Source organism: Strongylocentrotus purpuratus, unplaced genomic scaffold (genome assembly GCF_000002235.5).
Source record: "Strongylocentrotus purpuratus isolate Spur 01 unplaced genomic scaffold, Spur_5.0 spur5_contig_833, whole genome shotgun sequence".
Lineage (NCBI taxonomy): Eukaryota > Metazoa > Echinodermata > Echinoidea > Camarodonta > Strongylocentrotidae > Strongylocentrotus > Strongylocentrotus purpuratus.
Window position 1 is genome coordinate 1,219,408 of NW_022145539.1, and position 144,179 is coordinate 1,363,586.

Here is a 144,179-nt window from a genome sequence, read left to right on the forward strand (position 1 = left end):
CAAGCAGCCAGCTCTTGTACGTCTCTTCACGTCCTCTTCTATAGAAGGAACTGTGCTGCCAAGAAAGACAAATTTTTCCACTTTCTCAATGTTGGTGTTGTTAAGTGAAATATCTTGTTGATCCTCTGTCATGACTTTGCATTTTGTTGCATTGATTTTCATACCCCATCTAATTCTACATGCCTTCTCCAGTTCATTTGTTGAGCTTTTGAGGTTTTCAAATACGAGTTCCATGAGGGTGGTGTCATCTGCATAATTATCCGATGTTGTTGATACGCATGTCACCCATCTGTATTCCACCATCTAGTTGTTGGATGTCCTTTATCACATATACACCGATTCGGTTTGGGGGTTTTATGTACCTGCCCGCCGGTGGCGGCGCTATAACTGGGGGGGGGGGCTTCTCCGATCCAGCTGACAGTACAGAGAGCTCGAGAGCGGTTACTAGCTAGCGGAGCAGCGACCCTGGCCGGCCTGGGCGAGGTTCGGTATAGGTATAGCATACCCGTTGCAATGTAAGCTAGCTAGCTGCAGTCAGACGCCCCCCAGTTATGGCGTCACCTTATGAGGGCGCACTTCCACCAGAAGTCGCCCGAATCGGTGTATTCCAGGAATAGGTTGAAGAGACTTGGAGAGAGGAGGCAGCCTTGTCTTACCCCAATTATGACATCAAACCATTCAGTTATCTTTCCATTCACCATCACAGAGCATTTGGTTTGTTTGTACATGCTCTCTATGAGATAAAATAAGGACTTGTTCACTCCTATGGAACGCAGACATTTCCAGAGAGATTCTCGCCATATGGTATTAAATGCTGCTTTAAAGTCAACAAAGTTCAAGTGGATTGGTATCCTTCTTTCTCTGGCCTTTTCGATGATCTGTCTAACGAAAAACACAGCATCTGTGGTGCCCCTACAACTTCTGAATCCACATTGTTCCTCAGTCAGATGATTCTCGATGGTTACCTGTATTCTCATAAGGACCATTGTACAGAAAACTTTCCCGGGTATGGAGAGTAGAGTAATAGCTCTCTGTAGTTGGATGGATCCAGCGTGTCTCCTTTCTTAAACACTGGAGTGATAAGACCCTTGCTCCAGTCTTCCGGGGTTTCACCTCCTGACCATGCTGCATTTATTATTTTGAGCAGGAGTTGTATTATTGGTTGTCCACCAGCCTTTAGAGTTTCGGCAGCTATATTGTCCCACCCGCAGGCCTTGTTGTTCTTCAATAGTTTTATTGCCGTCTCTACTTCTTCAATTGTGAAAGGTTCACTTGGGTTATCTGTAGGTTGTGGGTCAAGTATGGTCAGAAGAGCATTTTCGTCCCTTGGAAATTGGGTGTTAAGGTGAACGCTAAAATGTACTTCCCATCATTTAACACATCTGCGAGAGCAGTTTTTAAGATGCCGTCCTTGTTCTTCACGGCAGGTTGCATTTTGTCTCTCTCACCAGATAGTTTCTTCACCTTCTCAAAGAGCTCGTGGCTGTTGTTTTTGCGTGAGCTAATTCCATCTCTTCCACCTCTGTGTCAAGAATTTTCTTCTTCCACTTCTTCACTTCATACTTAACCCCTTTATTGAGTTTTGTGTAGCTTTTCTTGTTGGGGGCCGAGGGATTATTCATCATGAGGATTCTGGCTTTCCTCCTTTGTTCACAGGCCTAACAAACCTCCTCTGGGAGACCTTAAACTTGTCTCGACCTTTTGAAGTCTACATTTTCCTCTGAGATATTATAAGTTGTATCACTGAATTTCTTCCACAGCTCATCCACATCAGTGTCCGGGAGCTGAAGTAGTGCATGGTTTAAAGGCACCTCCAATCCTGACTTTGAATGCTTCTACAATGTTAGAGTCATTAAATTTGCCCACATCATAGCTTTTCGAGAGGCTCTTCATTCGCTTGGTCTTTTTGGGTAAGAACTTCAAATTAGCCAGTACTAGATTGTGGTTTGACCCAATGTCAGCTGAGCAGTGCGATCTGCAGTTCTGGAACGTCTTTATATTTTCTAATTTAGTAATAATGAAGTCTATCTGGTTTCTGTAATGTCCACATGGGGATGTCCATGTTGCCCTTCTACATTCTTTGTGATTATAATCAATACAATATAAATGAATTTTAATTGAATTGGATCGAGCATGTTCAATCGAATGATTATGTTAAATTGAAATATCTACAACTTATATTTGATAGAGCAAAACCCCTATCTTTTCTAAATCATGAAGACATTTTCAAGTCCGACCTGGATAAACTGAACCATAAATATTTAAACATCAAAATGCAAAATTATATTTTTTTTAATTTTGTTTTAATCAATAAAATGAACATAAATATTTATCACAAGAAGGAAAATCATGGATCTTATCACTGTGTTTAAATGATATGCGTCATAATGTAATTTTTGTAACAACTAGTAGATATTCACGAAATCTTCGTTGACCTGACATACGTATAACTATTTTGTTTACGTCCGTCAACCACTATCCTGGCAACTATACCTTCTCCAGATATTTATGGTCGAGGTGCTTTGGGAAGATCAACTAGTTCTGCTTGGTTCATTATGTCCACTTCAGCAAACACCCACCGTAATTTTTCCATGTAGTATATAAGTAAACATTTTGCCGAGGTAAGCAAAAACATGAATATTCATGACACACCATGGACTATTCGATTTTTTTACAGAGGGGTGCAATTGTGCACCACATTAAACTCCCATACTTTCAGTCAAGTATTTCATTGTATTATGTAGTTTGGTAGGTTTATTTTACTAACTGTTTAATTATCAGATATCAATGAAAGTTTAAAGATATGGAAAAGGTTCTTGTAGTTTATATTTAATAATAATAATAATAATAATAATAATAATAATAATAATAATAATAATAATAATAATAATAATAATAGCCTAATAGTCCACTCCAAATTTTATTAAACCGAAACGGAAATTCTTTTTGCCCAATTCATCGTGAGCCCGGCAGCCACTGAGCAGCGCCAGATCGACGTTGCTCGATCTATCCCTTATTGTTGAACGCCAAACAAGGTTAGCAACAACTCCCATCTTTTAACGTCTTTTGGTATGACGCGGGGCCGGGGTTCGAACCCACGACCTCCCGGTTGTGAGGCGGACGCTCTACTGACTCAGCCAACACTCCGGCAATCTCACATACAAAATCACTATCAAGTGTCGTCTGCTCCGCCGATTGCCGTCTGCTATATACGTTGAAGGCACATATTTATCTGTGGACTGTGATGTAGACAGTTTACTCGTCATTGTAGATTTATGATTAGCCATCTGACACACATACAATTACCGTATATTCTCATCCTTCATTACTCATAAATTGACTCACAGATTACATCAATATCAAACTTTATGGGAAAGCCTGCCAGACCGACCAAGCCAGCTTTTATTCGAATTGTATCTTCTTGAACAATCTTGGACAATATTATTATTTAATTTTGAACATCAAAATGATTTCAGTTTTTAAGCTCATTCTTGATTTTAAAAATATCAAATGTAAATATTCTTAACATTGCATAATTTCAATCTCAATCGTCAACATTTACACCTAGGTATATACTGACGTTGTATAGAACATTGCAAAATATTAAATTTGATCTGCTTTGATCCGTAACCTGCATGGGGCTTTGCCTTTTTGCCCCACGCCCGGACACGTATTTTTATTTATACGGCAGCGAGGGGAATTTCAATATTAAAATTTTCAATTAAAATTTGTGTCGTGTATCTAGTGTCTGACAAAGCTAGAATGGCAACCACACCCATTTCCCTTTCTTATTATGCCTTTCTGAACATTCCTTTCCCTCTCAATACAATAACTTTCACCTGCCTAAGTTATTCAAACCATCCCGCCTTGCGGGATCGTGGCGTCTCGCCACTCCTATTACGTAATCATTAAACGGATCCGCATATTCAACATTTTCCTACTATACGTTGTACCGCAGGAAAATACAAATACACACGAACACTCTCACTTCCCCTCCCCAACACAGCATTTCCCGCACACCCGGTTCACATATACCCAATGGCACACCCTGTAAGATAGTGGAAAATTCTACGAAATTGACAATTTCCCTGCAAAATAGACCCCTTGAATCATGTAAGACGTATTTTACCCTATTCTGATGACAGGAATGCATGCCAAGATAACAATGACTGCATTTCCATACAGAAATAAAACTAGTTTGCGATTAGAAATAGTCAATTTTTCGATAATTTCACAAAATATATTTGCCGCCTCGTACAATATGACGTCATTGATAGCTGATTGGCTAGTTTGGTAGTGACGTCGAACTAGCTACCGTGCTGGCTTTGGTCCAACGAGCGATAATGTTACAACCGGAGCAATATGTTAAGTGCCCATTATAACAAATGGAGGTCCTCTGTAACTGTTTTAATTATTCAGCTAATTTTGTATCAACGTATTAAATTGGCAATAGGCAATTGACGTAAACCAAAGGTGAAGTAAAGGGAAACGAAGAGAAACAAAAAGGGTTAAAGTGAAATGAGGAGCCCGAAGAGAAGATATATATGTATCCTCTCACACATCCGTCTCCGCATGGATAGGTTCATTAATTTGCGTTCTACTCATCTAATAACTCCATTTCTTCACGCTCTGATAGCAGCGGCCCACTCAGTTATTGGAGCCTGGCTATACGCCACTGGTTACATGCACTCATTGAGTGACACGCAGGGGCGGCGATTTCTTTTCATGACCGGGGGAACGAAATGCGAGGAAAAATTTGTAGTCCGTTGGTATCACCAGTGGCGTAATGAGCAAAAACTTCTCCCTTTTTTTGGAGGGGGGGGCACACATAAAAATCCGCGTCACCACCATTCTTACGCGTTACATGCAGGCCCCGCGGAACGTTTTTTCAAACTGCGGGGGGGGGGGCTAAAGTATTTACGATCAGGTAGAATGTAGCGTAAATTGGCGTGGGCTCTAGGGGCAAAGCCCCGGCGGAGGGGGTCAAGGGCGGAGCCCCCGGAAGCTAAGGCATTTAATAACGTTCAGATGAACATTCAGGGGCCCACCCTGAGCCCCCAGAATCTGGGGGTTTCGGGCAGTTATTTACAGTCAGATGAACATATTTTGATACCTTATTTGTGACACTGGAAGGACAATAATTGGCGTGGGGTCCAGGGGATGGAGCTCCTAAAATTTCAAGGGTTTAGGAATTAAATTACGATCAGTGAGCATCCTGGGGCCCGTCATTTGGCCCTGGAGGGGTCCGGAGACATGGCCTCCGCAAGCTCAGATGTTTTAGGCCTTTAATTAAGGTCGGATGAGCATACTTTGATTCCTTATTTGTGACTGTCAAGCCACTATTCCTTCTTTATTTCTTTCTTTCTATTTATCTTTGACATACTTTTTCAAAAAAAGGGGGGCTCGAGCCCCCGAGCCATGCCGTTCCGTTGACCCTGACATGTAGGCTTCTTAATAAGCATATGTTTTGCCTGACTGTAAATTTGGGGATTTTTCATTGTCCAACTAACGCAAAAAAAAACGTATAATTACACAAAAGTGAGGAAACATCACGAATAATCAAGTAATTTCAGCAATATTTGTACATCACGGGTATCGAATTAGAAATAAAACAAGTTTGAGTTTTATTTTACATGAGTACCGTATTTGCCGGCGTAAAGGCCGCACCCCCGCATAGGCCGCACCCCCGATTTTGACATTTAAAAAAAAAAAAAAAAAAAAAAAAAAAAAAAAAAAAATTTGGTTGTTTTGTTGTTGTTGTTTTGCTGGCGAAAACCCACGCGTGGAAGGACCTTCATTTAACATCGAGGTACAGTTAAAGGCGCTGATTTATGCTTGTAAACTTGTCACAAATAATAGTAACAATGTCGTTTTTAGAAGAATGTGTAAGATCATTAATGTGAATTAAAAACAATAAAGTACCTATGGTACCAGTGGTGTACCTTGTGGTACACCATTTGTTATAGAAAAAAATTTGAGGAACTATTATTATAAACTACATATTGAGATCTATTAGAAAGATTACTTTCAAACCAAGATGACAGTCAAATTTTAGTGTTGTTGTAGTTTCCGAGTGGTGAGTCAACACACTGATTACTGAGCTGGGAGACATTGCCAGGCATAGCGCCATAAATCGAAACTTAAAAAAAAAAAAAAAAAAAAAAAAAAAAAAAAAAAAAATTGCTCTTTCGCCGCATAGGCCGCACCCCGACTTTTTGATATTTTCTCTTCCAAAAATACTGCGGCCTATACGCCGGCAAATACGGTATGCTAGTGGGTCACGGTGATACCAACGGAATACGGATTTTTTACAATATTTACTTGTACATTCTAAAGGATATTATGCGAGGGGGCGTAGCGACCTAGCTAGAAGATTTTTGCATTTTTATTAGTCTAAACGCTGCACTCTTGGGCCCTCCATAGCCTAAAAGTGTGTTGCAGTCTTTAGTCAGTATTTGCTATACATTGTTCTTTATGCACTTTTTTCAAATTTCAGGGGGGGGACGTGTCCCCCCCCCCCCCCCCCCCCGTCCTTCCGGGAACGCCGCCCCTGGTGACACGGCACATTCATATCGTCAGGTTTATCGTAGTCATGGCAACGAGTTGTTGTTTCCTAAATCCAATTCATGATATTCAACTTCAAGATACTCTTCTCTCGGAGCATAAAGTTTGGCATCACACTCGAAACGGATGCATCTCAGAGAGCATCTGAACAAATTAGGATGTGCACTTCGACTGTGCTTTGTGTGAGGGAAAGCACTTCTGATTGCTTAGTCTTGTCATACTGATGATTTCTTTACACCACACCATTGTCATTTAGAGTCGATTCTATAGTCGGGCACTTCGTCTAAGATCCACACGTAGCCTTGCGGAAATTATTGAAATCGGTGGATAGCTCCAACAAACCTAACAACAACAACAACAACAACAACAACAACAACGAGCTGCATTAGAGAACAAGAAGTAGTCATGTTGGAAGATAAAGAAGCATGTTATGTTGCTATGTTCATCATTTCACTAATAGAACTTGCGATTGCCTTCATACTGATTACGTCAACTTTACTTGTCATTCTCTCTCATCCACGGTTTCGTAAACAACACCATATATTTCCGTTCAACCTCGCTCTCGCTGATTTAGCAGGAGTATTTGTGTTCGCAATCTACGAGACAATTCAATTCAAGAAAGAGGTATGCTTAATTTTCAAAAAAATATATATATTAATTGGAGTAGTTTTTATGTTATTTGTCCTATGTCCTAAAATCGTACATTTATTTATCTGTTATCGTGATGTGATGACCTGTATCCAACAGACAACGTTACTGAAGAAACGAATGTATACAATAAGTACATAACACAGAAAGTATATAATTATATAGAAGTATTTTGAGGAACTTATGTGCTTCTTTTCGAAGCGTAGTACACATTCAATCTGTTTCTTTGACAATTCAAATGAATGACACTGCCATTGAAGTTATGCCTGTGCAATGTGGGTTCAATATCAAAATCATTCATAACTTCCTACTTTGCCTTTATATTTGGTTATTGTTCTAATGAGTATACCGTGTTTATGAGCTCTGTATAGCTTAAGAACTACTTTCCATTTCTTCTTGGAGTTTATGATAATACCCAAGTGAAGTCACACACACACATTTCAAACCAACCAATAACCGACAAAGTCGTGGCCCCTCAGGGTGACGTCATTTTGTGTTCGGTCCATTGTTGGTCTTGCCGTTTTGACTAAAGGTAAAACAAACTATACTAGATTGTTTTTGTTATACAATCAGTACAAAATTGTTTTGTTGACGATGGGGATATGACAAAGTATTATGCTCTGTAAAAGAAGATCTCAACAAAAGCTAGCCGAAAACTTTGTACTGAGTGTACAAAATATCTTTCCCCGAAATGTATTATTTACGTGTTTTTAGACAATATTCGATGACACGTATTTTTTTTTATGTTCTAATTTATATTTATAGGATCTTACGATCATATATTTCGTCGGTGTAGTAGGTGAAGTGCTCTTCACGACTCTACTCGTGTCCAACTTGAGCATCTTACAGGTAGCTATTTATCAGCTTATCACCATCACGATTGACCCTTTCGGCGTGAAGAACATCATCACTACCACTCGATGTGTCATCACCTGTATCGTAACATGGATCGTTTCGGGAGGGTGCGTAGTCATTATCAAATTTACTTTCGAGGGTTATAATTTTGTAATTATGTGCCTAATCACGATCTCCCTAGCAACAACATCAATCTGTTACCTCTTCATCTATCGCTCCGTTGCTAAGGTAGAATACAACGGTAACGGCCAGCTGGAAGAGCGCAAGAAGGAAAACCAACGTGTCCTGCGGACATTCTGCATAATATTAGGGACTACTGTCTTCTTTATGCTGTACCCCATAGGTTATGGGTGTTACTCGGATAATACAAGTGATGCTATTAGTGCTTGCCTTCATTATGCACAAGAGATGATGATAATTACCAATTACATAGTTAATAGCATCATTTACTGGTGGAGGCTCAAGGAGTTTCGATCCTTGATATCTACTTGCAGAAAGCGTTGTAACACCGTTAATCCACAGGTCATTGAGTTCTGATCAGTGGTGTGTCTTAGAAGGGGGTAGGATATTTAGGGGGCCATGCCACACGGGCGGCACTTGTAGAAGCTCAACCTCCCCCCCCCCCCCCCCCCTTTTTTTTTTTTTTTTTTTTAGGATTTGAATTTTGAAATTATGCGAAACTTTAAAAGCTCGGTCTTTTTACTCTCGCATAATTATGAAGAGCTTGATTCCAAAAGGAGCTAAGACCATATTTTATCAAAACTGAGTTTTTTGTCTTAAAGTGATGATTTCCTACATGGGGACAAAATGCACTATATCACATTCTAAAATTTCATCAGGAAGTATGAAGATTTTTTGGTACAATATCATGTTTCATTCCAAAAGGAGCTAAATCTAAATCGGTTTCATTCCAAAACTTGAGGAGCTAAATCCATTTTGGGTACTTCTGAGTAAATCACCCTTTTTTTTATTTCTCCACTTTCCCTTTAGCCATGTACCTTCATGTCGTTATATATGTTAAAGGTGTCGACCTGGACCAATAATATATGATAAGAAAAAAATCTACCATTTTTTTTATTTTTATCAAATTTTGTAATTTTGGATATCATGATGACAATAACAATAATAATATGTCTGGTTTACCCAGTGCCGCCTCATCAGTATCAATACTGTTCTCCCTGAGGGGTCTGCAATCATATCATTACCCCAATCATAGCCTATACAAAGTATTTTTAAAGGGTTTAAAATGAAAAGAAACGGTATTTCTTGTTTCTCTGCTCTCTACTATGCAGGGTGTATAAGAAAATGCAACGAGAGTTTGAAAAGTGCTTGATTATCCTGTTAGAAGACAGCGCGTTGATACCATCAGCATGCATTAAATGCATACCAGTCATCTTAAAGCCACTTTAAAGTGTTGGGAGCTCCAAAGTTGCCAAAAATTTGATGGCAAAATTTCACTTAAATTATATCGTAATGTGAAAGCGGATGTCATTTAAGATACACTTCTGCACAGATTCCACCCCCCCCCCCCTCCCCCAAAATGTATTCGAAGACAAATATTAAGAAAAGAATATATAATTTGCGCTTTCTGTTATACGCATTTTGTATTCTTTCATCAATATTCGACTTCAAACATATTTGTTTTGAAAAGTTTTGCAGAAAAGTGTCTCAAATGACATCCTCTTTCACATTACGATACATTTTAAGTGAGATTTTGCTATCAATTTTGGGGCGAATTTTGAGCTCCTTTTTAAGAGGGTCTATAACACTTTGTTGCAAGCTCTCTAACTGAATTTATTTCTTGTTACGAAGGGGAGGTTGAGAATGAAGATTAATGTAATTTACTCAAATGTAGAGGCATGGTGGCCAATTTCAAATAAAATCAAACTAAGTATGGACATCATAAAATCAATGCTTGGTGTTTGTTGCCTAAATTTCTGCAAAGAGATGTTCGATGAGTTTCTAAGTAACACAGTTCTTGTCTCCTTTTTTATAAAATGGTTGGATGTTTCCAATAGTACACTGCTCATGTCGAAATGATTTCAAAGATATGAATGAGTTAAAGAAGGAAGTCATCGGTTAAATAAAAAGCATCTTGGAATATTTATAAATAAAAAAAACGATGATTTTATCTCTTTGTACATCTCATCAAGACAAATTGATAAAAAGTTCATTAATAAGATGATTTTTTTTCATATTATCTACTGATTATTCTACTACAACATTAGAACGATTTGTATATTCATCACTTTAAGATGCAATTGCTTATATGCATGTACATGAACATTGTATTATGAAACTTAATAGGTATTGTATATACATCAATATTTTGTTTTACAAATCAAGAGTGGAAAAAAATATTTGTCTTATTGTGATCAACGTGAATTCATATTGTGTTACTATTGACGCTTAGTATTTGATACAAGTGCAAAATATGGCAAATTACATTGTAAAAATTGTAAAGGGGAATATCAATCAACTTATTTTGAAATAAGGTTGAGTGTTTGTGTTCAGTAGAGTAGCTTTGTGATCGTAATGAGGCTGTTGTTAAATAACACCGCATCATATCAAGTTTATATACTTTTATACCAGGCTTCAACTTAATTCATTTCAATCACTTTGTAAAAAGTGCATGATATTTCTGACAATATTCATACTCTGACTTTTGAGGCATAATTTAAAATCTCATAGTAGTGGGTTTTCGTGGGGGAATTTGAAGCACCGAAAGGTACTATGTCCCATTTGCAGGCCCAAAAATGAAAAGGTTAAATTCCAACGGCATTTGAAAGACAATATTAATTCAGAACTTCCCTAAAAAAAAGGGGGGCTTGAAAATGTCTTTAAGTGGGAAAATAACGACTATTAGTTGTCAAATCGACTTAGGAGCTAAACAGCTAGTAAGTAATAGTCTAATTTTTCAGACCATTGTACCAAATGGTCGTAAGTTTTATGCTGTGCAAAGATTCAATCAGTTTAATTTTGGCCATTACAAGAAGTGGGTTATTGATGTAGACAAAATGCTCATGTACCCTTTACAGCTCATTTTATGTATGTTATTACCAAAGATGAAAAAAGTCAGTCAGTCACTCAATAGTGTCTGACAGTGAAGTCTAGCAAGTAAACGGGTTTCCTTGCATAATTTGAATATTAGGACACTGCTATCGTTTAAATTTCACAGATGGGACATACATGACATGTTTATAATTCCTGCAAAGTTCTACAGAATTCGATGTTGGCTGCAAAAGGGACATAGTATCTTTAAAATAAAAGGTGTTGTCAATCAGAGTGGATTTAATTTTTTGACGACTGACAGGTCTTATGTCATGCATTGTGCCCTAAACCTAACGTCATAAGGAATTCTCATCATAATACAAATTTCCCTCACCCTCGAGATATGAAGGCAAGCTGGTGTATTTTATTACAACGAGTTTCTTAATGAATCTATTTAGGAAATTAAAGAGCATAACATCATCTGGTTTATTATTTGTCAATAAATACCTTGTATGTACAGACCATACAACATTTAATAACAGCCTCACCGGGCATTTACAAACTTGTGTAAACTGTTATATAAACTATTATATGCAACCAGACCTCTATTCTTGAAACTGAATATTCTCCAAATATCATTATAACATGATTTTCAACTCTGTGTTTTTATGTATTCATATTATCATAACCTATTACCAGAATTTCGTTGTAATATATTTCAGAGCAATAACGATAATCATAGATATAATACGAGGACTTCAGCAGGCACTCGTGTAATATATGGGCATTCGTCATTTTCAAATAGTATCTTGTTATGCCAAGGACCCACTATTCGGAACAAAGTACCCCCTTAACTTAAACAGTGTGCATCTTTAAACAATTTTAAGCATAATCTAAAACTTCACCTGATGCAGAAAATTTGAATTTAATAAACGCAATTATGTGTGTGTGTAATTATCATTGTATTAGTGTATTTTCTTTGTCCCTTTTTGTTTTTTGTGTGTACATTTTTAGGATCATCTACCTATTAGTTTTTGTAACTTTTTAGATTATCCAACCACTCCGTAATTACCTTTAGTGTATTTTCCATTTCATTGGTGTATCTATGTTTGCAAGAAATTATTGTATTATTTGCCTTTGTTTGTTTTTATGGAAGTGGTGAATAAATTCAATTCTATTCAATTCAACTCAATTCAATGAATGACGTGTAAATAGGGGAGAAGTAATCAACTTATCAAGAAATAAAATTGAATGTTCAGAATTAAGCGTGATGTTGCAGTTTTAAGGTTAATTACATGGTAGTATATATATATATATATATATATATATATATATATATATATACAGGGGCGTACGCAGGGGGGGGGGGTTGGGGGTTTAACCCCCCCCCCCCTTGGTATTTTTATGTTTGTAAACCCCCCTAAAAAAAACCTAAACCCCCCCCCCCCCCCTTTGGGTTTTTTTTTAATTTTTTATTATTATTTTTTTTTAAAAATTTAAAAAAAAAAAAAAAATTATACCCACGGCTAACCTAAATAAGGTGACCTTACCCCCCCCCCCCCCCAACGAAGAAAAATGTCAAATTTTGAAATTTCGAGACAAAAAAAAAAAAAAAAGTGTCCGCTTACATATTGGCAAATTATTATTCAATAAAATCTGAGACTGTATACTATTATTTAGATCTAGTATTTTTAAATTATTTTTAAAATAATTCCATAAATTGGGATAAAAAAAAATATTCCACCGTTATGAGCAACAGTGTATAAACCTATTCTTGGAGTGTCGTAGTCGAGTGGTTTAAGGCGCTTGACTAGAGATCCCGACACGGCACTAATATCATTTGGCAAGATATTAACCTGCACTTGCTACTCTCCACCCAGGTGTTAAATGGGTACCCGGTAGGATGCCACCGTCATTGTTGGTCAAACAGTTTTTGAGCGTCCAGTAACGCCTGGCTGGAATGCTCCCAAGGGAGTGGAGATTGTGCACAGAATGTGTGCGGGCAACCACAGAATCCAATAACCGGGGTAATACTAATAGTATATTTGCAAAGCGCTTAGAGACATTCGTATTAAGCGCTTTATAAAAGCTAGATATTATTATTATTATTATCTATCTCTCTCGGCAAAAGGTCGGCAAAACGTCTACATGTGGAACCAAAGACCGTGGGTTCGAATCCAACCCGTCCAGACGTATGACTGAAGCGTGCGTTGTGTGCTAACGTGTCCCTCTCCTGATACAGTCGAAAACACTCTGTCCCTCGGATAGGACGTTCAATGGGGATCCCGTTAAGAACCCACTACACCATTAATATAAAAGTGGGGGATCCGGAAGCCCTGTGTAGTGGTCCATTTGCACACCTCCAGGCAGATATACCCAGGGTTACACTGCTAAGACAACTACTTCTACAATGTACTTACAGTGATTCCGTTCTCATGTAAAAACTGAATATTCCAAGCAAAGGTGCAGGATGCCAAGAAAGGAAACAATATCCGCGGTCGATGTGTTGTTAAGTGATTTTTATACCCGGGGGTCTTAGTTAAATATAAATACTGTAAGCATGCGTGACCAAGAAAACGCGTATAAAGGTGGGTGGTTATACTACGGACGCGGCCCGCCCGATCCCGCATTTAGGGGTTCAAAAACGTCTATTTTGGGCCATTTTCAAGAAAAGGGAGTACTTTTTCAAAATGATTCAAAATCCTACTGTACGTACGCGCCGGTATACGCGTTTAAGTTGTTCTTCTAGCCCTTATGGCCAGACCGGGGGGGGGGGCAATAATTCATCGTGTTTGCTTCCGTCGTGTTTGTTCATAGTCGGCAGCGAGAGGTAGCTTATCTAGAGCGAGTTGGATTGAAACGATCTTAAGATCTTCAGTAGATCGAGATGGGTGCCCACGATATCGACGCACACGGCCAGACCTGCCAAGTCTCACGTCGCATAGCTGGTCCCCATAGAAGCCGGAAGTGTGGGGGCAGGGGGGGGGGGTACTTGCAGAAAGAACATACAAATAATAAAACCCGAATTGAATAACATACACATTATATTCCATTCAAAGAAAGGCAAAGTTAACAGGATTTAAATTTACTATACATTCCGCATGCCCTAATATCAATAAATGTTTTTATAGCGATACGCGCATATCGTAGAAATATTGTGAGAGGATAGGAAAGCGTGTGTGTGTTTTTATTATAGAGGTGAGAACAGTTGAGCCCCTGAACGCTGGCGTACTGATGGGGGGGTTTCTAATTTGATACCAGTGATTTACGAATGTTACTGGAATGACATGATTTTTTGGTAAATTGTACATTTGTATGCGTTTTAGGAAAATTACAAATTCCCAAATTTACAGTCGGGCGAAAAAATATGCTCATATAGAAGCCTTCATGTAAGGGCCTGCGGAACGTCGGGGCTCTGGGGCTCTACCCCCCCCCCCCCCCTCAATCATCACGATTTTGAAAAGATATATTAAAGAGAAAAGGAATAAAAGAGAGATGAAAAATGAGGTACCCGTCAATGTCACAAAGGAGGTGACAAATGCCAATCTGGCCGTAAATAATACCTAAAACCCATGAGTTCATGGGGGCTCTGCCCCCTCGACCCCATCAAGGTCCCTAAGGCGGGCCCCTGGATGTTTATCTGACCGTTATTTAATACCTTAAACCTCTGAGCTTCCGAGGTCCTGCCCCCTGGACCCCCCGCTAATTAGTGAAGTCACAAATAAGGTATTTAAATATGCTTATCTGATCGTAAATTAATGCCTAAAAAGCCTGAGCTTCCGGAGGCAAAGGCCCTGGACCCCACACAAATTTACGCTCGCTGCACTCTACCTGATCGTACTCCATTTTGAAAAACGTTCCGCGGGGCCTGCATGTAACATGTAAGAGTTGTGGTGATGCAGTTTTTTTCTTCTACCCCCCCCCCCCCCCCAAAAAAAAAAAAAAAAAAAAAAAAAAAGTTTTTGCTCATTATTTTAATACGCCACTGGAAAGTGAGCCCGGCCTGGAATGTTTGCCCACCAATCCCAAACTGCTTCCGGCGCGCCTGCTGGTCCCTTAGTGTGTCTTGCATATAGATTAGTACCTGTTCACTGTACATTGTGTACTTTTTGTAAACACATTGGCGCAAGTCGATTTTTGCACTTTCCCAAACAATGCCTCCCGTTCATCCAATCCGCATGAACACATACCCTACAGAAATGATACCAAATGATTTGGGATGAAACGCTCTTTCGTAAGATGTATAATAATTTACTGTTCATAGATGATTTTTAAAATAACTGATTAGCAATTGTCTAGGTGTAAACTTTTTTTTGACTCACACGGTATAGGAGTGTGCTTTGTTGATTAATGCTATGAGTTTTCAGTGTAGTGATGTGTGGGTGTGCGGGGGGCCGGGCGGGGGGAGGGGTGAGAGAAGTTTGTTAGAAGAACGTGTATGAGAAAGTAAGATCTCAAAGGGACTGCTTGCTCATCCTTTTACCTACTCTTGTGTCACCTCACAGGCTCACAACATATAACTCTATCTCCGTTGTCCCTTTTCTCTGTCTTTATACCTTTTGTCTGTTATTGCCTTAGTCATGTTGGTCATAAATTTTGTAATATAATATACTTTGTGCAAACAGCATCTTGATCTTATCAAAGTTGATCCGTTTTTCATACCACATTTGTATGTATTATTGCCAATGTATGTTGTACATAATTCAGCCATTTGGTTGCAAAGTGCAATCATAATAAAAACCTTTTCAATTAATCAATCGATCAATCATTTAAAATATATCAAATTTGAAATGTAACTATTTTATTCCAAGAAAGGACTGATGATGACCATTTGGAAGTGTATATATGCATACAGGTTGATTTCATTGCTTCTCTATTGAAATAAATGTTTACATTGTGAATTTTACATCAGAAGCGCAATTCGATTTTTATTTTACATTGTCAACAACTTAGATGGTAATCCCTATCACACTTCAAAATGCTCAAGGGGTTACAATTTTACAACAGTTGTTTAGGAGTACACTTTTTTGAAATACCCTTTAGTATGGGAAAGTATGTTAAAGATAAATACAAAGAAATAAAGAAAGAAAAGTGACCTGCCAGTGTCACAAAATAATGAGGTATCAAAATATACTGATCTGACCGTAATTAACGGCCAAACCCCTGAGCTAGCTTCCGGGGGCTCCGCTCCTTGACCCCCACCGGGGCTTTACCCCTGGACCCCACGTCAAATGCTTCGTACATGTTTAGCGAATGATATAATTGTACATGATTTTTCATTTAATTACTTTTGTAAACATTGTATTCATTGTATTTGTTATTGTTCGAAATTTTGTACTTTGACTTTGAATTTGTATATTTTTGAACGCAGAAATAAAATCAATCAAACAAACAAATAACGCTCCACTCGCAACGCTCTTCCTGATCGCAAATACTTTACCCCCTCGCCTCCCCCCCCCCCCCCCCCCCCAATTGAAACGCTCCGCGGCGTCTTAATTTATACATGTACTATTAATATATTTTGGTTGTATATTATGTGATATAGAAATACGACTATATGCGAAATTAGTAGATCATTGATTGTGTTTTACCTTTATCAATCTCGATGTCGGGATCATCTAAATTTGGTAATCATAAAACATATGTATATTGTTTTACTGTCATGTTGTATATATGTTTATATTTTGTTTTATTCTTGTTATTTGAATAAGTATTATGAGTAATATAATTTCTTTTCATCCCTGTATTGTATTTCAGGTGAGACATATGCAGTAGTATGTTAATTTGTGTCACTCCTGGTTATTGTTATTTTTACTCAATTATCTACTTTATTTATTATTTGTTACAGAAACGAGCCGTGCGTATTATTACTAAATCTGATTATTTAGCCCCATCACGGCCACTTTTTGTTAAAACACTGTCCCAATTTTTGAATTGGTTCAATTTAATACTCGCATATTTTTGTTTAAATTTCAAAATCGCCTATTGCCAGAAATTCCTAATATAAACCTTGTTATTAATAGTGATATTCACTCGTATTCTACTCGTCAGAAAAATGATTTACATTTATTTAAAGTTCGTACGGCAAATGCACAAAATTCTTTCTATTTAAATGGCATTAAGGAATGGAATAATTTAAGTAATGATATCAAGGAAAATACAACTCTTTTTCGATTTAAAGTACGATGTACACAGTTATTATTTATTGATTTATGTAAACAAGTTTGAGCTAAGGAGGATATTTTGAATGTAATGTGTATGAGTGAGCGTGCATGTGTGTTTGTACCATAGAGATATACTATGGTTTGTACGTATCATGTTATTTTAAAGTTTTTAAACTGTATAATTTATGTGAAGTTTGTTTTTCTTTTTAAGGCCCCACCAAAAGCAATTTGTTTCTAAGGGTGTCCTTTACCGTATTATGTTTACTATGTTACTCAATTGTATGTACATGTTTCATTTTTATGGTTAAAATAAACTAAACTGATATACACTAGAATACTTTGAAATTTGTTATCCAATGTACAAAAATTGAGAATGATCCTATCTGTTTGGATTGAAATCAATAAAGTTTGTATTTGAATTTGAATTTGTAACATGTAACAGTAGAGGTGATGCAGATTTTTTTCTGCCCCCCCCCCCCCCCCCCCGAAGAAAAAACATTACTCCACTGGTTACTGCCATTTATTATATTGTAACAAATCAGGGTTTTAGTATTGGACGAAGGTTAAGCATTTTTGTTGTACGCGCATGCGCTATAGCAATATGGAGCATCGTTGATTTAGCAATTACCAAACTGAAGGAAAATGAGCATAAATTACATATTTTGATCATGTTGGTGCAATTATCATATTTCTTTTGGGGATATTACTTGTATAGTAGTGATCTAATCAGGAATAAGGGGTTATACTGAAGATTATATGTGAAGATTTTATGGGATTAGCAGAAATGTTGTGTTGAAGTGTTGTTTTACTAACGAGGACATAATTGTTCTTTTATACGGTTATGTATAGGGAAATTTTTAAGATGGGCAGGATTGTGTATTTAGGGCTTTCCACTGCACTATATCCGTTGTACAGGCCAGCCTCACCGAGGCTAACCTGAAGTTTGCACTCGTGTTATCATACCTGTTGCATTGACCAGGTGAGCATTAAAGCCTTTTGACTTACAATTCAATATTCTGATTTAATTTCTTAGAGCAGTGAAATTACATTGAGTGATTAAGAAGAGATGAATGATTGATTGATTGCTCGAAGGATGTTCAATTGACTGTTGCTGTGCACAACGATTGGGGTGACCGATTGCAGTCGAAGGATGCACGATTGTTGATATACGCCCTGTGACGTGAGCAGTGAAGAAATCCAGCCATCAAGCTACGGGCATATATTTTGTCCAAACGAACGACGGGGAGCACCAGGCCAGACACGGGCATCCTGACAAATACTCCGTGTCAAGCCAAGGTGGCAAAATCGTGTCCGTTACAATATAGAGATTTAAACATCTCCAAAAAAGAAGGGGGAGAAGTCTGTAAAGATTTGTCTTCTCTACTACACCGTACAGGTTGCATAACGGTACCACTGTATGAGATTAGTGTTGTGTACATTAAACACGACTGCTACGCTTCAGCTCAGCAAGGCCAAACACGGAACATAAGGAAGTTGTAATATTGTTTCTTTGGTAAGATACTATCCAGTTATGAAATGTCTTGTGTCTATAAAGCTTAAGGAATATGCCACATGCATTATGATCAATTGTAAGGCTAATACTTAGCATGACTAGTCTTAGACCGAAAGAAAGTTTCAGTCTCTGAGTCTGATATCGACCATGTCGACGGTGGTTCCAATTCCGCTGAGATTGCATCTGGCTCCACTGACCGCCTCTAGATCAAGCCTCTAGCCTCTATGGCTATGGGGAATGCCAACAAATGTCAGTTTTATTAAAGAAATGACCCATATCAGACGGTTATTTCTGTCGAGACTAGTCTAAGCTAAGTGTAAGACTAAACATGCTAAAAGAAATCATCAGTGAAGTTTTCTAAATCAAAGTTCAAACTGTTGTTGTTGTTAAAGTTGATACTCTAAGACAATCCCAAATACTGAGATAATTACATAAATAGAAAGCTTTTAACCCCCATAATAACACCAAATGGTGTCCACCCGACAAAACAAGTTTAGAATAATGAATTTATTCGAGTAAACTCTACCAAAATATCTAAGTCTGAAACCCGGAAGTGCACGTAGAGTCGGGCCTCTATCCGTGACGTCACAAACGGGAGTCATGGGCTCAGTGAGAGTGAATGGCAGTGATATCCCTACGTAAATGCTATCCTGTCAGAGCTTAGATTTGTTGTTGTTAAGGAGTATATTTGATGGATTTTCTGTTTTCATTTGAATGAAGAATAACGAAGCAACATTTTCCAGTCGCTGATTTCTTTTTATATCCTCATATTCACCTATTTGGTAGAGATTTAAGACGAGTTTACTGCTTAGGAATTAAAGTTAAATCGTGCACTTATGAATAGGCGGATGCATTGTATTGTCATCAGATGTACATGAGCAGTTTTGTAAAACGAATAGGTCTAGAACTATGATAGTACTTATCATAGATGTGTGTGACTGCCTCAAAAAAGGATACAGTACCAGTTAAACATTTTATGTTGTAAAATATCAAACTTGAACGAGATCATACAAGCGCGCTTCCTCTATAATATTTTGGCGAGTGATGCGGCTCTTGCATGAACGTTCGTGGAGCGAGCAGAATCGGGAGGTAAGACCAAGCCGCTGCTCTAGGCGGCTGCTTGCTTGTGATGGAACGTACGTGCGCTAGTTATATGTTTATCGGCAATTGCAAGAGAATGAAAGCGACGTTGCCAGCTAAGAAAAACAACTAACAAAGACTTGCTCCTGACTACCGGTGTCAGAATTGGTAGATGAAGGATGTTCAGGGCCAAGGAAGGCGAAAGACATGGGGAAAAAGGAAGAAGAAACCATCGGGAGATCGCTGTAGTGTATGGTAATGAACTGTGCATGGGTAGACAGCTACTGTTCACTCCGTGCCTGGGCCGATTTCAACACCAAAACAAAAATTACATCGACTAATAGCACATCGTTGGCATGTATATGTCATAATTTTTAAAAGGGGAATTGATATTAATACTATGAAGTACTAGGGGAAGGTAAAGAATTGTACATAGAATTATGATTTATTAGACTTTTCAGCCTTTGAAACAAAAATATGCAGAAAATCGTATCACTCTGCACATGTTTGCTATGGAACATCCGGGTACGTGAATATACTCTCTCCCGGACGTGAGGTCATAAATAGTAGACCAGCGTCGTGACTGATTTTCTATGCAAAGAGAGGCGGATATTTTAGACATTTCAATTGAGGATTTCGAGTAGACAGGATTTTTTTGTGATATACTAAGTAATTGAAAAACTTAAAAATAACATATACTTGCCGTAGGTAACAAATTAAGGGACATTTATTTGCTTAGAGTATCAACTTTAATGTTAGACAGAGTTGGACCACTCGCATACAAATCTAACTTTTACAATTACAAATACAATACCAATAATGCTATCAGTATCAGACGTGATGTAGCATCACCAGGAAAAGAAACATGGAGGCATTGTATGAAAGAATGCAATTCTGTTTTTAAAGAGCATGTGATGATGTGCTGAGCTGGGGGTAGAATCTAGAGTCTAACTTTTAGACCGAATTAAGTTTCTGTCTCTTTCGTTTGTTGCCTCTGATCTGGGTAGGGTCACTCCAGAGTCAAGCAAAGCATAGAGAGTCAATGCTAATGCGTATTGACCTCTAGCACTGCACTACGTGTTAATAGGCAGCATTTTAAATACATGAATAGTCTACTACTAGTCAATACACTCACAACACACAGATGCACACAATTATGCCGATGGGGTTGATCGGTAAGTTTGACAGTAGACTCACAATTTGGATTTTTAAATTATTCTTTCTAACATCGGAAGTTGAAAAAATTGTATTTTACTGCTATTTAGGTGTCATCAATTGTCACTAAAGTACTGATTTTAAGTGAAATCAGTTGAGTTTTTAAAATGTTGAGTAGATCTATCAATAGAAGAGGTTTTGATACACACAGCCAGGATAGTATGTGTGGGGTGTTAAAATTGAACATTCTTTTTTTTCAGACATTTCTAAAACTAGTGGATGAATCGCTAGTAAGATGGCTGCACCTCCAGACTTAGCAACATCAGCTGTCATGGTCCAGAGCTCTGAGATGCCAAAGGATTCTGTAAAGGTCAAAGGTTATGATTTCAACGAGGGTATTGATTATCACAAGCTTCTACAATCGTTTAAGACATGTGGATTCCAAGCAACAAATCTAGGACTGGCTATTGAGGAAATTCAAAAAATGGTATATGCAGCAATTATATATTTGATTTTTTTCTTCTTCTTCTTCTTTGTAAGGCGTATATGTGCGTGTCACAACTTTCTCTCTCAATAAGCTATGGTCTACACTATTGGGTATGGTTAAGTAGATAAAGATATGTTTGCCTAAAGCATTTTTGCACTAGTTTAGCCAGGAGGGATTAGACCTCCCTGCATAGTCACTGACAGGTGGTTATCTCATCAAATCAGCTGTCAATTAACATAAGAGGGACCATGGGCATGGGGGACTAACAGTCACCGATTAGGCATTGTTTGCTATATAGAGGGCGCAAGTGGCTTAAAGTAGTGCAGTGGGGCTTTAAGCTACTGAACTTCAAATAATAACAGTAAAAGTCTAAAAATGCAATTTGAATATGAGATAAATTAACTTCTTACCTCAGCCATTTACTTGGTAAATTTCTTACTTATTCTAAGTATTGAATTGAATACTGGCCCAGAACTTCAAATAATAACTGACTAGTTTAATCAAACATTCAAGATTATCTGGTGGTTTAGGTGCTAGTAACTCTGATTTATAAGTCTCTAGCTTGATGTCTTTTCTCGTAGGTAATGACGCCAAGTTCAATTCACAAATGATTCATTTCAGATATCCAAGAAAGAAGAAGGATACGATGAAGAGGAAGCTAAGAAGGGAGCTGAGCTGAATCCTTGCGGGCGACTCAAGTCAAATTGTACCATCTTCCTGGGGTACACCTCCAACCTTATCTCATCAGGTCTCCGAGAAAATTTTAGATTCCTAGCCCAACACAATTTGGTGAGAAGCTAAGGTCTAGCTGTGTATGAGTTCAAATATATGTACAGATCATAGATTTGCTCTGACTCTGAGTGCATTTTCAATTGTCCGAAGCCCAAAACGCAGTGGAAAGGGCTTTTGACCATTTCAAAGTTATCTAAAAAACTAAGAGCCATGTGATATTTTTGTATAATAATGGATGTGTGTGCCATGGTTTATGACAAAATAGCAAATACAGTCAAACCTGCTTTAGTGACCACCTGTCTACAAAGACCAAACACATTTTTTGTTTCCCTTGAAAATGGTTTCTCATTGAATCATGTACTAAAGGATCCTGTCTACAAAGACTACCTGTCTACAACAAGCACATTTTTTTGTTTCCCTTGGGGGGTTGCTGTAGACAGGTTTGACTATATTAGGAATCTAAACTGATTTAAGAACAAACTTGTTTTTAGCTGAAAGAGTTTTGGCAAGTTCATTATCTCTATCCCTTTATTTCATTTTCATCTCTATACATCTTTATCTCCATCTCCTTTAAACTTTGTCTTCTTTTCTTTTCTTCCGTTACATGTAGGTCGATTGCATAGTTTCTAGTGCAGGAGGAATTGAAGAAGACTTCATCAAATGTTTAGGAGACACATATATTGGTGATTTCAGCCTGAGAGGTCGTGACCTGAGACCTAAAGGCATCAATCGGATCGGCAACCTGTTGGTTCCGAACGAGAACTACTGCAAGTTTGAGGACTGGCTGATGCCGATCTTAGATCAGATGTTGGTAGAACAGAACACAGAGGTGGGTTTTGATGAGACACCGACGAGCCTGACACGCTTTACCAACTGAGCCAACTCGCGGAGACGGCGAGTTGGTTCAGTTAAAAGCGTCTGCCTGTCGACCAAAGATTGTGGGTTCGAATCCAACCCAGGCGGATGGCTGAAGCCTGCATTGTGTTTTTAACGAGCCGCTCCCCTGATTCATAGACGTAGGCGTTGTTACAATGGAAAACACTTTGTCCCTGGGATAGGACATTAAATGGAGACCCTGTGTAGAGGAGAGTCGCAACCTTTGCGCGTTAAGAGCCCACAGCACTATTTGTATAAGAGTAGGGGAAACCCCAGTGTAGTGGTCCACCTGCATGCCCCTAATCAGTTATACCGGGAGGAGAGACCTTAGGGTCACAGTGAATCAGTTTGCTTTTCCCCTCCTAGGAACAGGTGATGCCAAATACGTAATAATGATAATAATTATTACACCAGTTTGACATAGATTTAACCCAAAATATGATATTGCTCCAAAGGGCATGATATATACAACCAATTATTAGTTGTTGTTTTGTTTTTTAATCATGATAATCATATTGGCAGTTTCCATGCTCTTCAATGGATTTCATTCATCATCATAACGATTATGTGTTTATGTTACAGGGTATCAACTGGACACCATCCAAGATGATCGCTAGATTAGGCAAAGAAATCGATGATCCAAATTCTGTCTACTACTGGGCATATAAGGTACATGTCATTCATTCTCTCTATGCCTTCTTTCATTCATTCAGTATCTCATTAGAGGTGTCGTAGTCAAGTGGGTTAAAGGCATCGTTTAACAGTGTTAAATCAGAGATGCACGGCCCTACGTGTTATCAGTGTCTGTGATATGGCGTAACATTGAAGCCCTAAAAAAATTGCGCTTCAAAATGATCAAGAAGTGCCCAAAAAAGTAAAAATCTTTGAGTGACTGGTATTACCATATTCTATTTCCCCAGTAGACTGTAGTGTCATAAAAAAAACGTTAAGTTGATTTCGGTTTTCCAATCATAATATCTTGATTAATCAGACAGGCGATCGGCTTGCAGCATGAGCTAAATCCAGGATTTTGTTTCAGAATCTGAGACAAAGTTACCCAATCCCTTTAAGCACTTGACTTGAAATGCAAAAGTTGTGGTTTGATCCCCTGACACAGCACTAATGTCCTTTGGCAAGTCGTTTATCTACATTTGCCACTCCATACCCATGAGAGGAATGGGGATCCGGTAGAATGAAGAACGCCTTTGTGTTAGTAATTTCCAAATGCCCTCACGATGACCATATGGTAAGAATACTCCCCAGGGAGTGGAGATGGTGCACAGTGTGCGTGAATGAATCCAATGACTGGTGTAATAATATCTGTAAAGGGCTTAGAGATGGTGTATCATACTAAGCTCTAAATAAATCCAGATTAAGTATGAAGCTGAATGATTTTCTCCTTCATTTTTCAGAACAACATTCCAGTGTTTAGTCCTGCCCTAACGGACGGTTCATTGGGTGATATCCTCTACTTCCATTCCTACAAGAATCCTGGTCTAAGACTAGATATCGTAGAAGGTAAGTAAACCAGGAGGGTGTTTCACAAAACTGGTCATCAGTGACAAATGACAGCTTGTATTGTAAGCTACTGAAATCCTTGCTTCTGATTGGTTATCAGCAGATTTGTCACTGATTTTTGCCATTTGTCATTGAAAAAAGCCTTTGTGAAACGGGTCCCAGTACGCCTATTCTCTTTATCTGGCTATCAATTCACCCTTGACATTTAAAGGGGAAGTCCACCCTTGACATTTAAAGGGGAAGTCCACCCTGATATGTAGTTGGTTTTCATAGATGCAGATAATGAGAGAAACACATCAGTGAAAATGTGATTAAAATCCGATGAAAAATAAGGAAGTTATGAATTATTGAAGTTTCAAGTAATCAAATTTAGAAACTCTGTGTTTCTTACGAGGTTCCCTTTCTACTATGCACTAATTTCCGACATAAAGTCATTTTTTGATAATGATAGATAGAATTTTGTTTGATAATTATTGTTATTATTTTTTTGTTTACACAGATGTCCGGAGAATGAACAGTCAGGCAGTGTATGCAGCACACACAGGAATGATCATCTTAGGTGGTGGGCTGGTCAAACATCATATATGCAATGCAAACCTTATGGTATGTAACTCATAAATAGCATGTACTGCATGCAGCAACAATGATTATGATAATAATAATAATAATTAATGATGATGATGGTAATAATAAAAATGGGTTCTTGTATAGCACTCATGACTGTCAGACTTGAAACTGCTGGCGCTCCACAATGCAAAACTTATGGTATGTAAGTCACTTAGCCAATACCACAGGTACACTTAATCAACTGTAATTAAAACCTGAAATAAGTATGAAACAAAAGTTTGCACAATCTACTTTTCAAGAGGGTTTTATTGTTCACAAGTAAGGTATATGACACTACTCTGAGCAACATTTTTTAGTCAAGTTGTATTTTTATATTCAAAATAGATTTTTACTTTTCGATAACTCAAAACAATAAAATTGGTTTTGTGCTTGTAATTGTTCTGAAGACATTGATCCTGCTTTCCCATGGCCCCTGCCATTCTACATCTTCTATAGAGGGCAGCATCATGATTTTGGAGTGACACTGGGTAGCAAAGTGCCGATGGTGTAATGGCAGGGGTTCCCTTAGTGTAGTTACCGTCTTGCAATTTCTCGCTACCACAACTATGGTATTTGGCCATTGAGGGCAGCATTGGCCATGGGTATATTCAGCAAAGGCACTTCCGGTCTCCATACAAATACATTGGGTCAAGAACTGGAAATTCCAATAGAAAGTATAGTTTTGGAGTCAATAAACTATATCTAACAGATTACGATGGTGCCTACATAGATCTCATCAAATCATCAGGGGAGTGCATTAAAAACCTGAACAATAGTTTAGTAAAGTAAGGAATTAGTTGACACCACTGTACATTCTCTATGGAAGCTGGAAGAAACCTTGTCTTATCGTCTTCCCCGGTATCTTATCTGCACTTGTGCTGACCTGCGCAGTGTGGGAGGAACGGGTAAGTTACTAGATAACGTAGGTTAAAAAAAAAAATTCTATTTTATACAGGTTGAAAAAAAATACTCATGATTTGTTATAATAAAATAAACAAAGAAAAAAAAAACTTTTTTTTTTTTTTTTAATTCTTGATATTTTGTAGAGGAATGGAGCTGACTTCTGTGTATTTCTGAACACGGCTCAAGAGTTTGATGGGTGCGATGCTGGAGCCAGACCAGATGAAGCTATCTCGTGGGGTAAAATCAAGATGACCGCTTCTCCGGTCAAGGTGAGAACACAATATTCAATATATGGGACTTCACGAGGATGATTTCTATACAGCTCATGTGTTTATGTACAGTAGGTAGAGAGTGTGGTCTTTTCAAAAGTAAACAATGAAAACGATACTGTTTGTTGATTTTTATTACTAAAACCTTATGAGGTTTAATCAAGATGACTGCTTCTCAGTCAAGATGAGAACACAATAGTTAGCATATGGGACTGTCACTGAGGATAATTTTGTTCAGCTCATGTGTTTTAGCTGTGAAGAGAATGTTGTCTTTTCAAAAGTAAATGATGGAAACGATAATATTTGTGGATTTTTATTACTGAAATCTCACAAGAAACAATCAAGATGACTGCTTCTCCTGTCAAGGTGAGAACACAATGTTCAATATATGGGAATGAGGCTATTTTTTTCAGCTCATGTGTTTTAGGTAGGCAGAGAATATGGTCTATGGTATTCAAAAGTATGGATTGGAAATGATAATATTTGTAGCTTTTTTTTCCCTTGTTGTCATACAGTGCAAATAGTGCTTCATTTAATAAGTAGTTCTGATAGGACCCTGAAGTGTTTCTGTGCAATCTTGAAATCCATGTTTTAGTAAGATTTGTTCTTAATTTTTGTTATAAAGTTGAAGTTTTATGATAATAAATGATGATAAGTTTAATTTATATAACGCAGCTACAATATAAATATACTCTACTGCACTGTTTTTATACTTGGTGACTTGTTCATGTCTCTTAATGCAGGTATATGGTGAAGCTACCATGCTGTTCCCTCTGATTGTAGCCGAGACCTTCGCACGCTTTGTTCACTCGAAAGGGCACGAGAAAGAAGATCAGCCGCTGAGCAAGAAATCAAGAAACTCAGACTCTCACATTGCAACATAAAACCGAGTGCCTCGGACTGACTTACATCCCATGAAGACAGTGTGTGATAAAGACTTAGCATGCACTGGGATGGAAAACTAAAACTAATGTTACATCGTAGGAAGTGGAATGTGGTACATGGTGAGCATATGCTGTCAAAGACTTCAGACTTGTTGGAACATGGAATTCAACAAATGGGACTGAAGCCAAAAAAGTGCCTTGTGGTGCCGTGGCTACTTGTACGAGCAGTATCAGACACATGGAGAGGTGTCATGGTCTAGTGCATACGTTGCTTGATTGTGGACTACATGGTTCGTGGTTCGAGTCCCACTGCGGGACTAATGTCCTTTGGCAAGATATAAATCTACATTTGCCACTCTCCACCCAGGTGAGGTAAATGGGTACCTGGTAGGGAGAAATTCCTCGGATGCTTGAGCACCTTATCATGGAACCCGGGGTAATGATATGGGAAAACTCTAATACTCATCATGAGGTTACCCTGGGTTAACGACATATTATTATCATCATTATTATTACATCTCAAAGACTGGGTTCGATTTATAAGAGACAGGTTGGGCGATATTATGAGGAACAAATATTCATGATGGTTAGTGCTATTTGATTAATATTTTGGGCCAATCTGACGGCAAAAGAGGCTCTGTGTCGCGAAACCCAACCCCCCATCATACAATGTGCCAAGTGATATGAAGTAATGGCCTTTGGGCGGAGTCAGGGGGTGATAGACCAACTATTTGGTCTGTTCAGAAACCCTTCATGCTATAGTCATAATGATAAAAATCATTGTGTATCCATACAGTCCAATTTCTCATGACTATTATAATTCTTTTGTATTCTGGTGATGGTAACTAAAGTTTTCTTTAAATGCAAGAAGCTATAAATGAATAGGGTGTTCCTCAAAATGCCATGAAAAGTGATGTACAAAGAACACTTGTGACACCATGACTACAATAAATTGAATTTTGACCTGCCAACCAGTACGATTTAGTCGTATTTAGTACGATTTTTAGAAGCAAATACGACAGTACAATTTTCCTTAATAAAATACGATTTTCAACAAAAATAAAACTATATTTTTTTATTTATTTTTTTTTAAATATTTGTTTAATTAATATTTGGTGTGTGCGTCCGCCATTTTCAATGGCAAAATGTCCATTCTGTCCTGTAAAGTATCCTACAAGCATCTCACATCGGCAATTTGGGGATGTTTATTGGTTCATCGAACACACCAGTCATGACAAAATAATGCATATTCAACCAATGATCAATAAAAAAAAATCTTCCTGTAGGTAGAAACTGTAAGGGGCATTGATTCGCGTAACAATCCATGTTTATTTTCAAGAATACAACTTTTGTCAGTAAAATAAAACTTTGACACTAAAGAATACAGTTTTTTGAACTCCAGAGGTTGGCAGGTCTGACATTCAGTATTTGTATAACAGTGATGGTACTTTCTAGTACAGGCATATTCTCAGCTTGTTTTCATGATCAGTTAAAGGTACAATGTCCCTCTTGCAGCCAACCTCAAATGCTGTAGAACTTTGCAGGAATTATGAATATGTCATGTATGTCCTATCTGTGAAATTTAAACGTTAGCAGTGTCCTTATATTCAAATTATGCAAGGAAACCTGTTTACTTGCTAGACTTCATTGTCAGACACTATTGAGTGACTGACTGGCTTTTTTTCTTCTTTGGTAATAACATACATGAAAATAGTTGTAAAGGGTACATGAGCATTTGTCTACATCAATAACCCACTTCTTGTGATGGCCAAGATTAGACTGATTGAATCTTTGCGCAGCATAAAACGTATGACCATTCGGTACAATTGTCTGAAAATCAAGACTATTACTTTTGGGCTCTATAGCCCTAAAGTCGATTTGACAACTAATAGTTGTTATTTTCCCACTTGAAGACATTTTCAAGCCCCACCTTTTTAGGGAAGTTCTAAATTAGTATTATCTTTCAAATGCAGTTGGAATTTAACTTTTTCATTGTTTTGGCCTGCAAATGGGACATAGTACCTTTAATATTAGATAATTTGGAAAAATGTGTTAGGTTTCATTACCTGATTTCTCTGTCACTGTATTTATGGTTTATTAAATAAATACACAAACAAGATTCACATATTTTATCAGTGTATTTCATAAGTACACTTTTATTTTCTCTTTTAATTAGTACTACCGTATACATGCATTCCCAGTTATACAGCAAAATATCAAATCTATATAAAATATAAAGCCCTATAAAAAGAAGTACATCTTGCATTATTGTAATTTCTTTTAAGTTGTGTGACAATAGCTTTGTTTACAATACCCATAATGACACAGTTCATGAAAGACATATCTATGATAATGATAATACAAAAAACAAATATAATATGACATTAAATCTCTGATGATTCTTGCTATGATTATATCATACATGTATATTCCTTTAACCCAAGTAAATTTACTGGTAGATGATTAATATAATTGTGATAATATGATACAATTATGATACATAATTATAATATATTCATATTATTCTTTGTTACCTGGAAAAGTGTATACTTTTATCCATAGCTTTACACATTAATACATATGAAAAAGAAAAATATGAATGTTAATCTTGAATAGTCTTTTTACTTAAAACTAAAGAAATGGTATTAATTGACACTTCAGAAATTATCCTCCAATTATTTGACATTGAGGTCATTGAAAATACACTGACAGATTTGCAAACTTTGACAAATTAGGAATTGTAAACTCATACAGTCGTAATCAATAAATGCTGGAATGTTCATTGGTCTCTCAAATGAATTATTCAAGCTAGTGTTAATGCCTGCCTGCATTATAATATTTTTCATATGAGTCGTACATTAATTGACACTTCAGAAATTATTCTCCAATAAATTGACTGTGTCATGAATCCAAATATTGACTAGGCGGCAAGCCAGATGGGCTTGACCTCTGACCTTGGGCATTATGAGTTAATGCCCTTCTGGCCCTCAGAGGGCAGTACAGCAATTCGAGGGTTCAGTGACACAAAGACGTAACTCCATATTTTGCCAAAATTAGTATTTGATATCAGAATGTTCAGAAAAATGTGGGCTTTCCAGGAAACGCAAAGACTTACACACCCAACATCCCATTGAAGTCAATGGCTAGTGAAACATAGACTTCAGGCCCAAGTGCTGAGTGACACAAACCACTTTTTCTTAAAATGGAGTTACACCTTTGTGTCACTGACCCCTCAAATTAAACATCACTTTTTTTTTCTCAAAAGATTGGTGTGTATTTACATGCAACATACAAGACATTTTTACCCAAATACCTGCAGGCATGCTTTGGACGAACAATAATTGGTATACAAAATAACGAACATTAGAAAGCTTAAACTTAAAGGTAATACAAAGTTTTGGTATGGGGTCATGAATTTGGGTCAAATGAACATATTGGAAGCATATGCGATCCTACAATATTCAGTGATCGTTGTCGCGGTTGAAATCGAGTCTACAGTTATGAAATTGTAAATACCGTAGTTAACTCTTTATGTTGTATAGCTCCCTCTCAAGGTCAGGATATTAATTAAGCTATAAAACAATGTTTCTTGACAAAAATCAACCTATTAGCTATTCTCGTTTGGAAATTATATATCACAACTACATATTCTGAGATTTTCATGGTTGCAGCTACCATGGTACGGTCGTAGGCGCTATTTGAAATTCATCAAAATTTACCGGGAGCACCGGTAAATTTTTATATCCAAATTTTCTTGAAAGCAGAAGTGTTTTAAGGGCTAAATTTTCTAGTGCTTATAACACATCCACAGGGGCATCTAAATATATCAAAATCGTAAAGATTCACTATCCACCCAATTTTCAAAATTTCCTTAAACTTTGTATTACTTTTAAGTACAAGTAGAAAAATTGTTTCTTCTTATCCATATCCTTCTAAAATATACTTTAAAACACACTATTGATTGTTCTTAACATAAGATAAGTTCTACTTCCAGTATAGCATGTTTATGATGATTTTTGGAAGGTTTCAATGTCTAGTTTTACAAATAAACAATAAACCTCTTTCGGTAGTTTGAGCTTAAAGTACAGTTATTAACAGGTATTCTGGCTTGCCTTCAGAAGAAATGAATGAAATCATCACACTTTTACACGCCATCAACTATATTTGCAGTTAGTGCTTCTCAATTCCCGACTTTTGATTCATGATCTACATTTATCAAACAACATGTATTCATCAATAATAATTTATCAGGCAGTTTAAATAATAATTTATCAGGCAGTTTAAATAATAATTTATCAGGCAGTTTAAATAATAATTTATCAGGCAGTTTAAATGGCAGTTTAAATAGCAATTTATCATATGCTCAATGATTGTACACAGTGGTCATTTGCAAAAGAGCAACAGCGCTAACTTTGTATTACAGTACGCTGGCCTTACTATCTTTCCCTTTTAGAATGAATCAACATTCATGTTCTTTATTGAAAAGCACATGAAAGGTTCAGAAATTGAAAAAATATATATATGTTATACAGTAGGCTTCCGGTTGCACCATGTGAGAGAGAGGGAGGATTGAGGAGTCCTGGAAAGGACTCTCAGTAATCTTTCTCGAGTGTGTGTAGTCCTGAAAAGGACCGTTGGTGTAGTCTTGAAAAAGACTGTTGGTTATCTTTCTTAGCTTATAGTTCTAAGGAGAACTATAGCGCCGGTTGGAGAGGATGGGTGGTAGGAGTGGCTCAACGTTTCGAACAGGTTGACTATCCGTCGTCAGGAGTCTGTATACCCTGTATATGTTTTAATGAGGTATATTTACTGGTCATAATGTAAAATGAGGTCAACAGACTGCAAAATTGCGTAACAAACAAAAAAGAACAAGTACTCATTGGAATGTGTGTCTCCACACCCATTCCGAAGACGGTACAAAGCATTGATCAGGGTTACAACCTAGTCACACCGACTCCAGACCGAAAAAAACAGACCAAGCAACAAAAATACATTACCCTGAAATTCCTGAATGGACTGTTCTTCAAATCATCATGACATTCATTATTTTCATTGTATTGCTACATTGTTAAGACAAAAATGTAATGTCTCTGACAGCAATAATGATAGGGGAACATATTGTCAGGAACTTGAAAAACTTACCAAATTTGATTGAAAAACATTGATTTTGAATCTCTCAACATGTTGCCAAATTAAACATTTTAGAGCTTATTTTCATTTTTTTCAATTCCTGTTTCTCTTCGCAAGCATCTGCCATATTTTGTAGGACTCAGAATCAAAAGTTATTGAGCCAAACCACAAAATGTGGAATGATTGTTGCGAGAGGGTTATTCACTGGTGCCACAAAGGAGCCGACTCTGAATAATCAATCAAAGGGAACCCTGATTTCTAGTGGCGATGGATAATGATTCTCACAGAATCAAATAAAACATGCACGTAGGTTCAAGACTACAAATATATATTGTCTGTAAAATAATTTCAAAAGAAAATGTGGAATACCACAATAAAGAGAAAAGATAGGTAATTTAGCTAGTAGTACTGTACTCAAGCATACACGAAGCCTGCAGTCTAATAACAGTTGTGCTTTTCAGTAAATGTGATTTTTCACTCAGTTTTACTTACTTTTTATATATTTTTGCTGATCAAACAGCACATCTACATGTAGTGCATATAACACAGCTTAAGAATTACATTAAGTCACTACCTCTCCAAATACAATGCATTACCACAACCAATCATTGTCTTTTAACCCATACTGCCCCAATGAGGCATTTTTTTCACAGACAGTACACATAAATTCCATAGAACAGTATTTTGTCTGGCATACAAGGAGTTAATAACTCCCTAAACCATTCTAATCCACTAAACGGGCTAGCTTCATCTGATTGGTGATGAAAAAGTGGGATATTGTTCTGTTTTAACAATCAGTACCCCCTTGAAAAAAAATAATTTTTAAAGATTTCAAAAAAATTGGTTTGGTAAGCTATCACTTGCCATGCTGCAAGCTTCTTGAGACCTATGTCCTAGCTGGCGCCATTGCTGAATCCGTTGCTGATGACTATATGGTAGAGACCGAAGAAGAGACATCATCAAGCACCATGTTCATCAGGGAGTCGTTTCAAGAAACCATCAAAAGTACAAGTTCACCAACATCGTTTAAAACGCTGGTTAATTGTAATACGAACTGGAACTAATGACCGTTTCGTGAAACGATGCCCAGATGGATAAGGTAGGCTGAACATGAACGCTCGGAATGCGGTACATCCATGAACAGAGATTGATGCCAATATACTCTTTCTCCAACGTACAATCTCTTTCTACCATATCAGCGTTCTGCATAAGCAACAGCCCCAGCTACGACAGAGATCTTAAAGGCCATCTGTACTAGTTTATAAGACGGATAAGACCATCCTGCAAGGTCACTGACAGGTGGTTATTAAATCAGCTCTCACTTAACATAAGAAAAAGAGGATCATGGGGGACCAATGGTCACCAAATTGTTTTCTATATAGTAGTACAGTGAGCTTTAAGATGGTTACAGGGTAGCAGGAAAAAGCTTACCAAAACAGGTAATATTTGACCGATTGTGAAAAAAACATGATTTCGGAACATTTTGTGTTAATCCACCTTGGAATCTTCTTGTCTCACATCATCAGCTAGGAGAGGACTGGAATCGGGAACGTCCAGCGCTTCCTTGCGACGGATATCCCTCTTCACAACCAATATACAGATGGCAAATATGGCAGCTCTGAAAAGACAAAACATCAATGAACAACGATATATATTTAAATTGTTTAAACATACTTGTGGCTTACACCCAGTAAATAAAGATCGATTGATTGATCTGTAATTGAAAACAAGTCAGAAAAAATCTTGGAAACTGTGGGATTTGAACTGCATCTACTGCTTGCCGTGCAGCGACCCTACCACCAGGCCATCATTAGTCCACGGCACAGTCATGATGAGCTACAAACAAATACCTAAGCTCTCCTGATTCATTCTTTTATTTACGTTTTAAAATCAAAGGCAAGAAATTAAGCAGCTCTGCTCAGAGAGATCTTTCACAAGAAAATCATCTTCACCACAAACTTTGAGATTGCTAATATGGCAGCTCAGAAGAAGAGGAAAAAACAAGATCGATATTCACATTACAAACTCGCAGTGTCTGTAAATACCATCATGTAAGTAACTTACCAACATCAGTGTAATTAACATCATGAAGCAATTTTTAAATCAAGTTCTTCAATTTAAAGTTGGATTATGATTTATGAGTTTATGAAAAAAGAAAGATTGAAAGAACTAATCAAATCAGCTCTCCCTCATTAAATTTATTCCACCCAATAAAATAATATTTTATATTTTCATTCATTTTGTACTGCCATTCGATTCCAGTCTGTCCTTGCTTTGTTGTGAGTGTTATAGGTAAGAGTCCAACCCTCTCTCGTTCCTTATCTCCCTTCTTTCCTGTCCCTTTCACTCCTTTTATGTTATGTCTACCCAGTTTATGTATTTGTGCGTTCCCTTATTATTGATATACTATTTTTGCAACTATAAGTTATAGGGGGCTGCAATCTACAAGCCCAGCTTTTCAGCAGAACCATGACCAACCTGTTGTATATGCCTGTTGTACACTGTGGACTAATTACAAATATAATGTTAAGTTTCATTGTTTTACTATGTACAATGCAATGCCATGGCCGTCATTGTTGGTCAAACAGCTTGTGAGCGTCAAGTAACGCCCGGCTGGAATGCTCCCCAGGGAGTGGAGATTGTGCTCACAGTGTGTGCGGGCAAGCACTGAATCTAATGACTGGGGTAATAGTATATTTGTAAAGTGCTTAGAGACATTTGTATTAAGCGCTATATAAAATTTAAATATTATTACTATTATTATTATGTACTTTATTTTATTTTGCTGGAAATGGAAATAAACGAAATGAAATGAAATGAAAATGCTTCCATATACTTACGCCAATAAGTAGCAGCCGGGATAGAGGATATAAAGAGCAGCACGGAGGCCGAGAGCTTGCTCGATAGGGGGTACAAGAAGGGGCATGTTGCCCCCAATGTTGCTGATGATGAAGAAGTAGTAAGCGATGGCCGTTGTTCTGATGTTCGACGGGACCAGCTCTATCACCACAGCTAAGGTTACACTGACCCACATTTCCCCTGCACAGAGGTAAAAGACGGTCATCATCATTTCACACATGAAAAACATTTTGAAGGACTTTCATATCACATAAAACTTACAGAATAAAACATTTTGAAGTTAAGAATAATAAAATATCTAACAGATGTCATTAAAGATTGATAATAAATACAAATTATCCATTGCAAAATTTCATCTTAAGTATCCAATATGTCCACTGGTTAATTTTATCTCATAAAGTTTTCTTTATTTTGACAAAAGAGTAATTGATACATTGCCTTTTCTATAAAACTATAACAACTTGTGGAAGTCTCAAAATTTTGAAAGCCCAGAAATACTACTTTATGTGATAAACTTAAGATGCTTCTGACACAGCCAGGCATGGACCGACAGAGCTAGACTTTTTTATGGAATTGTGTTTAAGTGTTAAATTAGAGTCTGTACATGCAGACTATGTGGGAGCTGAAACACACAGAGCATACTTGCCTATGATATAGGTAGGGATCTGGAACACAAAAGCCCACGGTGGCTTGAAGAACAGAGTCCCAGCGGCGAAAGGAGCTGCTAATGTCTGGTCACATGATTAAAACAAGACAAAAGAAGGCTAATTAAATTCAAATCTAAGCTTAGCCTACATTGATAATGAGCATTTATATAAAGGATACACCAACCATTATTATGAAACCATAATTTTAAATGCTTATGTTAAAGCCCCTCTAAAGTGTTGGGAGCCCCAAATTCCCCCCAAATTTGATGGCGAAATTTCTCTTAGATTGTATCATAATGTGAAAGAAGATGTAATTTAAGACACACTTCTGCAAAGATTCCCTTCCCCCCTCCCCCCCCCCCCCCCCCAAAAAAAAAAAAAAATGTGTTTGAAGACAAATATTGATAAAAGAATACATAATTTAGGTTTTCGGTTGTACGCAGAAAACCTAAATTTTGTATAACTTCATCAATATTCAACTTCAAACATTTGTTTTGGAAATCCTTTCAGAAATGTGTCTTAAATGACATCCTCTTTCACATTATGATTAAATTTAAGTGAAATTTTTCCATCAAAATTTTGGCCGGGGGCTCCCAACACTTTAGAGGGGCTTTAAGAACATGGGTTTTGAAGAAGAACAAATGAAATAACAACTTTTCAAGATTTATAATTATAAGGAGAAATATTTATGCAATATAATATCTGAACTGTGTTTAGTTTTTCTTGACAGATCAACTGCATCACCAAAATGACTAATTATGTTACCTAAAGATTTGGAATGAAACAGTTCCCTTCCATAACTACCTAGCCATCCAAATTTAAATGTAATCCAATCAATGACGCTAAAATCACTTTGCTTCATGCAAGTAAACTTACCAGACTTGCAATCAGCACCCATATCCTGGCGTACGGTCCCCATTTGACCAATCTATCGGAGATAAATCCTCCGAATACTACTGCAATGCTGCCCCCTACCAACGGAATCCAGGACAGCCACTGTCCAGTGCTGACCTCCGGGTAGTATGTTGTGAAGTACAGCTGGGTGTTATAACCCCACACATAGCCAGCTGAAAGAAATAACAAAAGTAACAGTTTCTTAGGAAACATAAGATCTACCAAATAGGGAGGCTCTTGCCCCTTGCTAAAAATATATAAAAGCTCTGGGCTCTGTCTTATAAACGGTTGCGATTAATCACATCTGATTTGCAATTTAAATCATTTGCATCTATGTACTTAAAGGAATAGACCAGTTTTGGAAACGCCCTCCTCTCAAAAAATGACATGGAAGCTCTTATTACCAATCATGTGAAAGAATATGTTTTGACTAATAGGTGATAATACAAATTTTGCTGGGAAACCGCCTACCAATTGATATATTTGGTAAATTATTATATCTATCTGGACTGGATAGATATAGCGCGCGTGTTGCGTAGTCCCATATACATCTTTCTGTGTACAGTGCTTGTAACTTTACCATGACTGGGCCAAATTTCTTATCATTTTGATGATACCAGAACCTTGCAGTATACACACCAATACTTATATGCTAGATGATCAACCTTTTCTGACCGATTCCACAACGTTTCTTTCACAATGCAATCGGATGAACAGAACTGGTCTTTACCTTTAAGAGATAGGAGACTGTAAACTTGCCATTGATTTGAGGACTTGCAATTTGTTTGGATCAATCGCAACATACAGGGCCCTGATCTGATAACAAGTTAATTTTGCTGATGTACAAACTCTTAGACTCTTTTGTTTTTTGTATCGATGCACAACAGGATTGTTGATATATCAAGGTAATTCTCATGGTCCTAGGGTCCTTGTTATGACTGCCCATTATATATCAGATGATAAGGTAAATCCTATATCAACAAAATATACAGACATTGAAGGTCAGAAAACTAATGTTATCCTATTTGTATATCATTTTACACTTCTTCTAATACATTTGTATAGTTTAATCAAAAAGTTATCTCTCAATGTTTTAAAGAGAAGGTTGAGTTCTGGGAAGAGGTGAAAAATAATTTGTGAGCATTATATCATCAATATTATGCAAGTGTGGAAGAACATCAGATAAAAAATGTTCCCTGAAAAGCATGGCTCTTCAAATGCCTTAATATTCTAAATATGACATGTACGTAAAAGCGTAAAAAGCGGCTCAGATTTTTATGCCTCATGTTCATGAATTTCCATATAAATATTTCTGTGTACAGACAGTACAGTGATTGTAACTTTACCAAGCAAAGTTCTCAATATTCATTTTAATACTTGTAATAATTTTAGTAAGCCATAAATCTATGGACACTACACTACTGACCTCCATTTCTGATAGATCCAGCAAGACACAGAATCAGTAGGGAGGGACTACAGAAGCAAGCCATCACCATCTTTAGCTTCTGCAGACCGCTGGTCTCGTAGGACTCGGATCTCTCCTGTAGCGATGCGTTCCTTGTTCTTACCGGCTCTTTCACAGTGAAGGCTATGAGGGCAGCGACTAGGAAACCTGGTACACCTGCAATCCAGAAGACCCAACGCCATCCCTGAACATTAAAAAAGAGAGACCATTGTAATATTACAAGTTTACAACACTCAATGTCAGCCTTGCAGATCATAAAGAGAGAATTTGTTAAATGCAAAGACTTTGGGGAGTTCATACAGAGGTGTCATGGTCGAGTGGATATGTCACCGAACTGTGGATCACAAGATCCGTGGTTCAAGTCCCGCCGCGGTACTAATGTCCTTTGGCAAGGCATTGATCTACATTTGCCACTCTCCAACAAGGTGTTAAATGGGTACCCAGTAGGATGCGAAAGTGAATGTGGTTGGATGAGCAATTGTGCGCTTGCCTGGCAGAAATGCTCCCCAGGGAGTAGAAAATGTGCATACATTGTGTGCGGGTAAGCCTGAATCCGATGACCAGGGTATTAATATGAAAAGCACTTTGAAAGGGCCTGCAGTTCTATTACTATTTTTGTTTGCCCTTCCCCCATTTAACAATAGATATTTATGCATGTAAATGCAACTAGCAAAGGTACTGAAACACTTAAGTCACATATCATCGTACGGTCCATACCTGCCCATTAATGTTAGCTGCTGTTATAAAATCCCCCAGAGCATAGGACAAGCTGTAGCCTGCATAGATGCCAATGTTATAGCCTCCCAGGGCTATCCCACGAACATTCGCAGCAAAATAATCAGCGATGAGACTAGAAGCAAACGGTGTGCAACCTGCCTCTCTGGATAAAAGAAATAAAAAAGAAAATGGTGACAGATTTCTAATGACTTGTATGACATAGCATACTGCTGCTGCTTAAGAATGCATTATTCAATAGATCTATACAGTGAGGCCGTAATGTTAGGGGGCGCTGTGATCTGAATCAAACATAAATTCTGTTTTCTTTTTTTCACACATTATAGGAAGGCATTTTAGATGAGTTAATGAAATGACCTTTCTTTTCCTGTATTTTTATTCTGATAAACAATGGTCAAAACTTCCTTAAAACCAATTTCGTATTTCCTTCTATTGTTTTATCACTTAATGGCTATTTGCCATTGTACACTTCTTTGTAATGAAAAAGAAAAAGGGAGAATTTCTGTTATATAATGACCAATATATTCAAATTCAAATTCAAATTCAGATTATTGCAAAGGTTTACAGGCATTTATTCAAAAACCCATTCAGGACAGGATTTATTTTAAAAGCTAAATTGGTCACATGTTGTTCTTTAAATTGGCAACAATAACATACATTATATACCTCACTTAAGAAATCCAGCCATCTGATTGGTCGAAATTGCATTCATAAACTTAAACTATTTCTGTAAAATTCCCAGTGACCATGGTTAAAATAGTTCTAAAATCCCAGTAACCATGGTTACCGGGAAAATAGTTCAGTCTCCATGGTTACCCATAGGTTTTAGATGTTAAAAATGGTTTGAGCGATCGAGGATACCGTACGTGTGCGAAGAATTGGTCAGTTTTTTTCATACAAGACAAGACAATTCCAAACAAGACAAAAATGGCTAAAGAAAATCTCCCAAGATTTCAACTTATCAAATGCAAGACTCGCTGACAGCAAGAACAACAAAAAGGGTATGTGAAATTATCCATAAACATGTTCGTTTAGTTGCTGAAAATGAGTACCAGCATAGACGTAGACGAAAATAGATCTAGTAGTCTACTACTAGTCAGGGTGTCTGATCGCGCACCCGATGTTGTTTACTAAAATTATTCCCATAGAGATTGTACGCAATGCAGTCTCTATGCAGTCTACGTGCATTGCGCGACCATGCAAAAAAAGTCAAGTTTTTTTTTCAATTCGAGATTCAAACCTTTATCTGTTGTGATCCTGAAGGTGATACTCAATAAGTGAGGTGTCATATGAAGAGGCAGGTTCTTCTCCTATTTCCCCACAGGGCCGGCCCACCCCCAAAATTGTAAAAATATCTTGCTTAGACTAGAATCTAGATCTAGTCTACTCTCAAAGATACACTCATAAAAAACAACCGTGCAGATAAACTAGAGAAAGGCCAAGGTGGTGTCATTAGTTGACTCTTTTGTTTTTCGGCATATAAAAGTATTAATGACTGCTTTAATATTCAGCAGTCATTAATACTATAATGAAATGTCTCTAATAGCAATATCTATGTATAAGAACTTAGTCCCCCCCCCCAAAAAAAAAAAACAAACAAACAAACAAAAAAAATTGCCAATTTTGATCGGAAGTAATTATTTTTAACCTCTAAACATGGTGCTGATTGAAGCATTTTAAGGCTTATATTTCTCTTTAAAGTTCCTGGCATCGAATGCAACATTTTTGCTCTTTCTACTCATACATCTGGGGCCCGTTTCACAAGGCCTTTTTTCAATGACAAATGACAAGAACCAGTGATAAATCTGCTGATAACCAATCAGAAGCTAGGATTTCACTAGCTTATAACAAAAACTGTCATTTGTCACTGGTGATGACAAGCTTTGTAAAATGGGGCCCTGGTATATTTTTTAGGGGTTTGAATATCAGGTTGGACTTCCCCTTTAAAACTATCTGCACGCTTACCCGAAACCCAATCCGAATCTGAGAATGACGAGATGCCAGTATTCTGAAGCGAACCCAGTAAGAAAGGTCATCAGACTCCAGAAGGCTAAGCACCCTGCAAGCAGGAGTTTGCGATTGGTGATGTCAGCTAGATATCCAAGTCCAATACCTGACATTTAAATAGAAGATGGGTGGGAAAACCAGTAATGTATTATACAGCCCACAGTTTTGTGGTAAAGGAGTGCATAAAGTAAAATATTTTAACTCATCCTTGTCTACAAGATGGAGTGTTTTCATGGTCCAGAATCTGGCCAGTTCTTTATATTCCCTACACACTTGATTCAAGCCGCCGAAGATGGCGTTATCAACAAACTCTCACCAGCCCAGCCTGAGAACCTCTTTGCCGGGCGTCCTAATTTATTTATCACGCCATCTTAGGCTGGTAGCAAGTTAGTAGGGGGAGGTAGCGTTGGTGTGGTGGAGATCAAAATTAAATAGGCCAGATTATGGACTAGTGTTTTCCCTGCTTTCAATATACTGAATCTGGAAGGAGACTACATGTACATGAAATCCGTAGTACGGTCCGTGTTAATACGAAAATAGGTCCAGCTAGGATCTAACACTGATTTTTTTTCCTTTTTTTTTTAAATACAGCAGGGGAAAAGAAATTAACATGGAAGACAGTCTACAGTGTATATATCATTGTAGGACATTGCATAAGTTTGTCACTGACATTATAAACCAACAAATCCATAAAGCTATATGACAGATTCACTGGTTCATAATAACGCAGACGGGTCATACCATGGAGCTATTAGTTTTACCAACCTGCGAATGTGTAAATGACTATGAAGATCGGTCCAGCTAGGATCTGGTACTGAAAACCTCCTCCGGTTCTGTCGTAGTAACAGACTTCCGTCTTGTTAGGCCCAAGGTATGTGTCACACCTGTCAATCAAAAAATTAAAAATTAAAAAGTACAATGACAGTCATGCATGTACATCAAGAGAAATGTATTACAAAAATCTCAATGCATCTCTATGGTATACATGCACAACTAACCTTCGGTTTTTATCATTCTGTATTTCACCACAGAAAGTCTTTACTTGAATTGAGGCACACTACATTAAATCAAGTAAAGATATTTCATAATTTATCCATACAAAAAAGACGACATTTATAATATCAGACTCTTTTGCCATGACTTCTTCTTCTTCTTCTTCCTCCGTTGTTCTCGGAGATCTGCAGTTGTATTCTGCAAGCGTCAGTGTTGGTGTCTTTCGTCTCCAGCTGTTGACATTGTAGTTACAAACATTCAAGTGGGAGAGGAAAGGATAGAGGTACGGGCAATGTGAATTTTATGGAGGAAGAGTAGAATTAGAGTGTTCAGTCTATCATATAGATTTGATGGGAGCATGAGGTGGTTGGGAAGAAGTATAGCTTTTGTGAATGCAAAGCCATCATTGAAGTTGAAGTATGAGAGGGCGGTTTCAGAAAAGTGTCTGCTCTGCATTTCTCCGATGAAGTCACTTCGGTGTGACGCTAGGATACTACAGGAGGCCACAAAGTGGATATTATCCTCATCTTCCTGGTGGCAAAGACGGCAAGTGGTTGAGGTTGCTTTCTTAATGGTGACAAGCCTAGTTTGGGTTAGGTATGTGTTGCATGCCAACTGTGATCTTATTATGATCGCTTGCCTCAGAAACTGTGAGCTGCTGGTCTGTGGATACAGGAGCATTGGGTCTGGTATGGGCATGTTCCTCCATAGTGACAGGGACGACTTCTTTTCTATTGCTTGTAGGATGTTGTCATTCACTACGTCCATCACTGCCCTCTTGGATTTCTTCTTCCACAATGTGTACGGAATTGGGTGTTGTATGAGGGTATGGAGATCTGGGAGTCTGTACTTCATTAGGATGGCTTGCCAGGAGTTGATGGAGAGGGTAGATTTGGTCAAGGCATGTAGAAATGTCCGATATGACTATGAATTCTTAATTGCATTTTCTATTTCCTTCATTTTAATATCTTTTTCACAAAGCTTTTCTAAATGCTTGGTGCAACAAAATATAATTACATAGAATATACAAATTCTATATATGTATGCACTATATAAGTGTAAGCATATAGTATTTCTTTCATGCAATGTCTGCTTAAAATCCAAATTGCAATCATCTTCACTCTCAACTTACTGTACTTCAGTAGCATTCTTCGGACAACCAGCCTTGCCTATCTCTGCCTTGGAGACATTCTTGAGTTCCAGGCATCCATAATCACCATAGCCAATCTCTTGGGCCATGGGCTGTGTACAGATGGCCAGAGCATAGCGGTCAAGCTGATTCAATAGGTAGGTGACCAACAACAGCAGGAGGACATAGAGGGCGTAGGCACCTGTACGATTCCAGCGGAATTCAGTAGGTGTTGCCATTCTGATTGAAACTTGGTGGTCTGTTTCAGCTTATCTGGAATAAAGAATGAGACACACAAAATAATTTACTGGTATATTAATTGTTATCTTAATCATTTGCAATGAAACCTGCGAGTCCGACCTGATTAATTTAAAACAAGCTTATACATTTCTGGAGCCTTTAATTCTTGGATTTGCAGATCTAGATCTAGTAGAGGTCTAGACCCCTAGATCTAGATCTAGATCAAATATCTAGTAAAATCATCATTTATGATCTAGAATCTATCCATCTGAAGAAACCATGTGCCTTAATTTAATTAAGACCAACACAAATCTCACCATTCTTTTATTTAGATATCAAATCAATTTCCTTCTGCTATTTTAAACAAGTAGAACAACTCCTTAAAACGTTCTCAGACACGCCCTTCTCATTATCATACAGGCCTAGATCTACACGCTACTTCGAAGCAAGGAAGCGCACAGAAGGTAGTTTGAACGCCAGGACCGCCGGGGCGCGAGTTCGAGGCGCTCCGGTCAAAGTAAGTTACAGGAGCTAGAGTCGAATTCGGCAAAGTTTCCCATTGCCTGACCGCTACAGTTCTAACTGACACGATTAACCATTTACCATGACAAAGCTTTATCAAGTTTTATATAACATTAACATCAACTAGAAAAACCAAAACTTAAAGCCTTCAACTCACATTTAGTTTCAATTTACAACTTCCATCAGTGGTCGCGATCGTTTGCCCAGGCAAGCTTGCTCAATCACCGTATCTGTGTATTGTACAGATCAGCCGACCTTGCACGTGATTAATGTGTGATGTAAACAATAACTCTTATAAAATACGTAATAGATTTTATTTCAGCCGTTTTTAGGTATTCCGTATTCACGATACATTTACATAAGGAGCATGAATAAGTATATTTGCGTCATCAACATTTTGACATAAAACTAATAAAATGGAAAGTTTTATAGGGATACAGATTTACCTTATACTTGTTAGTATTTTGTATTTTGTAAGCAAGAACCGTTGTCAAACAACTAGTCCCAACAATAACATTTGTCCAACGCGCGAGCAGGACGCGAATTTTTTTTCCGTACTCGAGAGAGCAAAAATCCCATGTGCGCATGCGCGTGGACTTATGATTTCTCTGCTACTTCCCATACGAAATGTACATGTATTCGCATGTACTGTGCACGATTCGCGTTCTACGAGTAAACGATGGCATAGTAGTCTTCAAACACAGACTCTGATTTGCCAGTTTGACAAATCAATATGCGTATGTGTCGCGATGTGCTTATTCAAGTCTGTGTAGTTGTATGATTCAGACCCAGTAGTGCATATGGAAATACATTGCAACTTGTATAGAATGGTATAGTAGTCTGCAAGCACAGACGCTAATCTGACAGTTTGACAACATACTAGTAGTGTGCTGAGAAGTACTTTATTCAAGTCGCCAACTTGTATAGAATGGTATAGTAGTCTGCAAGCACAGACGCTAATCTGACAGTTTGACAACATACTAGTAGTGTGCTGAGAAGTACTTTATTCAAGTCTGCGTAGATGTATGATTCAGACCCTACTGGTGCGTGCGATAGAAATGCATCTCAATGTGTAGAGTGTAGTATAGTAGTCTGCAACGAAAACTTGAATAAAAGCACTACTCAATACACAATAGGCCTATATTATTCTGTCAAACTGTCAAAGGAGAGTCTGTGCTTGCATACTACTATGCCACTCTATAAGTTGAGGTGCATTTCCAATACACGCACCAGTAGGGTCTGAATCATAAAACTACTCAGACTTGAATAACACTATTTTGTCAAACTGTCAGATTAGCGTCTGTGCTTGCAGACTACTATGCCACTCTGCAAGTTGAGATGCCTTTCCAATACACGCACCAGTAGGGTCTGAATCATACAACTAAGCATATTTGAATATAAAGCACTACTCAAGACACTATGTTGTCAAACTGTCCGATTAGCGTCTGTGCTTGCAGACTACTATACCATGCTATTCAATTTGGGATGCATTTCTGTAAGCACTAAAATGTCTGAATCATACAACTACTCAGACTTGAATACTAGTACTATTGCTACGCACGATATATGCGTAATTGTTTTGTCAAACTGGCAAATCAGAGTCTGTGTTTGAAGACTACTATGCCATCGTTTACTCGTAGAACGCGAATCGTGCACAGTAGATGCGAATACATGTACATTTCGTATGGGAAGTAGCAGAGAAATCACAAGTCCACGCGCATGCGCACATGGGGTATTTGCCCTCTCGAGTACGGAAAAAAAATTCGCGAGCAGGACGCGTGCTGAAAAATTGTATACTTTTCCATAAAAGCATGACATTTTTATGCTAAATAATTCTGGATATGGATACATTATGTTCTTGACAAAATAATAATTTGGCAATATATTGGTTTACGTTTGGTTATGGCTTGTTTCGTTGCCTTAAAGATGAAGTTGAGTTCTGGTCATGCGATTGCATTATGAAAGAAACGATGTGGAACCGACCAGAAAAGGTTAATCATCTAGCATAATAAGAATTTGTGTGTATTGCAAGGTTCTGGAATCATCAAAATGATAAGAAATGTGGCCAAGTCTTGGTAAAGTTACAAACACTTGCACAGAAAGATGTATATGGGACTACACAAACACGTGGCGTAAAAATCCGGCCCCCGATTTTTACGATGTTACATGCATATTTAGAATATGAAGGCATTTGAAGAGCCATGCTTTTCAGGGAACATGTCTTAACTGATGTTCTTCCACACTTGCATAACAAGAATGAGTAATGCTCACAAATTATTTTTTCACCTCTTCCCAGAACTCAACCTTCTCTTTAAGAAAAGTCATATGAAATTGAACTGTCTTGATATATTCATTATCTACATGATTGTATTAATGATATTTTTTTTAAACATTATTCATGATTAGACCGGTGCTTTGAAGTAATACATCTAATTGACGAGGTAAAAGGAATACTTAATTATGAGGGCACATGATAAGCGTCTTATATGTCTTTTATGATGAAATTCTCTCTTCATATACATTTTTTTTTAATTATTATAATTCCTCTTGCTCATGGTTCTAGGACGATTAACCCCTGGGCAATCACCCCCAACCCCAGGACAATATCCCCCTGGAAAATTACCCCAAAAAATTACCCCCCGAAAAAAATTGCCTTCTAGTATTAAAAGTTTTAAAACCAACTTATTATCAGGCTAGACTTCGCCTTTAACGAAGAGATGGTGATTTGCAGGTGGGAGGTAATTGTCCTCGGGGGTAATAATCCTCGGGGGGGTAATTGTCCTCGGGGGGGGGGAGGGAATTTACCGGAGGATAATTTTATGGGGGTTATTTTCCGGGGGGTTGATTGCCCAGAGGGTAATTGTCCTGATACGATTGTTCATCTAACTGATTTCCAATATTAGGAAATCAAGGATATCAAAAGTCACTGAATTGTTGAAAAATCATATGGTTAAAATGCATGTAATTGTGATCAGTCAAACGATAGGGCTCTGTAATTAAAAAGAAATAATTTTAAAGTATATCTGTGTGAAAAATGATATATATTTTTTTATCTCTACCTCCCCCCCCCCCCTCTTCCCCCCCCCCCCCCTCTCTCTCTCTCTCTCTCTCTCTCTCTCTCTTCCTCTCATATTCTCTCATATAGAAAATCCTTTATAGCTGTAGCCCTAAAACATGAAATCAACCCTATTCATTGTCTGGTTGAATGATTCATTTTTCTTTTTTCATTGAAACGTGTTCATCCTTATGGTATAAACAATACTTGACAATGTGTTTTGTATGTAGGCGCAGGCGCGTACGCAGGATTTTTTCAAGGGGGGGGTTTTAACATTTATAAATCGGTCCGAAAATTTCGCAACGACTCAGCCAGCCGCTGAATAAGCGGGGGGGGGGGGGGGGGGGGGGGGGGGGGGGGGGGGGGGGGTAAGAGGACACATTTTTTTTTTTGGGGGGTCCCAAAAAAATCGCAACGACTCAGCCGACCGCTGAATAAGCGGGGGGGGGGGGGGGGGGGGGGGGGGGGGGGGGGGGGGGGTAAGAGGACACTTTTTTTTTTTTTTTTGGTCTCGAAATTTGGAAATTTGACATTTTGCTCCGTTGGGGGGGGGGGTAAGGTCACCTTTTTTAGGTCGGCCATGGGAATATTTTTTTTTTTTTTTTTTTTTTAATAATTAAAAAAAAAAAAAAAAAAAAAAAAAAAAAAAAAAAATCCAAAAGGGGGGGGGGTTTGAGGTTTTTTTTAGGGGGGTTTACACACAAAAAATTTCCAAAGGGGGGGGTTTAACCCCCAAACCCCCCCCCCCCCCCCTGCGTACGCGCCTGTGTAGGCGTACTGCTTATATGGTTTGAATGATTGTGTTGTCGCTAAAGTATAATTCTGTGAGATGATGATATACTTTCTCGTAGCTTGATGTGACGAGATGTCTCTATCCAGATATCTGTTGATAGTATTATAGAATATAGAAGCCCGAAATGACCTTCTGCTCGTAACCGACAAGTCACCGCATTAAAATTAAATTGCAAATAGTGTTCAACAACACGATGGTGGATGAAACTTTCTAATATTCGAAGATATATGACCTTCAGACCATATTGTTTCATTATTTTTCATTCAATCAATCAACGTCAAAGAATTGATTTATCATCGCTCTTCAATTTATTATTTCACCTTTTAATGTACTTTCATTCTTATGAATCACGAAAGAACACTGAATTGGATTCTTCAATGTTTGTTTTGATTAATTTCCTCCCCTTTCCTTCTCCCTGTTTAATACTGATAAAATTTCAATTTTTCTTAATCAAGGCCAAATATTATTTTCATATTTTCTTTATGTAAGACAGGAAGAGAGAGAAAGAGAGAATATGTTAAGTGAGAATTATCGAGTACAACTATGAATTGCATCCTTGTCAATATTATTCAATTCGCTGAAAATATTCAGAATATGAATATGATAAATCCTCATAATACACCAACGCTGTTCAACGCATCCAACGCTCCAACCATAGCCCATACGCCAATGCACCATAATATTTCTCAATATGAAAAGATTTTTAAATGAAATTTGAAGAAAAATCAAATTTACAATGCACTGACAGGCATCAGTTGAAATCATGAATTCTCTGTGACTGGCTTAGCACTAGTTTCTGCGGGACCAGTCACTAAAGAGGAAATAAAGGGAAGGAAAATTGAGAAAGAAGTAAATAAAAGAAGGGGGATATCAGTTGCAATTTTCATGCCAACAAGTTGCGGATCGGGATGGGGGTGGGGCAAAAGGCCTTTGCCTCCCCCCGCCCCCGCTAAAAAAAAAGATAGAGAAGGAAGGAAAATGAAAAAATGAGAGCTAAAAGGGACCAAAAGAGAGGAAGGAAAAAAAAAGGGTGAAAAGAAGGGGAGATAGAAAACCTAAAAGAGAGAGAGAAAGAAGGGAAAGGAAAGGGAAAGAGAAGAGAAAGGGAAAGAAAAAAAAGAGAGAGTTGCCAACAAAGTGTAAATCAGGGGGGGGGGGCACTGGCGTACTGATTGGGGAGTGGGCTCGGGGGAAATAAAATTCAAACGTGGTTTATTTCTAATTCCATAACGGTGGTTTACACATAATGCTGAAATGACTTAATTTTCCGAGATTTTTTAGTAAATTATACTTTTTTATGCGTTTGTTGTAAAATGACACATTCCTAAATTTACAGCCAGGCAAGAAAATTCTTGAGATGCCTAGGGGCCTACACGTCAGGGCCCGCGGAACGGCGGGGATCGGGAGCCTTGAGGTCCCTCCCCCCCCCCCCCCTCCACTTTTTTTGAAATAATATATAAAGAGAAATGGAAAGAAAGAGAGCAAGTAAGAAAAAATAGTTAACTGCCAGTGTCACAACAAAATAAGGTATTAACCGTAATTAAACGCCTAAAATCCCTGAGCTTCCGAGGCTCTGGCCCTGGACCCAACCAAGGGCCCTAAGTCGGGTCCCTTGATACTCAGCTGACCGTAATTTAGTGCCTAAAATCCTTGAGCCGAGTCGAGAACGGTACAGCGAATCGTCTTCTTTCTTTAATAATTTTAATGAAACGTCAAAGCTTTCGCGCTTCGCGCGGGAGGGGGGGTGGAACCGAATTCAGACAAGAATTAAGAATCGAGAATGGTACACGATCGATTGGGCAAAACAAAATTACATTTTCGGTTTAATAAAATTTGGAGTGGACTTTAAAAGATTATTAGTAGTAGTAGTAGTAGTAGTAGTAGTAGTAGTAGTAGTAGTAGAAGTATTAGAAGTACAAGTAGCTAGTTGTAGGAGTCGTAGTAGTAGTAGTAGTAGTAGTAGTAGTAGTAGTAGTAGTAGTAGTAGTAGTAGTAGTAGAAGTATTAGAAGTACAAGTAGCTAGTTGTAGGAGTCGTAGTAGTAGTAGTAGTAGTAGTAGTAGTAGTAGTAGTAGTAGTAGTAGTAGTGGGTGGTGGTGGTGGTGGTGGTGGTGGTGGTGGTGGTGGTGGTGGTGATGGTGGTGGTGATGGTGGTGATGATCGTGGTGGTGGTGGTGCATGGTTGTGGTGGTGGCTATGGACTTGGTGGTGGTGGTGCTAGTTGTGGTGATGATCGTGGTGGTGGTGGTGGTGGTGCATGGTTGTGGTGGTAGTGTTGGGATATCGGTGCGTTGAGGTAGTGCATGGTGTTGGAAGCAGCAGTAACAGTAAAATACATCACTAGCTGACAGTGAAAGAGAGTGTTCAGTCAAGGTAAAATCGTCTCGTTCGTATTTGGGAATCATGAATTGTTAGAGAGCAACAATTTTTGATTAATCATATGTCGACACAAATTCAATGACCCATTTCAAGCATTATTATAGTCTGGTTTACCACAAGCGTCTGGTTGTAATCCTTTAACTGTAACTCTCCACGGTGTTTGCGCACGATGAATAGTGGCAAATGGATAAATAGTATCCACATCCGTGAATATAATGCCATTAAAGTGTGATTACGTTGTTGGTCTTGTTCGACCTCTGACGGATTTCTTCTAGGTTATGGTTTATTTTTATTATGTACCTTGTTGTGTCACACAAGGATATAATTCCGATGAATGGAAATTACTTGTCAATTCAATTCAATGATATGTCTGGAAAAATTATGAATTATATAAATGATTATGAATTATTATGAGGTCTTCTCGATATAACTATTATCACTCATTGTTATTATTATTAGTAGTAGTATAATTATTACTAGTGTTAGTAGTAGTAATAGTATCATTATTATTAATATTATTATTATTATTTGGTCTATTATTATTATCACCATAGTCATCATCATCATCAGTAGTATAGTAGTGGTGGTAGTAGTAGTAGTAGTAGTAGTAGTAGTAGTAGTAGTAGTAGTAGTAGTAGTAGTAGTAGTAGTAGTAGTAGAGAGTAGTAGTAAGTATTTGGTGTCACCTGTGCATGGGTGGAGGATAACGAACTGCATCACCGTAATGGTGTAATCCTCGGGTCTCTCTTCCCGATATAACTGATTGGGATGTGCATGTGGCCTGTAGGGACCACTTCACATATGTTTTCCCCGACACATACACGCAGTGGGTTCATATTTCCCTCTGCATCATGTATAGCATTGTGTTTACGAAACAGGAGAGGGGCACGTTAAAGGTAAAGATCAGTTTTGGAAACACGCCGGCCCTCTAAAAAAATGAAATGGAAGCTCTTATTACCAATCATGTGAAAGAATATGTTTTGACTAATACGTGATGATACAAATTTTGCCGAGAAACCGCCTACTAATTGATATATTTGGTAAATTATTATATCTATTTGGACCTGATAGATATCGCGCACGTGTCGCGTAGTCCCATATACATCTTTCTGTGTTCAGTGCTTGTAACTTTACCAAGACTGGGCCAAATTTATTATCATTTAGATGATTCCAGAACCTTGCAGTACACACCAATACTTATATGCTAGATGATCAACCTTTTCTGATCGATTCCACAACGTTTCTTTCACAATGCAATCGCATGACCATAACTGGTCTTTATCTTTAACATACAACGAAGGCTTTGGTCATCCGCCTGGGCTAGATTCGAATCCAAGATTTTTGGTTTGACAGACTGAGCCACCTCGCCTCCTTCTTTACATATAATCGGTTGTCAAATTCAGGATTAGAAGATTGATCAGAAATAAATCAAACATATTTATACGAGATAACATAATGAATGATAGCAGAGGTAAAATATAAATAATCATGTACAGATACTATATCAAGTTTCATCTTAACTTTCATTATTCATAATCTAGAAATCCCACCAAAAAAACTATCAAAAGCCATAAATTTGATGATAACAAAGAGATGAAATAGCATCCTGATTAAAGTTGCTTCTTTCTTTTATGAAACTTTATTCAATTGACATGACGTAAATAAGTGGGGGAAGCTACCATATTATTGTAAATCATTTGAGAATGTATTTGCTTGACTTTTTTTAAAGAAGGAGCAATGCAGTTTTAGCATGTTCGTTTATTTTTTCTTCAGAATACCGTGGTTGTCATTAAATTTGTGAAGTTTTTATATTATTTATTTGGTTACTTGTCCAGGTCCCGGATATTCCTTGACGGGTGAAAAGACAGTGATTACAACACTACACACTTCATAATAATACATACCAATCAAGGACATTCGAGAAGAAAAATAATATCGTTCCCTTCTTCCATTGACTGCACAGAATAACTGCCGAAATACGATACTACATGTACAAAATAATGTTTTATGCTTTGTGCAAATCAATGATAAACAGTGTTTTTTTTATTAAGTAAATAATTTTGTTATTTTGTTCAGTTTGCCATTTCAGTTGTAAGAATTTTTTTTTTTTTTTAATAAAACTGTTGGAATCTTTAGTCGATAAAACCAAGGAAATAAGAATAAATTTATTTTGTGCTTTCATAACTATCTAATAACTTTCTAAGCCACCATCTTTCTTTGTAAATCCCGGACTTTATCTGAATAATAGATATTGAATATATTGGAGACCGTGGTGACGAAAATTACATCATATACTAAATATTGAACACCGGATCTGTGAATACGTCTCTATTTCGTAAATATTACCTCGAAATTATAGCGCATGAATACTTCCAACCAATCACGGACTAGCGAAAAGCGGGACACACCCCTTAATGCAGACCTACCAATCAGGAAGCAGATTTCGACTTACGTTTCATTAACGTAGTTTGTTGGTTGAATAACTTTTATTTTGTATAATATCTGATCTTCCATGAAACCCCGTGAAGAATTGCCACTTCCGAGTTGAAAAAGGTCTATAAAAACTGCTGAAACTGCTCTCAAAATTCAGAATCCTCATTCAAAGCGAGACATCCTACTGGCTGACTCTCTTATCAACCTGAGACATCGCAAGTTCATATACCGCTAATCCATCGAAAAATCCTGAGGCTCGTATCTACTAAAACCGTTGTACGCGATCAAGTTGCAGTTTACTACCAGCATGGAAAAGGGACTCAAAGTAAGTGTCAGTGGGGGAGCCGTATGCTTGCATTCGATATCTAATTCATATTTTCCATACCATTTGAATCGTCACTCGTGCATTTATAGTTAAATTTTTTCTTCCAACTCAACTATTGAATGTTAAAGATATTTTCTGCTGCTCTTCAGTTTACCCGGGGGCGTTTTTTTTAATGCCTGTTGATGCGGCAGATTGGGGACAGTTGAACCGAATAATAAGTGGAGTATCCAATTGATAATGTAATGTGTCTCGGATAAAGCCCTGCTTGCAGTAAAAAAAATTATATACAGAACAATTAACGCTCATACTATATCATCATCAATAGTGATCTATCAGTTTATGACAGGTTCAGTGACCCAATCAGAGTTCTACTTGAAGTGTCTCTCCAAGTACTTCGGTCTTTAGCCATCCGTTTCAGCATTTCACATCCTGTTGCTCCACATTCCGCAATCAAATCATCTAGAAAGCCTGTACGAGGTCTTCCCCTCACCTTCTTTCCATGTAACTATATAACTGATTCTTTTCCCCCTTCCTTTTCCTTTTCCATTTCCCCCCTAGGAAGTATATCAGGTATCTCCTCAGGAGAGCCAATCAGACTCGGTTCGTCTGACGACCATTCGATCTGTGACCATCTTCTCAACCGTCGTCTTGACTAGCTTGGTGCTGGGAGGGTGTATTCTTGGAGCCGTTTGGATCGCTCAAGATGGTGGCAATCAGTGCACGGGGGAAGACTTTATTCCGGGAGAAAAAGCAGGCATTTTTGACAGTGATATGGTAAGCATATTATGATCCTAGATGCCTCCGGTGTGTTAGCTCAGTCAGATGAGCGTCTGCCTCACAACCGGGAGGTCGTGGGTTCGAACCCCGGCCGCGTCATACCAAAAGACGTTAAAATACGGGAGTTGCAATGCTGCTACCTTGTTTGGCGTTCAACATTTAAGGGATCTGGCGCTGCTCAGTGGCTGCCGGGCTCACGATCAATTGGGCAAAAAGGATTTCCATTTTCGATTTAATAGAATTTGGAGTGGACTTTAAAAAAAGATTAAAAACATTATTAGAATATGTGTGTATTGCTACCCTTCCCCTAGGAAAATAATAATAAAAGGGGGAGACACTAAATATTCTAGATCATTTTGCATTTAGGTCGAAATTGTAATTATGGTGCAGAAGTTTAAGGTTTGGGTTCATGGTCTGTTTTACCCGACAGCTAAGAAAGGCTATTAGAAAGCATATGTATTCTTGTAAGTAAGCAACCAGAGGACCGACGGTTTAAGTCCTCTCCGAAGGACTTGGTAATGAGGATTAATACCTTACCAAAGAGCACTATAGCGAATCGGCTTGGTTTCGGACCCGGGACCTCCCCGTTATGAGACCACTGCTCTACCTGTGAGCCATCGCTGTTCTGTAACCTATAACCTGAAATACATTGATAATTGTGCAGTAACAATGGTCACATATTCTCTAACTTATGTCGTGTTTTATTTCGCTTGTTCATGTGTAAAGCTGTCTCTGCCAATGTGCTGTGATCACCAGTTATTAAGACCCCGCTAGGGAGCAGTATGTGTTGTGCAAACAGTTTTGAAATGTCACCTGTCTAGAGTGGCCACTCCTCCGGTCCCCTTGGATGGCCTCAATGAACAGTTTAGACTATCCCTGTCAGTCACAGGGACAATCTGTTCAATCTTTATAGATAGTGCATTATTTCAAGTTTCATAGACTTTGAGAAGTAAGTAGACCCAACATTATGAACAAGAACGTGCCATATCGTTTGACTTTGGCGACCATGCTGTTCCACAACCCTCGGCACCTAGACTTCTGTATTAGTACTAGTACCAGTTCTTTCACTCCTCTCTCTTCCAACAATTTCTGCAGACTGTCCATCCAAAGTATTCTCCTTCTTCCCCTACTCCTTCTTCCCACAATTTTCCCTGTCGAAGGAAGATTCTCTAGGCCTTCTTTACGTGGCCTAGACTGTCATGAAAGACTGTCGTGATAGTTTAAAAACTGTGCGAATTATATTTTGTGCAAACGAAAAATAATAATCATATTTTATTTTAAAACGTTTTATTTTTCGTTTAGACGAAGGAGACAAGGTTGGTGATGGGAGACGGTCGTATAATGACAGAACAGTTCGAGTACATTCAAGCCAGCAATACCCTTCTCATCCACACCCCGCCCAGTAACTTCAGCGGCTACTCTCGGGCTACCGTAGCATTGGACTACGATCGGGTATGTACATGTATTCAAATCTATCGGCACTAGTTTGGCCGGGAGGGATTAGACCTCCGTGCAAGGTCACTGGACAGGTGGTTATCTCATCAACTCAGCTCTCAATTAACATAAGAAAAAGAGGATCATGGGGGACCAATGGTCACCGGTTAGGCATTGTTTTCTATATAAAGGGAGCAAGTAGCTACAAGTAGGACAGTGTGGCTTTAAACCCGGCTGTCTCGATTATTCCACACGAGGGCAACGGGAGGGGGCACATTCCCCTTCCAGTCAAATTCAGCGGACTTCTACTTTATTTTAAAATATGTTTATATTTAATGATGATTATGTCAAGATTTTATATCAATAGAGGAAGAGAGAGGAGGGGAGTGATTGTGAGAGAGAAAGAGAGAGACTGAGGGAGAGAGAGAGAGTGAGACTGAGGGAGAGAGAGAGAGAGGGGGGAGGGGGAGGGGGAGAGGGAGCGGAGGTTGAAAGGATAGTACTTTCTCTCACATCCTCCCTTCACTTATGAGCCCTAACTTTTTTGCTCAAACTTCCTTGTCTTAAATTTTGTTAACAAAATACAGTAAAGAATAAATCATTTAAATTTAAAGATTTCCATTAAATTTCCGTTTCTTTTGGCTGATAATTAATATACTTTTCCATGATGTTTTGTATCTCTTACCCACAGTCCCTAGTCTTTGTCAACGTACACGATGAAAACATCTGCATTGCATTCCCATGGCCTGCAGAAATGGCTAACAACCTCCAAAAATTCATGTCAGAAGAGGGCGAGCAAAATGAGGTAGGTGGCATATTCATGTTTATATAATAGGGACTTTTAGATTTGCACGACGGAGAACGTGGACTGCTCTTTTAAGGCAATGTGACGTCACTGCCAGTGCCTTAAAGGACGTCAGTCACGTCACATTGCCTTAAAAGGGCAGTCCATGTTCTCCGTTGTGCAAATCTAAAAGTCCCCAATATCGATATATTAAAGACCCTGTCGGAAGTGAACAATGAAATAGATGATTAATATATTAATGGAAAACTTATGAGTCATAGATTACAATAAAATCAATTATATATGCCCTTAGCTCTCTGAGAACTTTAAGCTGTTGGTTAAGTATTCTTCATTATTCACCCTGTGTTTAAAATGGGTTCCTGGTAGGATGCAGCGTCTTTTAAAAGGCGCCCGGCTGGAATGCTCCACAAAAAGTGGGGAAGACGCACAGGCCTGCATTGTGTGCATGCCAGCATAAATCTAATGAGCAGGGTAATGATATCTGTAAAGCGCTTAAGTATATCGTAGATGTTTTAAGCGCTATATAAATCCATCATATTAATAGTAATAATACTAATGTTACATTTAATAACATTCCCTCTCTCTCTCTCTAATCCAGGGTGAAGTGCTTGACATCGTAGCCCGAGAGTTGACCGACATGAACTTTGTGAACGTCGGCGAGATCCCCGTGGGTTTCCTTCAAGGGTCCAGTGGTACAACCGTCGGGGCCCTTTGCGCTGGTAGAGCCAGCTACTGGTTAGAGGACAACATGGTTGCATCCAGACAACGAAGATTAGCTAGAGCAACAGTAACCGATATTATTATCATCTGTTGGCCAGAATGTTGTATTGTCATCGAACTTGAGCCGCTAGGGCCGGTGGGACCTGGACCTCTTTAAATTCAGAGGAGTGGAAATCTATTTCACTTATTTAGGGGTCACATTAGGGAGTTGAATCCATGTAATTATAGAATGATCCACTTCAAAGTAGTGGTTTAATTTCTCTTTAAGAGATAATTCCACTCTTTTTAGCGTGGATTTTTCACTCTAAATGAAATTATACCTAAAATGACTCCTTAAAGAGTGAATTTCTTTACTGTAAATTTAGAAAGTATATTGCCACAAGCATCCTGTATGTGCCTACTGAAAACAGAACTGGGGAAATGAAAGTTCACAGTTTTACCTTAATTTTTACAATAGCGGCAATTATGTGGGTCAAAAAACAGGTGGCTCTTGCGATCATGTGAAACTCAATGTTGAGTCCAAAAGAAGTAACTATTGCATTAGTCTTGTATTCAAATTTTACTTTTCATTTACAGATTAATACAGTAAATCAATGGAGTTACACTTACTGTTATAGCATATTTATTCATTCCTTACGCAATCACAATAAATTGATAAAACCTTATTTCTATTTGCGTCATCTGAATTCCAACAACAACAAAAAGTCAAAATCTAAAGAAAATTGTAGTTGTTTCTTAATATGTATTCGGTGAAAAGTCCAACACCAAAAATGTACAAGAGATCTTGGAACTTGTATTTATATATCGTAATATTTCAACTCTTATTTCAGTATGATCGTTGTAACTTGTAAGTGGATTACTTTGGTGTTGATATAATCATGTATGATGCTTGTTGAAAGTTTCGTTTATAGAAATCGTAGTTTAATAATTGTAATTTTTAAATAAATAAATGGTTCAATGAATTCACATTTAATAATTTAGTCATTATTTCTCATTTAGAATCAATAAAATGCGATATGATCTAATATGAAATATGAATAATATGACATGCAAGATATTTAAAAAGACAGAGAGAGGCAGAAAGTGGGAGAGAGAGAGAGAGAAGAAAACAAATCTACCACAACAAAGTGTGACCATGTAGTGCGTTGCGCCATCATTTTTCTAATCATAGACCATTTTCGTAATGTAATCAAATTTATTGCATACATTTTTGATAAGTGCCATGTTACAAATTATTTCACTCACCTGTTACAATAGTGAGAACAGTGGCGGATCCAGAAAAAACAGGTAAAAACACATTAATTTTACCCTTTTTGGGGGGAGATGGGCTCTCTCCCCTGGCGCTCCGCAGGGGGGGGGGCTGAGATTTGTCAAAAATTGTCGAGAGCCAACAAAAATGTGCTCCCCCCCCCCCCCCCCCGCTTATTCACCGGCTGGCTGTTTCGCCGCTAAATATTTTCTCACGAATTGGGCCCGGGCCCTCCCCTGCCGCCGGCTGGATCCGCCCATGAGTAAGAATGTGATATATATAGTTGGTGATTTAAAGGGGTGGTTGACATATGTCAGGCATGTTAGAAATAGGGACGGGACACATAGGAAATAAGGATTGAATAGGAACGGGGCGCTTAGGGACAGGCAACAGCGGCATGTTTACACTTTGGAGTATTTTCTTTATCACAGGAGTGACACTTCGATTGCTTCTCCGACTGTTGTATATAAAAGTATCCCTACATTTATTTGATGGGCGATCTGTTGGATATTGAAGTGGTCCCTCAGTCAATTTCTTGAAAGTCTTTGATATTAGTATTATGTTTAGGTCAAATAACTAAAATAATGTGTTTCTCGTCCGGACTTTTTAAAGACAGGAGGAGGCAGGACATTACTATTTACTATTTTGCAATTTTTTCCCAAGATGGCTGCCCCCGCCCCCCCCCCCCCCAACTCCGGGGTCGGAATGACCCCATGCGTGTTACCAAAATGTCCGGTAAAGGGGTACTTTTCGTGCGACAAAGTCCGGCCCGATAATTGTAAAAAAAGGGGGTGTATTAACTTTTCACCCGGAGATTTCTTTAAAAAGATTTTTTTTTTTCTCTCTCTCTCTCATTTCTTGGACTCCTGAGAAATTATTCCGAATTTAGGGGGTACATTGAGCATTTTTCATGATTTAGGGGGGTCTCCAAGGCAGGAAAAGCCTGCGAAAAGCCCACGACAGGGGGTTTCGAAAATGTTGGCAGTCCTCAGATAGGGGGTGCTTTCAAAAAGAGGGAACAAGCATAATTATGCGTACCCTAAATAACACTGAGGGGGGGGGGGGGCGGGCAAGAAACACTTCATTTTTGTTATTTAGCCTTTTATAGAACGAGCTCATTCACTTCTTTAAAAAAAAAAAAAAAATATTGTCTTGGCTGAAGCCTGATTATGTTTGTATAAAAAATTATATGATTTATTTTTTGAAACATAACATTTTATAACAAAGGATGTGATGTTTCAGCGACTCGAGAATCAAGATCGTCTTTTCTGGTACCGAATTGTTTAGAGCAGGATACCGAAATATAGCGAAGTCGAGTTGAAAGTGCGCGCCATCGTCGAGACAATTCTCATCTCACATGAACAATTGCCGATTCTGAACAACAACAAACGTTGAACCATGGCAGAAAGTGGTAAATTTAAACGTCTATTTTGTATCTGTTCAACTAGATCTCTTATTTTCTTGTTCTTTTATTGCACAACCACTTTATAAAAAGGTGTTTCCGACCTATGCTTTGCCTTGGCTAGGACTAGGTCTCCTTTTTCTTCACCCAAGGCCCATACATAGATCTTCATGTATGTTGTGTGCTAAAATACTTCCCATAGAGATTGCACGCATCCCTATGCAGTATACGTGCTTTTGCGCGATGATGCAAAATTGGTCAATGTTTTTATTACCAAATTGAGATTCAAACCTTTATCGCTCGTGATCCTGAAGGTGATACTCAATAAATGAGATGTCATATGAAAGAACAGGTTTTTCTCCATGTTCCCCAAAGCCAAGGAGCTCATTTTGGAACTCTAAAAATATCTTGATCAAAACAGCGATTTAAAGTCATTTCCATCGTAGCTCCGATCTCCGAACTCCCGAGGCTTATGTAGGGCTAGATGTAAGGATAATATACATGCGCTTATTTTTTTGCTAGCCCCAAGGGATTTCAAGCAATAACAGTTTGAAAATATCCTTCCCCCTATTTTGGGGATCAGCTAAATAGGGAGGCGTGAGCTCCGCTCTGCCCGAACCTAGGCACGAAGAGATCTAGCTTAGTCTACAATGAATTAGCGCATGCGCAGATCGCTCATCCGATCTCAGCCTCATCTTAATAAGTTGGCGCCTAGCCCGGCTGACATGGGTATGATTGGCTATCGCTGGTCTCTGTTCACTCAATGCTATAAGATATTTGTGCGAGGAACAAGCTTGCGATTTTCTGGGTTTTTTTCGATACAAAAGTTATGATATTTCAGTCAAACGCTCTATTTGTTAAGTTTAAGTTTCACTTAACTATTTTTTAAGTTGGAGCAATTCTCATTTTCGTCATATTTACGGTATAAACTGGAAATTTATACAGAAATGTTCATTGATTTTTCTATTTTATGTGTGTGCGTCACCTGTTTAAAACAGGACGTGTCAAAATCTCTGTCGTGTGACGTAATATTACGTATTGACTTTGCCATTGAACTTAAGTTGCGCTAAGTTGTGCCTAAGTAAAGTAGTTCCTCTCGCACTTAAACTGGAGCGGACCGGCCAATGAGAGCGCATAAATTTGTTGTACAGCGCTAGATGCACAAAGTTCTTCATGCTAGGTTAGGGCTCGGTGATAATATTTTATGATATGCATGTGCAGATTTTACGTGGTGTCACCATGGGTTTGGGCTTAGCGGAGCTCATGCCTCCCTACTTAGCTGATCCGGAAAATTGGGGGAAGGGTATTTTCAAACTGTAATTGTTTGTGATCCCTGGGGGGTAGCAAAAAAATAAGCGCATGGATATATTCCTTATGACTCAAAAGTGGCAAATCTCAGAGCTAGCAAGGAAACAATGCTTAAATCGCTGTTTTGACCAAGATGTTTTTAGAATTCCAAAATGACGCCCCTTTTGAAATATGGAGATAAACCTGCTCTTTCATATGACACCTCATTTATTGAGTATCACCTTCGGGATCACGAGCAATAAAGGTTTGAATCTCAATTTGGTAATAAAAACATTGACCAATTTTGCATGATCGCGCAATGCACATAGACTGCATACGGATGCGTGAAATCTCTATGGGAAGGATTTTAGCACACAACATCGAGTGCGCGATCAGACACCCTATTACTATCCTGGCTGTGTATAAATGCTGTGCTATTGTCTGTATTAATTCTCAACATTTCAAACATTACAAAACTCAACTGATTTCACTCAAAATCAGTCCTTTAGTGACAATTGATGACACCTAAATAGCAGTAAAATACAATTTTTTGCAACTTACTAATGTTAGAAAGAATAATTTAAAAAATAAAATTGTAAGTCTACTGTCAAACTTGCCGATCAGCCACATCGTATTTAGTGTGTGCATTTGTGTGTATTGTGTGAATTGACTATTCATGTGTGCAATTGCAGCCTCTTGGCACGTAGTGCAGTGCTAGAGGTCAATACGCATTAGCATTGACTCTCTATGCTTTGTTGGAGTGTTACTAGTCAGAATCCTTCAGAGGTCTGAACTTCCTGAACCTGAAGCAGAAAATGGATAAAAGAAATATAATGAAGAAGTTTATCTACCAGTTATTTAGTATGTAAATGTATTCTTTTCCCCCATTTTATAGGTCAAAGTCCAAGTGCCCCTTTGATTCCAAGCGACTTTATGACTCCAGTGAAAGAGGTCAAAGTACCAGAGCATATGAAGAAATGGCTAGAATCACAGGTGATTATCCAACTCTACATCAGTACATGTTTCATAGAGCTCGTTTTTTTACTCTTACACACATCACTCCAATTTACATCAAACAGTTGCAGGTGCCGTCTAGAGGATACATGTACCTCGCTAGACCGTGAATCACCTGGTTTGAGGCTCGAGTCCCACCAATTTCTTTTTTTCAAGACATTAATCTCCATTTGCGACTCTCCACCCAGGTGTAGTAAATATGTACCCGGTAGGAATAAATTCCTTGAATTCTTGAATACTGGAATTCTTCTAAATCGCATTATGACATTAAAAATACAAGAATTAAAAGATGAAAAGTAGAAGACACTTACCAGCACCTTTTCTAGGAATATCTGTCTCATTTGGTAACCAGCAAAACCCAGTTAAGTCAGAAAATTTGGCATTTAGAGCTTTAAAGTTGCCTGTGGTTATTTTTTCTTTCTTTCTGGTAGGCCTTGGAAAAGAATCTTAATACTGAGGAGGCTGCCCTGGGTTATTATCATTATACCACCAGAGGTGTTGTGGTCTAGGGGTTGGGTCACCAGACTGGTCCACAAGGTACAGGGTTTGAATGCCTACCGGATTACTGTTATCCTCTAACAAGACAATAATCTACATATGTACATACTTTCTTAATTCTCTTGTAACAGAAAACTCCAAATGCAATTGACACTGAATAGAATCATCCTCTAGGGACTAATATGTAATTTTTAATTATTTTTATGCCTCCGCCACCGAAGGTGGTGCCGGAGGCATCATGTTTTTGGGTTGTCCGTCCGTACGTCCGTACGTCCGTCCCGTTTGACCGTTATCACAATATCTCAAGAACCATTTAAGATTTAAACTTAAGACTCGGGAATAGTATTTATCACCATAGGAAGACGATCTGATTAGATTTTGGAGCACGTAGGTCAAAGGTCAAGGGTCACAGAGGTCAACTTATGAAATTCCATACATTGAGATTGTTATCATAATATCTCAAGAACCACTGGAGATTTAAACTTCAAACTTAATGATAGTGTGTATCACCATAGGAAGACAATCTGATTAGATTTTGGAGCACGTAGGTCAAAGGTCAAGGGTCACAGAGGTCAACTTATGAAATTCCATACATTGCGATTGTTATCATGATATCTCAAGAACCACTGGAGATTTAAACTCCAAACTTGTTTAAATTGCTCTATGGCGGAGGCATCATTTTCGACTGCGCGCAGTCAAAATTCCATCTAGTTAATTATATTCTGCCCACCTTTCTCTCTCTCTCTCTCTCTCTCTCTCCCTTCTCTCTCTCTCTCTTTCTCTCTATCTCTCGTAGGCATATGCAGACTACATGTTCTTTGTGTCAGCGCTGAATGATGTGGCCAAAGGAACCAAACTTACTGATGAATGCACAATGTCAACGGTTAGTATAAACCATGTTGTTGTACACTTAAATTAAGATAGGAACTACGAGGTCTTGTTAAAATCCAAATATCCAAACCAATCTGGGAATATGTAGTTGCCTAAATAAATCAAATCAGGGTGTGGAAACTCCTTGTATGTCCTTTTGTCCTTTAATGTCTTCCTGTATGTTTTCGCTAAGCAGTTCTGAGTTCTTTAAATTCATATTTATTTATTTTTTTACTTACCGTCTAGGCATGTGAGAAGGTGTTGGCACCCCTGGAAAAGTTGATGTCTTTGATATCTGAGATTCCCTCTATAGAACAACCACAGAGGTTTCTGAGTTCTTGAAATTTATTGTATTTTTGTTTTACTTACTGTCTAGGCATGTGAGAAGGTGTTGGCACTCCTGGAAAAGTTGATGTCTTCGATAGCTGAGATCCTCCCTTGATTTCTTGAAATTCATTTTTTTTTTTTTTTTGTACTTACTGTCTAGGCATGTGAGAAGGTGTTGGCACTCCTGGAGGAGTTGTTGTCTTGGATCGCTGAGATTCCCCCCATAGACCAACCGCAGAGGTTTGGAAACAAGGCCTACAGAACGTGGCACCAGAAACTTCAAGATGTAAGTATGTACTCTAAAATCACTCCCTCCCAAGTGAAGTCCTCAACATATTTTTTAAATGTCTTCTACCACCTTAAAATTCAACAAACAATCTTCTTCTCATTCATGAAACTATCTTAAAGCCCCACTGTCCTACTTGTAGCTACTTGCTCCCTCTATATAGAAAACTTCCCCAATTGGTGCCTGTTGGTCCCACATGATCCTCTATTTCTTATGTTAAATGAGAGCTGAGTTAATGAGATAGCCACCTGTCACAGTGACCTCGCTGGCTCGCTTGGGGGTCTAATCCCTTCTGGCTGAAGTTGTAAAGCCTGCCTTTAAGTTATTGATTTTTAGTGCGGTCTGCTCCCTTGAATTAACTGGAGTGCAGACAAGTGAAAGTGTGTGGCCAGTATCCCAATTCAGAAAGGGATTATTCTTTTAAATTCAGGTGTACTCTTTCACCTTTCTTGTCCAGAAGCAGGGTGAAAGACTTGTAGGGAAACATTAGCTGAATGCCATTGAAGAAAGGAAAGTCAGTGTGGCCAGTCAATGACTTAGAATTTTATATGTTGTACAAATTCCACTCTCCTTTGTATACAAAATGTTATTCATCATCGCCATTATCATCATTTATTAAAGTCAGCATGTTTCCTCTTACGAGGTGTTACTGACTATCGCGCCATGATGACACTCTCTCCACTTCTTCTTGTCTCGAGCATCTTCCTCATTTAGAAGCTGCTCTTTTATGTCATTTGTACACAGAATAGCACTGACCTGATATCGAAGATCTTGCCAGAAAGCCTGAAAGGTGCAGTGATTGAACTCAAACCATACCTGACGGACGGCTTCGGCAATCAAACCAGGATAGACTATGGAACGGGGCACGAGATGGCCTTTGCTGCGTTTCTCTGCTGCCTCTGCAAACTCAATGTTCTAGTTCCAAGCGACTCCTTAGCATTGGTCAATAAAGTCTTTGTCAGGTAAAGTCTAAATTAACTACCCAGTGACTCTCTAGACTCTAGCATTAATCAATAAAATCTATGTCAGGTCATGCCCCTTTGGTCTTTGCTTTGTCGATTCATGGCCTAAATAACTTCTATATACTTGAAGCAGGTTGGCCAAGTCTTAAAGCCCATCTGTACTAGTTTACAGGAAGGATTAGACCACCATGCAAGGTCACTGACAGGTGGCTATCTCATCAACTCAGCTCTCAATTAACATAAGAAAAAGAGGATTATGGGGGACCAACAGTCACCGATTAGGCATTTTTTTCTATATAAAGGGAGCAAGTAACTACAAGTAGTACAGTGGGGCTTTAATATGCAGGTGCTTTCGAGGAAGATCTGTTTATAAAGAGCCAAAACCTGATGTCTAATATGTCGAGTCAGGTTCGATAGAGAGATTTAAGTGTAGGGTTCATATCATTTTGAATTGAATGACCTCTTGACTTGTATGCTAATATCCAGTTAGATACTATTAATGAATTTATTACAATGTAACTGGAACAAGCATATTATGTAAACTATTGCCAAATGATATAGGATTAAACCTTTTTTATTCAGATTGATTCATTTATTCATCTTTCTTGACCAGATCAAGAAAGGTGAAACAAATGTTTGGATATAAAAATGATGTAGCATCTAAGAAATACTTGTCTCTTGCCGTTTCTACTAAATTCAAAGAAATCCGATACACAATTGTGAGGCGCTTACCAACATTAATACATGGGCTTTAAGAAGTTCCAAGCTACAGGCTGGAAACTCATAAAGAATGACATTTCTTGAAACAGGCAAAACAGAGAGCTAATTGCAGAGCTCACCAGTCCTTTCAGGCCCCTACTCCTTTGAAAGAATTTCATGGTGTATAAACTCTGAAATCTTTACCTTCAATAACCGATACGGAGCATGTCATGAAGCCCAATTTGTCATCCTTTATGCCCCTTTCTCCTGTGTATTCTTCCAGGTACGTAGATTTAACCAGGAAGCTTCAGACCACATACAACATGGAGCCGGCTGGGAGCCAAGGGGTCTGGGGTCTAGATGACTATCAGTTTCTTCCATTTATATGGGGTAGTTCACAACTCATTGGTGAGTAGTTAGAGGGCAATCCAACCCTTGTAAGATCATTTGTATGAAAGCAGAAAAATGAGATAAACAGAATGCCAAAAGTTTGAAAGAAGTCGGACCAATAATAAGAAAGTTATGAATGTTTGAAAGATGAGATCAAAAAGTCTATGTGTCTCTTAACCCTATGTTAACTGGGGGGGGGTCAATTTGACCCCCCCCCTGTAGAAATTTCGCGACTACTCCAAAACCGCGGCAGATATAAAATTTTCCTTTCATGACTTTTTACTTTCGAGTCTTACGCATCTTTTGAAACAATTTTTTTTTAAATCGGACCTACGGTTACAAGGTCACGTGACCTTTTGTCTTTGCATGTCAGCCCGAAAATCGCTCATTTTCGTGATTTGTGTACAAAACATATGTAAAAGTCATTTTTCCTAAAAATAGATAAAACATTGGTTATTCAGTCTTGTTTAAAGTTTAGATGTTTGTTTTGGGGTCAAAATAGTTGAATTGTAGTTATAAATGAAATAAAAAAACAAAAACAATAAAATACATAAGTTAAAAAAACAATGAAATACATAAGAAATTATAAAAACAAGAGATAACATAAGGAATAACCTGGCTCTTCCAATTTTTTGTGTTGTATTATTATTCCAAATGGTCTAATAAATATATGTAGTGAAAAAGAATACGTAAACATGAATAATCTATGATTTACGGGCAGAAATGTGAATTTGATGACCTTATTTGCATAAATTACCATAAATATGCAAATGAGTGAATTTTTCAAAAAATTGAAATTACTATAGTGTTCTATACACTTCACTTGACATGCATGCAAATTTTCGCGGCGATCGGCGGTGAAACGGCCGAGATCTTAGGGGGGGGTCAAATTGACCCCCCCCCCAGTAAAAACCTGGTCTGAAATAGCCCAGTTAAAATAGGGTTAAAGCATGACTTAAGAAAAGGAAAAAAACAATAGTCTCTAACAGCATGACATAAGAAAAGGGAAAAAAAGATTATTATGTTGCTAATCTTTGTAGATCATGTCGATTCCATAGAAAAGTTTACCTTTTCCTAATATCATAACAATTTTAGTAGGCCAGTAGCTGCGTAGAAAATGCAAATGAATAAAACTGTTGGAAAACATTGGTTTGTACAAATGTTAGATTTCACTTAATTTACACCTTTCTTCTCAGTGTTTTAATTTAATTTAAAAATACCTATCTTGTTGTGAAACACTGTTCTTGAAATTTGAACAAGATGAATTTAAGCTTGCAAACCAAAGAACATTAGTGACTTATCCACTAGGCCATGACACCTCTATGTTCCATCCTGCTATCATCAACAGTATATTTCGTGCTATCGTTACAGGTCACCCAAGGCTCACACCAAAGAGCATTCCACAGAGCGAGACAGCAAGTGGCTTTGCCGATCAGTACATGTTCTTTGGATGTGTAGACTTCATCAATAGGGTAAGCAGGGGGGTGTTTCACAAAGATCCTAAGTTGGACTTAATAATTATGGAAAGCCGTTAGCATCTTTGAAAATATTTTGTAAAAGTTATTTTAAAAAGCATAAATGTGGATTCAAATCATTCATATTTTCTATTATTATTAGGAGATTTCATGTTTTTGCTTTGGAATATATTCAATTTCAAGGCTACAAATGACTGTCCATAATTTTAAGTCCAACTTAGAGTAAAGTTCGACTTAAGATCTTTGTGAAACACCCCCCAGGTCTTCCTAATCACAAAGTGGAACAAGCATGTAGATTACAAATGAAATCATGTGCATTTCCTTCTGAAAAAAAAGATAAATTTTCAACAAATTTTGCATTAACAGTTTCTTTATGAAACGCAATCAAATTTCAAGGAAACATTAACAAATATCTTTTAAAGCCAGGGCCCCGTCTTACAAAGAGTTGATATCAATCGCAACTATTATGTATCTTTCTAGATCATCTTCATGCCTTTTGGCTCTAAGAGTAATCTTTGCAAAAATTTTTCTCACATATAGTTAGGATAAAAAATTGAATTTATAATACTATATTATAGAAATATTAAGTTCATTATTATATTTATATGTAAATCACATTTGACCTGAAGTTATATTGTTTGTATATTTGTATAGTACCTTACATCTACATGTTCTTTGTTATGCAGTTATTGTATTTAGAAAATAGCAGAAATAAAATAAAATATCAAAATTTTGTTTTCTATTCTTGATGGCAGATGAAGACGGGTCCCTTTGCGGAGCATTCTAACGTATTATGGGGTATCAGTGGAGTACCGCACTGGCAGAAAGTTAACCAAGGACTCATAAAGATGTACAAAGCTGAGGTATGTTTGATTCGCATTTAGAAAAAGTAGATACATGTACATTCAAACCTGCTTTAATAGCGACCACCTGTATAGAAGGACCACCTATATAGAAAGACCACCTGTATAGAAAGACCCCCTGTGTAGAAAGACCCCCTGTGTAGAAAGACCCCCTGTGTAGAAAGACCACCTGTATAGAAAGACCCCCTGTGTAGAAAGACCCCCTGTGTAGAAAGACCACCTGTATAGAAAGACCACCTGTATAGAAAGACCCCCTGTGTAGAAAGACCCCCTGTGTAGAAAGACCCCCTGTGTAGAAAGACCACCTGTATAGAAAGACCCCCTGTGTAGAAAGACCCCCTGTGTAGAAAGACCACCTGTATAGAAAGACCACCTGTATAGAAAGACCACCTGTGTAGGAAGACCACCTGTATAGAAAGACCACCTGTACAGAAAGACCCCTTGTGTAGAAAGACCACCTGTATAGGAAGACCACCTGTACAGAAAGACCCCTTGTGTAGAAAGACCACCTGTATAGGAAGACCACCTGTATAGAAAGACCCCCTGTGTAGAAAGACCACCTGTATAGGAAGACCACCTGTATAGAAAGACCCCCTGTATAGAAAGACCCCCTGTGTAGGAAGACCACCTGTATAGAAAGAACACCTGTACAGAAAGACCCCTTGTGTAGAAAGACCACCTGTATAGGAAGACCACCTGTACAGAAAGACCCCTTGTGTAGAAAGACCACCTGTATAGGAAGACCACCTGTATAGAAAGACCCCCTGTGTAGAAAGACCACCTGTATAGGAAGACCACCTTTATAGAAAGACCCCCTGTGTAGAAAGACCACCTGTATAGGAAGACCACCTGTATAGAAAGACCACCTGTATAGAAAGACCACCTGTAAAGAAAGAGCACCTGTATAGGAAGACCACCTGTATAGGAAGACCACCTGTATAGAAAGACCCCCTGTGTAGAAAGACCACCTGTATAGGAAGACCACCTGTATAGAAAGACCACCTGTATAGAAAGACCACCTGTGTAGAAAGACCACCTGTATAGAAAGACCACCTGTGTAGAAAGACCACCTGTATAGAAAGACCACCTGTGTAGAAAGACCACCTGTATAGAAAGACCACCTGTGTAGAAAGACCACCTGTATAGAAAGACCACCTGTATAGGAAGACCACCTGTATAGAAAGACCACCTGTGTAGAAAGACCACCTGTATAGGAAGACCACCTGTATAGGAAGACCACCTGTATAGAAAGACCACCTTTAAAGAAAGAGCACCTGATTAGAAAGACCACCTGTATAGAAAGACCACCTGTATAGAAAGACCACCTGTATAGGAAGACCACCTGTATAGAAAGACCCCCTGTGTAGAAAGACCACCTGTATAGGAAGACCACCTGTATAGAAAGACCCCCTGTGTAGAAAGACCACCTGTATAGGAAGACCACCTGTCTAAAAAGACCACACTTTTTGTTTCTCTTGAACATGGCTTCTCATTGAACCTGTACTAAAGGAACCTGTATATACAGACCACCTGCCTATAAAGACCACTTAGTGACTTTTCATGTTTCCCTCGAGCGGTCTTTATGTACAGGTTTCACTAAGCATGATAATTAGTTTTACAGATCTATCTCTGATTTTCTTTTTTTATGCTTTTCATCTTTCTATTTCCCTGTCTTCCTGTTCATGTTTCTCTTTTGGGGAGATGACATAAATCAGGGGGGGTGTTTCACAAAGATCCGAAGTTGAACTTATCTCTAAGTTGGACTTAAAAATTATGGACAGCCATTGGAGCCTTAAAATGAAATAAACTTAAAAGCAGAAATTCAAGTATTTTAGACATTTTATAAATTCCACAACAAGAATATGAAATCTCCTTAATGATAGAAAATGTGAATGATTTGAATAAACATTTTATGCCTTTCAAAAATATTTTTACCAAATATTTTCAAAGATGCTAATGGCTTTCCATAATTTTTAAGTCCAACTTAGAGTTAAGTTCTACTTAGGATCTTTGTGAAACACCCCCCAGGTTTTTATTCATTAAACTTCTTGATGAATCCTACATTTGGAAAGTGAATTATTTTAATATTGACTTATTAGGGAAGTATAATATGGTGCAGAATTTGGGATACTGGGAATGTTTGAATTTACAGTAAGGTCTACCAACTTTTAAATATACCGGTACAGCATTCACTTGGATTTTTTATTTCTGATTCATGTACTGATTTTTTTTCTTCTCAGCAACCTTCATACCCTGAAAGGATACCCGTTGATATAATATTGCTCACAAGCATAGTTGTCTTCCAATATGTGAAAGTAATTTTCTTCTGGTTTCTAAAACAGTTGACAAACTTATTTTATGTTATAATTAACCTGTTGATGTAAAGAAATGTTTGGCTTGCACCCAGTAGATCAAAGATTGCGTGCTTGATCTTGTAATTGAAAACAAGTCAGAAAAAATCTTGGACACCAGCAGGGTTTGAACGTGCCGTCCTTCCACCAGTGCATCACTGGTCCATGGCACAGTCACGATGAACTGGATAAAATACCTCAGCTCTCCTGACTCATTCTTACTTATTAATATTCATCAGTCCACCATTAAAGAGAAGGTTGAGTTCTGGGAAGAGGTGAAATATAATTTGTGAGCGTTATCATTGTATGATGCAAGTGTGGAAGAACATCATATAAAAAATGTTCCCTGAAAAGCATGGCTCTTCAAGTGCTTTCATATTCTAAACATGGCATGTAACAACATAAAAATTGGGACGGATTTTTATGCCACATGTTCGTGTAGCCCCATATACATCTTCCTGTGTACAGTGCTTGTAACTTTACCAAGGCTGGGCCAAATTTCTTATCATTTTGATGATTCCAGAACCTTGCAGTACACATCAATACTTATTTGCTAGATGATCAACTTTTCTGATTGATTCCACATCGTTTCTTTCACAATGCGATTGCATGACCAGAACTCAACTTCATCTATAATACAATATCTTTGAATGTAGGTTTCCTGGGAGAATAATAAACCTGTTATTCTTTGTTTTTATCTTTTTCAGGTTTTATCTAAGTGTCCTGTAATTCAGCATTTTCCATTTGGAAGCATCCTGTCCATTTCACCTCCTAGCTGAGGTTGCCCAACATAGCAATGGTAGATGTCTTATAAACGATTAACAGCAGCAAACCAAGGTAAGAGCAATGACCATACATGCATATAATAGGGGCTACATCATTTAGGTTGTTAACTAGCGCCTGTATAACCATTTTATCATACCGGTAGTTTTTAAGGGTTAGTGTTTGGGTTAGGAAGAGGGTTTGCATTGAACTTAGATACCTAAAAACTTATTTAGCCTCCTAAAGTACATTTTGTCAAGTTTTGTTTGTGGTAATATCATACCTTTTTTCCCCATTGAATAAACTATTTCTTTGTGTGCTGCCCTGTACGGTTTATGTAAAATCAATTTGTCTTGTTTCATTCAATTTCCCCTTTGAACATGCTACATGTATATGTCTGTCTATCTCTGTGGTACTTGTATGAATGTGTCGGGTTGTCTGTGTGGTTTTTTTTTTTTTGTGATGAACATGTTGCATGTTTTATCTGTTCGTCCCAACAAAACACTGTGTACCTGTTAAGAATGCGAGGTCAGCCCGTATAGTTGCATTGGCTGTCTATCTTCTTGCATACACCATATCTGTCTGCGTACCGGATTATATCCATGTAAGATATTTGTGTCTATGTTTCTTGTGTGTCTAGCTAGTGAACAAGCTGTCTGTATGCCTGTGTTTGATCACCATCAAATAGCCTTAAGTATGCCTTGTGCGGCTCAACTTTATAGAAACTATGCTCACAAACCTTATCCAGAAGACACCAAGTTTTTACTTCCTTATTTTTTCCTTTCCCACCCTAAGACTAAGAATGACTCTAAGTTGGACCTAACTATGGCAGGCCGTTCATACCACTGTTTGCTCTCGCCATTTACTGGCATCGGTTTCTCAAGGGGCGTACAAATCATGGTCACAAATCTACAGAATTTTACCTATTTTGAAAATTCATTATTGAAGGAAATTTTTAATCTAAAGATCATAATGGGGAGAGCAATAGTGGCACGAACGGCCTGCCATAAGTTAAGTCAAAGTCAAAGTCAATCTTAGTCTTCGTGAAACACTCCCCTGGTGTCTGTAATTGTAGGTGCATGCTTTTTGCACATTATTTCTGAGCTTTATACATACAGGGTTTTAGCAATTTAGTTTTAGGTTCGCTGAGGGTTAGGTTCACTTAGGGTTAGGTTTACATAATACTCTGTAGCCTAGGTCTGGTGTAAGTCCAGGGCCTTGTTGCACAAAACTAAATATTGATGGTAACTTTGTCATCAACTTACCATTGATGGTAACTTTGCCATCAATGGTAACTACCATGGAAACCTGGATTTTGATTGGCTGTTTAGCCCTGTTACCATGGTAGTTGCCATTGCTGACAAAGTTACCATCAATGGTAATTTTTATGAAACGGGCCCTGGATGGAAGTTTGGATTTCAACTACTGTAGGAAATTGAAGAAGACCTATCGTCAGAGCATGTGTCATAGGACTGACCAAAATATCTCATATTGAATTTCATAGATGCTAACTGATTGTTCCAAGTTGTCCCAGATTCCTCATACTATGACGTCATCTAGAATCCCACCGAGCCCAAGACCTCAAACGATTGCCTGTGAATCAGACCCTTTATCACCCGGACGTTTAAGCTTCAAGTCATCAAATTCGGGATTAAAATCATATCCCAAAAATATATGAAGAGGGGTTTCTAGACGGTTTATAAGAAGACTTGGCCGATTCATGAATTTGATTTTTAATCGTGATTAACAGCTGGAAGTAGGATTTCCTTATATATACGACTTTCTTCCTTTTACTCACTGTTGTGTCATGTAAAGCATGGAACTAGTCTAGATCCCTCGGGGAGTGACTGTCAACATTTCTAAAAATAAATAGCTTGCCCAGACGTTGGCAAAACATCGATCGCTTCAAATCCATGTCTGTGACAAGGTCTCCCCAGAGAGGTGACAATTGTGACTTTCCTGTCCAAGAAGGTCCTTAATTTGTTTGGAAATATGTTTTTTAGGATGTTCCTAATGTTGACTTCCTTTATAGTTTGTTTTCTACTTTCATTTTGTCTCCGATTTTTTTGGGGGATGTATCTGTTATTTTGTTTCCACACCAGGGAATGCCCTTTGACCTTATCTTTAGATCATTTTATTGTAGCTCTTGGTGATGAACACTGTTTGTTTGTATTGCAAGTTTTCTCTCGCTTTGCCGGAATTCAACCTAGATATCTCTCTGTCATCTGTAGATTACATTATTTGTTTCCTGAAAACTATTTACATCCCTACTGTACTTTTAGGAGGCCATACTGCTAAAATGAGATTTCATTGATAAGATGTTGTTCCCTTAATGTGTTATGGCTAGGACACATCCTAACTACACTATGAAAAGTTCTTCATGTGTAACTTCTTCCTATTTTATGCCCAAACCATTTGATTCAAAAATTTTGTCCTTGAGAAGAGTTCACAAAATCTTATCTCCTTAAGAATCTCTCTTCCCTTCAAAACTAATTTCATTTCCATAAATTGTATAAAATCATTTCCACACTTTTTAAAATTAAAAAAAAGCAAGACAAGAGGGGTGTTTCACAAAGATCTTAAGTCAAAGTAAACTCTAAGTTGGACTTAAACATTATGGAGAGCTATTTGCAGCCTTAAGAGCAAATGTATTCAAAAGCAAAAATTCAAGTATTTTAGACTTTTCATAGATTCGGCATCAAGAACATGAAATCTCCTTGATAATACAAAATATGAATGATTTGAATCAACATTTTATGCCTTTTTATATATTTTACAAAATATTTTCAAAGATGCTTCAGCTTTCCATATTTGTTAAGTCCAACTTAGAGATAATTTTAACTTAGGATCTTTGTGAAACACCCCCCTGTTAAAGGTCTTTTGCCTTCAAGTGATATGCTTGTCTAAAATGGAAGATGAAAGGGTCTTATCAAAACTCTATGAAAGCCTGCATCGCTCTTACAATCACCGTAGTGACAGTCTAAACAGAACAAGGCATATTTAATGAGTAAGTAAAGTTCACTAAATGAAGTAACCTTGGTTTTAAATTTATTCCAGAATTCCCTGTGTGTTTTTTCCAATCTACTCGCAGGATCTGTCCTATCCGAACACATCAAGGAAATCTTTCCCAAACATATCTTGATTTCCTTGGTCCATTGCCCTCATGTCCGGTGATTCATAAGCCTTGTTCAGACATGGTGCTGTAACCTGCCTCAAGAAAACTACCATGGAAAATAAATCTTCTTTTTTTTAAACTTAGAATATATGGAAAATGAAGGTTAAAGCAGGACTGCACTACTTGAAGCTACATGTATGTGCGCCCTCTATGTAGCAAACAGTGCCTAAGCAGTACCCGTTGGTCCCCCCATGATCCCCTTTTTCTTATGTTTCTTGAGAGCTGATTTGGTGAGATAACCACCTGTTAGTGACCTTGCAGGGAGGTCTAATCCCTCCTGGATAAACTAGTGTAGATGGGCTAGAATGTATATAGAATGGAGGTTAAAACAGGCTTTTGACATACAAAAAAGGTTGCCTAAACATAATCTGTGATGTATGTATTATAATCTACAGATGTGTGACCAATACTATGCTTAAACTAGAGTAGGCACGATGGCTCAGTGGTAGAGGACTGGTCTCGTAACCAGGAGGTCCTGGATTCGAAACCAAGTCAATGCGCTTGTGCTCTTTGGTAAGGCATTAATCCTCATTACCAAGTCCCTTGGAGAGGACTTAAAAGCTGCCGGTCCCCTGGTTGCTAATTTACAAGCATATACTGTACATGCTTTCTTAGCAGTCAGGTAAAACAATCATCAAACATCAAAACTATATCATTTTGCAGGAGCGATATTTTTGTTAGGTGGTTTACTGCAACAAGTCTGAACAAGGTTGTAGAGAGGTCCAAAGACGTTTGCTCACCCAGATGTCCCCTATTCATGATGCTTGCTATCCACCAGATAAAACAAGTTGGCTGAGTGAGTAAGAGTCAAGGCAAAAAATCAAATATGTCTATTTTCCCCAAAGAAATGTTCAATCATACACCCTAGATATAATTATTTCAAATATATTTTTACACGACCCTTGTATAAAACGAATCTTTTCCGCCATCAGTAACTTAGAAAATGAAAGTTTCTGTACAGACCCAGTTGGAGAGGACCTCGCAAGATACGTCACAGTGTTGCCAATTTGTGTTTCACTAATGGCAACTTCAACAAATTCACAACTTTCCTACTTTTAATCAGATATTGCTCAAACTTTCACTCATTTGTTTCTCTCTTTTTTTTCTGCCTTTATTAAGACCAGTTAATTATAAGGGTAGACTTCCCCTTTAATGATTATACAAATAGAGCAGGAAAACATTTGTTGAGGGACAACTGTTCCATAAATAGAAACAGGGTTGGTAAAGACCTTTGCTTCTGTGGCAGGAAAAAGGGATGAAATCCAACAAGATTTGGTGAAGCCGTTTTGAGATAAAATGGCACCCAATCTAGGCAATCTCCTTCTTCATCCATCCACTTGGATATAAAGGTAGTCCCATTAACTTCAACATTAAGGTTTTAGGATTGCAATGAATTTGTGAGTTAAATGTCAAATTGACATTTTACATACCGGTACTTCTCTCATCTTCTGTCCTATAGTTAAAGGGATCTGGTAACTTTGTCTCAGATTCTGAAACAAAATCCTGCAGCTCATGCTGCAATGATAATTATAGGAACCCCATGACTTTTACAAGCCGATCGCCTGTCTGATTAACAAGATATTTATGATTGGAAATCAAAACCAAACTTTGCGTTTTCCTAACGTTTTTCATACAGTCTATTAGGGAAAGCGAGTATGGTAAAAACCTGAAAGATTTTTACATTTTTGAAGCACTTCTTGATCATTTTGAAGCGTGATTTTTTTTTAGGGCTCCAATTTTACACCATATCACAGACACTGATAACACATAGAGCCATGCATCTCAGATTTAACATTGTTAAACAATACCTTTAAGAAACCATGTATGATCATTTTCTCAAAATATCCTTTGTATTAGAACAGTCGATCTATTTCCTGTCATGGCAAAACATATTCTTACATTATCTCTTGTAAAAAAAAGGAAAATTGGAGTGAAACTGGTGCTTTATCTCTCTCTTGTAGGGTCTCTGGGCCATAGGTGTCAGCTTCTCTGACGCACATCTATGTACAGTATTCGCAGAAACGATACTTTAGAAGACAATGAGATTGCCTCAGATTCTGAAAACAAAACCCCGGATTTAGCTCATGCTGCAATCATTATTATAAACCTTTAGGTCAGTCAGGAATCCCATGACTTTTACAAGCCGACCGTCTGTCTGATTATCAAGATATTTATGATTGGAAATCGAAATTTCATTTTTCGTTTTCCTAACGTTTTTTATAACACTACAGTCTATTGGGGGATAATGAGTATGGTCACTCAAAGATTTTTATTTTTTTGAGGCACTTCTTGGTCATTTTGAAGAGCCATTTTTTTAGGGCTTCAATATTACACCATTTCACAGACACTGACAATATGTAGAGCCTTGCATCTCAGATTTAACATTGTTACACGATCCCTCTAAGAACCTGAATGAACTTAATGACGCTCTTACTGTAGTCTAACTTGGAGACATCCAGGGACCTACCCAAGGAGTCTTTAGCACAGGTGATACTCGATAGTACTATGAGGTCACATCCTTATCTCACCCTACAACACACACCATGGGATGTGTGCAACTGTGCATCATCCTCACTACCTGCTTGTCTCTCTCTCTCTCTCTTTCTCTCTCTGTCTTCTCTCTGTGTTTTTTTTCGCCCTCACTATCTGTCTTCTCTATCTCTCTCTCTCTGTCTTCTCTCTACCTTCTCTCTATCTCCCCCACTCTTTCTCCCTGTCCTCTCTCTCTCTCTCTCTCTCTCACTTCTTTCTCCCTCCCCCCCCCCCCTCTCTCTCTCTCTCTCTCTCTCTCTCTCTCTCTCTCTCTCTCTCTCTCTCTCTCTATCTATCTCTCTTCTCTATCCCCCTCTCTCTCTCTCTCTCTCTCTCTCTCTTTTCTCTCCTCTCTCTTTCTCTGTCTTTTCTCTCCTCTCTCTCTCTCCCTCCCTCTCTCCCTCTCTCTGAGTCTCTCTCCCTCTCTCTGAGTCTCTCTCTCTCTGAGTCTCTCTCTCTCCCTTCTTCCCTCCTCTCTCTCTCTCTCTTCCTCTCTCCTTCCCACCCCCTCCTTTCCCCCTCTCTATTTCTCTCTCTCTCTCTCCCACTCCCACTCGTGGTGTATAGGAAACGTGACATCCATCCATCCAAGGCTGAGGGCACTGTGGGACATCCAGGTTACCATGATCTAGCATAAAGTGATAATTAACTCATCGCTCGTAATCTGGCCTGAGTACCAGATGAATTACCATTCTTTCTGAATGGCAATATTATAAACTGTGTCTTCAGTATGTAAGTAGTCTAACAATCCTCACCTTACCTTACATCTCAAAGGAGATGGATAGTGGGATGCTTTCATCTGTATTTATTTTACACTTGGCTTTAAATTTTGTTGTTGTTATTGTTCACCCTTTCTGTCTGAAAGATAGACTGCAAGGATATAGGAATAAAACGGTTAGATGACTTGCATGAATCAATGTTTATCCTCTGCTTGTTGTTGGTGCATCATTTTGACTACTCTTGTTTTAGGCAATTAAGAAATGTCCAACTCCACCCCCCTGATCTTGAATCTTTGACAGTTTTGGGGTGAATAGGTGTGGCAGATTGTGTCATAGTGGTGGTTTAAACGGCGGAAGGGAGTGTCTGCAATCTTGAACTCTAAATGAAACTCTCTTGGGATATCGTGTCATCTTTCCTGGGATCCTGTAGTTTACTTAAAGGTTTAGATTGTGGTGCTTCCAAATATACGATGGTGCTGCTCTGAGGAAGTAACTCGTCTTTTTAAACAGAAAGTGCCCTTTCTCATTCCTAAAACGATACTGATAGGAGAGTTTATAATTGTATTGTGATACAAGGAGCTTGGGGACAGGGTAGTGGTCTCCTGACCAAGAGTTGACAGGTTCAAATTTCATGTCGATGCTTCAGACATGTTTAGACATTAATCTCCATTTCAACCTTAGATAGGACTTAGTCATAAGGTACGTCTTCATCGGCTCGAGATTACCAAATAGCCCGCTATTTCTGATCTGGGAAATAAGCCAGAAGTTACAAATCGCGTCTTCATCAGCTCAAGAAAGTAGCTCGAGATATTTTGCTCAGCGTTCATGCATAGTGCGAGTCTTCGGGCTGGTGAAAACGAACCGGACAAATAGCAGGATATTTTGCAAACTAGCCCAAGATATCTTGGGATGATTATCTCGACCAAATATCCTGCTAATTGCAAGTGCACGCTGATGAAAACGCAAATAAGCTGGATAATTTGGGACCAGGATAGTTAAAATCGCAGGTTATTTGGCCATCTCGAGCTGATGAGGACAGGCCTATTGGTCTTCTGGTTATCTACAGTGTACAAGCACATGCCTTCTTAGGAGTTGGGGGGATAGTAAAGTATCGTCGTTTGAGAGGGATGTTTGATTTGATTGATTTTATGTTTATTTATTCCATATACTTCAACATATATACATTTACAATCTTATAACATCAATATGATAATGACATGGTATGTACAGAAAAGCGACACCTCAGGTATCCACCTCAGGATCATACATAAGAAAAGTGTGTACCAGCCGATATGCATTTTTTGCCATCTCTAGCAATGAAAGTGTAACCTTTGTCACTGGTGCGAGTAAAATGATGAACAAAAGTAATAACAATATTAATAATAATAATAATAATATTTAGTTTTTATATAATTAAACGAGGGAGTGGTAAATAAACGAACGTGTGATCCAGGCTGAGTTTTAGAGTGGTTGTTCATTGATGAAGAGAAATAGTGAAAAGGGAACTTCTAAGTCAGATCAGAAGGAGACGGTGATGTTCGAGACAGAAGGAGAAGAGGGAGGGGGCCGAGTGACAAAGGGAAATTGGGATTGTGACATAATAAGGAAGTTAGAACCCAATTGTTAGGGTTCACTAGGAATTAACAATAATCACTGTGTTAAAAAATCAGTCAAGATCTTGAAGGGATCTTCATAACAAGACTTCCAGTGGGGTGTTTCACAAAAATCATAAGTCGAACTTATCTCTTAAGTTGGCCTTAAAAATTATGGAAAGCCGTTAGCATCTTTAAAAATATTTTGTAAAAGTTATTTTAAAAGACATAAATTGTTGATTCAAATTGAATGTATTTTCTATTATCAAGGGGATTTCATGTTCTTGATGTGGAATTTATAAAAAATCTAAAATCTTAGATTTTTCGCTTTTGAATATATTTTATTTTAAGGCTACAAATGGCTCTCCATAATATTTAAGTCCAACTTGGAGATAAGTTCAACTGAGGATCTTTGTGAAACACCCCCCAGGTCCCAGTCTCGATAGAATCAGAGACTTCCTCCCCGGATATTTCTTTCTTTGAAAACATGTTTGTGACATCATGCCATGTGGTGATATGGTAATCGTGTGGAGTAATTAACAGTCTCCGGCACTGTACCGGAGTGATAGGCGCTTTACAAAGCATGCAATGTGTAGGAATATGTAGAGTTAGGTGGTGAATAGAGTTGGATAATTATGCAAATTTCTGTCATAAATTATGCATATTTCTTTCATAAATTTTGAGATTTAATGTTAAAGATTTACAGCAGCTGATCACAGATTTCAAGTGTATATGGGATCAATTCTCAGATAAGGTTAAAATCGAATTTCCTTTGTGTATGTGAAGTATAAATAGCCAGTTTACTGGTACTGGCATGCTTTTATATTGCTATACATAGATTTTTACAATATAAACACAAATCTTTAAACGACGCAATGGTTTGATAAACAAAGTCTAACAGTTTGTGTAGTAATTGTAGAGGATGCATTTTTGTTTTGGGCTGGATAAAGTGAATTAGGAAAGCATCTCTATGTAACAAAACAAATATTAAAATTTCATAACTATATGTCTAAATGGAGAGGAAGTAGAAGAAGTTCTGAAATATTTGATAATTTTATTTGCTGAAATGTCCAAGTATGACAGACTTGAATTAAATAATGATTACAGTTATATTTTTAGTTAAAACATTGGGGAAGGGTTGTCTTTCTGCCTCTTGTTTGCGGACATGTCATGATTAGGGCTTCCTCTTGATCAGGGTTTCTTGTGCATGGTTTGTTGGGAGATTAAGTGACCTCTGTTTAGAGCTTATTACTCATCTAATGCAGATCCCTATATAGGCCTGTCTTCGTCAGCTCGAGATTGCCAAATATCCCGCTATTTGAACTATCCCGATCGCAAATTATCCAGTTACTTTGCGTCTTCATCAGCCTGAAGTTGCAATTAGCGGGATATTTTGTCGAGATAATCATCCCAAAATATATTGGGCTAGTTAGCAAAATATCCCGTTATTTATCCGATGCGTCTTCGCCAGCGCGAAGACTCGCACTATGCACGAACGCTGAGCAAAATATCTTGAGCTAATTTCTCAAGGTTGGGTTTCAAGTTTCGAGGTTGAATCTCGGGCTGATGGAGACGCGATTTGTAACTTCAGGATTATTTCCGAAATCAGAAATAGCGGGCTATTTGGCAATCTCGAGCTGATGAAGACAGGCCTTATGAGTAGCATTCAAATATGAACTTGGTGGTTTGTAAGCCCGGATTATCTAGGCATGGACAGTTCATGTTAAAGACCACTCTCTTGAGTACTACAAGAGAGGTTCAGTTTTAGATGTGATCAAGTTTCAAGTTTATTTGTTTCACATTTCACAAAACAGAATTCACATAAATGACAAAATATAAAAATACCAAAGTATGACATTATCTAATCAAGTCTTTGTGAATACATCAAAAATTGATTGTTTTAAATGGTAGGTAGTACAGGGTGAAATGTGAGGAGCATATTAAAAAGCTTAGCTTGTAGATTATAGGTTCCCCTATGATGTTGAGGTTGTGGTTTGAAAAGTTTAAGCGGTTTAATATGAACTTAATTGATCACGGTTACATTTCATGGGTTCAGCGCGTTCATTTGCTGTGTAAATTGTTTGATTGATATAATTTACTTTACATGTATCGCAATGTCATACTTAGGTTTATGTATTATGCCATGATCATTCCTCTTCCCACTTCCATTGTAGGAAGAATATTCAATTTTTGGCGATTTGTATTGGAACCAAGAGCTCAGTTGTAGTAAATAATCAATGTCGATAATGAGATTTTTTTGATTTTTTTTATTTGTGTGGATAATGAGATTATTAACTGATTCTTAACAGATTGTATCATTACATTTCAAATAAAAATAGTGTAAGGAACATTTGTTAAGTATACTTTAAACATACAGCCCTCATAGACTGTTTGCAATCAACAATCGTTCTAATGACTTCTTTAAAACTGTATGATTTGATGATGAATTTAGCATGGTCAAAAGGATTTGTTCAATACTCAGGGGTCTTTAAGAATGAAAGGGTTACAAGTACTTATTGATCGCTTCCAATGTTCTCTATTTAAAGCACTGATTTATGATTCACTGTGCTGTGTTTCCTGTTCCAAGGGGTTTCCAGAACTTTGTCTTTCCAGAAGTTGTTCAGGAAAGGGCTTATGTTAAACCCTTCAAACATGGCCACAGGATGTCAAATTAAATCCTGCAAAGCTCGAATATTTTATTTCTCAGAAATCTTTAAGTTCATTCTGTCTGCCTGTCACAGTTACTGCCATTGCAAGTGACCTATATGATGCACTTTTTTGTATGTGTAAAAGAAAAATCTAACAATATTTTTGATTGCATGATATGTCCCTATATGGGGAGGGGGGCTATCAAAAACCTTTCAATGTGCTTTTTATAAACCATCTCTATATTCGAAAATATTTAGAAATGCAAGTTTATGAAGGGCTAGATAATTATTAGATAAGACTTTACTATTTATTTTTAATTTTATAACAAATGAAAACCTTTTGATGATTCATTGATTGATTGGTTGCTTTTATCCAATTTAATGCTAAAAATAACAAAGCATAATACATTTTACAAGATATTGACATTCCTTGATATTATTCATGTATTGATTATAAATAATTCTGAATCATAGTAATTCATGACATGAAAGAATGTTCTATAAATCATGAAATATGGAACGGAAAAGTGAGCCTACTTAAAAACTATATAAGTGATATACTGGTACTGTAAAAGTTATCCAATCTGTTAAAGGTACTATGTCCCTTTTGCAGCCAACCTCAAATTTTGTCGAACTTTGCAGGAATTATGAATATGTCATGTATGTCCTATCTGTGAAATTTAAATGTTAGCAGTGTCCTCATATTCAAATTATGCAAGGAAACCTGTTTACTTGCTAGACTTCACTGTCAGACACTATTGAGTGACTGACTGGCTTTTTTTTCTTCTTTGGTAATAACATACATGAAAAGAGTTGTAAAGGGTACATGAGCATTTGTCTACATCAATAACCCACTTCTTGTGATGGCCAAGATTAAACTGATTGAATCTTTGCGCAGCATAAAACGTATGACCATTCGGTACAATTGTCTGAAAATAAAGACTATTACTTTTGGGCTCTATAGCCCTAAAGTCGATTTGACAACTAATAGTCGTTATTTTCCCACTTGAAGACATTTTCAAGCCCCACCTTTTTTAGGGAAGTTCTAAATTAGTATTATCTTTCAAATGCAGTTGGAATTTAACTTTTTCATTTTTTTGGCCTGCAAATGGGACATAGTACCTTTAATGTGAAACAGTCAAATTTGTATAAATACCCAAGGTGCCATGTTTTAAAATGGTGTTTCCTTCCAAGTTCCAAAAGAGGTGTCTAAACTAAATTCTTGATAATTAAATTTATTTCAAGGGGGATGCGCTAGGCAATGTTCTATCATAATTGATTGGTTTTTTGTTCAATCATAGTTAATTGTCTTTTTCTTGTGGCAAAATTGACACAGAGACAGACAGCTAGATTTAATTGGCATGTCCTCATAATATAATTATAATGAAACAAGAAAAAATAGACATCAAATATGCCTTATTTTAAAAAGGTGATACCTTCTAAAGTAGGTGTCTTAACTAAATTCATAATATTTTAAGGGGAGGAGCTAGGTAATGTTGTATCATAGTTAATTGTCTTATTCTGGTGGCAAAATTGACACAGAGACAGACAGCTAGATTTAATTGGCATGTCCTCATAATATAGTTATGACCTACAAAGAAAGACCTGTTTGGTCTTTTTATAAATATCAAAGGTGCCTTATTTTAAAAAGGTGATTCCTTCTAAAGGAGGTGTCTTAACTAAATTCTTGATAATTTTAAATGGTTGTAAGGGGATGAGCAACACAATGTTGTATCATAGTTAATTGTCTTTTCTGGTGGCAAAATTGACACAGAGACAGACAGCTAGATTTAATTGGCATGTCCTCATAATATAATTATGACCAACAACAAAAAAGACCTGTTTGGTCCTCCTGGAACTTGGAGGGTGTGAATCACTTAGGGTTGAGGCACCCTGTCATACATGCAGGAAACACTTAGGGATTCCTTGATCAATGTCTAGGCTTGACTGAACCCCCTGGGTAGAGGATGCATGACGGCACCCTTCCCTTATTACTCACTGGTCAAAAGCCGCCTGCCTGACTCAGTGCCTACTGCCTACCCGCCCTGCTCGTCTGACTCAAATTTTATTTTATTTTAATTCTGCATTTTTCCAAATATAATATAACTGAATGACAAAGAACATATGAATGTAAGGTATAATACAACATATTATATACAACAATAATTTCTTCATGTTAACATTTTTTTTACATAATATATATGCATATAATAAGGAAACTTAATATTTCTATAACATATTATCATAAATTTAAAGTATTATCCGAACTATCTGTGGAAAAAGTGCGGGAAACTGCAATCATAAGCGATGCTTGACAAGGATGGCGGCCTCAAAAATAAAAAAAAATAAAAGTGAAAAAGTGTTGGAAGGCTCTCATCGTAACTTGAACATGCTTGAAGAAGATATGAATATGTTATACTTCAATAGACAAACATATTCAAATTGTATGCATACTTTTTAAATAAAGGTTATTTTTGACAACCTGGAAGCTTTCCCAAGGCTTGTCTGACATAGCAACAAGCAATATGTATGCAGACTGGATTCTGAGTATTGGACACAGAAGTCCCTTCCCGTTTCAAACTGATACCAAATTAAAATAAATTATGAACCTTAATCTGGAAAGAACATACAGGAATATTATTATATGAAATGCCGGGCACCTTGATGCATAATTTAATCAATTTCATGTCAAATTGTTAACAATATTTCAAAGACCTTGTTTGACTTGAATCCATCTGATTGTTATGTAATATGTAGTTCATTTCAACATTTTGTTTCTCTGTTTCATTTTAAACAGAATGTGTGGAGGAGCTTTCATCATTCATGGAAGGTGCTGCTAATGAGACTCAAGAGGTTGAACATGGTGAACATTCTAACAGACTTTCGCTGTCTATGATTTCCTCTCTTGCAAGTTACATCTGAATAAAAATGCACAAAAATCCTATTTATTTAGACCATGCTAAAACCAACAAATAGGCCATTTTTGTACTGTGACCAAATTTATGCATACATACCCATATGCCTTTGTGAAGCATCTAAGTTGATGTGAATTATTTCACTCACCTGCAATTTGCAATCAGACTATTGAAATACAATTATTTGTAACAGATGAATTAACTAATTTGCATTGAAGCACTAAAGTATAAATTTGGTTACATCACGAAAATTGCCTATTGTTGCTGGATCATAATGGATTGGTTAGACCTCAACAATAATGATAATGATCAGCTATATGCAAATATGATGATAATGATAATGAACTTTTAAATCGTTGAGTTTTTTTTTATCAGGCTAGTTGGACATTGTTCACACGAAATGGCTCACAGATATTATCATTGAGGTCCATCACTTTGTGAGTGATTTTAGGGAGACGGTAACATCGTCGAACGAAGCTTATCAGTATAAATTCTCACCTACAACGATTTCCAAAGCATTTATGCTAGGCCGGGGGAGCAATTTAGGTATAGTTTATTATTATCATTATTCTTTTAGTTGAGGTCTAACCAGCTATTAATTCCTCATGTCTTATCAACAAGGAAGAGGCTGTGTTTTTTAATCAAGTCCAAATCCATCTATAACGTTCAAGAGGCAGATATATGTAATACCTCATTCACTTCTTGATTGTGCAAAATAAAGTCGCTTTGTGCTTGAAAACTGTTATACTGGATTAAATTATTTAGCCATGATAATATCATCAATGGAATTCAAGGAACAATCTTTTACCAAGGCCATGTTTTATGCAAACTTATTTTCACTAGCAAATTACAATAACTGATGCAAGCTACTGAAATTATTGAATTTGGCTTTGTTTGAAAGACCATCTTTTGAATTATGAAACAAGTTTTATGAAAGTGAGCCATCAGATACCTATACAACACAAGTATCAAAGTGTATCGAAGTCATCCAGCTAATGTCACAGTAAAAACATATATATTCTGTATTAATACAGGATTTAAAAGTCACTTTTCTGGGTCATTTTCAGTGAAAGAGGTTCTGTGTGCTAAACAGGAGCTCCATCTTTAACAAAAACTGGATTTAAAAAGAATACTTTGTAGAAAGTATAGATCTAACAAAAGAAATATGCAACATTTATTGTGGAATAGTCATTACAGAAGTTAAGTTAAGACTTCATAATTTATTAACTGTATACGTGTACATTGAATATACTAGTCAGTTGCATTTGATTTTGTTAATGAAATATTTAAGTTAGACAGGGAGCTACATCACAAGGGCCAATGGCTGCACAAATGTCTTGTATTTTATGAAACATCAGTGATACATATCATATCTGTGTTGCTGTTGTATTCATGTATTCATGGGCAAGCAAAAACAAACATGTGTACTCACTCAGTTTATCAAGCAAAGGTTCTCAATTGAGATTTTTAGTCAATTCAAATTAGAGGTAATTGCTACTATGATCGTGGCCAGACAAGCAAATTGAGAATATATATTTAGCACCCTGATGATAATACCAACCATGGTGGTTGATTGATGATTCATTTCATGCGCAGTTTAAATTGTTGGAATAATAAACATTCGTTGTATTTGACTTTTATATCCGTTTTGTGCACCTTTTTATTTTCCTTGTGGTTTGGGTTAACGTTCAACAAAGTGCATTGATGAGCCACTTCATTACACAGTAAGGGGGAGAGAGAATAAACAGGAAGAGTGAGCATGATAGATGGAAAGTGGTCTTTATAGGCAGGTGGTCTTTATGTACAGGTTCCTTAAGTTAATGTTTCAATGAGAAATTGTTTTCAAAGGAAACCAAAAAAAGTGGTCTTTGAAGACAGCTGGTCTTTCTATACAGCCGGTCACTAAAGCAGATTTGACTGTAGTATAATTGATAGGCACTGATAGTGTGATAGATACAGTCCAACCTGTCTTAGTGGCCACCTCTCTCTAAAGACCACCTGGCTATTATGTCTCCCTTGTCTCCCTTGAGAAAGAAACATGTGTATTAGAACCTGTGTAGAAAGGCCACCTCTCTACAGTGGCCACTTTTTCCTGTTTTCCTTGAGTGGCCCTTATAGACAGGTTTGGCTGTAGCACCGGGTAAGTCAGTATAACAGATATATAGTAAAACCGTGTGATAGATCTATGGCAAGGGGAATTTATGAAAGATAGACGGAAAGAGAGAGTGCATATCATGGATAGAGAGCAAGAGAGAGTTTGATAGACAGATAGTAAGGAAAAGTGTAGTGGAAAAAAGCAAGAAAGAGTTTGATGGACAGATAGTAAGAGAAAGTATAATGGAAAAATAGCAAGAAAGAGTATGATGGACAGATAGTAAGAGAAAGTATGATGGAAAAATAGCAAGAAAGAGTATGATGGACAGATAGTAAGAGAAAGTATGATGGAAAAATAGCCAGAAAGAGTATGATGGACAGATAGTAAGAGAAAGTATAATGGAAATATAGCAAGAAAGAGTTTGATGGACAGATAGTAAGAGAAAGTGTAATGGAAATATAGCAATAAATAGTGTGACAGACAGCAATTATATATGATAGATAAGAGTATAATTAAATAGACTGCAAGAAAGAGTACCGTATTCAGATGGCAACATAGCGAGAGAGACAGACAGAGATTGAGCTGAAATAGTGATGAGGGTCATAAATAACAGTTTACCATGGCAACCATCAGATGTTCGTCAATGGAACATAATGAAGCAGAGAAAACTGTTTATGAAAAGGCTTTGTGTTCTGATGGTCATTCCTCCCACACATTAACCATGGCTTCAGAGTATTAAAGAGAAGGTTGAGTTCTAGGAAGAGGTGAAAAATAATTTGTGAGCGTTATCATTGCTATTATGCAAGTGTGGAAGAACATCAGATAAAAAACGTGCCTTAAAAAGCATGGCTCTTCAAATGCCTTCATATTCTAAATATGTAACATTATGAAAATCGGGACAGATTTTTATGCCACATGTTTGTGAAGTCCCATATACATCTTTCTGTGTACAGTGCTTGTAACTTTACCAAGACTGGGCCAAATTTCTTATCATTTTGATTTTGATGATTCCAGAACCTTGCAGTACACACCAATACTTATATGCTAGATGATCAACCTTTTCTGATCAATCGCACAACGTTTCTTTCACAATGCAATCGCATGACCAGAACTGAACTTTATCTTTAAGTACCTGTATCTGTAATTTGTGTGTTGAGAGCAAAGTGGCCTTAAGTGGGTGTTATAGTTAACTTATCGGTAAAGTGTAGGAGTAAACTCTCTTCTGGCTCTCAAAAGACCATAAATTGCCTGTTGTGGGAACCAGAAGGGCGTTAACTCGATGTTATTGGTTAACTCATTGACTTCTGAGCTCTCCAATTCCCATAGGCTTAATACAGGGCCCACCAGGTTCCTGGATGCAATGGGTTAATGTCTTTTTGGCTCTCAACCTCAACAGCCCATACATGATACAGTGTATGTGCAGGGATATACCTCGCGGACTGGTCAACACATTAGCTCGTCGTGATGGCTCTTTAAGAGGCCTTGGGAACATCCGCTGATCATTTTCAGACACGTGGACAATGCCCATCATTTCCTGTCCGTCGCGACTCCTACTTACTGACCGGACATTAATAACTGGACATGATTAACCAGACATTATTAACCTTCGGCTTCCCTCGCATGATGAATACTATTAACTTTGGGATTAAGTCTGTCCAGAAATAGCCCAGATGATAACATGGCTCATTAGCCACCAGCCGATCATCGTTTTTTCCTACTTCAGTAAAATTATGGTTGTGCTGAGGCACCTTTGCAAATGCTATGGTGCATCATCCCTAGTTGTGGCTTTTGAAGAAAAAAAAGGAACACATCTGGGCCCTGTCTTATAAACAGTTGCGATTAATCGCATCTCATTTGCGATCGATACCAATCGCAATTAATATTGGTACATAAGAGATAGGAGACTGTGATTGATTGGAGGACTTACAATTGATTCTGACCAATCCAAACTTTTTATAAGAGGGGGCCCTGGCCTATAGACTTTCCATGCGTTCTGTCTTCTTCTTACTGGAGCAGGCATGCAGCAGAGTCTGAAGAACTACTGCAAAAAAGTACCATGGTAACCATGACTTGTTTGTCCAAATTACCATCCACTATGGTAACCATGGTTATCATGGTGGATGATAATTTGGACTAAAAAACCATGGTTACCATGGTACTTTTTTAATTAATTAGCTCCATACCCTGAACATGTGACAGACGATTATCAATTTTCCAGACACATTCCATATATTGCTAAAAAGCCATAGAAAAAAAACATGTCACATGTTTCGTCCTGATGCCTTTAATATATTCAAGCATGAAGGCCATATCTATTGGTACTCGGGTAGAAAAGCAGGTTAATATGGAAGAACTGAATTGACTAAAATTTAGAATTCTCCATGGCCTGGACTGCTTTACTGCCCTCTCGTGTTGAAAGATATCCATTCACTTTGCCAAAAAATAATCTTCAAACGTACAATCTACGTCGTTACCTACGTAAGCGGTCAAATAGGTGTTGATCTCTTATTAATCTCAAGAAACCCTTGGGTCTATTCTCGGGCGTTAAGAAGGAAATCTTAATACAAATATGTTGTCCACTTTAGAAGGGTTGATGATTTAAGCCACTTACACTCAAACAAACACCTGTCAAAGGCCAAGTTATGTTGCCTTTGTTTGTTTGTTTATCAAGGTCATTATTGATTTAAGTTCTCTAATTTGAAGCTGAAATTAGTTTAGTTGGTAATCAAATTAACCTATGTTTCCATATTTTCATACAATCTTTCCCTTTAAAATATCCATCAATTTGGGAATACATCTTGATTGTTCTGCCCTTAATCTCATCAGTGACTTTATGCTTTCTAACATTACCTCACAAGTAAATTGAAACAAAATGTAAATTGTTATTTATATCTGCTCATAATTATGTAGAAAAGGTAACCGTAACAATTTTTATTCAGGAGCTTAGAAGAAGAAAAAAATTGGTAAAAAGGCTGAGTTTTGGGATAATGGACTATGAATTGAACAAGTTATACCATAATAATTATTGTTCTGTAAGTAATGCACTACAGACGGAAGAAAGCCTAAATGATAGAAACCATTCTCATTAAGTATATGTTCTTGAAACGCCTTATTAAGTAGGATCTGTATGTCCGTGAATGCCGGTGCTAATTGCCTTCCACGCCCGTTTCCTTTCAAATGACACCTACAGTCACGTATGTCACAGAAACCTTGTCTATCTGTTGATTTTGATTTGTATAGTCATTAAAGAATGTACGCAGTATTATTCCCCTTAAAAAAAATGTATACATGTATATTTAACAAAACAATTCACTTTTTTATTTTTTATTAAAAGGTCAACAAACTTTGAACCAGAAGGACATTCAATGGAGACCTTCTTTTGTCTTTTTCCACTCAAAACAGAAGATTCAAATTATTCACAATTTTTCCACATAATAAACTTTCATAAATTTTCACAAATTAAAAAACACTATAGTCATTACAAATACAATCCAAAAAAATATGAAAACACTTTGCCATTTCTTTGCAAAGACTTAACCAGTCTGCCGATTCGTGTCTGAGAAAGATGTCTAAACTCAAGACATCGGAACTGTTACAGGTAAATTTTCCTTTTATATGTGATAAAAGAATTACAAAACATGAAAACACCAAATTAATACAATCATGTTTAAAAAAATCCATTATAATCTGGTTGCGAGCAGACGATCGGTCTCTCCTGAAAGTGGTGCACGGTCGGGAGGGTTCATTGACATTCCATCTGGCCTATCGGAAGACTGTCATCTCTCCGAGCTGCACTCCATTTTCTTAGAAGATGAAAGCCCTAATCCCTCTATTGGGAAGCTAGCGTGCTATAATTAGATTTTGTCTCTTACCGGTTTTACCTCTCCGTCTTTCTCTCTTTACCTCATATCGGTCTCCCTGATTTTAGGATGTGAGGTGGGTAGGTGTACAATATCTTCCATGAACCATGTTTCCCCCTGAAGCGTCGTGCTGCTGAGTAATAAGGCCTGTCCTCATCAGCTCGAGTTTGCAAAATACTGTGACCCGCTATTTTAATTATCCCAATCGTCAAATAACCCGCTATTTTAACTATCCCAATCATAAATCGACCAGTTAATTGCGTCTTCGTCAGCCCGCAGTTGCAATTAGCGGGATGTTTGGTCGAGAAAATATCCCGAGAAATCTTGGTCTTTGTTTCCAAAGTATCGCGCTAGTTGGGAAATGGCAGGCTAATTTGCGCTGATCCAAGCTAGTTTGTGGTGAACGGATCGGTATGGTGAGGCCGCAATTTCGAGCCTCGGATAATATCCCGTGTCTGAAAATAGCGGGTTATTTGGCAAACTCGAGCTGATGAATACGGGACTATACAGCTACCTAGCTTTTGCCTGCTAGCGAAGGTAATATTTTAGGCTATCAGCCAGGAGACTGAGAGGCCTCGGGGCACATTGTGACGTCGTCGTCGAATGCTAAGTATCATGTTCTAACGTTTCGCAATAGAGAGATGTCTATATTAAAGGCAGGCTTTACTACTTCAGCTAGAGATATTAGACCACCCAGCGAGCCAGCGAGGTCACTGTGACAGGTGGCTATCTCATTAACTCAGCTCTCATTTAACATAAGAAAAAGAGGATCATGGGGGACCAACAGGCACCGATTGGGGAAGTTTTCTATATAGAGGGAGCAAGTAGCTACAAGTAGGACAGTGTGCCTTTAAAGATATGCTTCTCGGCGATTAGATAAAAGTTTGTGCACGTGCTTGATCGCTCTCTCTCTCTCTCTCTTTCTCCTCCTTCCCTCTCTACTCCTTCTGTCCTCTCATTTTAAATATCCTCTCTCATTCGTTAATGGGGTATCTCACTGAGCGGCGAATGCTTGCGAACGTAGCGAATTTGGGGTTTCGCCAGAGTTTGTAAAATGTTGTAAAAGGTTGCAAGAAAGATCGCAAACAGTTTTCTTTGTTGTAAACAGTTTTTCTTGTCGCAAAGAAATTTTGAACATGTTCAAAATTTCTTTGCGAATTTATTTTTCCGCAAACAGTTGCAGGCGTTTGCAAAACAGTCGTTAGCGTTTGCAAAACAGTCGTAAGCCTTTGCCAACGGTTGTTAAACGGTTTTGCTCTTTGTTTTCGTGAGTTCTCTGTGTTTCGCCAAAGCTAGCGACCACGTTACCATATGGTTCCTTTATAAAATCGACCCATTGAGTACCAGTAGTTAGCAAAAGGTCTCAAACTTTCACAAATAGTGGCAAAGGATTGGCAAATAGTTGCTAATCTTCGCAAAAGTTGTCGCTAACATTTTGTTTACAGTCGCTAATAATAGTCACCAACTGCCTTTCGCAAACACTTTCGGAGACATTCGCTAAAATGTTGCTAATTGTCGCTAAACGTCACTAAAATGTCGCTGATTTTCGCCAACATTCGTCAGAAAAGTTGGCGAATCCAAATTCGCAACGTTCGCAAGCATTCGCTGCTCAGTGAGATAGGCCCTTTAAACAGTAAGGTCGCACAAGGTTTGTAAAAGGTTGAAAGAAACTTCGCAAACAGTAATGTTTTCATTGTCGCAAACAATTGTTCTTGTCTCAACCAATTTCGCAAATTGTCGCTCAACAGTTGCTAAATGTCGCTAAACATCACTAAAAGTCACTAAATGTCGCATGCAGAGGCGAACCCTGATTTTCGCCAACATTCGTCAGAAAAGTTGGCGAACCCAAATTCGATAACTTCAATCTTTGCCCCCTATCTGAACTACGCCTACTGTCTTATTTTCTCATCACTTTATCTTTCTTTTCATTATGTAACGCTTTTTTCTTCAGTATGCCAAAGACTGTATCACCTTTTACATTAATGGTTTATGACATTATGGATAACATTAGAAACCATGTTCTAAAGATCAATGTTTCCTGGTATTGTGTTGCACATCTTTTAGTAAGGTTATTACCTGTAGCCAAGGAGTTCATAAAAATATGAGTTTTCAAGAGAAATTATTTGAAAACAAAAACAAACAACAAACAAATAGATAAATCAGAGAAGCTAATACAAATAGGAAAATACACATAGGCCTACAGCAATACAGTTGTATATAACGCACTGAATCAGACAGACTTGTGAGTTGTTTTGATTTTGAATACGGCTGGTGATTTGATTCACCTCTCGTAGCCTGGCCTGAATATCACTGTACTTTAGGTTCAAGGCCATATTACCTCACACAGTGAGTGGCATAAGGGTTTCATTTACCTATTGGAGTTAAGTCCTTATAATACAGATGTCAAAGTGTATGTTGAGTGCAAGAAGGGAATGACTCTCTCCTAAAGTATATAAGTTAACACCTTTTGGGCTCTCAGTGATGATGAAATTATCAGTTTATAGCTATAAAGGCATAAAATGTGTGGTAAAACATGAGTCAATGCAATTCTGGGGCTTAATAAATAAAATGACCCATTTCTAGCTTTCCCATTTATGCAGTGCATACAAAATACGATTATGTCTTTGTGATGAGAATGAAATAACATTTCGCAAAGCTGACAGGTGTCTACGACATCACTGGAATAGAAATGCTATCGACTTTTTAGTGCTTTAAGTTAACACTTTAGAACACTACTTTCAATTAGGGTTGTAATTATTTTATTTTAGTCATGACCTGTGTGGAAATGTTCACAGTCCTGTTTCACTGAATTCATGATAAGTGTTATTTTCATTTCTCTGTTGAATCATTTATTTAAAATAAGCCATTTAGATTATGATTGTTTGTCTTACTAAAAGACTGCCAGTTGAGGCCTTACCAAGAATGACCATTGAATAAGAAGGTAATTGTCTGCAAGACGTAAATTGTCAAGATAAGATCTCGTATAAGATTCAATTATAAAAATCAATTCAACTTTATTTCGTAAGAATTGTGATTGGTGGGGGAATGCATTGTGATGTCACCTTCGTCTTCCTTCGTCTCCACAGGAACTAGGCCACCTTCATAACCTCTGTCAGCTCGACGATGACGATTGTTTAATTGTTAACAGATGTCAAAATAATAGTGGGTAAAAGTCAGTTGAGATTTGATTCAATATTTCGGACAAGGCCATGACTGAGTGTGAATCAACAAAAAAAGTTGGCTTTACATCACAAAATAGGCTTACTCACTTATCGAAGGACATTACTGACTGATTCAGAAGAATATTTGAGTTATTGGGGTCTATTTTATGAACTTATATGTTGCTTGTTTGTTTGTTTGTTTATTTATTTACTTTACCTAACCGGTTACGAAGAATATTAAGTTGTTGTGGTCTACTTTATGAACTTCCGTGTGTTGATCTAAACCTTGCTATGATACAGTAACAGGGTTAAGCTGGGCCTTGATTTTGATCCGACAAATGTTTCTAAATAATTATTCCTTTGAAATGTATTGTGTTATTAGTTAGAATATGTTATAGACTTGTCCTTAACTTTATCATGAACAACAAGAAACCTTAACGAAGACTTTAAACAGAAATGTTGTAAAGTCAGTAATTAATCTTTAATTCATATATAGATATTACGAAAGTTGGCAGTGTTGAAACTCATTTAAAATATGCATTGTATTAAACTATTGTTGTCTGTTATTTAATAACGTATTACTATTATGTCGTTACATTACCATTAATAGTCATCATATGGCTATTATATTATGTTTAAAGCACAGGAACATCATTATCTGAGGTCAAATTTTAATCACAACTAATTTACACTCAAACCATCGCAAGGACACGTTCATTTCAATCAAGGCCTATATCTTGGCTGTAATCCTAACCTAGCAAGGGAAATTGTATCATAGCCAAGTACATCCCCCATTGAAGAAAGAGATAGCGCCTCGTCATTGTGTCACATGCACAGTTAATGAGGATACAGATAATTATTATCTAAGACAAGAAGAAACACTCGGAAAGAAGGGGGAAAGCCTTGCCAAAATGGTTGCCATGTGCAAATCGGAGATGCTATGGTGATAATTTATACTTAAGAATAACACGAGGCCAGTATAGTGGACTTGAATTGCATAAGCCTGCCCTAACAACTTTCTGACAAGTTTGTTTTATTTTTAGAGGGAATCCAAGGGGCTATGTTAACTATCAGGGTTACATGTTTTAAATTTTCTGTTTTATTTGTGAACATTCTGATGTATTTTTGATAACCTTTTTTTCTGAACATTCCATTCTTTTCATGAGATCAACTGGAATGCTATACACTGGCTATTTGAAAGGAAATAATAACTTCTTTTTTTATTTTTTTTTATTTAAGGATATGCAGCCCGGCCGGGGGAGGGGGGCAGTGTACAATATTTTTACAAATAACTTTATAAGATACAAAAATACACTAATAAAGTTTAAATAGAATCATAATAATACAACACTTGTTATGCAATATTATTGTTAATTACTCATGAGCAAAATACACAAATCTTCATATTAGTTTGTTTAATTATGTCTTACATTGTACTACCCTCTAAATTTTATTATTGTAATATGTTAAACTTTAACTTATGTGCATTTTACTTTCTTTCTTAAACTACTTTATGGTCGTATGCCCACAATTATACAATTTCCACACAACTGCGCCAGGAGTTTCATTTTTGACAGACATGGCGCATTATAAATGTTCATTATTATTATTATTGTTATTATTATTATTATTATTATTATTATTATTATTATTATTATTCAGTTGATGATAATTGTACTTGATTTAATTATTCAAAAATATCCCTATTTTAAAAGACAGTTTAAGTTTGCAATTATTTGTAAAATCATGAAAGAGTAGGCCTATTTCCTTCCATTATTTCTTGGCTATGTAGTTACTTCACTTGTTTGTTAGTTTTTGTTTTTGTTTTGTTAAGCCTTTTCCCCCTTTTTTAATCTGACTCTTCTCTCTTTTGTGAAACTAGTCTGATGGAAAACTTTAAAGAATGATATCTTTAATCCAGTGTTTGCTTCGATGATGTGTACAGTATGTTGATGGCTATGTACTCAGGAATTGCATACCACCAATATATATAAATCAATCATTGCTTTTTATAACTGTTTAATTCTTTGATGAAACAATGCTAAGAGGTAAACATGGAAATTAGTGTATCGTGTCACTTCCAGCTATCCTGTGTCATTGTGTCAATGTTTCCTGTAGGAAGTCTTTGGTCAATCACAAAGTAAACAGCTCTGGCAAGAGTCACAATAATATGTTATTATAATGAGTTGTTCAACTCCTAAATTTGTCACAACGAGTATTGCTCATTTCTTCACTTGTTGAAAAGGCATAATTTTGTTGCATGAGAAGGATTATTCCTGTTTATATACTGTTTATGAATTTGAATATTTGAATTTTCAGTATAGCAGCAGTGTAATGAGTGGGTTTTCTACACACAGTCATACTAACTGACACACTTCAAGTATTGTAGTTTAATTTAATTTGATTTGATTAGTGTTTTATTTGTGCAGTCAAGGATAGGAACTAACTATGTTGTCAAGTATGGGTTTCAAAATAATGACATCTAAATAATTGTATACATTAATGATGGGCAAAATTTATAATTTCTATCAATATAAGATTTCTATTGTTGTTGTTGCAATGGCGGATTCCAGTGATAATTATGAGACACAATATGCTGGCTGGTGAAGGAACCATATTGTAATAAATGCATAAGCCTAACTGGTTAGTTCCTTATTCAGGTTTTTATTTTATTTTCAACATGAAACGAATGAACTGTGTGCTATACAGTGACAAATAAGGCATGATAGACAATGGTAGAACCAACGAGAACACGACACCCACAATAGACCCACACAATTAAGAGAGACGAAAAGGGAGGGTAAAGGAAAAGAATAGAGAACAGGTAAAAGCTAATTGCTAATGAATACTTTATGAGTGACGTAAGTGAAGGATAAAACGCTGATTTTAATCATGACTTTGGCGCGTGCTATATTCATGTATGCATAAATTTGAATAATTTTAAAGCAAGGCGATTAATGCCTCAGTCACACCGACAAACCGACTTCAGACCGACTCCAAACCGACCGATTCCTGGCCATAGACGTAAAGGAATATTGTCGTTCGGTCTATTGCCGGTCTGGTGTCGGTCTCGTCGGTGTGACGGTCTTAAGTATAACAGTTTATCTAAGATGACGGAGTGAACGAAAATGAGAAGGCAATAATGTGAAACATTGAGGGGTGACTTCACAGTTTTACCCCAGGTTAGAGGAAATAACTGTAATGATTGAGCTGTGATGGACATCCTGTCGAAACGTCAGGTACACCTAAGTTAACATCCTGGAGATAAAATGTCAGGTAGTACGTGTAGTAAATTAACATCCTGTGAGGGGAAAAAAACGTCAGGTGTGGTGAGTTACTTCCCGTAAATAAAGGTGAAAAAACAGGTAGCAGTACCTCAGCGAAGTGATTTTCTTCTTCCTCCGGGGCCCTTCCAGAATGGGATATTTCCTGATGATTGTGGAACAAGTGACACTAACATCATCTTTGTGATGTCATAATGGAATTAACTTAATTGGTTTTTGTTAAAACAATTAACCCTCGCTTTACTTTAGATGCGTGAGAAAAACATACCACAAAGAAGATAATGAACGTTCAAGAAAGTTGTTTTCACAAATTGACACAATTATGAGTACACTTAAGCTTGTAAAGCGTAGCGCATATAATTATTTAGGTTTGTTAAACCATCATTGGAATGTAAACATTGAAATAGCTTTATTTAAAAAATAATCATTAACTCAAGCCTGGACTTTCTTTTTCCACTTTCAAGTGAAAAGAACAGGTCCCTATCACCTATGTCCAAGTTTAAAGGGTTAATGCTATTATAGGTTTTCACTTTCAATCAAAGTGTGCCCCGTTATTTTAAACTGCTAATCCGGAGTTCACCTTGACCATACCTATCCCGAACCCTCTGTCTATATATTACCCATTAATTACCATATCCTTGCACTCCACTTAACTTTACATTCCCCCTAAAAAATAGTAGAAAGAAACGATCGCCTTCAGCGTCTAGCCTAGATAATGAACGTCCAACCCTGTCCCCTCCCCGTCTCCCTTTATTCTAAATTTCCCTTTCTCGTTATCTATTCTACTCGTAGTTTGTCTTATAGTTCTATTTATATTCCCGCCCAATATACTGTGCATCCTCTTGCTAATTATTATTTTTGTTAAATTGTTAATTTTTTGTTGTTTCGTTCACCCTTCCCTTTATTTTCACTTTGCTATCTACTATTTTGAAGTGTACTGATTCATAATCATCAGAAAGTAATATTCGTTCTCAAGAAAGCAAGCACAAAGCAGTAACATATTTCTTCAGAAAAATAAAAAAAGATTTACATAGATTATCAAATCTTGTTCATAATTAAACTTGAAACTATCATTGCAAAGTGAAAAATGAGATTCCCCTGGAGACTTTCTGGTGGGATCAGCCTGATTTTAACTAGGGCCGACAATGTACAAGGATTTGCTATTTCGTAGATGTAGATTTGTAACATGAAAACAAAATACTAAATGTCTGCAAATATAATCACTGGTGTTCTGTATTCAAAATACACCCATATCAGTTTCATGACTTGTCTTTTATTCTCATAGTCGACTTGTGTAACAGTATTTTTCCTGTTATGTTGTAAATCATTTCATGTCTAGGTTCATGAATGAGTCTCACTCCCTGGGAAGTGGTTGATTTCCCGCCATCTTAGCTATTCATAACAACTGCTTCGTTACGTCCAACATGAGACCCGGACATGAGAATATCTTTCTTTAAAGCATTGCATTGTGGGGGAAAGTGTATCATTCAAAATCTAAATGTATGTAATCTTAAAAGATCTAAGTTGTTGTTTAGTTTAAGATGGGGGACTAGCTTGATAATTAAAGGAGTATCTTGAAAAGCGATTATACAAACCTTTGTCAGAATCATGCCGTTTTTGTCTTAAATTGAGAAGTACATCAAATAAACACTGACATTTGTATTATATATACTTTCTTGGGAACATTATGGGGGAAGTGGATCATCCAAAATCTAAATTTAGGTAATCTTAAAAGATCTAAATCATTCTTTAGTTTAAGATAGGGCCTAATTGACGGGGGTATCTTGAACGTGATAAGACAGGCCTCTGTCAGAATCATGCCATTTTTGTTATACATTTTCAGGAACACTGAAATGTGCATTTTAACCTCTTTGCATTATTTTGTTAGGATGTTACTTCTGACTTGTGGTTGTTTAACTCTTCTTTAAAAATGCACTTGTTTTCTCATTTTTCCGTAAACTATTGCACATAATTATATCTATGAAATATTTTTAAATAGGTCACCACTCTTGCTCTCCATTCGTTTACAATTACAACAGAAATGGAAATTCACTTCATATCAACCGTTTTCACCTGAATCCCTCATTTACATTTTGAGATTGTTTTATTTTTTTGACGGAAGAGAGGTTTTGCCAACATTGCAGTATCTGATGTTGAGCAATGGTTGTCTATTTCAAAATCACGTCCTAAGAAGATTGCAAGCATTGAAATTGGTTGACGAATGACTCCCGAATTTTCCATCAAGATTTTCATGATTTTTTTTTCTTTTCATCTTTGGAAACCGTTTTTGTGACGGAAGAGAGGTTTTGGTAATATTGCAATACCTGATGTTGAGCAACATTTATCTATTTCAGAATCATGTCCTTAGAAGATTGCAAGCAGTGGAAATTGCATGGTAAAAAAGTGAATCCAGAATTTTCCATCACGATTTTCATGACTTTTGTCTTCAACTTTGCTGACGAGCAACATCAACCATTCAAGAAAATTGACTTCAGGTTTTAATGCTATGGCGCCATCTATGTTGAAAGCATGACAGCACGGCATTTGACAGAAGTCAAAACGCACTATTCATTGTGTGTACGCAAATATGAATCTATTAGTCTTTTGTGGAAACGGCAATTGTGTGGCCATGACCCGCTTCAGTTAAAGCCTTTGTATCGTAAATTAGAAATTAATACCCATCATTTATGTTTTTTTCTGCTCAAATGAGAGAGAGGAAGGTCAACAAGATTATGACCGGATTTTAATGGATTCTTGCGTTCTATTTTTTGCATTCGTGTATCATTGGTTTTAATTATATTTTTGCAAATTCCTTTTCTATTATTTGTGTTATGGCCTTTTGCCAATACCACAAATATATCAGTGGATCATCACAAATATTGAAGCGGATGAATTAACACTGATGAAATGACCAAACATATTGTGGTATCCTATATTTTGACTGAAGCTAGTACTCAAATTTTGACACAAATTTCACCTTTTTTGTTGATATATGGACACAGAAGCAATACAATGTAAATGTAAGAGAAATGGCCAAGACTGATCATTGAGTTACACATCTGTAGTTCCTCTGTTTTTAGGCAATTTCACTCTCAACTTTGTTAATAAAAGATTTTTTGCTGCTCCCTTTCTCAGCCTCTTTTAGTCAAAGTAGGTCAAAATGAGCCAAATAATGCCCCGACTTATGAAACGTGAACTTCACTGACCTGTGGCCTTTGAAAAAAGGGATGGTTGTGTGAAAGAACAGGGTCACTCACTGTACCCTTGGCCTGCCTTGCCTTGGGGTATGGCAAGCCCAGGTCAAATAGTTTCCCTCTTATTATACCGGACAAGAGCAACTCTAGGTCAATGGTTTGATATGACAGGCGAACAGGTGCCGGTGTTTCATCCTGGTGATGCTAGTATTGGTTTTGGGGGTGGAGACGGTAGTGGTGGTCGTGGTGATGGTGGTGGTGGTGATGATGATGATGACGATGACGATGATGATGATGTTGGTGGTGGTGGTGGTGATGGTGATGGATATGGTGATGATGATGGTGGTGGTGATGATAGATATGAAGATAACGATGATTATGTTTATTGGTTGTGTTGGTAGTGATGGTAGTGATGGAGATGGCGATCATTATGATGATGATGATGACGGTGGCAGTGGTGGTGGTGATGATGATGACGATGATGATGATGGCGATGATGGTGATGATAACGACGATGATGGTGATGATTAAATTGGTGGTGGTGATGGATATGGTGATTGTTATGATGATGATTATAATGATGATGATGATGATGGCGACGATGATGATGGTAATGATGATGTTGGTGATGATGATTATGTTGTTGTTGGTGGTGGTGATGATGGTTATGGTGATGATGATGATAACTATGATGATGATGATAACGATGATGATGATGGTGATAATGATGAATATGTTGTTGTTGGTCGTGGTGGTAGTGATGGGGATTGCGATGATGATGATGATGATGATGATGATGATGATGATGATGATGATGATGATGATGATGTTGGTGGCGGTGATGATGGAGATGGAGATTGCGATCATGATGATCATTATAATGACGACGGCGATGATTCTGCAAAATCCCAAAATACCTTGATGGCATTTCATCAAACGTGGAAAACATGTAAACCATCTCTTATGAATCACAAAAATAGTTGATGATGAAGTCAAATTTGAGTCATTGTTGTCTAGGGGGTGAGTAACAAAGGCTTTGTCCACTTTGTCTCCATTCCTCTCTGTGTGTCTGGAATCATGGCCATGGCTTGGAGGAGTCACGCTGAGAACAAAGTTCATGTACATCTGGGATAGAGAGGGGGAGGGGTGTAGTCTACGATACCAAGCCCCTATCAACACCACTATTGTTGCATTGTTTTACTAGTTTGACTGCTAAAACAAATAGTATTCTATGGTATTAGTATGATTGTTGATAATGATTTTCCAGGACTAGTATCATCATCATCATCACCAGCATCGTCATCGTCATCATCATCATCATCTTATTATATCCCCATCTTTTCACCATCATCACCACCACTACCACCATCACACATAATCATCACCATCATCATCACCACCATCATCATCATCATCATCATCATTTCTTATCATTGTTTAAAAAAATGATACTAACTTGAACATCTTGTCTGCCTACTTTTCTCGTCTGAATCTTTAGTTGTCAAATAATCAACTATCATTATTTTTTCTTTAAAATAATCGAAATTGATACAGATTCTTGCAGGGATATATATACTATTGAAAACTTGTGCACTATTTTCAAAAGGCTTTCCCAGTTAACCTAAAATTTGCCAGACCCTAGGGATTTACTTCACCAAACTAGACCAAGGAACTACAAGTCTTGTATATGTTTGGTCTTGCATGGGGCTTTGGTTGCAACCAAAACCATTGGTCATCTGCTTAGCCCCCCCCCCCCCCCCCTTCGGGATGTAGGTGTGAGGATATGAGGACTGTATACTGTCTGAGGGATGAGACTAGTACTTAGTGATGCGGTCTTGTTAGGAAGCTGAGATGCTAGCTACAGAACGGATGTCTGGTCGAGCAATCCTGAGCCTTTGTTCACCCAGATGATGAAGGCTTTGTTGTGTCCTACGCACCCAGACGGACCCATTCTCCTCCCTTTTCTTCCTTTCATCTTTTTTTTTGCTCAATCTCTTTGTGAAAAGCATCCTCATCTCATCTGTAGATTTCTGATTTCTGTCTGTCTCTCCCTCTTAATAATAAAATCTCTTGTTTTCCATGCCATTCTACGTTTCTCTCTTTAAGTCCCTTCCCTTTGTATCCCCTTTCTGCCCAAAACATATTTGTGTTTGTTTATTTCTTCTCTTTATATGCTTCTTTTTATTTCATTGTCTTTCGTTGTCTAATTGCTTGTAAAATAAGTTCTTAAATTATATTAATGTTCCTACGTATAAGTGGTATTGTTTGAACAGATGTCAAATGTGTTGTCAAATTGAATGGAAGAAAATAAATGTTAATTATGAATTGAATATATTTGCCTCCCCTTCTCTCTTTCTTATATTTCTCCCCCCCCCCCTCCTCTCTCTCTCTCTCTCCTCTCTCTCTCTCTCTTCTTTCCCCCATCTCCCTTACTTTGATGATCTATAGCAAATTGATATTTTTTCCATTTTTACAAACAATCCAAAAGGCCTATCATTACCAACAAAACACTGAATCATGACCTTTATAACATTTACATTGATCATTAATGATATCGCTCTGACTTGAGCAACATAATCATCATCAAAAAAAAGGGGTACTGCCCCCCAGCGCAGGAAGCTATGATATAGCATCATATCATGCTCTCTCGTCGGACTTGTAATTTCAAGGTCCATTTCCATATTTCCATTTCCATGAGAGATACTCTCTGTATATATACCAACCCGGTGAATGCACTCAAGACATCCAGCAGGTTCATTGACAAAGACTTGATTATGACTCATCAATGGACTGAGATGGATGGATGCACCGGATGGCATCCTCGTCATCTCTTCTCGGACATGATGTCACAATGCACTGTTCCCATCATCATCATAGCCGTACCTCCATGACCGTCCGTCTGTTGAGTGAGCCAGAAGGGCGTTAAGTCCGCGCAGAAGATATGAGTTAGAGTCCATTCGTACTAGTTTGGCTAGGAGGGATTAGACCACCCTGCAAGGTCACTGACAGGTGGCTATCTCATCAACTCAGCTCTCAATTAACATAAGAAAAAGAGGATCATGGGGGACCAATGGTCACCGCTTAGGCATTGTTTTCTATATAGAGGGAACAAGTAGCTAAAACTAGTACAGTGGGGCTTTAATTTCCTTCTGGCTTTCAGCACAATATTTAATCTTCTGACAGTGCAGTAAAGATATAAAGGCAACTTGAACATGGTGATGCCAAGTGCAGTGTTTCTATCAGACCGTGTGAAGATATTTAGCTAATGGTAAATGTACAATACCATGATATTCTTGTAACTATTGACAGCTTTCATATTTCATTTCAATTTATTAATTCCATCAAATGCAAAGATATATATCAGGTAAAACAATTGTATTAAAAAGCCAATGGCTGGAGAAAAAATACAGCGATTTCCCTTACAGTCATAATAATAATGAGCTAAAACAGAATACAGACAAAGCACAAAACGAAATGATATCTTGATGAATACTGTTCCGTTCGCTTGACATAAAAGAACATCATCATCTGCTTAGCGCCAGGAGGACTTTACTCACGTACTTTTACAGTATATGCCTTCCTTGCTCACAGCGGATGATACATCATGAAGTCATTTATGTTTGTTTGTATTATCTTGTGTCTGAATGACCCCTTCATATCTGGATTGTCAGAGGGGTTATAATGAGCCATGGAATACTATGAATAGCACATGCATGGGATGGTTTGGATTCCTGGGATGGCTGTGGGTGTACAAAGGGGCATCCATTACTACTCTACCAGCTGATGAGAAGGAGAGAGAGAGAGAGAGAGAGAGAGAGAAAGAGAGACGGAGGAAAAACCAAGAGAAATATAGAGGAAGAACGGAAAAAGAGAGAGAGAGAGAGAGAAAAAAAAATTAGAGCAAAAGAAATAGAGAGATGCGAGAGACAGAGAGAGAGAAAAGAAGAGGAGAAAGAGAGAGATAGATTAGAGAGAAAGTATTGAGAGTTTACTGAGAAAAAGAGAAGAAGAAGAAAAGGATGATGGATAAAACGCAACTTATATTACTTTTGCTACCGGGCCTGTTCAAGAATAGCACCCTTATTAAACCAAAAATGATTGAATAAAGTAATGTTTTAGAGAGGGGGAGTGGGAGATGGAGAGGGATTGAGAGATAGAGAGAGAGAGAAAGATAGAGGGAGAGATATATAGAGAGAGAGAGAGAGAGAGAGAGAGAGAGAGAGAGAGAGAGAGAGAGAGAGAGAGAGAAAGAGAGATTAGAGAGAGAGAGAGAGAGAGAGACTGGTTGGCAATACTACCTCAATATGACCTTGTAATATCAATAATCTGAATGGATGCCTGTGGGGTGAGATAGGGTGACAGTCCCATCAGTCTATCTGAGAGTAGGCCAAAAGGTTTGTGATCTCACCGTGGAGTATAACGCCAGGAGGAATGATTGGCAAGATCCAGGGTTGCAATGAGAATAGTGATCATCAGGGGAGAAATATTGGCAACAATTATATAAAATGCATTATGATTGCTTCATGCAGGGGCATGATGCCTTGGATTTGTTTGATTACATCCCGTCACACAGTGCTCCAGTGTTGCGACCCAGGCATCTCATGTTTCGAGGACCTGGGATCTTGGTGCGTTTTTCTGCTGATCCTGTGATATGCTAGGCATCCACCCATACATGGAGCGCAATCGATGATGATGTCATGTTACTGTAATTGCATACAATAGGAACTTTGTTGCCTGGGGCTTGACAGTCAGATGATGATGATGAAACATCAGTCGTCCCCCTTCTACCCCTCCTCCCCTTGCCCCCCCCCCTCTCTTTCTCTCTCTCTCTCTGTCTGTCTGTCTGTCTGTCTCTCTCTCTCTCTCTCTCTCTCTCTCTCTCTCTCTCTCTCTCTTGGATTCTTTCTCTCCCTCTCTGCCTCTCTATCTGGCTCTCTACCTCCCTCTGCCTCTCTTTTGTCCTCCCCTTCTGCCTGTCCCTGTCTCTCTCCCTCCCTCTCTCACTCCCTCCCTTCCCTCCTCTCTCTCTCTCTCTCTCTCTCTCTCTCTCTCTCTCTCTCTATCTCTCTCCGTCTCTCCTCTTTTCCTTCTCCCCTTCTGTCTGTCTCTGTCACTCTCTATCCATCCCTCCCTCCCTCACTCTCTCCCCCTCCCTCTCTCTCGATCTTCGTCTCTCACTCTATCCCCCTCCCCCTCCCCCTCCCCCTCCCCCTCCCCCTCCCCCATCCCCTCACCCTCCCCTTGTTTGCATAGCATACCAATGACTCACACACAACACTCTGACTCATCACCCCCAAATGACTCAAACAGAAATATGATTGCACCCTTCTCAAGCAATAATACCCTTATTTGCAATCCATGATGATTTCTCCCAAACCATTAAGGCAAAACAGGGGATCACATGAAACATATTACGCCAATTTTATTTTAGTATATTCCCTTCTATTTTCTTTATGTCGTCTTCCCTTATCTCTTTTCAAAATATTCCGTTTTGATATTTAGATTTTTTTTTTCTTTCTTTGTACAGATGGGAATTAAACGCAAATTGCAAATTGGATCATTGCGTCTGCCTGTGTAACTTTGTGAAGGTGACTTTCTCAGTTTCTTTTTGTGTGTGACGTAACGAATATGTATTACATCAGCTAGATCGTCTACCGGCACACTGAATAGAGTTTCGGTCCTACCAGTTAGTGGTATATGAACACAAGCCATGTGTACATTATATCCGAGACATACCAAAAAAGCAGAGTGATATTATTCATAGATTTTGACACTTTTTAATAGTGATTGGATAATGATGTAAATCGAAGCCATCTCAATAAAGTCATGACAACTTTGGGGAAATGATGTAAAGAATAATTTAATTACTAATCCTGGTTTGGACACTTTCTTAGAGAAACTGAGGATGGTATAAAGAAACATTGTACTATGGAATTGCGTTCCACTGTCTCATCGAAACCATTTCCTTGCATTACTCTGTGGTTTGAATGTCTAACCGCCACGTCGCTCATTTCTTTTCTAAGAATGGGCTCAAAAAGCGGGAAATAATTTCAATTTTTAAAGAATTTAGGCTGCACCGTTGTTTGCATTCATTTCTTTACTGTCGAGTAGTCACAATGAAAGATAGGAATGTAGGTACCTCTGTAAGGTGAGCCTCGACCGCTTGGTGACCCGGCCTACAGTGTTGTACATGTATAACTGTGGCTACTGAAGAAAAAAAAGTTGAAAGAAAATGAACAAAAAAAGGCTCAGTCATGCCAAAAGAATTATAAGGGATTGTATATGACTTGATTTATATTTAGTGAAATGTACTGTTCTATTTATAGCAATCATTGATAATAAGAGAAGGATATCATCAAAATATGTCAAATGTAATATCGTAATACTTACATAATTTGATCGTATAGCATGAATGCTCATAAGCAAGTATGCATGTCGTAGCTGTATTAAAAACTGAATTTTGCCAAAGGCCTGATATGTATATTAATATACTTTAAATTACGTAAAATTTAATGATTTATATTGCTGACATCAAGAGAAGTTTCTGCGAAATGTATGTGTGTGTGTGTGTGTTTGTGTGTATGTTTGTGTGATAGTCGACAAGAAATTGTTGCCACCTATTAAAAAATTAAAAATTGGAGCGATACATAGTACACATCTTGAATGTCATTTACAGTTCTGGTACACCCTACCCCCCCCCCCCCTTCATTAAAACAAATTAGGGGTCTTTCTTTTCCCTTTGAGTCGCTTAAAGATAAAGTTGAGTATTGGTCATGCGATTGCATTGTGAAAGAAACGGTGTGGAATTGATCAGAAAAGGTTGATCATCTAGCATATAAGTATTGGTGTGTACTGCAAGGTTCTGGAATCATCAAAATGATAACAAATGTGACCCAGTCTTGGTAAAGTTACAAACCCTATACACAGAAAGATGTATATGGGACTACAGAAATGGTGTCGGGGTTAGTACACCTTGATTTCCTTATCTTTCTATTCTCATTACTCCAGTGGCGGATCCAGGGGGGGGGGGGGGACCGGGGGGCCCGGGGGGCCCGGGCCCCCCCCCCCCCCCTTGAGAAAAAAAAATCATGTAAAATCACGTGATTTTTACCTTTTTTGGGGGTTGGACCCCCCCCCCCCTGGCGCTCAAGGGGGGGGGGGGTGCAAATTGAAATTTTTTTTGAGGATCAAAAAAAAAAAAAAATGTGCTCACTACCCCCCCCCCCTCCCCCCCCCCCCCCTCCCCCCCCCCCCCCCCCCCCCCCCCCCCCCCCCCCTGAGCGAATTTATGACCGGCGCGTTTTTCAATTTTCGGGAGCAAAAAAAAAAATTGTACAGAATCTGTACCCCCCCCCCCCCCCCCCCCCCCCCCACTGAGCGAATTTTCGGCCGGAGCGATTTTCAAATTTTCGGGAGCAAAAAAAAAAAAGTTGGGCCCCCTCCCCTAAGAAATCCTGGATCCGCGCCTGCATTACTCAGCCAATTTTCTACCAAAATTGTTCGGCAAATGACATTTATTTGTAATCTTGAACATTCAGTGTAAGTTTCGTTTGATTCTGTGAGAATTCATTTTCTTTTAGTTACCAGAACTCAAGTTTATCTTTAACCTCTCTCTTTAACTGAAATATCAATCAAACGAGAGGTCAAACAAACGCTTTTAATTTGTGTAGTTACTATCTAAATTACCTTATGTTTCCCTTATTTCTTGTCTCTTGCATCTCCTGTCAAAATATGTTTAAACGGAACTTAAGTAAAAAGAAAAAGAAGAAGAAAAAAAGAAAACGTTGTAGGAAGTTGTGTCTATAAAGATAAACACGATAACACGGTAACCCGACACATGCTCCGCCGACGATTGCTCCGCCGACATTTACTCCGCAAAACGCGACAATTGCTCCGCGACATTTGCTCCGCGACATTTGCTCCGACGTCAAATGCTCCGCCGAAAGTTGCTCCGCCGACAGTTGCTCCGCCGACAGTTGCTCCGCCGACAATTGCTCCGCCGACAGATGCTCCGCCGACAATTGCTCCGCCGACAATTGCTCCGCCGACAATTGCTCCGCCGTCAATTGCTCCGCAAAACGCGACAATTGCTCCGCCGACATTTGCTCCGCCGACAATTGCTCCGCCTGAAGCGACAATTGCTCCGCCGACATTTGCTCCGCCGACATTTGCTCCACCGACATTTGCTCCGCCGACAATTGCTCCGCCGACAATTGCTCCGTCTGAAGCGACAATTGCTCCGCCGACATTTGCTCCGACGACATTTGCTCTGCCCAAAAAGTGTCCCATAAACTACAAATGCTACTAGTACTACGACAAATGCTTCGCCGACAATATTTTCTTTACACCTATTTTTTTCGTTTCTTTTTTTCTTCTTCATTTTCTGAATGCATTTCTTGAAATAATGTAGATGAAATGAAATGAATGAATGTTGATGAAGTGGGAGGAAAAAGGAGTTACCTAAAAGTCATTTCGAATATACTGAAATAACTTTCCATCTATCACTGTATGTCCCATATAATGTATACTAAACACTCATTACATGTCGTGGGAAGTTTTTTAAAAAAAGTAGAGCAGCAAGCCACATTCCCCAATACGCGCATACCTCCTAGTTAATTTCAAACAGCTCATCAATATGTAATACCTGAAATTACCTCGATCAATGCATCTTACTAGGTAAAGCATTATACAATGTAATAGGTCATCATGGAAGTTTAGAAAATAAGTAAGGGGGATTTACCAAGTGTTGATCTTTTTAAGAGTTTTATAAAGAAACAAAAAGATATTGAATATTTCTCAGCGAAAAAAAGGAACAAGCTTGTTTCGCATTTTAAGAAATGGCGATTTGACTTATGATACTCATGTTGATTTAACTTTTATTCCTGTGCCCCCTCACTCCCCTTTATGCACTGGAGTTCAAACTATGATTTATATGTGTACAGTGTATTTTTTTTTTACTATAATGTTTTTTTTTTATAACTTTCTTGTCCTTTCATTATTGTTAGTTGTTCTTATACATATTTGTTTTTTTGTTTGTCTAATTATTACCAATGACTTGTAAATATGTAATTTTTATATGATTGAAAATTTAATAAACACACAAATATAAAAAAAAAAAGTTTAGAAAATAAGGGCACTTATATACGTAAGGAAGAGAACCCATTTAGACGGGAAAATGAGATGGCAGCCTTTCTGCTTATTCACATTTATACAAATCATTTTGTTGCAGTTTGATGTTAGTTCTTCATGATAAGCCAATTGCTCTTCTTCCGGTGGCTTCGTGAGTCCCTTAAATTATTTAGTGAAAACAAAGTACTCGAATGAAACGGAGTGTTTTGCACACTAAGATATATATATATTAAAGCTACATACACTTAACTAAAGGAAAGAAACCTTTAGAAAATGGACTGGATATTATTGAAAATATTATTCTAAACAAGAATGTACTACATGATTGTATTACTTTACGTTTCAATTTCACGAGAGAAATAGAACTCGAGAGGGGGAGCAGAGAAGAAGTGATGGAAATGAAAGAAGACTAATAGCATGAGAGGAAAGAAAAGAGCAAAGAAGACAAGAAAACGGTGTAAACAGGAAAAGGAGGAGCATGGGAGAGAGAGAAAGAGAGAGAGAGAGAGAGAGAGAGATAGCCTTGAGCTTTGGATCAGCTAATGACTAATACATGAAACAGATTTTGAGCGGAGTAATTATCTTTCGCCGGAGAACTTGCGTAAGGAGCTATAATTTTATTTTTTATTTTTTTAAATCAAACATTATGGGGAATAGCAAAAAACGCTCTTTTCTTTCCTCTCATGTTATTAGTCTTCTTTCATTGAGGTAATTTCAGGTCTTACATATTGATGAGCTGTTTGAAATTAACTAGGAGGTATGCGCGTATTGGGGAATGTGGCTTGCTGCTCTACTTAAAAAAAAAAAAAACTTCCCATGACATGTAATGAGTGTTTAGTGTACATTATGTGGGACGTACAGTGATAGATGGAAAGTTATTTCAGTATATTCGAAATGACTTTTAGGCAACTGCTTTTTCCTCCCACATTATCAACATTCATTCATTTCATTTCATTTACATAATGTCATGAAATGCATTCAAAAAATGAAGAAAAAAAGAAAGAAACAAAAACAACCCGTGAAAAAAAAATATTGTCGGCGAAGCATTTGTCGTAGTACTTGTAGCATTAGTATTTAATGGGACACTTTTTGGGCGGAGCAAATGTCGTCGGAGCAAATGTCACCGGAGCAAGTGTCGCTTCATGCGGAGCAAATGTCGTCGGAGCAATTGTCGGCGGAGCAAATGTCACCGGAGCAATTGTCGCTTCAGGCGGAGCAATTGTCGACGGAGCAATTGTCGGCGGAGCAATTGTCGGCGGAGCAAATGTCGTCGGAGCAATTGTCGGCGGAGCATATGTCACCGGAGCAATTGTCGCTTCAGGATGAGCAAATGTCGGCGGAGCAAATGTCGGCGGAGCAATTGTCGCGTTTTGCGGAGCAATTGACGGCGGAGCAATTGTCGGCGGAGCAATTGTCGGAGGAGCAATTGTCGGCGGAGCATCTGTCGGCGGAGCAATTGTCGGCGGAGCAACTGTCGGCGGAGCAACTGTCGGCGGAGCACCTGTCGGCGGAGCATTTGACGTCGGAGCAAATGTCGCGGAGCAAATGTCGCGGAGCAATTGTCGCGTTTTGCGGAGTAAATGTCGGCGGAGCAATCGTCGGCGGAGCATGTGTCATGGAACCGATAACACATCACGATCTCTACATTTTGTTGTAACTGTTGTCATTAATGGGCTTTTGTTGAAATGTTCGAACATATCTTTTTACTGATAAATTGCAAACTTCCACAATTTCCTCTTGTCTGTAGACCCTAATAAGGCAATTGAGATTTCTACTCGCATTGTCGAGATAGTTTTTTAGCCTTCTAATTATGTTCTGAATAAATAATATTGATGGACTATCGTCATATCAAGGACGATCTTAATATGTCTTTGGTCATAGTACACATTTCTATGTGTTTGATTTGTAGATTTGTAATGTTATGAGAGAGAAAAAAAGGGTTTGTGACTACGATACATGGTAAATGGAATAGGCTTACATTGTAATAAGGGGTGTATTCATGTTAATAGATGTGGCCTTCGGAATGTCTGGTAATAAGAGACTAGATAATAGTCCTCGGTGAGGGAGGAAACATAATATTCTTCCAGATCAACAGAAACATACTACTAGGTCACATTCCGCAGGAGGTCATGACGAGGTCACACGCCAAGAGGTCGGAGTTGTCTGCGTAGGTTCCGAGAGCTAGAATCAAGAAGAGGGTAATAGTTATGAATGTTTTTAACTTCCTGGACTTCTTCATGAATCATTCTGGGATGCTGGAAGAAAACTTTCTATGTACATTCTACAATTTCGAGTAAAATGATCAACATTTATTGTGTTAGAACTTAGAAGAGGATTATTTTAGCTTTCTCTCATATACTTTTATACATCCATCTTGTTAAAACTTGGTCTGAAACGTGCGGTATTGTGAAATCATCTGCAAATTGATATTTTAAAAGTAATATATCACCCCTTCTTTGAATTTGAACTGAAATTTATGACATGAAGCAAAGGACAAGGTATTTTGTTACTTTACGATCTTCAGATAGAGTTTGTTTGCTTTAATTAGCTAAACTGCTGCCTATAATTTGAACCGTCGAATCCGTCATCTATATACCGTACGGATTCGCCGGTTCAAAATAACACCAACGTAACTGTGGAGTGATTTTGTGTCAATGTCACTCGCTAAAATGTTTGATTTGCGCCTTTAAAATGATAGTTTGCAATTGGAGATATATATTTTTTTTTGGGGGGGGGGGGGGTATCATCCTGATCAAACAAACCATCTTATCACATATCAACATTCTATAAGGACATCCTCAATGGCAGCAGCCTCATCGTAACCTTGGAAAACACCCTTCAGGCTGTGACAGTTAAGCAGCCAGAAGTAGACTAGGTATATTAGTTCAATAACTCACATTTATTTTCTTTTAAACCCTTTCAGGGAACTTATTTCACATAATTATCTACAATGTTCACAGTAACACTATAATACACATACAATTACAATACCATCTTAGCATATCAGTCAAAGCTTTTACCAGTTTTTCATTAACAGTTGCTTTTGTTTTGAAATTTAAATGTCACATCAATTCATACTTTTGTTCAAGTTCAAATCAGTTAAAAGAGTTTTACCATTCATTTTGCTTTTTGTTTTTCAAATTTGTAACGTAGTTCTTACAAATAACATTGTTAGTTCAATAGCAAATCCCTTTGGTATACAAGAGAGATATGATTCAGTGACAAAAGCTGAAGAAAAATGTCAACTGTTTGTCTCATATTCTAATATATATATCAAATAAAGTTAATATGTTTATCCCTTAGTATCATGTCCACTATTGCAGTGCTGCTGTTCCAGTACCAAGCCAAGCTGCCATGGTGATAAGCATGATGTGACCCCCCCCCCCCCCCCCCTTTCCCACCCCCTCATCTAAAAAGAAATATACCGGTATATTTGGAATTTGTGTGTAGAAATCACCAAAACTGATGGCTCCCCCCATTTCGTAGGCTACTACATGTACGTTGGGGGAAAATAGGTCCCTCTCTGCAAATTTAGCAATCTTAAACACATTTTATTTTTACCTTTTAGTCAAACAAAGTAGGTCGAACCTCTCCACTTCAATATGGTTTCGAAACACACCAATAACGAACAAGCAATTGATATCCTCCTACCTATCAGCTTCCCATTTATTTTTTTTGGATGAATTTGTATCAAGAATCCATAACATCTGTTAAATCGCTTACTGTGTCTAGCTGCTGTCCTCATAAGGTCAATCTAGGAGCAATATGGTGACCCGAACTGACCTCATTAGCATATCTGTCAGGGAGGAATGTCGGGGTGAGGAGGTCCACCGGAACTAGTCTTTCAAAGCAGACTGGAGTTTAAGGAAAGGGAGTGGCATTGTGTGTACCGTCATTCAAATAACTGTTTAGCAAAATGAGTTGTTGTGGAACAGAACGAATGTACCCCGCGCAGAATGTAGCAATGGTACATCTCACAGTGATGGATAATTATAAACAGTATGATGATTGTGTTGATTTCTGAATAAAGACCAATTTTTCTTTGGCATCAATACAAATTCATGCACAATGGGGCCATTATTTGAGAGGAGATACAAAAGGAACAACCGAGAGAGAGAGAAAGAGAGAGAAAGAGTGGAGAGAGGGGGGGGGGGGCAAAAAAAGAATAGTTTTTAGAATATGATGAGGTGTTGTGTATGTTGATAGAACTTTACTTGAGAACAAAATATGTAACTTTGTACCCACAGCTGCAGTGCTAAATTGCATACAAAGAAATCTGACGGTCTGATTTCGTGGTTCACTAATATAACTGAGCCTACGATTTTGTGGTCAAGGCCATTGCTTCGGGAGAGTCGGTTTATTGCTTGACCATCTGGACCTCTGACTGGTCAAGCAAGCTAACCGTATTGATCATAAATTATTCATACTTTCATAATAACAGGATTTAGAGCATAATCTATGTAGAGTAGATTTCCCTACAGCAATTATATGTAAAGCAATTATTGGCATACTAATATGGCCGACATAGGGGAAGATCGGTTTCAACTCATCTCATAGTAATAATGATAATTACTGAGGACGTTAATCATTCAAACAGACTCACCTTTTTGTCAGACTAATTAAGGAGTCTAAAGAGATTTTGGTCAGAGCATGGACCTACTACGTAGTAGGTTCATGGTCACTGGTCAGAGTCACCGAATCGTTCGGCAATGCCTAACTTCTAAAGCTAGTCATCGTGGAGATGCAGTCAGTTCTGTTAAAATCACAACTATGTATAGCCTATATAATTAAAGGCGTATATGATTACAACTTTTCCACTGAGGAATAATATGAATGTGTGCTATAACGATTTAAAACCAGGAAGTTTCAGATAGAAGAGCAATACCCTCCCTTTGAATTACCTTGATCTCTCCCTTCTCTCCTATTTTAACCAATATGCACACGAAATAAATAATCAGCATTATGTTATAATCGAAATAGCCAGTGGTACAAATAGATCATAGTTGTACAGAGATATATCACGAGATAGTATACTTGGCCCAAAGACTGAGGCCTATACAATCATGTAAATCATCGTAAAAACCCAGAACAATGCCATTCCAATCTTACGTCAGTCTAGAGCAGAAACTCTGTTCCTTAGGGGTACCATTTCCTTTAATAATTTTATCCATTTATCAATCAAATGAAAAACAGACTAAATCTTGTGTTATTTTTCACAAAGAATACCCTCTTTTCCCTCTCTCTTGCAAAGGTGAAGGCCTAGGTCTATTTTTACTATTTGGTCCCCTACTTTCAAGTTTCAGACAGTCAGGATATGCGACAACGGTGATTTATGAAAAAGGAAGTAAAGTATTGCCACAGACACTGGCTGAATCTTCTTGGTAATTATAACTTTCTTGAAATAGATTAGTTTTGCAGAAAAAAAATGTTGGCAGGAAATTCTTTGATATTCAGAGGAAATCACTGCAGGTTCCATGATGGTTCAGAAGTTGACCTTTTCGCAGGCGGGATTGATAAGGTGAAAACCGTCTCGAAATAAAGTAGGTCAAATCGTTAAAGATCTGGTTTTCCCCCAAGACACATGCATGTAGTGCAATGAAACAAGTAATTCGGGGGAAGTTGTGGACGGTAAATTATTGGGAAACAAGTCGTGGATGATTCCAGAAATAAAACCACCCACTTTAAGTTCTTGTTAAATTTGTTGGCTGTCCAATCGCAATTTTAATATTTATTATATCAGAGTACTGATTTGGCTTTGAACACTGATTATTTCTTTTTACATTGAAATAGCATTCTTTGAATTCACGTTTTAGGTAATATCATGCATAGATTAGATTGAAAAGTAATATACATAGATCTTTGTGGCGATAATGTACGAAGCAATAGATACATATTGTGATAGATATGTGTCTAGATATATATTTTTGTGTTTGTGTGTAGATATTAATATATTGTGATAGATGAACATAATCTGTATGAAGATAATTATATAAGACACAGTATACAATAGATATAAATTGTGATAGATAAACATATATCTTTGTGGATACATATAAGAAAAGTATCCAATAGATAGATAATGTGACAGGCCTAGCTAGATAATAGTGAAGAGGAAGATGGACTGTTGTTCGAGTTGAGATGGATAAGACATGTGTTCGGAGGAGCTATATTCGATTGAAATCGTCAAGATGATAGTGAAAGGGGATAGCGGAGCAGATGAGGTTCTTGGGAGATCAATAAAAAATCTATGTTTCCATGCCACTCTCCTCCCAGATAGAATGTAGGGCTGACTGCCTGGAGGTGGATGAACCCTAGAAATAGGAGAACTCATTTGCATAATTTTCATTTCCAATATCTCATCGTGTGAGTCATAAGCGTGTCAGGTCATGGTCTACCTCCAAGGCTTTATGTTATTTTAAATGTTTTTTTTAAATATCTCATTCACTATCAAAATCAAGTAATTATGATAATGATTTCTCGTTTTCATTTCATGATCCCTTTTCTGATTCATATATAAAAAAAAGAGAAAATCTTCCTCCGCTGGCATGGCAAAAACAAATGAATAACATCGGGGTAACAATGAATTATTTCACTTCTTAACGAGAATATTGTCATAATTATCGGCAGTTCGTCTTATCTCGTATCCGCTCGTTAGTTTTTCTTGTCCATAACAAACTAACGTATATTATTCATAACCAAATAACACATGCAGCAACATGTGTTTTGGCAAGATGCCAGCTCCATTGTGTAGGAAACTCGGCTGAGCATCAACAATGACATAATTTCTAAATAAAGATGGAATTACGGGGGACTTCGTACAGATTTTCTGTTAAAATGCTGGTAATCGCTGTATTCACCGGAAGTTAAACAATACATTCAACCCTCCCCCATGCAGAAGTTCAGCAACACAACTTTGTTTGGATGATAACATCCTCGATTTTAGAACCACATCCCCCTGTTTTTTTTTAAATTGTATTTAATGGGACTGTGTTGAAGGGTGTGCTCGAAAGTGTGTTTGGGTAAAAGCTGTTACCTTGGATATCCTTACAGCGGTTTTAAAAATTTGGTTAAATTGCCAAGGTTCATTAAATAGATTTACCATAAATCTATTCGTCTTATTCTATTTCCCATTTATCTGTTACAATTTCATTTAGGCTTTAGGTTGTTGAAAAAAAAAGGATATAAAAGTAGTCGTTCCTACCATGAAACCAGCGTCCCCTGGACCTATACATAATATGCTGGAGTGCCAAGGGGTAGTCCTACATGGTATCTGGTACACCTATCTCAAAGCATTACTGACCGAAGCCATAGAACACAAAAGAAGTCTTGAAGAATTGTTGATGTTTGTTAGCGAGGCTATACTATCTCGCATATATCCACCTTCCTTGAGTCTTGGACTTTATCTTCATGATTTACTCAAGAAAAGGTTTCTCCTGTGGTCAGCGAAGTATTCCACCCATGAATGGCGTATAGAGTATAGTCTAGAAAATATTAGGGATACCGGGATGACTTGGGACACCGGTCGTACTCGGTGAATAAAACGCAAATTAACAAGACTATTGATTATTGGGGTGTGGGAGAAGTCGTAAATCTTCTTTCACGTTCTCTTTCCTATTCCCCTTATACTCCCTCTCTCCGACTCTTACTCTTTCTTTCTCTTAAGTCGATTTTTTCTTATTTATTTTTTTAATATATATATATATTTTTTTTTTTTTTTTTTTTTTTTTGGGGGGGGGGGGGGGGCACATATCCTCATGTCCTGTCCTGGAGCTCTGCCACTGCCATCCACCTGCCCTCTCCTAAAAATGAAGAGCATACTTCGAATCATCGGTCATCGCGTTCGGTCGGGTGGTCGCGTTACAAATTTCATGAAACGAAAGCTGAAGGTGGCGCGACCTTTTCGTAGATTGGCCGTCCGGTTTTCACAAAGTGCTGGGTAAATTGCCCAGGCCATTTATAGATGAGACGGATTTATTTTTCACACATTACCCCCGACATCTAGTGAATAAAGTGGCATGTTTTTCACAAAAAGGTTGCGTAACCGTAACGCGACCACCCGATCCAACGCGATGACCCGGTAATTCGAATTAAGCCGAAATGAAGACATGAGAAAACGATCCTGTTTCAAGGAATCACCTTGTATTCGACGTAACACAATGGCTTGGCTAACTGCCCATCACTACAACCTATCTAGTCTACGCATTCAAACCCTTGATGGATTATAATCCAGGTGTTGCGACAAAAGAAATGAGCTCAACGTCTCAAAATCACTTGTCGCATTTTGTTCTAACGAGCCATAGGATTGCATCATGTTCATGGGCTATTGTCTTTCCATATAGTGGAGAATGAAAGCTAAATAGCCAATATTGATTTGTTTTTCTCTCTTAAGACAAATGCCCAAGTGTGACTGTTTTCACAAACTACTCGAACACCTGAAGGTTTTCCACTTGAGTGTTTACATAGTACGATGAACGTGATCACTACCAGGAAAATATTACAAATTACGATGATATTAATTTTGTTTGTCTCATCAACGAGACAGTATTCTTCATATTATGAAAGCCTCACCGTGAAGTTATGTCGACGTGGAATGGGCAGCGGGCCATTGTTACGTCATATACCAGGCATTTAAAGTCTCACCTCCCTGCATATACGTGACACGAAACTTTCATTTTGATATACAAGTCATGTATAGATATGGAGCTACGCAACTGGGGATCCACAGAATGATCACAATATTATTACAGGGTTATGGCACAGCTTATGTTAGTCGCAAGTGTGATATAAAACATTCGCTTTGACTGTCTCATAAAATTTAGTCATAATAATAGGAGTAGGGTCAGAAGTGATTAAAATTCGAGTCATGCGTTAGTCCGAAAAACGTTATGATTTTTTTTCCAATGGCATTAGATGATAACTCTGCACTGATCATTCGTCGTTGCTTTTTCTTTACTTTACTTTAAAATAAATGTTATTTCTCAAAAGAGGAACATAATGAAATTTAAAAATGCAAAGAACCAGATTCAATCAAGACACTAAACCGTCGGTCATTTATTAGCATTTGCCGACTCCCTGCCCATGTGTACTACTGGTAAACGAGGAAATGAGAAAACCAGGTATAGGAAGGGATCCCTTGAGTAATATCACAACGCCCTAAATACCTTGCATGATGGATATAAGGGTTATATAGGAGCAGATAGTTATCATTAGTATTTGCTTTCGAAGTTTCGAGTACACAGTCAAACAATTTAAAACGGTATAGATGTATGGAAAAATAATTATATGGGTGCTTTCACTTTCACCTGTAAGATTCACAATCACATTGTTCAGTGGTCATCCATACATTTCATTCACGCAATTCGGACTAATTACTTTTAAATAGGAGTGACAAGAAAAATTCCACTCCAGACAGTCACCCGTTTCTCACAAGGATTTCTCCGAAGTTAAACTAATTGTATGCAAATTATAATAGCCTTCACTGTACTGTCACTACTCACTGGCATGTTAATGCATGTCGTTAATTCGTTTCAATGAAACGTTTGCATTATGCAGCTAACCTTCGTTTTATTTAATCTTTCTAAAAGGACACATTTCCTAATAAGGTCATCCCCAGGTATCTTATCAACATACAAAAGAATAAGGTCGCACATTGTGCAAGACGGGGAGGCGATAAGTAATGGACCTTGCACCAAGGAGGTGCTACATATGTATTTATAATACTAATTGTTTGCATTCAAGGCAGTTTTTTAGGGAGAGTATGTCAAGTGGATTTCAGGGAACAAGGTAAAACCCGATTGCGCATAAACGGTGCAATCGATGTGTCACAAAAGGGTGACTTAATTAGATGATAAGCTGTCGGTATTGAAATATTGATTAATGTTCTGAAGAAAGTACGCACACGTTCTCCTTTATGGGGAATTCGTTAAATCATAAGAAACGGTCTGACAGCGAAACGTTTTATTATTCAGTATGCCTAGAAGGCGGCTGTCTGATCATTTACTAAATTGTTAACGTTTTTCTGACTCCCGCCGTTATTATATTACAAAGGACATTACACAAGACGGAAGGCACATGCCTAGATATTAACATGTTTCTACCTAGCCAGAGCAGTAAAAAGAGGTGGGGGTACAGATAGAGTAGCAGAGGACGTTGACAGGAATATAACAAATGAAGGCTGAGAAGAAATGAAACTAATATGCAAAAGTAAAAAAGAAAAGCGAGACAATCAAACACACTGAGAAAGAGTACAGGGGGAAAGTAGAATAGAGAATTAAAAGGATTACAGAGAGAGAGAGAGGGAGAGGGAGAGAGAGAGAGAAGTGTGTGTGTGTGTGTGTGAGAGAGAGAGAGTGAGAGAGTGATAGAGCGAACAATGACATGATTTTATTGATCAGAGTTGATCTATAGGGTGTGGGTAAACGAGAGATTACTTTGACTCAAAAGGTGAACATTTTCTGTGTCATGTTTAATGTCCTGCTTTCAACAAAAGATATAAACATTCGTACCCTGGAAAATATATTTGCTGCAGCCTAGAAACATTATTCAAGAGATAGATATTGTGATAGGCCTGGATATGTATGAAAAGCAAAATGGACTGTTGTTTTGAGTTGAGATGGATAAGACATTTGAAGCTGCAACATTGAGGATATTTGATAAATACCTTGTTAAAGGTAAAGACCAGTTATGGTCATGCGATTGCATTGTGAAAGAAACGTTGTGGAATCGATCAGAAAAGGTTGATCATCTAGCACCTAGCATCTGCAAGGTTCTGGAATCATCAAAATGATAAGAAATTTGGCCCATTCTTCGTAAATTTACAAGCACTATACACAGAAAGATGTATATGGGACTGCCCTATATCTCTCACAGACCATGAGAGAAACAAATTTACCAAATATATGAATTAGTAGGCGGTTTCCCGGCAATTTTTTTATCATCATGTATTAGTCAAAACATATTCTTTCACATGATTGGTAATGAGAACTTCCATTTCATTTTTTGAAATTGGGGCGTTTCCAATACTGGTCTTAACCTTTAAACATGGGATGTGCTTATTTTTACTAAGAGCCAGAAAGGAGTTAGCTGATAATTATACGTTACAGTGCCCTTCTGGCTCTCAGCAGATGCGTTTATCTCTATGTAAATATCTTGATATTTATTCCACTTCAAATACAAAGTCATTGTATTTTCAGTCACACTTAATTTGTTAATAGAAGTAACTCTCTCTCTCTCTCTCTATTTAAACAAAATAAATTAATGTATCATTAGTTCCAAAATAACAATGCAAATAAATAATCACGTCATTACAAACATTAACGTGATTTCTTTATGTGCATTGTTATGCATGAATTATTGTCCGGAACCATTTTTAATAATAACATTTACTCTCTTTATATTTTTGTTAAACCATTTAATTTATCATTAGTTCCAAAATAGCGATGCAAATAAATAATCACGTGAATGAAAAACATTGACGTAATGATTTATTTGCATTGTTATGCCTGAAATCTTGGTCGGAACCATTTTGAATAATAACATTTACTCTATCGATATTTTTTGGTTAACCATTTAATATATCATAACAATAGTTCCAAAATAACAATGCAAATAAATAATTACGTGAATGAAAAACATTGAAGTAATGATTTATTTGCATTGTTATGCCTGAATTCTTGGTCGGAACCATTTTGAATATTTTGAATTATTTCTAGATAACAATGCAAATAAATAATTACGTGAATGAAAAACATTAACGTCATTTTTTATTTGCAATGTTATGCCTGAATTCTTGTCCTCAACCATTTTCGATAATAGCTTCCTATCTAAAAAAATTTTTTTATCAGAAGTGAGTAAAATATAATACAACCAAGAGACAAATATAGACATCCTTCATTATAGACATAATGCAGGTGTAGCGTGAACATAAACTGTTCAAAAAGCAGCGAAGCAAAATAATGATGTTTGAGAAAAATATATCACTCCCAAAAACGGCTATAAGCAGTCTGCAAAACTAGACTACTGCCATTACTATTGTTGTGGGGAAAACCCCTTGTACATTACTACTGTTTTCCCTGTTGTTTCCCTGTCTTCTTTCTGCGTAGTAATTCCAGGTTAGGGGGTTCCTGGTGCAACGAGAATAGGGGTTTCCCCTTGACCCCTAGTTGTAATGTACATGTAAACATAGCGGTAGGTGCCCTCATCTGGTAATGGTGTCGTGATCGGAGGGAGAAGTTGTTCTGGTCGACACTCTCTTCCCTCGTGTCCTCATATCTTCAGAGTACCGGAGCTGGGGTAAAAATGAATTCCTGTCACAAAGTTTAGAATAGAATCTATCTCAATTACAGACTGGTAATAATGATATTATTAATGTAGGTTAATCTTGGAACCCTCATCAGCTTCAGAGCTGTTCTTACTGGGGGTCCTGCAATTTGCATTACTCCAGCGATTGCCAGGTACCAATTTACACCTGGGTGGAGAGTGGCAAATGTGTATTAATGTCCGGCTAAAAGACGATATTGCCCGCCTGAGGATCGGACCCCTAACCCTTGAATTGAGAGTCAAGGGAATGAACCTCTATACCACAACAACTGTACAGAGTGGGTTTTTTTAATGACATTGCTGATAGTGGGTGTCTGTGTTATAATTATACTCGTAAACTTTCAAAATGTATATTCGTAAGCAATATGATGCCATGCATCCTGTGTTCATATTTGCTAACAAGATTAAAATCTTGTAATTCTTTACAGCGCAATGGTAAAGCTAATAAACTGGACACTGGGCAGCCGATAAAAATATATGAGTTTCAAATTTAAAACAGAGTTTGTTCCAATCAACGGTGCTTTCTTTTCCTTCTAAAATATAGGTATAATCATTCAAAAGATATTATATTATAAGTTATAATTGCTATCTCGTCTTTGTGCATTCCCCATTCATTATTTTGTACAGTGTCAGTTGTTTTACTGTCATCATACACACTTAATTTCGACATGAAGAAAATAACGTTTGGGAAGTAAGCGATTTTTAATATTATGATTGAGGCTCACAATAGCACAGTTTATATCTGTGAGAACTTTTCTACGAAATATAAATAACACAAACATTCTAGCGTCAAATAGATAAATGGTGATTACTGATTAATCATCATTTGCTTCCTTGTTTAGTAAATTATTGTGGTAACCCCTTGATTATACAAATCCGGGATACAAATGAATAATCGATTGTTACACACTTCCTGGTTGTACATGTATCTCTATAATGGACGAGTCTGCTCTTTCGCTGAAATAACAAAACTTCTACCCAATTTTGAATATATGTAAAGGACTCTGTTCTGCAAAGCTCTTATGTAAGTTATTGTGGGTTATGCGTTACATGGAAACCACCAGTATATTAGTCTGACTTTGGTTTTAGTTCCTCTTTTGGAATCTGTCACAAATTTCTAGAATGTCATGAAATCATGCAAACTATGTATACAGATGCACATTCCGGATACCCCTTTTATTAATAGGGAACTTGATATATCAAAGACATCCCATTTTGTTTATATTAGTGATCGCTTCAGTATTTTGTGAAAGCATGGACCTTGGTACGGTACATGATAAAAGGAACTTTGAATTAATAAGAATATCTAGAATTTTATTATCTAGATGCACTACGTTTTTTTATTTTTTTAAAACAAACATATTAACCCCTCCACAGGCTACTTTACTGGATAAAGTCAAAAAGATAACAAAGCAACAATCATACAATTATATACATTTGACTCACTTGGTTTCAAAGTGATTCTGTCCTTTTTATTCATGAAAAATAAAAATTTAAGTGACTGCCGACGTTTTCATTCTTGTTCTCATACTGTGTCTACCAGAAATTACTGACATGTGGGGGTCACACCTTTTATCTTCCTAGCAACGCCTTGTCTATTAACCCTAGCAACACCTCACATTTTGTTTTATAAATAATTTCTCAAAGATGAGTAACCGTCACTTTCCTTTTAGAAGGATTTCAACCTCTTTAACTCATACAATCCCACATCTAGACCTGATGGTAGTTTACGTCCTGTGTTCGACTTTGTTTAGCAGTCCATAGGTTAAGGAAGGCATTAAGTCATGCGAATGGATTAAAAAGTCGCCTTCCTCTTTGAATCTCCTTAACCCATGCCACCCCAGGTATCAGCCATAATGATATTATGGTACTACGTGTTTTCATGTATAGGAATTGATGGGTTAAGGCATTTATTCGGCCACGCTATAGTGGATCACCGCTCCGGTAAGTACCTAGATCCTGGAGGATAGAAGCCCTGGGATGGAACCCTCCAAAAGACGAGTCTTTCTTAGTCTTGATATACAGACAATAATGGACATGATATTTTGGATAATCTGCGATAAATGGTCTATGCTTTAAAGCCCGTCTGTACTAGTTTGGCATGGAGGGATTAGACCTCCCTGCAAGCTCACTGACGGGTGGTTATCTCATCAACACAGCTCTCAATTAACATAAGAAAAAGAGGATAATGGGGGACTAGTGGTCACCGATTAGGCATTGGTTGCTATATAGAGGGCGCAAGTAGCTGTACGTAGTGCAATGGGGCTTCAAATTAATTCATTAATGTGTTTAAGTTGGCATGTTAGTGTACTACATTGATGCTAATATTGGGGCGCCTTGAACAACGTATACGCGGTGGATATAATTTATGTGATGTATAAATATTCATTTTTTAAAATAATTATTATTACCTTGCCTTATTTAGTGAGAATAATCAAATTGATTTTATAAAAAGGTTGTCCGTAATTTAGTTTTCTTTCAGTTTCAGTTCCACCCTATGGCTATCGTTAATGTTATAAAGAATGTTCATTGTAATTACTTTATTTTTGTTCTTCTACAAAACATTAGCAGGAGAGTGATACGCCATAGCTACCCTTCAATAAATAACCTCATTTCGTAATGTAACTTAATTTAGTGCTTATAGGGCCTAACATGAACATCTGAAATACATTATGTTTGTCTTCTATTAAACACAACAGTTCAACAAATATTTGTATCTTGAGTAGTCAATTGTATTTATATTATAAGAGTAAACTACCTTGAATATGATATGTTTGTTATTTGTTGCAAATGAAAATCAATAAAATCCCTTTAGAGGGAAAATATGGATTTTTTTTTTAATGCTTCCGCTTTGTGAAGTGCGGAAGTGCCTCGATACAAATTATTTCATTCACCTGTTATAAATATTTGTATCTCAATAGTCAGAACACAAAATGCATACATTTATTGTTGCTAGGTTGGATAAACATGGCTTGTCCTACCTATACAACACATAATATACGCAGTTTGCTTTCTGAAAATTATTCTTAACATGCGAATGAAATAATTCGTATTGAGGCGCTTCGCAAAGGTGTATGCATTAATAATTGGTTACATTACGAAAATGGCCTATATACGTAGTTGTGGTAATACTAATTACCAGCCCCAAATGAGGTGATAGTTCCAGTAGTAGTAGTAGTAGTAGTAGTAGTAATAATAATAGTAGTAGTAGTAGTACTTGGTTATATAAATGCTTGTTAGTAGAGGACCAGAAGACCGAAGGCTTTAGGTCCTCACCGAGGGACCTGGTAATGAGGATTAATGCCTTACCAAAGGGCACTAGCGCATCGACTTGGTTTCGAACCCGGGTCGCCCGGTTTTTACGAGACCACTGCTATCGCGCCTCCTCTGAGAGTGTTATACCAAAGGAGTCTGCCAAACCCAAGACTACGCTAAAAAAGGCCCGCTGAACCCAATGGGAAAGTACCATCTGGATCTAGTCTGTGCTATAAATAGACATTACTACCGTCCCTGAACCGAGGCCGTCCCAGGCACCGGCTATCAAAAGGGATTATCAATGTGACCTTGTGTCATCACGCCATGCAGGAAATACCTCATCAATATCAGCTAGAAAAATCTGATGAAATATCTGGAAATAGATGCGCTTTCCTTTTCTGATAACCGGGATTGCATTTTGCGAATGACGAAATCATGCCATATATTGACATCAGACGAGTTGGACAAAAGACCGCGCTGTCCATTGTTGTATTATGGACCCTACAGTTGTACTAACGCATTCATGTCCAGGCAAGCTAGACAATTATTTTCCACTTCATCGGTCTAAACATCTTCCTCTTTTTAAACTGTCAATTCGCTGTATAATACCATGTTAATACCCAGACTAGTCCACTCATGTCGAAACAGGATATACATGTAAGTTAGTATTTGCTCGCAGGACGTCACTTACACTGTACAACCGTGACACAACAGGCATCGCAGTCCTGGTTTATTATACAATCGTAGATAATACCATTGTTATTATTCCACGCGTTATGGCACGAGGCGGACGTGCCCAGTGTAAAGTCCATTCGCAGTAATGCCAGATGTCAAGATAAAGCTTCTGTAAATATAGCGTGATCATAAAAAGACTTGTCATTACTTGAAATGGGTTATTCCACCGTCGGAATGGAATTACACAAGAAGAGACATGCCACATTATAGTACTGGAACCCGGTCACAGTTCACAGAAGAAGTTGTTGGGGTAGTTTATCAACTAATATCAAAAAATGCTTTGTGCATGATTGTGTAGGGATGCTTGCTATTAGTATAGGCCTATATTAGTTTTGTAAACAGATCGTGTGAAAGTGATAATAATTATGTCATAGATATCACTTAAGAAGTGAAAGACAGAAGAAAGAGAAAGTAACAATTTTCCTGACCTTGATATCTTTAAGATCTTGTGAGCCACCTTCACTTTCATTCAATTACTAATGACTGGCAAATTACCAAAGAAATACATTTCACTTTCATTTTTGTCATTACCAATATAGAATTCACAAAAATATTCACTTTATACCTTCTAGATATGCCTCCTATACTGTTAACCATTTGGAATGGATCTGAAAAGACATGAATACATCGTCAAAATGCTTGAAAATACACATTACATTCTGGCAAGAGGAAGACCATTAACATATTTCTTGTACCCGTGGTTCTTATAAGAGGTACATTGCCAAGTTTATCTTAAATGTCAACGATGTATTTTGGGGTGACGGGGTACCCATTTTTAAGAGTGATCGCCCCTGAAAATGTAAAATCGCGCCTTTCAGCAATTATAAGGAAACTATGACGTGAACTAGTTTAAACCATACACTAGAATTGGATGTAATATAGGCCTCATTTCAATCTATTCATAGCGTTAACAGATGGCAGTATATGAATAGTCATAATAACATTTGGAAAAGTGCCATCTCTCCTTCAAAAATAGATATATTATTTTAATCCGGAATAGTTTGGATTATTATTCACGGAGGCCAAGTGTACCAAAATAAAAAGTTGCGCTAATCTTACCTGAAAACAAAATGCGTCAGCGAAAGAGGGTATTTTTGACCAACCATGAAATGTTAACATATATTATGACAATCCAAAGAAATCTCAACGAATACTCATGTTTAGAAAGGGGTAGTTTCTTAGCAGCTGTTTGAGGAATCCCATTTCATCACCGCCCATACACTGCATCTCATAACATTTTTGGCTGATATTCAACACGTATTTTCAAAAGGTTACAGTCCCTCTACATTAATGTCACTTTCAGCGGATTGTCCTTAATTAAGAGCTTCTCTAAATGTTTCTGTAATATGGTATTAATTCACTATACATATCTGTATACAATCCATATATGAATGCATTGTCTTAATCAAAACCGATCGTATACTATCGAGGGGAAATTCCATATTCATAATTTCTAATGTAACAGACGGTCATTGGGGGAAATTCCATAAAGTACATTACTTGAAGTACTTTGTTTCCTTCTCCGAGTGGATGGCGCGAAATCCACTTAAATCTAACGCAGAGATCGGGTTTAGACGAAAGTGAGGAAACAAACTTTCCCGGAAACCGATCAAGGATATACGGACAGTACAGGATATAATTCTGCTTATTTAATCGATATAATATTGATGAATGAAAATAAATATAAGCGTGATGTTTCCTGGATCCTCGTTAATGATTACAATGACTTATAAGGGCTTTCAACTTTGTTTCAATCGGGATATTCAGGGGACAGTATTATACAGGATATAAATCTGCTTACATAATCAATATAATATCGATGAATGAAATTAAACAAAGGCATGGTATTTCCTGGATCCTCGTTAATGATTACAATGACTTCTACGGGCTTTCAACTTTGATTCAATTGGGATATTCAAGGGGAATTCTATTAGCTGACATGTGATTTTATCATGATTTGCAAAATGATAAAGACCACGTGTCATGTGAAAGGTTCTTTGTTTTGATTTGGACAGGACAAGACAAATACTGAGATAAAACAAAGTCCGCCATCATATGACTTATATTTTGAAATATTATCCTATTATAATTATGTACACATAATATTGCCCAATATCAAGTACTCCCGAAGATAGCAATCTTTTAAAAAGCTTCTTTTTTCACCATGGCCTTTTTGAACACCAAACATTATTACTCTCATGCAACAAGGAGATTATGTTCATGCTAGAGGCTTCCTGGTCACACAGTGCATGGTGTGGTACATTTAACATGAAGGAAGCAATTATTTCACACCATGAAATTTCGTATTAATATATTTTAAATTGTTAAGTTTCTAGTATTTTGTTATCATAATCTTTTATAAAAAGTCAACAGAATCTTACGTAATCTATACCAATATTTTTTTCTCAATATTTTTCATATATAATATACAATAATATAATAATAATAATAATAATAATAATAATAATAATATAATAATAGGCCTATATATATATATATATATATATATATAATAATAATAATAATAATAATTCAAGCTCCTTGGTTTCTCGTAAGAGTGTATAACTTGATTGTTGTCTTGGTAATCTTTATACGTTGTATACTGTCTTGATCACAATACAGCTATCCTTGTATGATTGTGTAGAAAATTATTCAAAAGATTCCGCTTCCTGGTATAGTCAGTGAGGAAATATTATACTTTCGAGAAAAGGATATCATTGTAGTATAAGGGAAAGTTTGGGCAATTCAGTCACGGAAGCATTATACTTACTTACATCTTGTCAAAATGAAGCTTGAAGTAGTTCCACTGAATTGCCGGGGAACCCCGTTATCATGAACCCTTTCTTCCCAGTATTCATAACAAAGAAATCAACACTCATTGAGATTATGGCACTTCATAACGTAGAAAAACTAAGAATTCAAAAAATGCTTATTTTCTCTCCTCTGTAAATTATTACGTCTCCCCTATAATCCCCCTCCCCTCCTTCTTCTTCCACCTCTATCTCTTCTATGCCTCTCTCTTTATATCTCTTTTCTTTCCCTCTCTTTCTAATTTTTGTAATACCTTGTCCCTCTCTATTCCACCCACTCACTTTCTCCTCTCTCTCTCTCTCTCTCTCTCTCTCTCTCTCTCTCTCTCTCTTTCTTCCCCCCTCTCTCTCTCTCTCCCTCTCTTTCTTCCCCCTCTCTCTCTCTCTCTCTCTTTCTTCCTCTCTCTCTCTCTCTCTCTCTCTCTCTCTTTCTTCCCCTTTCCCTACATCATTCCCCCACCTTTTTATTTCACCCCTTCTCTTTCTGTATATCAATATTTTCTTCCCCTCTCTCCCTCTCTCGCTTTTCCACCGTTCCCTAAATAAACCTCATTTTTCTTATTCGGACTTCCTGCCAGTGCTCATTTATAGAACCACCGTCCTTGCTATTACGGGTATGATAGTCAGTCGCATCTGTGCTAATCGGTTTCTTATATCTATAAATAAATCGCCTGAAGTAATTTCATGGACATATTTCGATCAAACTATGAATGTGATTTTTTTTTTCAGAGGGAAAATGAGAATGTAGTAGATGTATAGTCTCGGTTTTAAGCATAATGTACTCTTCATAGCCTGCGTGGAGAATTGAACTTCTGGGCTATCGTTTTTTTTTTTTTATACCTATAAATAAATCGCCTGAAGTTATTTCATGGACATATTTAATCAAACTATGAATGTAATTTTTTTCTTCTTCAGAGGGAAAATGAGAATGAAGTAGATTCATAGTCTTGTTAAGCATGTACTTTACTCCTCATATTCATAGCCTGCATGAAGCATTGATCTTGACTTAGAAATGCACACAATGCTAAATACTCATGTTATCCATTTATTATTGCTTTTTAAACATTTGACCGTTTTCCATATAACCACGTTGAATCCCCAAGATCAGTTAGAACTTTCACACTTATTTTCCCTATTTTCTACCATATAAATCCGAATGCTATTCCCAATGAAAGAGAAGGTTGAGTTCTGGGAAGAGGTGAACAATAATTTGTGAGCATTACTCATTCTTATTATGCAAGTGTGGAAGAACATCAGTTAAGACATGTTCCCTGAAAAGCATGGCTCTTTAAATGCCTTCATATTCTAAATATACATGGAACATCGTAGAAATCGGGGGCCGGCTTTTTACGCCACGTGTTCGTGTAGTCCCATATACATCTTTCTGTGCAAGTGTTTGTAACTTTACCAAGACTTGGCCAAATTTCTTATCATTTTGATGATTCCAGAACCTTGCAATACACACAAATTCTTATATGCTAGATGATCAACCTTTTCTGGTCGGTTCCACACCGTTTCTTTCACAATGCAATCGCATGACCAGAACTCAACTTCATCTTTAAACAAATAATACATATTTAAATTACTTTTATTTTCAGTGCTAGTATTGTACTAATCTAAAATCGTTAGCATAGGGCTATACATGCCAAACTTATTTTTAATCCTTTTTCGTCGTTTTACTTCATTACATTTTTTGGTTGTTGTTTCACTATGAAATGCAATCGCTGAACAACACATTAATATACATACTATGATTCAGTGTAATACAAGATAAGGGCCTCGTGTACAAGCACAAGTTGGCCTATCTTCTATTCTGTATTTATCATTTTGTAATGCTTTGTATGATGCCAAATAAAATGAAATCCAAATTCAAATTGGTTCTGCCCCTGAGACATTTATTACGTAAAGCTTTACTCAATGGATGATGAGTTCTTGTCTTTAGTATCGAAGCACTATATTTTTGTCATGGGTTCATTCAAAAGTAGCTTAACAACTTGAATTAGATGAAACCCTAAAACGCAACCCGGAACCTGGCCCAAAGCTTGCAATTTCTGGTATGGTTTCAGTATTGTATAACATGCAAGGATTTTATCAAGAGTAAAACATATTCCGCTGTTTCTGTACTTGAAATATTCTCTAAAGAGAAAGATTATTACACAGTATTGTCTTATATTTTTGCCATGAGTTCATTCTAAACCAGGCTGACAACATACCTAGATGAAACCATGTTACACCAGGGTCCTTTGAAGAACCATGTTCTCTTTCTCTGTCTCTGTCTCGATCGATTCAGCCTCTTCAATTTTCTTTTATTCACCCATCCATCCTCTGCGAAATAGTTGTCGTTTCTCTCATTCTTTCTCATTCTCCCTCCCTCTTCCACTTCCTCTCTCTATCTCTCTCTCCCCCCCCCCCCCCCCCCCTCTCCCCTCTCTCTCTCTCTCTCTCTCTCTCTCTCTCTTTCTACCTCTCTTTTTTCTCTCTCCCCTCTTCATCGTCCTCTTCCTCTTTGTCTCCCTCTTCCTTTCTGTCTCCCTCTCCCCCCCCCCCATCTCTCTCTCTCTCTCTCTCTTTCTCTTTCTCTCCACCTCCCTCCCCCTCTCTCTCTCCCTGTCTCTCTCTCTCCCTCCACCCCTTCTCTCTCTCTCTCCCTCTTTCCCGCTGTCCCTCCTCTCTCGCTCTATGTCTATCCTGGTTCATCTTACTTTGCTTTTCTATTTCAGTCTTTGTTCGCATCTATCACTTTCATTTTTCTGCCATATCCGTGTTCTCCCACTCACTCAATCAGTCAGTCCGTCTGTCTCTTTCTGTATCATTCTCCCACGCATTATTATTATCATCATCATGTTCTCTGTAATCTCATCCTTCTCTCCCCCCCATCAAATCTGTTTATAGCCTCTCTCCCTTCCCCCCTCCTCCATATTGTTATTATGGTCATGTTCTCTGCAATCCCATCCTTCTCTCCCCCATTCAGAATCATCATAATCTGTTTATATAGCCTCTCTCCCTTTCCCCCTCCTCCATATTGTTATTATTGTCATGTTCTCTGCAATCCCATCCTTCTCTCCCCCATTCAGAACCATCAAATCTGTTTATAGCCTCTCTCCCTTTCCCCCTCCTCCATATTGTTATTATGGTCATGTTCTCTGCAATCCCATCCTTCTCTCCCCCATTCAGAACCATCAAATCTGTTTATAGCCTCTCTCCCTTTCCCCCTCCTCCATATTGTTATTATGGTCATGTTCTCTGCAATCCCATCCTTCTCTCCCCCATTCAGAATCATCATAATCTGTTTATAGCCTCTCTCCCTTTCCCCCTCCTCCATATTGTTATTATGGTCATGTTCTCTGCAATCCCATCCTTCTCTCCCCCATCCAGAATCATCATATCCGTTTATAGCCTCTCTCCCTTTCCCCCTCCTCCATATTGTTATTATGGTCATGTTCTCTGTAATCTCATCCTTCTCTCCCCCATTCAGAACCATCAAATCTGTTTATAGCCTCTCTCCCTTCCCCCTCCTCCATATTGTTATTATGGTCATGTTCTCTGCAATCCCATCCTTCTCTCCTCCATTCAGAACCATCATAATCTCTTTAGCCTCTCTCCCTTTCCCCATCCTCCATATTGTTATTATGGTCATGTTCTGCAATTTCATCCTTCTCTCCCCCATTCAGAACCATCATATCCGTTTATAGCCTCTCTCCCTTTCCCCCTCCTCCATATTGTTATTATTGTCATGTTCTCTGTAATCCCATCCTTCTCTCCCCCATTCGGAATCATCATATCTGTTTATAGCCTCTCTCCCTTTCCCCCTCCTCCATATTGTTATTATGGTCATGTTCTCTGCAATTTCATCCTTCTCTCCCCATTCAGAATCATCTGTTTATAGCCTCTCTCCCTTTCCCCCTCCTCCATATTGTTATTATGGTCATGTTCTCTGCAATTTCATCCTTCTCTCCCCCATTCAGAACCATCAAATCTGTTTATAGAAATTCTCCATTTCCCCCTCCTCCTCCTCATACCCGCCATAAGTTAAAGCGCTCCTCACAGCCGTTGCCTAGCAACCCCTCCTCTCCACGTATTGGCACAGCTGTAGTTCTAATTTTCCTCGTATCGTCATGGCGATACAGGATTCGTCAGGCGGAATATTTCAGATTCTCCAGATGTCTTGTCTTTTAGTATGCTTCATTCTATAGCCATATTTTCTTTCCGGGAACTATTTAAATCCATATTTGGCTGCATCGATCCGTATAAGAAATACTATTGAATGAAACTGTAAACAGGATTTTATTTCAAAGATGTATTTTTAAATATCCCATTATATTTTAGTACTTGTGTTGGAGATGTCTGGTATGTGTGTTGTTATTGGTTTTTCGTTTTAAATCCGTTTTTTTTTCTTTGCAAGCCACATAACTCAACAATATAAAGCTAATACGTGTATGCATTGTAGCCTATTTGAAACAAAATATTTAAAGATTATGGGGAAATTAATCTACTTAATTGATTTGGGCTTTTAGATACATCACATGTAATTGCTTCTCTGAATCTATAACTTCCATTTTAATCTTAATTTCTTTGTTTGATTTAGTACCTTTTTTAGCTACCCCCATCCCCCTTTTCTCGGTCTCTCCCTTTTTCTCTCTCTCTCTCTCTCTCTACATATATATATATACTTCTTTTCCCCACTCTTTTCTGTCTCTTCTCCTTTTCCCTTTTTTTCACTTATATTTGTTTCTTTTTATCTGTGCTTCGTTATTTCTTTCCTTTTTAAAAATCTTTCTTCAGTTTTATCTTCTTAGTTTATGTTTCTCCTCATCTCTTGACCGTCTCTTTTCCTCTATGTTGCCTTTGAGGGTTAATTCGTCTCCCACCTATTTAACATCCCTTGTGAATATTCTTTCTGCATCTCTTGTTCCGTCTACCATTCTCTTTTTCTTTCTCCCCCGACTAGCCACCGCCCTGCGTGGGAAGATGGACTCACTTTTTCTGATAATCGACAAACACTCAAGCAGCCTCCCACTCCTTTTTTCTGCCAAGCTAAGTGTCCTTTCTCTTTCGTTTCAGTGCTATTTCAGAACATCAAAACCGATCTCGCTCACAATCTTTTATATTTTGTCTTAATATTATCACCATGGCAACTCGCCCACTCCCTAAGTAATGGTTTGTTTCCTTTCATCTAATACTTATCCAGGTAAGGTTGTTGACAGCTGGCTTGTAACTTATTCATTATCAAAACGTGCAAAGTCAATTACATTACCCTTGCGCCCTCATATTGGAAACTTTAAATATAAATTTCCAGGCCCTCGCTTGTATGGTAATTCTGGCATTTTAAAGTCACATGCAAAATAGGCTGAAAGGGTTTATTTCTACTTCAGTTATCAAGAACTGTATTTGAATGGCTCGAAAGCGAGTATAAAAGTAATTATTAATGGTTTGCTATTCTTCAATCATAAGGATGATCATTCACTGTCATTAGTTGATATACCTTTGTCGCCTTTTGTCATTATTTTTCACTTTGTTTTGTTTTTATACGGGCGGACAATAAGTAACCAACCCGGATAGACCTTTGATTTATGGTGCATCAAGTTTCAACTTCTTTAATATGTATATACAAAATGCGACTGTGTAACAAAATAGATTGTAACAAATTAATATGGCCATAAAAATGGAAAATCAGAAATCATTTCAGGAAGGTTTTGGTTTCGTTTAACCAATTAATAGCTACAAATTGATGGTATTCTCTTTCTTTAATGAGATAGAGAAGGTTGTGCTTCATGAATCGGGGGACAAACATAACCTGGATTGAAGTTATATAGTTGGTATTTCTGAAATACTATGAATTATAGCCAACATTGATAAAGACAGAAAATAATTCATCATTATAAGAATAAACTACTACACAACAGGGTGATATGCTCTGTATAAAGTCAATATTGTTTTATTTTATTTTTTTTGCCAGTTGAAAGTCGAAAGTAAAATTCCACTCCCTCGCTATTATGGTAATTCTGACATTTAATTTAGAATTGTAGGATGCGGTCGACAGATTATTACCTCAACCATCAAGAAATGTTTTATCCATCAAGGACTTGAAAGTAGGCATTTTCATTTTCATTTGGAGGTGTAGTTAATTTTTGTTGTGGTCTAGCTGACACGTCACTGGACTGTAGATCCATGGTTCAAGCCCTTGCCGCTGCAGTAATAGGGACTTTTAGATTTGCGTGGACTGATACGTGTGACGTCCATTCAAGGCAGTGCATTAAAAGGACGTCGATCGTAGCAATCCCCATTGTCTTCGTTCGAATCTAAAAGTCCCTTGTGTCTTTTTAGAAAGACACGTAGTATTCTACAATTTTGTCACTCTCAGTTTTGGTGATGCTGATATTAATGGGTCAATTAAAGATTACTTTCAGAGTGTCCTGGGAAAATCCTGTGCCTTGAGCATCTCTCGCGATCACTCTCATTAACCACTCATTTACAAATAGTCCAGTCTAATTTACCCGACACTTTGGGTGAACCCTACGGCAAACCTACGAAAGGTCGTGCCCTTAACCTGCATCTTCACATGATCTTCCGTTTTCGTTTTACGAAAGGTCGTTTATAACGCAACCACCCAACCAGACGCGATGACCCGATGATTCGTAGCAAGCCCATTAACGTAGGAATAAGCAGTCATTTTGATAAATCTCATGAGGCGGGAAAAGGAGATGACGATGATGAAACGAAACCAAGTATCTGTACTTTCTAGTTCCGAGTATATAGAGAAACGATGACGAACATATTGAACATTAGAAGGGGGAAATGTTGTTAGGTGTCTTGTAGCGATTTCACATACTTTGTAAAGATGATGGTATCTTGGAAAAGGTCATAATAATTCAGATGTTTACGAGTCTTGACCAAGTGCTTTATGTCAATTTTTTAATGGAGTATTTTTTATAAATATCTCAATTTCATTACCTGTTCACCTATTTCATTTCTTTTAACCAATGTCTTAATGCTATTTTTGTTTAGATCTCTACCACTCCTTCGCCAGTTCATTCCTCATCCCCCACCCCCTCCTCCTCCTCTTTTTCTACCATCTATTCATTTCTCGAGTGTCTATGATTAAGACTACATGGTTTTCTTGGCATATTTTCAATTCCATGCAGGAGTTGAAGAGTTCATTTATCTTTCGTTTCTCTCCCAGCCTAGTCTTCGGGGAAATACAGCATCGTTCCGCTCATTTCGTTTCGTTGGCAGTCGACGAGAACGCATTGATATGTTAATGGTTTCACACTAAAAGTAATCGCATCTCATTGCACTGGTACGTACTCGCATTGAGAATTCGCCCTTTCCGATCAACGCATCAATTATAATGGCTTTTCGATTAAACACTATATACAAAATTCAAAGAATTCAATGTAGGAACCTCGGTATTTTTAACTCTCGATTTCTAATAATGCTGGTCTCCAATTAGGCGTGGACGTTTCTCAGAGGTTTTAGTGGTGAAACAAAATGCACTCAAGATGAACTGATGGTTATTTTCACACCATCAGCCCAATTTTCATCATGAGCCAAAAATATAATCATTCATGAACGTCACGCTTGCAAAATTATACTCCTTATCATCGTCGTGGGCTAACATGAAGCATCATATACACATTCTTCATGCTTACAACCTTATATACAAAAATGGCAACGTCATGATTTCTTTTTTTTTTTTGCTGCTGTGATCTATTTTTGATAATGTGGAGTTTATACTTCCTGTGTAAATATCACACTGTCAGACCATGTCCCTCCGTGGTCAGACAGACAAGGTCATGTAAAACCAACAAAAAAATCAAATAATCGACTGTTATAAATATAGACACCCGCTTACGCCTCACTACCTCCAAAATATGACATCTGAAAAATTGCAAAAGGAGAGGGAACGGAAAGCAACCAAGGCTAAATCCTTTTGATTGTAAACGACGTATTTATTCAAAGCCACGATATCAAATATTTGATGACAAAAGACCATAACGTCATAGTATTTTCAGCCCGCCTAGCGACTGCGTGTTTACTTCGAGACACATTGTAACGAAGAATGATTCATATCGCCTTGATATTGGAAACAGATCACACGTTTTCTCTCGCAAGGTATCTTAGATGGAATGAATCACCTTGGAAACTGTCATTGTTTTCTCCTTGGACTATGTTATCTGATACACACCCATTTAATAGGTTTCACCAAGGCTGAAGTAAGCCCCTTATTTTGTCCGGTATTTTGTATGTAGGCTTCGTCAGCTTTATACGGACATAGTGTCTGAATTGGTAGACTAATTTCGTAGTAAAGCAACGGTGTAAACATGAACTTGACTACCAGTCTATTGCTGTCTGTCACAATACAGGAAGCTCACTACCCATGGAATGTAAACACAAGCTCTACTAGTCTAGAATTCGAACCTTACCTGTACTACGTGTTATTAGTCTGCGTGTTCAGACTCGTCATTACCCAATTGTCATTCTTACGTGTGTATGATTCAGTATTGGCACGTTATCAACAAACGTGATGCACCTTAGCAGACCGATTGTGTATAGTGATATACTGTTATGGATATTCGTGACAATAAGCTAAATAAATGCAAATACTTTCTATCTAAAGAATAGATGTGCATTTTCCGTTTTTTACCTAAAATGAATACTGTACCTCGTGCCCAAACACAATAATCATATCAAAATTGAGTCCGGTATGGAAAGTCGGACACTAAAGAGGGAAGTTGGGAACAAGACATTCCATGGTCATACTCCCTAAATTCATATTTGAAAGCACTGATTATATTTTGAATGGCAGTCTATACGCAACAATGAATGCCATTATTGAAGAGGAAACTAAGTATGTGTCTGTGCTAAAGACTATTTCATGGAATATTTGACAGATTTTTCATTGTGTCTATTGTGTTGGATAATAGCAATAATTCTGTATAATGTAATTAAAGTCAGAATGGACCTGAACGGGGTTTTATGATAGATATCGTATTTCTATTTACCTCCTTCGCACAGTGCTTTTCCATTGTATGCAAATTGGATTTGATATGAGCATACCTTTGCAAGTTTTGTTTATAGTCAGTGCTTTTAAAAAAGAATGTTGTCTTCTCGGTTTTGTTTATGCAACAAAAAAAGTCATTACAATTTCAGAATGAAGTAAACACACAAAAACTATTCCGTTATCTAGGAAGTTTTTTTTGTTTCTATACAGAATTTTAACCTTTACTATCGTATACACAACCCTTGCAAGGTCTAAGACTTCATTCAATTGTGTTTGTTTGTTTGTTTGTTCGTTTGTTTACGTTTTGGTCAAGCTGATATTAGCTTTGCCCATGAATAGTAATTGTTCTGCTTCGAGACAATATTCCAAATTGAAACTTCCTGCCTTACTTTTTTCGATAACGATAGGTATACATTGTGATTGACATGCCATTTCTTCTCGGAGGGTCTGTGCAGCTAGACTTCTAACCATTGTTTGTTCTGGCTGTGGGGTTGAGGTTATGATCTGGTTTTCCCAGTTGTGGCTAGATCGTAATAGAAATGAATAAACATAGGGCAATGATCCAAGAAAAGGTTTTATTATTTGCTCTTTGCCACCACCACCACCACCCATGCACCGTCGCCATCTCTGCGTTGGTAAAATAAATTTGAGCTTAGTCATACCATGCCCAACCTCTGCTCTTTGCTCTTTGTATCTATTTTGTTTTGAAGAACTGGTATAAATGTGAAACTGAATCTACTTAGTGAATCGTTTAACGATAAAGAAAGGATTTATTTCTCTATCAATTCAAACTGATTCATGTTGAAGCAATGCAATAGCAGATTTAGTCACCAGTATGCTATTATTATTATCATTAATGAGCTAGTGGTCAACTTTTCTTTGCTCTTTGTATCTATTTTGCATTACTTGAAGAACTGGTATAAATGCGAAACTGATTCTACTTAGTGAATCGTTTAACGATAAAGAAAGGATTTATTTCTCTTTCAATTCAAACAGATTGACCAATGGAATAGCTGATTTAGTCCCCAGTATATGCTATTATATTATTATTAATGAGCTAGTGGTCAGCTCTTAATCCGATCAAGAATCGATTCAAACTGATTCATATTGAAGCAATGTAATAGCTCATTTAGTCACCAATAAGAGCTATATATCTTTGCTCTTTGTATCTATTTTGCATTGAAGAACTGGTATAAATGCTAAACTGATTCTACTTAGTGAATCGTTTAACGATAAAGAAATGCTTTATTTATTTCTCTTTCAATAATTTTTTTTTATTCAAATCGAGTCATTTCAAAGCAATGCAATGGCTCATTAATTTAATCACCAATATGTATCAAAGAGTTAGTGGTCAATTACGACCATTTACAAGACCGATGCTTTCGGTCCTACAACTAGTATTAAAGACGGTGACGCTTCCACTGGTCACGTGAACCAAGGAAGAAGCATTTAACCGTCAGCTAAAATTTTCTATTTCCATGACGAATATTTAAATTTTAATTGAACTTGTGAATTTGTTACTCTTCCATAAGGCATTTTTCTTCTCACAGACACTGGTCAAGATATCCATTTTTTGTAATCCCATTTTAGTCCTCCACATGCTGCTTTATTAGATGAAGCCAAAATAACAAAGAAACGGTCATAAAGTTAAATAATAGTAGAGGTGTTGTGGTCTAGTGGATAAGCCATCCGTCTGCAGATCACAAGGTACGAGATTCAAATCCCAGCCCTACACTTCGTCATTTGGCAAGACGTTGATCTACATTTGCCACTCTCCATCCAGGTGTTGAATGGGTACCCAGTAGGATGCGAAAGTTAATGTAGTTTGCTCAGCATTGTGAGCGTCTGTAAAAAATAAAAAAATTTAAAAAAAATTTAAAAAAATTTAAAAAAAAAAAAATCGCCTAGCTAGAAAGCTCCCCAGGGAGTGGAGAGTGTGCATAATTATGTTGTGTGCGGGCAAGCCTGAATGCGATGACCGGGGTAATAATACATGTACATCTGTCAAGCGCTTATAGAGACATCGTCGATTTATTAAGCGCTATATAAAAGCGGAATAGGCCTATTATTATTATTATCATAAAAATATGTATGACTTACTTGGTTACAAGGTCAATATATGAGTAGGTTACACTAAACAACTTCCTGGTTGCTGAAATATCTCAACTCTGTAGTAACTAAGTCACGTCATAATTAGCAATAAACTGCACTAGTTTCATGATACTGTAATTTATTAAATCTATCCACTTATATCAATATTAAAAACACAAATAACTTCAGATTGGCCTCTTGAAAAACAAAAACAAAACAAAACAAAATATTGATTGGAAAGCAAAACTACTCGCTTATAACGTTTGATTGAAACTCGAGAAAACTTTTGCACACTTATCAACAGGACATGAAACTACTTCACGGTGAACTCAATCAGTTGACGTGACCCCGACCTGAATTTGCATACAATTCCAATAATATCGTGGGACTTTGTCGGTTTCTATGGTTATACAGGAGAGGAGGAAGTTGAAAACTCAAGGACAATTAATTTGAAATCAGAGTATGAATCATGTCGCGTTCGAATGAGGCCGATTCTTTATAGTACTTCAAAGAAACAGTCTTAAACTTAATATTAAACAGAAAGTTTGCTTTAGAAATCGTCTCCTAAATGTGTGAACCTGTATACGGCACATAAAATTGATTTTAAAACTATGTTTAATAATATTTGGCCTTTTATTCAGCTTACGTGATGTAGGACACATATGGTTTAATTCGTATACATGTTTCTTGAGTAAAATGGCTTGCAATCAAGATTATTGGCAATCAAAAGCCAAATCTTGCCGCCAGGTTAGTTAAGATAGCTTCATAGACGTTACACTGAAGTCATCTGCATGTCTTATCTGGGCAAGTCCACTCCATAAAAATACTTACTTATAATAGAAGTAGAAAAATCAGACAAACCAATCAAAAAAAGTTTGAGCAGAATCGGATGACTAATAAGAAAATTATGAATTTTTAATGACATGACAAACTTTGAAAATCACAAGACACATGGGCAACTCACTCTTGAATCTGTGACGTCATTGCCTCACTATCCACTAATTGTTTTCTTTATATCGATAATTTGAATTTCCCATTTTCCATGCCAATTGCTATAAGTTAATGGCCTTCTGGCTCTGAATATAATGAATATATGAATTATTCTAAGATGATCTGATTCAGTATTCTGATCGTGCCATGATTTCAATCGGAGGCCAGTGAAGTGCATCGCTCTTCTTACATGGAAATCTATCTCAATAACATAGGAAGTACCTGCTACTTTCTCTAATATATCAGATGATTAAAGGTGTCATGCATTTACACATTACTGTACCATGCAGTAGCAAAACAGAGCAGGAGAGCATTAAATTATATGTCTTCTTGTATTTCATTTTTGGTTGGTTGGTTGGTTGGTTAAGAAAGCATAAATGCTTGTAAGTAAGCAACCAGACGGCCGACGGCTTTAGGTCCTCTCCGAGGGACCTGGTAATGAGGATTAATGCCTTACCTGAGGGCACTAGCGCATCGCCTTGATTTGGAGGTCAAAGACAAGGTCATGAAAGGCTTCCAGATCTTACGTAATTTCAAGAAAACTGAGACGATGCCACTATTTCAATCGGAGGCCATGCACTGAAGTGCATCGTTCTTTTTTACATGGAAATCTATCTCAATAACATAGGAGGTACCTGCAACTTTCTCCATCTATCACTTTATTGTACCATTGGCAAAATGGAGCATGGGGCATTAAAATGTAGCTCCTTGTATTCCATTTGGTCAAGCTTATGACTAGCTTATAGATCTTATGAAATTTCAAGAAAACTGTGGTGATCATGCAGATTGAAAGAGTCTTTGACACTCAAACATGCACGATACAGACCCACTTTCACAAAATTGACCGAATAAAGAATACTCTTACCGGTGAATATGTTAATATTAATTAGGCAAAATACATTCTATGATACTACAGAGATTGGTTGAAGTAGTCTACTCCTACCAGCCGGCCAAGTGATACATACACATCCAGCCTATACTTGAAATGGTTCACAGATACACGAACGGCTGGACAGAGTAGACTAAACTCTTCTACCAGTGAATCTCTACTACAGGAAGTCACGTGACAGACTCTTACCATATTGATGTACTTTTGAAGGTCTGTTTCCGATAATTACCATAACATTCTCACAGATGACTGTAGTTTGATTTCATCATACGGTTGCATGTTTTTCATTTTATATAACACCATTAATTACAATGTACAACATATGAATCGCACCACAGCTTTAATACTCACTACTTTCTACAGATTCCACTCAAAGCAAAAACCAATAGCGTTACTCGTCTACACAATAATAATGTTAGAGATCTAAATTGTAAATAAATACATTGTCTTTGTAATTGTGTGTCTATTTTTCCTTCTTTCATTTTTCTTTTAAACTGCAGGTGAGAGGACGTTTGTTGAAGAACGCTGAAGGATGCTTTCCAAAAATCTGCTATGCAATCACAAACGAGAGAAGATTGACTACAAGTGATTAAAACATTTATACAAAATTTGATTCATACTTCTCAACTCAGCTTTATTACACTTGAAAAGGAATACGTAGTAATTGGTTTGATTTCCGGGTCAAAATAAAGAAAATTGCAGAAATTTGAAACATACCGGTACACATGCAATCAAACTTGCATACGTGTTTAAAAGGGCTCCACTACTTGATCTGTCTTTAGAAAACGAAATGTATGATACATGATCTTTATTATGTAAAACATTTAAACTTCCATGAGGTCTCTTCTTAACGATTATTGTATAATCTGGAATGCTAAAACAACAATATAGACTATCATCAAATGAGTTTCCATTGTTTAGCTGGAGGTCTACTTTGTTTAGCAGTCAATAGATAATTATTATACTAAAGAGATATCAGTTTATAATTGGTATCATTGAATTTAAAGCAGGAATTCACACGGGAATCCATGTGATGAGTCAATGGGATTAAAATGCAGAATGTTTAACGTTCATATACCTTCTCTCAAACTGTATCAAATTTGCTATAGTACGCCCATTGTGGGCTTTATTCTATTGAATGTATGAGAAAGGCGTTTGGTATTTATACCTGTAATGTGAAACTTGCTTGAATTAGATGTGGTTTTTAACAAATAAACCTTTTAAATCAAAATTCTTTTGTTGTTTCACCTTTTCATCGTACCACCAGTTTTTTTTTCTTTCTGTCGCGTCACTTCCGAGTCAATCAATTCCGACAGTTTATTGAAATCCACCTTTTTTGCAAAATGTAATTGTATCAATTTATATTTTTCTTTGCTATCCCATCGTTATATGGAATGCATTAGGCATGACTGTGTTTATATTTCGTTTTTGTCATACCATCATTTTATCAGGAATTTGAAATAATAATAATTAACCAAAATGTGGTGTATTGTTCTTTTCATTTGATGCAGGTTTGCTTGCTTCGTTGACAAAGCGTGGCATGAATGGCATTTTGACATTTCTAAGTCAGGAAAAAAAAAAACTTTGCCGCTTATGAAACCCATTTTTTTTTCTTTTTTCTTTTCTTTCTTGTTCTTCAATCTTTTCAATTTTACTATGATCTGGATGACTGGGCACCGGTTCTGCCTCTTACCCTTCGAAAATGGCACTTAACCCCTTTTGTCCCTTTGGCGTATATTGCTATTTAGCTTCTGGTTTTGGTGTGATCACTCTAATGGTGCGCCACGTGGATATAAATCATTAAAAAACACATCTGTTACGGGTGATACCTAATAATGACGTAATATTGTGGTTCTTCATCATCACATTAAATTTTATTTGATTAAAGAGTGGACACTCATCTCTAAGAAATGATTAGTGTATGCGATTACCTCAACATAAATCACCATCTTACCAGGGTCATATAGAGATCATCTTGAGTTGGCGCCTTAGCCATCATCACGTGATTCATTATGAATGTACATGGGTGGCGCCATTTTAAAACAAAGGACTGGGATCCGCGGGACCTCGGACGGAAGAATGACGTCATGGCTGTAATCAATAGTTTGTAAATGACTCGGTCTTTCGGAACTTTAAACTGCTTCAAGACGTCAGTATATGGAGGCTATTATAATGAAATGCGGGAACAGTATTACAATACGAGTCTGTGATTTTCTATAATGTAATACCATACCGTTTTTATCCGAACTTATATGTAAACGTATATGACGCGATATCCCGAAAAAACACGATACATGGTTCTATTTTTAATTGTGCAAGTTGTTTATTTGCCGCCTTGTTGACCATTATAAATAGACTCTTTATGGACTAGGTCTTTTTGTACGTTTAGGATACATACCGATGAGCTGTGCTTTCCTATTATGTAATATCGTTTTCATCCTAACTGATATGACGCGATATCCCGAAAACATCGTGGTTCTATTTTTACTTGGGCAAGCTGTATATTTTCCTCCTTGTTGAATTATTATAAAGAGACTCTTTATAGACTAGGTCTTTTTTGTACTTTTTAGAATACATTCTGACGAGTGTGTGATGTTCTATTATGTAATATTATGTAATACCCGAATACAGTTTTATCCTAACTGGTTATATGACGCTATATCTTGAAAAAACATGAAACATGGTTCTATTTTTACTTGTGCAAGTTGTTTATTTTCCTCCTTGTTAACCATAAATATAACTCACAAAGAGACTCTTTACAGAG

General features: G+C 37.5%; 4 protein-coding genes across 6 annotated transcripts; 3 read left to right on the plus strand and 1 right to left on the minus strand.

Annotated features, from left to right (window-relative positions):
• Positions 1-18,622: 18,622 nt before the first annotated feature.
• On the plus strand, positions 18,623-27,445 carry LOC763984 (deoxyhypusine synthase). The gene is made up of 9 exons (XM_030984361.1): positions 18,623-18,735; positions 21,231-21,457; positions 22,079-22,246; positions 22,800-23,018; positions 23,648-23,734; positions 24,478-24,583; positions 25,083-25,186; positions 26,236-26,361; positions 27,105-27,445. The coding sequence occupies exons 2-9, from the start codon at positions 21,266-21,268 to the stop codon at positions 27,243-27,245; spliced, it is 1,143 nt and encodes a 380-aa protein (XP_030840221.1). The 5' UTR covers positions 18,623-18,735; positions 21,231-21,265; the 3' UTR covers positions 27,246-27,445.
• Positions 27,446-31,973: 4,528 nt separating this feature from the next.
• On the minus strand, positions 31,974-44,127 carry LOC587502 (MFS-type efflux pump MSMEG_3705). 2 transcript variants are annotated; one of them, XM_030984366.1, is made up of 11 exons: positions 44,024-44,127; positions 43,108-43,377; positions 41,748-41,866; positions 40,941-41,088; positions 38,958-39,120; positions 38,202-38,424; positions 36,758-36,948; positions 35,881-35,965; positions 35,216-35,414; positions 33,873-33,993; positions 31,982-32,026 (listed from the first exon to the last, which is right to left on the minus strand). In XM_030984366.1, exons 2-11 carry the CDS (start codon positions 43,341-43,343, stop codon positions 32,000-32,002), a joined length of 1,512 nt encoding a protein of 503 aa, XP_030840226.1. In that variant the 5' UTR covers positions 43,344-43,377; positions 44,024-44,127; the 3' UTR covers positions 31,982-31,999. The 2 variants fall into 2 exon arrangements, with proteins under 2 accessions (XP_030840233.1, XP_030840226.1); XM_030984373.1 differs by having other exon boundaries at positions 31,974-33,993.
• Positions 44,128-54,935: 10,808 nt separating this feature from the next.
• On the plus strand, positions 54,936-57,533 carry LOC105438593. The gene is made up of 3 exons (XM_030984381.1): positions 54,936-55,080; positions 55,754-55,867; positions 56,466-57,533. The coding sequence occupies exons 1-3, from the start codon at positions 54,952-54,954 to the stop codon at positions 56,742-56,744; spliced, it is 522 nt and encodes a 173-aa protein (XP_030840241.1). The 5' UTR covers positions 54,936-54,951; the 3' UTR covers positions 56,745-57,533.
• A 1,600-nt stretch (positions 57,534-59,133) lies between these two features.
• Positions 59,134-86,243, plus strand: LOC579030 (serine/threonine-protein phosphatase 2A activator). Of its 2 annotated transcripts, XM_030984399.1 has the most exons (11): positions 59,134-59,247; positions 61,421-61,518; positions 62,834-62,920; positions 63,395-63,520; positions 64,265-64,482; positions 65,465-65,589; positions 66,943-67,043; positions 67,802-67,909; positions 70,968-71,097; positions 84,486-85,669; positions 86,013-86,243. In XM_030984399.1, the coding sequence occupies exons 1-9, from the start codon at positions 59,235-59,237 to the stop codon at positions 71,037-71,039; spliced, it is 948 nt and encodes a 315-aa protein (XP_030840259.1). In that variant the 5' UTR covers positions 59,134-59,234; the 3' UTR covers positions 71,040-71,097; positions 84,486-85,669; positions 86,013-86,243. The 2 variants fall into 2 exon arrangements, with proteins under 2 accessions (XP_030840259.1, XP_030840251.1); XM_030984391.1 differs by having other exon boundaries at positions 84,486-86,243.
• Positions 86,244-144,179: the final 57,936 nt, after the last annotated feature.

Excerpts from the sequence above, each read along its gene's own strand:
- LOC763984 (XM_030984361.1), top strand. The coding sequence starts at position 21,266 with ATGGCTGCACCTCCAGACTTAGCAACATCAGCTGTCATGGTCCAGAGC. Across the intron at positions 23,019-23,647 it reads TGGTAGAACAGAACACAGAG|GGTATCAACTGGACACCATC; the intron begins GTGGGTTTTGAT and ends TTTATGTTACAG. Across the intron at positions 25,187-26,235 it reads TATGCAATGCAAACCTTATG|AGGAATGGAGCTGACTTCTG; the intron begins GTATGTAACTCA and ends GATATTTTGTAG.
- LOC587502 (XM_030984366.1), bottom strand. The coding sequence starts at position 43,343 with ATGGCAACACCTACTGAATTCCGCTGGAATCGTACAGGTGCCTACGCC. Across the intron at positions 36,949-38,201 it reads TGGATCTATCAGAAATGGAG|CTGGCTATGTGTGGGGTTAT; the intron begins GTCAGTAGTGTA and ends TATTTCTTTCAG. Across the intron at positions 35,966-36,757 it reads GGGTGCTGATTGCAAGTCTG|ACATTAGCAGCTCCTTTCGC; the intron begins GTAAGTTTACTT and ends TCATGTGACCAG.
- LOC105438593 (XM_030984381.1), top strand. The coding sequence starts at position 54,952 with ATGGGAGACGGTCGTATAATGACAGAACAGTTCGAGTACATTCAAGCC. Across the intron at positions 55,081-55,753 it reads TAGCATTGGACTACGATCGG|TCCCTAGTCTTTGTCAACGT; the intron begins GTATGTACATGT and ends TCTTACCCACAG. Across the intron at positions 55,868-56,465 it reads AAGAGGGCGAGCAAAATGAG|GGTGAAGTGCTTGACATCGT; the intron begins GTAGGTGGCATA and ends TCTCTAATCCAG.
- LOC579030 (XM_030984391.1), top strand. Across the intron at positions 64,483-65,464 it reads GTCAATAAAGTCTTTGTCAG|GTACGTAGATTTAACCAGGA; the intron begins GTAAAGTCTAAA and ends GTATTCTTCCAG. Across the intron at positions 67,044-67,801 it reads GTGTAGACTTCATCAATAGG|ATGAAGACGGGTCCCTTTGC; the intron begins GTAAGCAGGGGG and ends TCTTGATGGCAG.